Source organism: Mytilus edulis, chromosome 3 (assembly GCF_963676685.1).
Source record: "Mytilus edulis chromosome 3, xbMytEdul2.2, whole genome shotgun sequence".
Classification (NCBI taxonomy): domain Eukaryota; kingdom Metazoa; phylum Mollusca; class Bivalvia; order Mytilida; family Mytilidae; genus Mytilus; species Mytilus edulis.
The window spans coordinates 76,150,795-76,274,995 of NC_092346.1; the positions used below are offsets into that span (position 1 = coordinate 76,150,795).

At 32.3% G+C, this 124,201-nt stretch overlaps 3 protein-coding genes across 3 annotated transcripts; 2 read left to right on the forward strand and 1 right to left on the reverse strand.

Annotated features, from left to right (window-relative positions):
- Positions 1-11,320: 11,320 nt before the first annotated feature.
- LOC139517474 (uncharacterized) lies at positions 11,321-88,955 on the forward strand. The gene is made up of 8 exons (XM_071308574.1): positions 11,321-11,456; positions 24,315-24,391; positions 65,004-65,103; positions 70,317-70,375; positions 79,089-79,193; positions 79,534-79,633; positions 83,839-83,891; positions 87,441-88,955. Exons 1-8 carry the CDS (start codon positions 11,374-11,376, stop codon positions 87,881-87,883), a joined length of 1,020 nt encoding a protein of 339 aa, XP_071164675.1. The 5' UTR covers positions 11,321-11,373; the 3' UTR covers positions 87,884-88,955.
- Positions 88,956-93,851: 4,896 nt separating this feature from the next.
- LOC139517475 (uncharacterized) lies at positions 93,852-110,641 on the reverse strand. The gene is made up of 9 exons (XM_071308576.1): positions 110,611-110,641; positions 108,475-108,557; positions 107,783-107,954; positions 104,914-105,231; positions 103,707-103,766; positions 102,124-102,225; positions 98,109-98,183; positions 97,475-97,516; positions 93,852-96,077 (listed from the first exon to the last, which is right to left on the reverse strand). The coding sequence occupies exons 2-9, from the start codon at positions 108,535-108,537 to the stop codon at positions 94,105-94,107; spliced, it is 2,805 nt and encodes a 934-aa protein (XP_071164677.1). The 5' UTR covers positions 108,538-108,557; positions 110,611-110,641; the 3' UTR covers positions 93,852-94,104.
- Positions 110,642-110,677: 36 nt separating this feature from the next.
- Positions 110,678-112,720, forward strand: LOC139515428 (craniofacial development protein 2-like). The gene is made up of 2 exons (XM_071304998.1): positions 110,678-110,726; positions 111,933-112,720. The coding sequence occupies exons 1-2, from the start codon at positions 110,678-110,680 to the stop codon at positions 112,718-112,720; spliced, it is 837 nt and encodes a 278-aa protein (XP_071161099.1).
- The last annotated feature ends 11,481 nt before the right edge of the window (positions 112,721-124,201 follow it).

The following is a 124,201-nucleotide window of genomic DNA, read 5'->3' on the forward strand; positions in this document are numbered from 1 at the left end:
TTTGTAACAACTATAATAATAGTTTAATGTGTTCAGATAATTAAACCAATGTATTTTATTAGTTAATTTTACTGAATATTATCCCTGGGTATTCAGTGGTAATTCAACAGGGAAACTTGATGAAATGCTGTACACCAAGTTTGATTGTTAAACAGCAATATGTGCAATAAAGAATCAATTCGAGTGTAAAAAAAAAAGAAGTTGTAACTAATGTTGCTGTGTCAAATGTAAAAATTGGCTACTGAACAGTTGCATTTTATTATATTTGTTAGAATTAATTGGATATTTTATATTATATTTCAGAACAGTAGATTTATTTAAAACAATCCAAAAACTAGTTGAACAATTAAAAAGAAATTAAAATGACATTTATTCTAATCTTTAGTTTCCTTTTTCTTTAGTTCAGAATGTACCAACAATTAAAACTATTTGTTGATAAATTATAAAAATACTGTTCAAACAACAATTCCCCCTATGTGTACATATGCATGTTATTAAAAATGGGCAAACCAGAATGACACCGGGTTAAATATAGATTATGTTCTAATTCATAACTTCAAGCGAATATAAATTATTTACAAAATAAACTCAACACCCTTTTTATGGGATTTGCTCGCCTGACAGTGTGCAGCAAAGCTTTAATTTTATTAAAGACAAATGCAAAATACTAAATGTTTATTTGTTACTAGGCCGCTGCAGGTAACAAACACAAAAACCAATCTACAAAAATAAAATCAATTTTCATTATGCACGTAAATACATATTATAAATCAAATTAAATATTCTGTTCTTTCACACATTATTTTTCACATAAATCAAAAATAATACACGAAAAATACATTTAGTCGGGTGGGAGGGTGGGAAACTTTACTGCATCAAAAGCGAACCTCGAATGACAATATCTAAAAATCTACAACCGCCAAAAGTATAGCACAACATATTTAAATTGACCTTATTCAAATATAATGGTCAGTTCCAACCCGATCAATGAAACACAATTTACCTATTATATACTTTCAACACGTGTATAGTTATAATGTATGTTTACATACCGGTGTACATAACTTTGATAAATATATTTAACATTACTTGAAACATGTGAAACGTATTCACCCCTTCTCGTCTAAATGACAGTTTTTTATGTGTTTTATTTTTTTTTTATCTAATACACTTTACGGTGACGGAAATTCAACATACAGAGATTAAGTAGGTTTTTCTTTAAATATTTGTTATTTTTATGATATCGAAGTATATATTAAAAATACATATGTATATAACTATTTTTAATTGTGAGATGTAATATTTTCTATAAACGTTTTAGATTACGGAGAGATAAGTAAAATTGCCCGTCAAGATGCTGAATGAGGAGAACCTTGCCTCTCATTTGTTCAATTTCTCGTTAAACGGTTCACAGTGTACAGAAAGAAAGGTACAACAAGAAAGATATTGAAAAAGAGATTGATTGTAAGGCCTGTCACTTTGGGCACTTCGGTACTTATATTTCTGTGCATGGAACGAAAGAAATTGGTCATGTCAAAATGGAATGACTCGATTAGGTCAACGTTGTTTACTACACAATGACCTAGTTTTGTCTTAGTTTATGACCAGGTTTTGTTCCGTTTTGAAACCGCTTATCTATAAAAAGTCACGTTAACTCGGATCTGAATATAATTCATCAACACAAATTTAATATATGTATTAAGGATGTATTCTTCTGACGTTTCAGTCTCGTTGAAATCTCGTCCTGGAATTATTTCCAAAACATGTTATACAAGTTAAAAAAATCAATGATTTTTTTTAAATGTAATAACCAAACTTAACTCTTTGTAAAAATTGTGTATTTACCATGAATAGTTTTTTACCAATCAAGTCAGTTTTTTTTAGAAAATATTTTGAAAAAATGGATGAGAGGTACAAGAAATGATTTTTCCAGGAACACGCACATCCAATATCACTTTTTTCTTTTCAAATTTCTTAGATTTGTTTTCTTCAATCATTTTTAACAAAGAAGTTGAAATGATAATAGTGCGTTTTGTTCTTAAAATACACAAAAATCTCAAATTTACAAAATTCACAGCATGGTAAATTTCACACGAAAAAGCATCAAAATATGATAAAACTTTCTTATATTAACACCTACCGATATTGATTTTCATTTAAATTTATTCAGATTGGTCCACTTCATCTTTATTGAAAGTATAAACAAAGTTTAATTTTGGAATTGGATTGTTTTTTCACGACAAAAGCCCAAAAAAGGGTAAAAAATAATGAAAAATGAGAACATCCTCAAAATTGGGTACTTTCAAAGGGCCGTAGCAAAAAAAAAGAAGTGCACCACCATATGATTTTTTTCTCCGCCAATTATTTTTTTATAGTTATATAAACCCAAAAATCAAACAGTGACGACAATACACAACCAGGTACGTCTAGAAAAAGGCAAAGTTCGTAAAAGGACGATATTTTGGCAACAAATATAATTATTAGTTTAAATATGCTGAATGATAAAATGATCCAAATGGAATCGAGTATTGAAGCGAAAATATCTGCAAAAATCGAGTTTGCATTGGAAACTAAGGTCAAAGAAGAAGTTGGGGAAAATGAAACATGATTTTGACCGTATAAATGAAAATAATCGACAATGTACAGAAATCATTCGGCGATTTTGCCAAGAATAGAGACAATGGAACCACAAACTCTACAAGAGCAACAAACGATGTGATCATGAATTAAGAATATGACATCCGCGAGAAAGATGACAATCAAATATATGTACACAAAGTGCAAGCCCTATTTATAGATGGTATGACCATTCCCGACGTAAAGATAAAGTCCGTCTCTAGAAAGCAAGGAAGGGAAAATCACAAGGGCATAATCATTGTTGAATTTGATGATGCAGCTCAGAAGAAAACAATATTTAGCCAAAAAAACGTAAACTAAAGAACAATGCCGCTTATAAGAAAGTTTATATTGACAACGACTTACCTCTAGAAACAAGAATTGTCTGAAACAACACGAGAACAATTATCAAATGGGAAAGGAACAAGATATGGTACGTGTCGTTAACAGATTGGTACATAAACGTTACTAGGATAGATTGCGATTAGGTGTGTGGAACTTTTGAGGTGGTCAACGCACACAAACGACAACTCGACGTTCAGAAAGCTACTTCTCGGACACTCTAATTTTGATATTCTTGCGATTTGTGAATCGTTTCTACGAGAGGAAGAGAAACTTAGTGTCCCAGGATATAAATAGATAGGTCACAACCGTACGAATCTGACTGTCAGAGGATCTGTTGGAGTGGGTGCTTTTATTCGTTCAGAGTTGTTTAACTCACTTGATATTGAAATAATAGATAAAAGTGTTGAAGGAATATTGTGGATATATTTTGATTGTAAATATAGTGATCTTATCTTTTCTCTTGGAATATGCTATTCGCCACCAAGTGCATCGACACGGCTAAATGATCAAGAAAAAGTCTTTGAAAATCTTTTACTACAAGTTTACTGTAATCAACTGAAAAGAAATAAGATTATTTGTGGTGATTTTAATGCTAGATGTGGCTTTAACACGGATTTTTATTGAAGGAATTGACGATGTTATACCTAGATCGGTTATTGATATTATCGAAAACCGCAATGGAGATCTATTTACCGATTTAGTTTTATCAGATGTCAATTTTGCTATGCTGAATGGTCGTTAGGGTTAATGACTATAAATATATATCACCAGCACCGGAAAGTCTGTTGTGGATTATATGTGTTTGCCGTATGTGCAATTAAACCGTATTTTAGATTTTAAAGTACACTCTCGTTATGTCGAAGTCAGCCGGACCAGAAAAATATTTCGAGATACACGTAGTTCGACTCAAACAAACACCGGAAGTTCGACAATCTAAGGGACACAACTCTTGCTTAGCTTGGTAAAGCTAAAATAAATCCGGGTGAATATGGCAAGGGGATCGATATTCTAGTATCAGATCGATGTATTTGTATGTCACAGTCTTTTATTATTATAATGACATTTTTTTTAATTTTTCAATTAAAAAAAAATCCTATGACTTTTCCAAGAGCGTAATTTCCAATCGATGGTTTCGTTATTCAGGTCGGTTATAGCTGACAAAATTGTTTATTCTCGGAAACAAAGAGATTTAAGAAAATTTTGATTTCTATTCATTTTGTTTTATCTCACTCTTTCTTTTCAAAAGAAAATATAACAAGATTAAAGACGCCGTTTGAGTAGTTTTTAGGTGATCATCAACGGAAGCCACAATCCTCACTTTATACACACCCAAGCTCATTAGTGTAAATCATAAATTAATTGTTTTGTAAACATTTTAAATACTTGTTCATGAACATTAACAATGTATCACTAATTATTTATAAAAATTCTATAAAAGATAATCGGTAAACACTAATGGAAATAGCATGTCATAAATCAATATAGTGTTCAGTGACCGGAAATTTAATTACACGTGTATTGTCAGATTAACTCTTCAATCCATTTTTAAAAATCCCGGAGGTCATGTTTTGACATATATGTGTATTAGTTCGAGATAAAAAATGAATTTTGAATGCTTTTGTTAACCTTGGGACCGTAAATTTAGTTCCACTCAACCGAAATTTCGACTCATCTAATTTCGACTCATCAGGAGTCGAATTACATACTTTTGTATGGAATAAAGTTCGGGACCACGTGAAAACTTCGACTCATCCGAAATTTCGAGTCAACCGAGTTCGAGACAACGAGAGTTAACTGTATTACGAATGTCGGATGTAATTGATTCTTTGAATTATCACCCTCAAAGTATCCCCGATCAGTCAATCCTATTTTGTGATCTAAATGTGTTATGAAACAAAATAGTGAAGAAAAAGATTGTTAAGTCATTAAAAGAATCAAACGCAATATCAAAAACTTTCCAAATGATTTTCTTACAGACGAAAGTGTGCAACAAATGGTTGGAGACACAATTACGAAATTAGAAAATTTTATTCACGTCGATCAGGATATACAAATTAAAGTGCTTACAATGAATTTCAAGAGCTTGTCCAACGTGAAATGAGCACTTAATTACCAGTGGTGAAACAATTACAAAACAAAAGGTCGAAGTCCTTATATAAACCGTATTGGAACGAATCACTACAGAATCAGTGGATCTTTGCTTGCGAATGTGAAAAACAATGGCTGAAATTCTATGGATTTCCACAACGTAAAAAACACATGAAAGATAGATATTGCTACGATAGGAAAACTTTTGAAAAACTTAACCGGAAATTTAAAAGAAAATTAAGCATTCAGAAAGAAAGAGAGTTACAGGAGCAACTGAATTCGAGTTGCAAGCGTGATTTTTGGAGAAGCATAGGAAAACTTGGTGTTGCAAACGAAAGAACTGAAAATATACCATGGGAAATTGTGGACCCGGATGGTACGGTAACTACTGACAGGGATGCAGTTCTCAATACTTGGAAGTCCTATTTCGAAACATTATACGCAAGAAATGATAACATTGACGATCTCGATAATTTAGTCAATGAGAAAAACCTCAGTGACTTACCTGATCTCAACAATTATATAACCCGTGATGAAGTAGTCAAAGCCGTTGAACATACGAAACTACACAACGCAGCTGGATTTAATGAAATTCCATCAGAGGTGCTGAAGAATGAAAGTGCTATCGACTTACTGTATATTATATACAATGGTTGTTTTGAACTGGGTTAAGTGACTGAACAGTTGACATCTGGAGTTGTAACCCCCATATTAAAACCGGGAACAAACTATAAACGTCTCCCAACAAACTACATGGGAATCAAGTTTACATACGTACCGAGCAAAATCTACTGTAGTCTGTTGAATTCACGTTTATGTAAGCAGTTAGAGGACAACGATATTCTGTGTGAGGAACAACATGATTTGCGTCCAAAACGCAGTTGTAAAGACCGTATATATAGCCTTACTTAAGTTATATCAAACAGAAAAATATCAAAACAGTCTACATTCGTCAGTTTTAAAGATATAAGGAAGGCGTTTGATTCAGTATCTAGAAGCCTATTGTGGTATAAACTCCGACGTGCAGGTATTCAAGGAAAATTCCTATCCGCCATACAATCACTTTACGAGAATGTCAAATGTACTGTCCGCGTAATGATGTTACAGTGAATTTGTATAATCAGTGATTATGTAGAATCCCTGAAATTTTCAGGGATTATGCAGAATCACTAGCCAGTTTAGGGATTATATATAATCACTGAAATTTTCAGGGTTTATGTATAATCACTAGAAAAAACGTCAGGGATTATACATAATAACTGAAATAAAGAAATAGTTTTATTTATAAAGAAAATGAAAAAAAGTAAAAAAATGTATGCTATAAAATCATATTAAAACAGCATTAAACTGTATCAACATAAATTGTAAAATGTTAAGTACAGAATATCAAAATGATAATCCTTTTTTTAATGTTAGACACAACATATTAAAATGTTAAACACAATATATTAAAATAATATGCTTCACATCTGTTTTTACCACAATATCTACATTTAAGAAAACATTTTCGTTCACTTATGGAATCAGATTTTATGACCCGCCTAAGAGAAATAAAGTGTTCAGTAAAACATCTGTAGGGTACCACCAAACTAGAGGCTCCAAAGAGCCTGTGTCACTCACCTTGGTCTATGTGCATATTAAACAAAGGACACAGCTGGATTAATAACAAAATTGTGTTTAGGTGATGGTGATCTGTTTGTAGATCTTACTTTACTGAACATTCTTCTATCTATAATAAACTTGGCCCAGTAGTTACAATGGGAAATATTTTGTCAACAACTCACAAAATTTATGAAAATTGTTAAAAAATGACTATAAAGAGCAATAACTCCTTAAGGGGTCAACTGACCATGTTGGTCATGTTGACTTATTTTTAGGTCCTACTTTGCTGTACATAATTGCTGTTTACAGTTTATCTCTATCTATAGATACAATACATGTTAACTTATCGCTTTAAAGGGAATCTTGATATTATTAATTTTGAAGTCTTCAACTTTATCTAGAAACCGTGTGTTGGATATATCTTTAAGATCATCTTCCGTGTTTAAAAGCAAAATTATTTCATCTGGCAAGGAATATGAAAGTAAAAAATGATAGTTTGTCTATATTTATAAAAAAAAAAATCAAACAAACGATCCTTAAATTATTCATAATTCCTGAAATTATATTAGGGAATTTGTAGAATAAATATTAAAATGTTCAGTGATTATGTAAAATCACTGGTCATTTTCAGGGATTATATATAATTACTAATGATTTTAGTGATTCTACATATTCCCTGAAAAATCAGGGATTCTACATAATCACTGATTATACAAATTCACTGTAACAGATACACTCCATGGTTTGATGTGCAACAAGGGTGTTTGTTATCACCGGCACTGTTTGCGATCTATATCAAAGACTTGACCGAGCGCATTAACAATCTACAGTGTGGCATTCGAACAGGAGATGATCTCTTTAGTATCCTTCTTTACGCCGATGATATAGCGCTTATTGCACCCGATGAAGCTAGTCTTCAAAGAATGTTGGATGTTATATCAAATTGTTGTAGCCAGTGAAAGCTTGATATTCATTCGTCCAAGAGTAACGTAGAGCATTTCCGAAATCCATCTATCGATCGTAGTAATTTTAACTTTACGTGTTCCAGACAAAACATTACCTATGCTACATCATATAAATATTTAGGCATGTGGTTAGATGAACGTTTAACGTACGCGAACTTTTAAAATCAGCGAGCAGAGCACTCGGTGCGTTGTATGGTAAATTTATAAGCACAGGTGGAATAACACACTCTGTATACTCCAAGTTGTATTCTTCTATGGTTGAACCAGTGTTATTTTAGTGTTCGGGAATATAGGACACCAAAGTGTATTTAGTAATAAACTTTATTCAAAACAAAGCAGCTATATTTATTGTCTGTTGGAAGATACACCGCAAATACTGCGATTCGAGGAGATATGGGTTGGACCTCGTGTTTTTACAAAACAAAGAACTGCATGTATACGATTATTAAGTCGGATATTGCGATCTGACGATACGCGTTTAACTCGAAAGATTACCGAGTGGATTAAAAATCGACGTAAAGGATGGTACGTTAAAGTGAAAAGTTTTGTGGAAACCGTTGATGCCACTGATTTTGTAAATGATACATTAATTTCTACAAAAACTGCTATGAGAACAATGAAGGAACGCTTTGATGATGTTGATAAGGATGAATTCACACATGAGTTGTTTGACAATTCGAACAATGTAAATGGAAACAAATTAAGGACATACCGTTTATACAAAACAAACGTTAAAACTGGGCGCTACCTTAAGCTACAACTCCAAAAAAAAATGTTCGTCGAACTGTTGCCCTGTTCCGTAGCGTGTCCTTTTGTTGGCGATCGAGACAGGAAGATATGCCCGACCGCGAACATCAGTGGATGACTTTGCCGACAATGTAAAAGGAACATGTTGAAAACGAAAACAATTTTTGTTGTTTTGCCCATTATATGACGATTTAGATTTGAATTGTTTGCAAAAGCCAGAACTTTAATTGATTGTTTTGATACTCTTGATATGGACAGTAAATTTATCGAAATAATGTCTTGTCATATGCAATTTTAAAATCTATTCAGAATCGAATACTATTTAGCACACGAAAATTTATTAAGCAATACTATTTAATGTTTATCTATTTATAATCATGATTTTAACTTAAATAATGTAGTCATTTTGGAAAACTTTCTACTTTTTTAAAGCTTAACTGTGATAATTGATATTTCTATTTTTATGTCTTATTATTAAAGCAAATGAGATGTTAAGTAAATTTATAGATCTTATCCATTTTTTTTTTAGAATTTGAATTTTACACGTATAGACCAATATGACTTGTTTAGTTGTTTCTTTTAACATTTAGATTTTTGAAATGTTTGTACACAAGTGTATCAGAAGTCTACATACGGCTGGATATTTGGTCATTTTTATTTTGTGTTGTAATTGTGTATATACATATATGTCTGATCAAATACGTGACACTATAATAAAATAAATCATTACTATCTTTTATTATTATTATTACTTATCAGACAAGGGAAAAAAACTTAACTTGCGTTTTTGAACACATAAATAACTACATATTATATATACAAGAGTGCCCGCACTGAAATGTAGCCAGTGCATGAACGATCATTATTAAATTTATTTTGGAGGTCAGAAAAACGTTTTACTAAAAGTATCACATAATTTCAACATTGTTTAATGAAACATAAAAGAAATAAAAAACATTTATACCAAAAAAAATCAAATCGTTGTTTGAACTTATTTTACTACTGATAACTCAATTTTGCTTAAGTTTGTCAACTTGTGGATAACAGAGCGAACATCACTGTTAAAATATAGTGTACATGTGTAGTTTTCAAAAAAATAAAGGAAGTAACAAATTCGTATAAATGTTATTCTGCCGTGAAACAGCCAGAGTGAGTTTCTTCAGGACAAATTTGTCGAAAATTGGAAAGTTCTAATATGAATATGACCTACCGAATTAGACTATTTACCGGATTTGTTATAACATGAGCAACACGATGGGTGCCGTATGTGGAGCAGGATCTGCTTACCCTTCCGGAGCACCTGCGACCACCCGTTGATTTTGGTGGGGTTCGTGTTGCTTATTCTTTTGTTTTCTATATTGTGTCATGTGTACTATTGTTTGTCAGTTTGTCTTTTTCATTTTTAGCCATGGCGCTGTCAGTTTATTTTCGATTTATGAGTTTGACTGTTCCTCTGGTATCTTTCGTCCCTCTTTTAATTCATCTAAGAATATTAATTTTAAAATTTATAAGATTGAATATCTCCCACCTGATTTGATGAAAAATAAATTATGAATTTATTAAATATGGATGCGGAAGTCACATTTGCCTATTAAGGCTGACAGATTTTTACTACAGATAGATCTGAAAGAATTTGTGATTTATGTGCCAAGGAACAACTAGATGATGAGTTTCATTACATATTAGTTGTAATTTTTTTTTAATGCTGAAAAACATAAATTTATACCTGTTCATATCTATAATAACAGTAACATTATTAGTCTGTCTGAGATCATGAATAGTCATGATAATAAAAACAAATTTGCAAAATTGTTATGCATATTAAAATATATAATTATGTAATATGTTCAACTTCCAGCTGCATACATCGACTTAATATGTATAAATGTCAGTTCATGCATTACATTTGTTAAATCTATTGTACTAATATTCCTCATGTGAGGCCTTTAGTGAAATAAAAAAATTCAAGTTTCAAGTTTTCCAATTAAAAAATGGTAATGAAAATCATCCCTAATTTGTACTTAAAGAGGGACAAAAGATACCAGAGGGACCGTCAAACTTATAGATTGAAAATAAACTGACAACGCCATGGCTAAAAATAAAAGGACAAACAGACAAATGAAAGCACAGAAGACACAACATAGAAAACTAAAGACTAAGCAACAGGAATCCCACCAAAAACTGGGGGTGATATCAGGTGCTCAGGAAGCAGACCTACTGAACATGTGGCACCCGTCGTGTTGCTTATGTTATTACAAATTCGGTAAATAGTCTAATTCGGTAGGTCAAATTCGTAAAATGGGAAGGGTATTGTAGTTACGACATAAGGAACATATCCGATATCATCTGTGAAACGGTTATTCTATAACGGTCAACGAACTCGCTATGGCGTCCGTAAAATTTACGAAGGGATGATTTCAACTTCACCATTTAAAACCTTTGGTTTAAAAGCGTCATTGTGAGCAGCATTCCTCTATCAAGGAAATCATGCAAGGAAACACAAGCCCGGGCATATCGTATCAATTGGGAGATACATACTCCGTATGCAAGCGCTGTTGGTATATGGCTACACAGAAATGGAAAGTTCACAATTGGGAAGCTGAAATCATCTCTTTTGTCGTAGAGTTTTGTTTTAAACCGACTCTCATTGTCAATTTCTAGATGTAAGTCAAGGTATGAGGCAGACGTAACTGTATCTGAGTATCCTTTATCTATAGTTCGATGGTATAGATTCGTTCATCATAGACACCAAATTTTGTATTATTGAGTGAGAGAACATCATCTAAATTTTCGTTCCAGTTTTGTTATTAATTTCGCTATAAAAACAAAACAAGATATTTTCTCAAATTTGAACTCCGTCTGATTTAAATCATGTGAATGCTTTCCATAGTGTTTCCTGTTTACTATTTTGTATTTCCGTATTAAGACGTCATCATAATGTTATATGAGAGTACTTTAATGATACTTCCTCCAACAGTTTCATTCACAAAGTTAACCAATATGGTTAGATATGTCGATACTTAAATGTTGTGTTGTGGTCATTTTATTTTACCGGATTACTGGGAAACCTGAAGGAGTTTGTTATGAACAAAAGTAAGCATATTATTACATTACAGGTATTATGAATTATTGAGGATGGCATTTCTGAAAGTAATAATTCAACTTCTCATCCGGAAGGTTCATGTAATCATGGTTTTGATCGATAATTGAATTCAAAACAAAACCTATTGGTTTAGACGATATTGGTTCATCTATAAAGTCCGTGTTCATCTTGTAATAATTAAATTCTGTGTATGTACATTTTCTGTTTTCTCTGTATTGAACAACGCATAATAAAACAAAATAATAGGAGTACCTTATTGCTCTTCAACTTTGTATTTGTTTCGCTTTTTTACTATTTTGATCTGAGCGTCACTGATGAGTCTTCTGTAGACGAAACGCGCGTCTGGCGTTTAAATTTTAATCCTGGTACTTTTGATAACTATTATTTGCGGAAGACAGTAGTTTAATAATAATGACAGTTTGATAGAATAAAAAGGGTAGATGGAATTGATAGGAGATTTGATAAAAAAAATTGTATAATTCTTCATTCCTTTCAAAATTATGTTTGTTCTAATGAATAGTGAATTAAGTTGTTAATTTCGATAGTTTTTAGAGCATTGTCGGTTGTCATCTACTGTGATGTCATTAATATGTTGAAAATGATATACGTGTATCCTTAATGCTTACAAAAAAGAATTGAAAAGGGTAAATTTTAGCTTGTGCATGTTGAACGCCTACGATTGCTATTCTCAGTGTGAAAGTGTAATTAAAAAAAACCACCTTTTTGTTTCGATGGTATTTCTTGGTCTATGAGATTAGTTTCTCTCCAAGTACTATAATAATTAATGAACTTTTACAAAATCATGAAAAAGCTTCTGCTAAAGTTTCATAAATTTCTATGACGGTTCGACAAAGTATTTGATGTGTAACAAACTTTAAGCATAGACAATTATATTAATAAGCATAAACATTGGGAACATTTCTTTCTTACCAAAATTTTGTAAATGTTTTGTGGCGTTTGTTGTAGTTTTCTAAACGCTACAAAAGTAAAAACAAACACATCGTTTAATAAGTCTTTACTGACCCAGTTTGAACTTTCAATGAATCATGCACATGTTGTTTGTAAATATACTGTTTACAAAAGTAGAAAAAAATACATCGTTTTATCAGGTTGAAGTTAGAAACAAATGTAGCGTTTGTACTAACAAACGATGAACGGCAAAATGTAGACGCATCTTTAGCATGAGCAACGTTTGTCAAAGTTTATTTAAATTTTGCAAACGTATGTTAGAAACAAATGATCAAAACATATGCGCGCTTAGCCGTTTGCATTGTTTGTGTTAGAAAAAAAATGCACTCTAAGTTAATTTATCTATAGAATATGAAAACATGAAAATTAACATTTTAAAACTTTGCTCTAGATACTGCATTTTGGTCATTATCAAGCTTCTGTTCAAATTTCTCAAAATTCCATGAAGGTTTGACAAAGTTATTGATGACTAAAAATGTTTAACCTCAGACAGAATCTGAATGATAACTCTAGATAAAACTAGGTTCATTTATAAGTAAAATATGGAAAATGAAAATAAATGTTTTTTCAAAATTTTGTTTTATACTGTGTTTTGATCATATACAAGCTTCTGTCTAATTTTCATAATTTCTATGAAGGTTTGACAAAGTTGTTGATTCGGGCTCGACAAAAATGCAAAATATTCAAGGTTAATGAACCAGGACTGAAAGTGAAGGGCCAAATAGTTGCATAAAAAAGAATTGAGCCTTTATTTTCATTTTCAGAATTTAGCAATTTCCTAACACAATGAGTATCTGTTAATCTAGCAAGAGAATTTCACACTGATAATAGTTGATGACTATGAATAAGATTAATATTTCAAGTTTTAAAGTCCGTAACTCTAATACCATCAGTAAAAGGTCAACTATATTTTCTCCTATTTCGCGCAATGGATATTTTTTGTGCTTTGAACTTATTATCTTGATTAGTTTGTAAATGTTATGTTTTTTTGGTTGGTTTTAATGATAGTAATGTGTTCATGTCCGTCTGGCAGGTTTTGTGTGACCATCACTCCTTTTTGGTTATTGAACAATGTGAGTTTATGCCATACTTTAAGAAAAACCTTTATCTTATAGACCTTCACAATAAATTTTATAACGATTGTCCATGCACTTGCGACTATACAGTGCGTACACTCATGTTTGTATAGTATTTAGTATTTATTTATGTTCAAAAACTCAAGTTAATTTTCTTTTTACCATGTCTGTTTTGTTAATCCCGTTTGTGTAAGACTTATATCATGCATTATGGTATACGTTTTGCATTCGAAAAATGTGTACTACCTTTTTCAAAAAGTGCCCGTTTAAAATCAATTTTAGAACATGAGGTTTCATTTTTTTTTACATAAACAAATATATTAAATGTATTTTGATGGACAATATACAGGTCCGTGTTAACGTTGTTTTTTATTTTTTTTTTTTTTTTTTATTTTTTTTTATAAATTAGTGGTTTCAAAACGGAACAAAACCGGGTCATATACAAAAACAAAACAGGGCCATTGTGTAGTAAACAACATTGACAAAACCGGTCCTTCCATTTTATCATGACCAATTTATTTCGTACCATGCACAGAAATACAAGTACTGAGGTACCCATAGTGATTTTTCAATCTTTTTTTTTGTACCTTTCTTTCTGTACAATGTGCACAATTAACTAGAAATAAAACTAATTAGAGGCAAGGTTCACTATCTAAGTGATCGTCTTGACTTGCTTTTTACTTATTTCTCCGTTACTCTAAAACAACACTTGCAGAAAATATTACATCTCACTATAGAAAATAGTTATATATGTATTTATATCAATTAATCGATATCATAAACAAAACAAATAAATAAACAGAAACATATTTTTTCTCTGTCTGTTGAATATCAACCACGGTACCGGGTATCATATACTATCGAGTGCAACCATTTTTTACCGGGATACTTACGACACATCGATCTTTAATCATGGTAGGCTATTTTCCTCAGGCGAATGTTCACCTTGTTAGAAAATTTATTTCAAAGAGTTCAATAATAGTTATCCCATGAGGACGCAGTGTGTCAGTGTAAGATCATCCCCATGTCCACAGGCCAGATTTTCCTAATTCATCTACAAAGAAAAATCATTCATGTATAGCATTTTATAGTGCATCGAAAAGCATGTAATATGAAAATTAGAATGAAAAAAAACCTGACTTTTCATTAGACAAGAAGGGATGAGAAAGTTCCAAATAATATCAATATAATTTCATGGTACGTATATTTAACCCGGTGTCATCTTGGTTTGACCAATTGTAATCACAAGCATAGTTAAACATAGGGTTAATTGTTGTTTTAACAGTTAGACCTTATTTCTGAATTATAGTCATATTTTTACCTTTAACTTAAACTGTCAAATTTAATAAAAGATACTTCATTCTGCTATTAAATCAAGACAAATATGGGAAAACATTTTATATTTGATAAAGTTTTTACCAGGAAAATGTATTGAATATGACAAATATGAAAAAAATAGATCACCATTTTATTCTAACAAATCAAAATATAAATGCAACTGTTCAGTAGCCCAGCTTTACATTTGACACAACATCTTCCGAAACTTTTACCAGAAATAGTATTTATTGATTACGAGACAGCAACCAACAACGCAGCACATAAGTGTTCCGAGGGGTAACCGTGAAAGGCTGTTTTTCCACTTTACCCAGTGGATTTGGTGAAAGACACAGAAATGTGGACTACAGTCGTATTATAAAGAAACGGTAGACATCACGAGACTTACACGACGAGCCACAGTACTACAGTACTACCTCTTGATCCATCTGAAAACATAACCGCTGCAAGTTCATTTACTGATTACGTGACAGAGTTCTGGGTTGAACGCTTTCCTTAGTTTTGACAAATATAACAAAATAGTTGAATTTGCGTACAAAAATGTTTTATGTTTACAATTTATCAACAAATAGTTTTAGTTGTTGGTACATTCTGCACAAGGAAACTAAAGATAAGAATAAATGTCGTTTTAATTTCTTTTTACTTATTCAACTAGTTTTTTGAACATTTTAAATAAATCTACTGTTCTAAATATTTAAATATTGAATTAGTTCTAACAAATAGAATACAATTGTTCAGTAGCCAATCTATGCATTTGACACAAAATCAGTTACAACTTCAACCAGAAACAGTATTTATTGATTACGAGACAGTAACCAACAACGCAGTATGGACAGTGTTCCTAGGGGTATGTATTACCTCTTGTTCCATCCCATCTTGTTCAGGATGTTAGGCTTTAAATTTCAGAAGACACTGGTGACAACAAACCAGGTACAAATTCATTTACTGATTACGTGACTGATTTTGGGTTGAAGGCTACGGTATAACCGCTTTCTACGAAGCCACTGAACATGTAATTTTTCATTTATCCACGAAAATATATACATTTGAGCGGGATTTACTGTAACTCAAATTACAAGTAAATTCCATTTTATCCCTTATGTAAAAAAAATCACGTTTCTCTAACAAGAAATTCTTTTCCTGTATACAAAAATACAAAATGTTGGAGTAGTTATTAAAGGTACCAGGATTATAAATGATGGAGAAACGTGATCATATCCTTTATTTCATGTTTTATAATTAACACTGACTGTTTACCTGTCACTATTCCTTTTATACACCCTATACAAACAAATTAATCACTATCAAAACAATTCCTGATTGTCCAACATTTAAGCTTCTCAATTGTACCATAAAACTTGGGACAATAGAGAAGACACCATTCCGTTAAATATGCTCATGGTCAAGTAAGGGAATTAAATGAAAATATTATATAAAAGCTGGGCTATAATAAGTTGAAAGTTCCGATGGGAACTCTAAAATTTCCATGCGAAATGTACTTCTAATCAACTGTAGTGACAACAGTGACATGTTGGGGAAATTATTTTTTTTAATTATCTACGATTGGCCAAAATGATTTTGTTCTCTTGTAATTAACAATGTTAGATTTGCCAATTCTGGAATTTTCAGACTGTATTTTCATCACTGTATCCAAGATTTCTCTTTTCATTTTTGCAAGGCATATTAATCCTGACTACTACTCTGAGGATTACCTTCAAATAAAAATAAAATATTATCTTTAGATCTCCATATTTGTTAATGTCACTGGCAGCCTTGCTCTTAACATTTATGCATCGTTTTCTCTTATCCTGTTATATACTTCTAGCATCCGGCATACAAAGACAATTATCATATAACACGTAATGGAGTACAATATAACAAAAAGCAAAATTGTAGTCAAAATCGGTAATTTTGGTCTGTTTAATTCTAAATCAACTGAATTAACCACAAACAGAAAACGTTATAGTCCAGTCGATTTCTGCAGATTTTTGACAAAATTGCTCAGATTATGGTTAAAGCATGACATTTGGCATAGTAGTAGTATATGTCATTGACAACATTTTAAGCTATGAACCCACTCTGAAAGTCGAAATTGGCAGAAGAGGCTGCCATTTTAAAATGGCGGCCGTTTGATCTCTTTAAATTAATTTAAAAAAATCATGAAAATAAAATTAAAATAAAGATATTGACATGAAACCTGGTTGAGAGAATAACAGTGCTGATTCCAATTGTTTTGTTAAACAACATTTTTGAAAATATAACCCATACTAAATGGCGGCCACCTTGAAAAATCTTGAATTTTTTAAGCCAAAATAGGAAGTCGTTATTCGATAAAAATAAAAAAATAAATATATTGTCGAAGATATACAAATGTATTTGTTTGAGCTATATAAAAAGAACAAAAAGCGAGTCTATCCCCCTCCCCGAGTTATTCTTCTGTTTCGTAGCGGGTACAAATTACTTTATATTTTCCGACAATCTACATTTATTGTTTTTTATCCAAAAGTTCACACCCAACACTTGAAACTTTAGTTGTTGAAAATTGAATCATTGTCTCTAATGTTCAAAAGTAATCGACATAGTTAAAACGCGGACCTTGAAGAGGATCATAAAATGAACTATTTCGCTAAAATCAATATTCGTGCCACCGCTTGTTCAACTAGAATAACAGGAGAATTGTATTTTACCAGTACAAATAAAGCAGGAAAATATTTGTATTCCTGTCATATATAATAGTTGTCTGAATATAGGATAATTCGTTTTGTTGATATTGTTCATTTGAAACAACTTTCAAAAACCTTGATTGCAGCCATGATGGGTTTTATATCATACAAGTAATGTTATAAGGACACCAACTGCGCAAATGTTCTCAATTGACGTTAAAAATATCTCACAATAAATGTACATGTTTTATCAAACCACACTCTGTCGATCACATTCTATCACATTGTCCTCAACATTCACAAAGAGTAGTACAACTTAATACTGCCTTTACACATTCGCTTGGTAACCGTGTTCACTTGACTAATTAGTTAAGCCCGTGCTGCAAGAAGTTATTATATAGTACTGCCTTTACACATTTGCTTGGTAACCGTGTTCACTTGACTAATTAGTTAAGCCCGTGCTGCAAGAAGTTATTATAGTCATATGGTATATTCATCACAAATGACATGTATGCTTACAAAGAATGACTGATTAGCAGCTCAAATGTCTATGTCTGCTCTTTTTGTATTTGCTTGGCATTGTAAATCCTCACATGTACTCTCTTGGCGTTACGGAATTCTTTCCAGTCTATTTATTTATTAGTTTTTTATCAGCTCCAGTGATTGTAATAGCTACGTATTTTTCCTTTTCAACATACAGTGGTCCTAACTCATATTGTATATACGCATTTTGTGGTGGTAAAAAAGTAACTAAGCCATTCATGCTAAACTGCAATTAAAATAATTTACGTATTTCTTTAGATACATTTATTTTGTTAATATATGCATGCCTTATTTGAGCACTTGGTAAATATATCCTATATGAATAGCAACAGTCATAAATAAATGATTAGCAAAACAAGTTGTAAATGCATATAAAACTTATTATCATATACTTAGACTAAATAACATATGATTTTTACCGTATGATAATAGCATTAAATTAAAGTATTTTCCATATTTTCCGAATTGGTGCTTAGCGGGCTGATATGAAAAGTTTATCACATGCTTCGATTGTTATCACATGCCTTTCCGTAACGTTATCACATGGCATTCCGGTGATACTCGGCAAATTCCGGAAAATACACCTCAATGCTACGTTTTCAGTGAAAAACATTACAAAGTAGTGTACAAAATAACTATTTGAATTATTAGTGGAAAATATATTGTGTAAAATGATTAAATTAAATTAAAAAAAAAAAAAAAAAATATTAAATAAATGCAGTTTTTAAGTTTTTCTGAAACATAATTTAGAAAGTTACTTTAAAAAAGTTGACTTTTCCAAACAATGCTCATTATGTATGTTGTTGAATTATTTTTTGTCGATTCGTCAATATTTAAATGATTTTTTTTCCACAGTTGAGGCATATGATAGAAAGATTTCATATTGAATGTATCAAATTTTGGGTCCAACGTCCGTGAACTTTTTACTCTTTCAACTTCTTTTCGGGAACCACGTAGAAGGATCAATATATGAATCTGTTATTTTTCTCTACTGTTGAAGCATATGATAAAAAGATCATACTGTAACATGTCATTTTTCATATCGCATGTATTATCAGCCCTCGGTCAATATCAGCCCTCGAGCCATGCGGCTCTTGGGCTGATATTGAACCTAGGGCTGATAATACATGCGATATGAAAAATGCCATGTAATAATCTGATAGTATTAATTCAAATAACAATTTAGGATAGCGAATAATGATATATTGGAAATTTACGTTTCCAAAATGGCCACCATTCAAGATGGCCACTAAATACTTCAATAGTCTTCAGTTGATATTCTTTGTCATAAGAAATACGAAAGGTTATGAAAATTGGTAAAGTAATATGTTTTTCATATTTTTTCTAATTATTTTTATTAATTTTTTGGACATGATTTCAAAATGGCAGCTTAGAGCCACCATTTTGAATTTCTGAATTGGGTCCATAGCTATATGTTACTAACACTCTGCAAAGTTTAATGCTTTTACCACAATCTGAACAATTGTTTCACAAATCGACTGGACTATTAAAACTTTTTCAGTCTTTAGCCGTAGAACCGATTGATAGTGCTCAGTCCGATCAGTCATGCCAAGATAAACAAGGTAGACCGTTCTGGCGTACAATTAAGACTTTATAGATCGCGGTCATATCAAAGCAGACCAAAGGTAAAATGCAGAATAAAGTGCATTAAACCATATTATTGAAGTCTGTGTAAATGGAATTGTAGTTGCGAAAGGTGAACTAATGATACTTTAAACCATTTACACACTTCAACTATTTTCGATCTTTGTCATCATGCAGACAGTGGCAAAAAGAACGTTTAATATATTATTTATCAACTGAAGTATAGTTTTAAGGTTACACTATAAAAACTTACAAAAAAGATTTAAACGAATTGGCAATTTCTTATTTACGCATAATTTATAACTGATTAGTTAAGGATGTACTCGGGTCAGGTTTAGGAAATATTGTCAGATGTTCAGATTCCTTTGTTTTTATTCTTAACATAATATTTTGCCTCATATCACCAACTTAGTCTTCAATAGCTCATAAAAATGTCATTAACAACATTTCATTAGACTCTAGATTTATTTTTTATGATTTGAGACCAAAATAATGACAATGCTATATCATGTAAAAAGTCAGCCCTCTCCCAACATTTAGAAAAAAACAAATATCTAAAAAATGAGTTCCATAATATTTCAATATTTTAAGGTTATTTCATTCCTTAGCCAATGCTTTTCTGACTTAAAGTATCAATTTCAAATTTCATTTTTGTTTTATTTCACCTCACTTTATCTTTAAAGAAATGAAAATATTATAATTAAATCTGTTTTTAAAAGTGTAAACTACATAGATAATTCGACATTACAGTTGATATGTAATCGAGGCACATCGTTTCAGTAATTGTTTGAACATTGTTCTTAAGCATGTAATTTGTTTACATGTTAATTGCTTCTAGTAACCTATGAGGTAGTTTTGTAATATAAAAAAGTGTTTTGTCACCATGTTTGTGTATGAAGCCTTTCTACTTAATTTTGTAAATATCAAAATAAACCAATGAAATCTGTTTTTTTACCAGTCATCTACAATAAGAGCAAAATAAAACATAAAATTTGATTGTATGGTCTTGCACGACTATAAACAACAAAGGGGAACAACCAGACGTTTTCTTTTACATTGTCTTATACTAAGAGGAATAACTCAATTTCTCCAATCAATAGTTTTATTAAGTATAGTCTGTTTCATCAATTATCTAGCAAAGAACGAAATCATTTTCTCTGTATGCTTTTATCTACCATGTCAAATGTGTTTGATGAATTGGTATATTTTGAAATTTAAAATTTAAAAAAAATAGGATGTGGTGGTGGGGGGGGGGGGGGGGGGGAGGGGTGGGGGATGTTCACATTTTTGGGGGAAGAAGGAGTCATACTAAATTTTTTTTTTAAATGGGGGGGGGGGGTCTCATATCATTCATTCAATTTGACAAATATGTACTGAATAAGCATAATTTAAAACATTAAATAAAGAAACATGAAATTTACAGTTTTAAACAAAGGAAATAATAATGAACATTCTGATACTGATTATACCAATAAGGGAGAGAACTACAGATCCACTTTCATATTAAGTCAACGTGCATCACTATGCATCATCTATAAATTATGCAGCGAAGAGGAATGATTTTGTTCAATAAAATGGCTGTGCCTATTATAAAATATAGATAAAAACAACAGAATCAAAAGTGGAAATAAGCAAAGAATTACGGTCCATTATGATTCAAGACTATTGTCTGTGTCTATTGAAAAAATGTTGTGATTGCATTGCGCATTCCAACTTCCTGTTAAATATAGAGTTATTGTCCTTTAAACCGGGTGGCAGGTAGATAGGCTAGTGTATGAGCTGTTTTTTGTTCGAATGTAATATGTTGTACCTTATTGTGTGAACAGGGACTACATAAGATTATCCTGATGCCCAACCAATGAAATCTAGTACTGGGATATTTCGAAATTCAAATATATCCTAGATTAAGAAAAATTGGACCATGTAAGGTATACATTTAGGCAGTGTACGAATACGCCAATGCAACAAAAAAATGCACATTAAACGTTTCTCAAAAGTATTAATAAACATACATGTTTCTTATCGTCGAGTTGCAAGTTGCGAGTTACGAAAGTCGAGTTGCCAGTTACAACAGTCGAGTTGCGAGTTACAAAAGTCGAGTTGCGAGTTAAGAAAGTCGAGTTGCGAGTTACGAAAGTCTTGTTGCTAGTAATTAAAAGTCGAGTTGCGAGTTAAGAAAGTCGAGTTACGAGTTAAGAAAGTCGAGTTGCGAGTTACAAAAGTCGAGTTGCGAGTTACAAAAGTCGAGTTGCGAGTTAAGAAAGTCGAGTTGCGAGTTACGAAAGTCGAGTTGCGAGTTACAAAAGTCGAGTTGCTTTTTTCGAATTTTGCTAATATTTTGAGGGTACATATTTATAACAAACCAAAAATGAAATGGGTCAAATATGTAGGTAAAATTATCGTTTATTTAATTTTTCTCTCAGACATTCCAGTCTATTATTTTTATGCCCCACCTACGATATTAAAGGAGCATTATGTTTTCTGGTCTGTGCATCCGTTCGTCCGTCCGTCCGTCTGTTCGTTGTACCGTTCGTTCGTCCGTTCGTTCGTTCGTTTGTCCCGCTTCAGGTGAAAGTTTTTGGTCAAGGTAGTTTTTAAAAGCAATACATGGACATTCACCAATAAAGTAAGCATCTGATGTTGAATGGTCGTATTTCAAATATTTACAGAGTTAATTTTAAATTTCAAAAAGAGATTTAAATAACATTGTGTGCTTTTTTAAAACAATAAATTTAAGGTATATATAAGTATCAAATTTATCCTGAAGCAGAAGAAAAAACTCAAAGGGTTGAACAATTTATCTTTTTTGTTCTAACAAGCTATGTCTGCTATTTCATTCCTTGGGCTTTAAATCTTCAGAAAACATGACCAAGTATCGTCTAACCTATGACAAATTATCAATAGATAAATGAAGATACATACATAAAAATTCTTTTCGCGTTCAATCAAATTCCAATTCGATACGTGATCCTTGCACACATTAAATTCATCTGATAAGACAAATAGACACATACAGATAATTATAATTTCCAGGTTGTACAAATTCAAGATATATAAATGGCCTTCGATAAAGAATTTAATGGCTACAGACCACTAGTCCAAAATATATCTAACATTCAGACAAAACAAACTTGTTAACTTACAAATTTAGGCAATACACACCCATACCACTATGGATAGGTAAACTGATTTTTTTTTTTCGAAAACTGTAAACATTACGTTTTTGCATCTGGCCTAATCATTTTTACATAATAAAAATCTACTCAAATACTTCCAAAATTTAGAAAAAAAGAAGAAATAAAGTTTATTTTAAGTGATCCATATTCATTAAGGAGTCATTAATTGCGGTCTTAGACCAGATTTAAATTCGTCACCAACAGCGTAAGTCTTCACATACACAAATATTGCAACAGCAATGAAGTTGGTAGGAAGAACTAAATGTAGATTCCATTGTTCTTTTTATTTTATCCTTGCTATATCGGCTTTACGGAAATACAATTTAGTACCTTTAAAAATCTAATCAAATAAGATGAATAGAATTAATATTTTTATAAATAAGTAAAGAGCTAAGACTAATACATGAACGTCCGAAGACCCTTATTGGTCAAAAGCAGTCATGTCGATGTATGAGGTCAGTTGCAGGCCTGTTTTCAGGACCTGTCAATAATAGACCTTTTCTAAGCTCTTGTCTTTTTTTTTTTTTTTTTTTTTTTTTTTTAAATATAATAGACTTGAACCTACTGAATGAAGATGTAATACCAAATCAATGTATTCACACCTGGTTGCATACGAAAAGGGATAAAAAAAAAACCAACAACTATTCTCTTGAATTTGACAGTTGTAGGAAATTAATCCTACATTTCATTGCAGTAAAAAAATCTTTGTCATAGACATGTATACATCTTTTATGTTTCAAAGCACCATTATTTTTTTTTATTTGGTGTTTTTATAAAATGTTTTATAAAATTACACCTGAAAAGTTCTACAGCTGAAGCAAAATTTATGTGAAACATAATATTTTTACTACATTTAATGTTATATTCCATCGATATAGGAAGATGTGATAGGAGTGCCCATGAGACAACTCTCCATCCAAGTAACAGTTTATAGAATTAAACCATTATAGGTCAAAGTACGGCCTTCAACACGGAGCCTTGGCTCACAATGGACAGCAAGCTATAAAGGGCCCCAAAAATAATTAGTGTAAACCATTTAAACAGGAAAACTAACGGTCTAATCTAAAAAAAAAAAAAAAACAACAACAACCGAGAAACATTTATGAACCACATTAACAGACGACAACCACTTGACTTTGGATAGGTTCAAACAATTGCAGCGGGATTGAATGTTTTAATGGTACCAAACTTTTTCCTTTTCTGACACAATAGTAGAACTTCACAACATAGAAAGACTCACTTTAAAAATTAAAATGGAAGGCTCAACTCAATACAAAAAAACGAAGTGACACAAATTAACACACAATGAACGAATAAATTTGATCTGTGATGCAAAGTATATTTAATATAAATATGATAATTATACTAGTATTTCAAAATTAACAAATGTATATCTTATATTAGTTGAATTGTTTTGGAAATTCCTGTCTAGTGAAAAAAATCAGTTAATTTAATTTAAATCAGATCTATCTTTATTTAAGAATCGTCAATGGAAAAGAAGTTCGGGAAGACACTTGCTGTGATAGTTACTACAAAGGTTCTAAAGGCGTTTGTACAGGTATGACCACAACAAAGAAACAAAAGCAAACCAAACACCAAACCAAACAATATTGATTTTAGAAACATACTGGTATTTAATTTTTACATATAAGCATTTTAGTTAAAAGTTTATTTGATCCCCAGTGTCTTCAAATCGCTATGTATTGTTTTACGGAGGAGCATTTCCTCCTCAAAACAATACATAGAAACATGAGTACGCAAGTTGGGGTCATCAAATGAAACAATTAATGATAGTTGTTAAAGGAGTAGGTCCGGTAAGACCCCTTTTTGGCCCCAAAATATAACAGTTTTACAAAATTGTTAAAATGTAAACTTTTAGTTATTTATTGGACAGCTGAATGCTTCTGCTACATAAATATGGGCTGTTTTTGACAATACAATGCACATATATCGGGTTGTAGCACCATTAAGTCATGCTAAATTACTGAAATCTTCAAAAATTCTATCATTTTAGTTAAATTTTAGACAGTTTCCTTGTAAAACGAAAGTGGCCGCATTCGTGTTCATCCTTAATATTGAAATGTAAGTTGTATTTTATGATAATACATAACATATATAAAGGTTGTGGATGAACACGGATGCGGCCACTTTCATTTTTGACAAAAACCATCTGAAAAGTGACGTTTTTTGGCATATTTGAGAGGTTTATCATATTTGAGCTTGATTCGGATCGTTTTTAATGACTAAACCAGTTAAAATCTTTCACTTAAACTAATTAAATCAAGTGAAATAGACACTTAAGTCTTTAGAAAGTGGCCAAAATATTTCGTCAGATGAAACTGAAATTTGAGGCCAAAATGAGTCCTTACCGGACCTACTCCTTTAATGTTTCAAATTCAGGACAGAATAAAAACAGCAAATGGGCCTTAACAATGTTCTAAGTACAACTGTCAGGTTCAGTTTTAGGGTAGAACTGTCTGAAACTGTTCTAGGTAGAATTGTCCAAATCAGTTCAAGTCGTAGAACTATCAACAGAATTGACCAAATCAGTTATAACCGTAGAACTGTCAGCAGAACGGTCTAAAACTGTTCTAGCCGTAGAACTGACCAAATCAGTTCTAGGTTAGGACTGTCTTAAAGGTTTTAGGATGACAGATTTCCTGACAGATTTTGACAGATTTGATGAGAGTTAAGAAGTTATATCCACTGTATACGTAGCACTCAACAGTAAGATGTTGAGTTTTACCTTTTGACCCTGTTGAATTTTTAGAATATGAAAAGTTTTTGTGGAATACATTTCAATTCTATTGATAAGGATGTTTTATGGGATATGTCTTGTTCGAAATTTTGTATATTCACATTCTTACCAGACAAAGGTTTAGAAATTATTGTAAATCAAACGTTGATTGACAAGAACTTTCTGATTCAATTTTACGAAAAGATGAGGCGAAAAAACCACCAACGTTTTATTCTATCATTTAATAATTACATTAGATGTATGTTTCATTGTTATACTTTATTCTGATTGGCTATAACTGCACATCACGTGTTATTCCGTAAGCAGTTGCATTGCTCAATACAACTTTTTATTCATGATAACATGTGGTCCAACAATAAAGTGCACAGGTGAATTAAATAAAAAAATATATAAAATTCGTGTTTTCATGATCATAGCTAAAAAAATGTAATTATAAGTATTGAATGCTTCTTTTTGTAACTTTATAGGGTGGTAAAAGCGTTGACCGTGCGCACATTTTTAGAATGAAGCGCTTCCGCGCTTCATACACAAAATGTACTTCGGTCACAGCTTTTACATCCCAATAAATTTACAAAAAGAAGCATTCAATTCTTAAATAGATGAGATTTATCTGCATAAACGGTATCACTCAAAGGTATTGAAATCAATTATGAACCCAATAGTTTATGGACCATATGACATTTGAAGGATTCCTTATATCATATTGTATGCGAATAAATGCAGAATGTTGACATACAGACAGAAACAAGTATCATGTTTTCCAATTTTAACTATTTAAAATTAATTTCAACTTATGGAAAATGCTGATTGCAAACACGAAAACAGTTAGCTTAATTTGTTAGAAATCCAGGAAAAGATAATGGTTAAACACTTTGATGGTCAATACTTATTTTTATTTCCTAACTTTCAGAGCTTTGAAATAGCGTTATGTTTACAACTTTTCGCCTGTTAAGATAATTGAAAAAAAAAATTATATAAAAAGTCCAACACAGGAGGAAAAGTTTAAAATGTTAACCAAACAATTAGATAGACACGCTGATAGTTAACACTTTGACCAAGGATTTGTCAAATCACTTTTTGTTGCATTTCAGAGTTAACTGCTTACCTTTATAAATATTTACTACTGATCCCACTTATAAAGTATTATTTTAATCTTTATGTACAGCTACCAGAACACAGAAAATACAATGAAACGTAAATCATACTATTGTAGCACTCTAGAATTAGATGTTTGGTTTCGCATTTTGACCCGGGTGAATAAAATATTTTGTTATAAAATTCATTTTTAGACAGTAGTTAATTAATATAGCATCATGTGTTAAAGGGGTTCGTGTTGCTCTTTATTTTTCTATATTTTTTTTGAAAAGTGTTGTTTGTCTTTTGGTCGTTTTCGATTGTAATGCCATGGCATTGTCAGTTCGTATTTGACTTACTATGAGTTTGAATATCCGTTTGATATTTTTCGCCTCTCTTCTAAATGAACATCAAGATTGAGTTATTTTAATTGGATCATTAGATTCATAACTGTTTATGCCTTAAGATTGTTTGCTTGTCATGTTTTGGAATTTTTGTCAGATTTTCGAAATCCTCCGGTTTTTATTCATTTTTATTCATTTTTTTTAATCATCCTTAAAAAAAATTGCCTTTGGACCTCCATTTTTCTTTTTAAAAATCTTTTCCATGTATAATTATAGGCCATTTGTAAAAGTCTTATAAAATGTTATTTATTTTTTAATAGTTTTTGAGAACTTTAACTGGTCAATGATAAAGCTAGGAAAAATCAAGAGAAAACATTTTCACGCCAAAATTCCAATGGCTAATGTCTCGAAAACAAGCACATAGACCCCTATATTGTTTTGCTTTTTTGATTCCTCAATTAATCCCCTGTCAATATATACTAGTTTTTATGGAAAGTTATTTATTTTGAAACTGAGCAGCAAACTTCCTTAAGAGAAGGTATCACTAAGAGGTAATCCAATTCTACTTTGAAATAACATTTTGGGGACCGTGCGCAATTGTCAAGCCCCGTTTTGCAATATTAAATGGCAAAAATTGCAGAATACAAAAGAACTTATAATTCACCACCATTTAAACTATTGAAATTATATCTATGGAAAATGCTGTTTACATACATATAAGCACAAGGGAAAGAAGATGGTTAAACATTTTGTGGATTAATTGTTTTTCTTCTTAACTGTGGATTGCTACCTTACATTGATTTTGATTAGCGTTTCATGTTTTAACTAATCTGCTTTCTTTTCCTCAATTGTTTTAATTCTATATAGACTAGGCATTGTTATTGAATCATATGCATTTCTATTGAAGTTATCATTGCTTCACCTTGACCTGTATTTTTTTTCCTACGTGTATTATGTCCCTCAGAACATGAACTTATATTTTTCACTCATTACTTACAAAGGCAGGGATGACACCTCTAAAGTTGCATTTGCTGTATTCTTCTGTACTTAATGTCCAAGTCAAAACATGTACCCATTGTTTTAATTTTAAGTGAGGTAAATAATAAAAACAACGTTGCCTATTTTTAGAGTAACGGGTCGACTAACGTCACTGCGGAATCCGCATAAAAGAGGGGCGAAGATACCAGAAGGACATTCAAACTCATAGATCGGAAATAAACTGACAACGCCATGGCTAAAAAGAAAACGAAAAACAGATAAATAATAGTACACAAAACACAACACAGAAAACTAAAGACTAAGCAACACGAAAGTTAAGATAGAATAAAATTCATAACAGTGTAGCTACGACCATTCATTGACTGGGACAGCTTAGGTGAACGTTCGTCTGTAAAGCCCACTGCTCACGACGTACTTATTGTAGATTTCTAAACTGTGAGGTCACCAAAGGCTGTCAACGCCTAAATAAAATAATTCGAAATACTAATGAGGAATTACCTTTGTCATTTAATTTATATTGAATACTTTAACTTCTTTACTTGTGTTTTTGTTATGTTTTGACAATCAATTTTCCTAATATGATATCGCATGTTCTTTTAGAAAAAAAATACTTAAAAGTTTCTATGCAAGTATTGATTCATTGTCTTTTTTCGGACGTGAAAGCGATTATTTTGTTATTTTGTGTCATGGATTTGTATTGATGCCATCTCGTATGTTTTAAATATGAATAAAGGGGTAGTCAGTTTGTCTTATACGGCAATGAGACACACACAAAAAAAACGACAAAATTGGGTGCAACATACATTCTTTAACAAAAGAATGTATAACAAAAGAATGTATCACAAAACTATAAGTTTTGTAAGAAAAATACGAAATTCGTGAGAAGTTGTGTAGACAAAGGCTAAGGGAAACTGACAAATATCTGAATGAATGAATCGATTTATGCTATTAAACAAACAAATCTAAATTAATGATTTTTAATTATCCGGAACTCTTCAAATGGGGAATGCGTCAAAGCGACAACAACCCGACCATAGAGCAGACAACAGCCGAAGGCCACCAATTTGCATTTTTTGTATTATCATTTAATGATATCAGCTCTGAACATTATTATTCTTAAAAATGACACTGTTGTAAGTGATGGTATACAAAATATTTAAAACAAATTCCTGTAAAGTTTTGTGAAAAGAACGTTTCATTTTATGTATCGAAATGTGTAAATAGTGATTATTTCAATCCCCACTGGAAGGCCTCCGATAGACTGAGTGAGAATAAAACCATAACCGTTGACAAACAAGTTTTAACTAACAAACGTTTTACCGTCGACGACACTGTTATGAAATTCATTCTATAGTATACATTCATTTATAGTAACATTTTAAAGATAAGGCGTGAATTTCAGATTGTTTCCCTATTCCTCTCTATCATGGAAACATTTTTTAAATTCCCGATTAATTATCTCAGCAATATTTTGCTTTTAATGAAACATAATATACCAAACTGTATTTGAAAGTATATAGCAAATCAATTGCCCATGCTTGTGTTTCCCCCCATCTTACTGTCTGTTGAAGTGTATTGAATTAATTTGATATAGCGAAATTAGTACGGTTAATGTGAATACTACCACTGGGTTGAAAAATCTACAGGTGGGCTGTAAATTCCTGAGGGTAACACTGTATTGTAGCTAGTACTTCGGTACTTGCATGAACATACGGATTTATTTGTAATGTTATAAATGTTAATTTGCTGTTTTTAAATTTTGTTAATCATTTATAATTATTGAATGTACCTCCTTTAAGCATAGCTCTCATTCTTTTTGGGGTTTGGATTTTCCTTTGATTCTTTCAGGTTTTATCAGCTCCTCAACGTTTGCTTTTAGCGTTAGGTGTTCTTGTATTAGTGAAGATACATTATAGTGTCGAAATACCCAGCTAGAGTGAAATAAACTGGCACCGTTAATATTATTGCATCCGTATTTAAGTTTTGTAAACTAAATAGCAGAAAAAACAATGTTTTAAAAGGATATGAAATAAAAGATTGACAGAACATATATATATATATAGTATGAAATTCAAAACAGTGTAGCTGTGGCCATTGATTGACCCATCAAAATCATCCATTGACAGGGACAATTTACGTGAACGTTTGTCTGTAACAACCACTGTTCATGACGTACCTACGATAGACATTTAAACTGTGGGGTCAACAAAGGTTTCTTAACGCCTTTAATTATAAAATAATTCGAAAAATTAATCAGGAATAACCTTTGTGTTTTGATTTATATAATTGATATAAATCAAAATATCGTGTTATTTCTGATTAATTTTTCGAATTACTTTATTTAGGTGTTGAGAACCTTTGGTGACCCCATAGTTTAAGTGTCTTTAAAAAGTACATAGTGAGCATTGGTCGTTACATACAAACGTTCACCTAAATTGTCCCAGTCAATGAATGATTTTAATGTGTCAATCAATGGCCACAGCTACACTGTTTTGAATTTCATACTATAATGAGCTTAATGAAAATACTTGAAGCATATTTGAATTTAACTATACAGTTTATTTATTAACTCAATAATGGATGCTACGTTCCCTGTTTTATCCCTGTTACATCTACATCATGAATTACATTGTCGTTGAATATTAATAACAAATGTTATGCCATGATTTTATTTTATAAAATCAGAAGATTAAGTATTGATCTGTGTTTCATGATGTTTGACTAAGTACAGTTGTTATTTAAGTATCTAGAGAAGTGTAACAAGACAAGATAGTTGTTAACAGTTTATATAGTCGGTCTGGAACGGTGTGTTCATAACGGTACAATCATGAGTGTATATTTTTTCTTTCATTTTTTTTTTATATAAATAAGGCCGTTAGTTTTCTCGTTTGAATTGTTTTACATTGTCTTATCGGGGCCTTTTATAGCTGACTATGCGGTATGGGCTTTGCTCATTGTTGAAGGCCGTACGGTGACCTATAGTTGTTAATGTCTGTGTAATTTTGGTCTCTTGTGGACAGTTGTCTCATTGGCAATCATACCATATCTTCTTTTTTATATATACATTTTCAACTGAATATAACAGTTTTTCAAAATTTCTATTATTTTGACAATAATAGTTTTTATTCAAAAGATACACAGATAAATATATATCGAGCTTACTTTAATTGACATGTATTGCTCAAATGACATTGCATATATTCACTGCATGATAAAAGATCTAAAAGCACTATTGGCCTAAAGTTTTAAAAGATAGCAAAACATTCTAATTCATTTCTGAATAGTATAATGACAGTACTTCAGGTTACTGTGTATGTAGAATTGTGGGCAGTGCTAGAAAGTGGTGAAAATTCTAAAAAGGCTATCATTATCCCTTATGAACCAGGATATACTACCGTAACTATAAGTGTTAGTTATGACCTCAACTAACACTCTGCAAAGTTTGATGCTTTAACCACAATCTGAACAATTGTTTCACAAGTCGACTGGACTATTAAAATACTCTTGTACCGTACGTGTAGCCAATTGTTGTCAATTTGTATATACAGCAATGTTATATATCAAGACAAATTAAGATTTTAATCTGCTTCCTCTGAAACCATACAGATAGGCTCGATTACCGGATATTCATATGTTTGACTAATGTTTTTTTATGCTCCATTTATGGGCATTATGTTTTCTGGTCTGTGCGTCCGTTCGTTTGTTCGTCCGTTCGTCTTCTCGTTCGGCCGCCTGTCCCGCTTCAGGTTAAAGTTGTTTGTCGAGGTTTTTGATGACGTTGAAGTCCAATCAACTTGAAACTTAGTACACATGTTACATATGATATGATCTTTTTAATTACAATGCCAAATTACAGGTTTTACTCTATTTCGACGGTCCATTGAACATAGAAAATTATAGTGTAGATGAGGCATGTGTGTACTAGGGACACATTCTTGTTTCTTCAACTTTTCGTCGTATCGCTGTCAATTTGTATTAAAATTTTAACATCGTTATCAATAAATATTTCATTGTTTACGAGAAATATGCAATTTACTACCATTGACATGTATTATGCGGGAACTTGGTCCCGTTTTTGTGATTCGTGTTGTGGTCTTTCTTTCATGGTTTTATCGATTCTTTTTGCGGGGAACAGCTCACATTGATTTTACATTATTTAGGAACTAGCTTGGACTCGGCATGACAACGGGACCTTAAAAGACAATCCAGTCTGCTAACTACATTTTATTCTGGTTCACAGTCTAATCAATATTTACAACAGTTACAATTACAGATTACATTACTTTTACATCATAGTTATACATCAAATAATTCGCGATATAAATCGAACAATAATACAAAACCCGACAATAGTATACGCGCCATAAATGAACAGTCGTGTCATCTGTTATCTCCCTTTAATTCGTTTACTTTTAATATTTAATCAAGTATCAAAATAAGAATTGTATGTTCAAAAGTTATCTATACGAATAAGTTAAATATCTTTTTGTTTAAGTTAAGAACCTTTTGTTCAAATCATTTACCTTAATCTTATCTCAAACTTTGCCTATAATTTATTTAATCTAGATCACGATTTTACTTGCGAATGTGAATAAAATTACTTTACTAGAAAACATCTTTTAATTCATTAAACTTGTTTCCTCTAAATTTATAAACAAACTATTAAACAATGTTAACCTATTTACTAACCTTAAAAGACAATCCAGTCTGCTAACTACATTTTATTCTGGTTCATAGTCTAATGAACCAAATAGTTTTGCACGACTTTATATAGCAGACTGGACTTAATTTGACACGTAATATTTTGTTACTCAATACAATAGTTTTCTTTGATATATTTTACTAAACAATGGGCTATATCGGATAAAGCAGAATTACTTAATCTTAATTGTTCAAGTCTATTAATTTCAAAAGTATATACAATTATATTTATGCCTTCGAAGCTGCCACATTTATCAATTAGCTGGGGGACATTTTTGAGACAACTTTATCAAATATGCTCAAAAGATTAAACACTTTACATTTATATTTTTAGGAAATTGTTCTATAAACAAGTTAAACTTTCTTTAATTTGTTTTATCTACGTATATTCTTCCGTCATTTTATTTTACAATTAAAGGATAAAAATTCTATTTGACTTCTGTGTAATTCTTCCATTATTTACCAAAACAAAATTGTAATTTATTAATAAATGTTATCTTTAAATATCACGCATTTTTGCATCATTATACATGAACCCAAAATACGGCAAACAGTTAAAAAGATATTGATGAAACATGTTTATATCCGCTAACCGAGCCCCTATTACGACCATCCTTTATAAATTACGGTCATCCTTTACCAATTACGGTCATCTGTTTACCAATCACAGTCATCCCTGTATATGTTATGGTCATCTTGAAAATATTTTGATAATGATTTACGGTCATCTTAGCGATTTTTTTTAAATTGAATTTCCCGTTTCATGAACATTTCTCGGTAGTAGTTTGTGATTTTTGTGTGAATCTTTTATAAATTTACATCGTTTCAATGAATACTTTGTAAAAAAAATGATAAAGAAACACTTTAACCACGGTGGGTATGGTTGTCCTGCGAGAGAATGTTCTGTGCTGGTGATTCGGTCCTGACGGGTGCTGGTGATCAATGAAAAAATGTAAACAAAGACGAAAATGATGATTTTTGACGTTTTCACTCATAAAAAATTGAAAAAAACAGTTGAGATTTTTCAATTTTGTTTCTTATGGGTTCATATGTAAAGCATTAAAAAGTTGACCCTCTAAACTGTTTCAGTAAGCGTAACACAAAAATGCTCATTTTCAGAAAATCTCGAATTGAAAAAATAAAACAAAAATGCTCATAGAGTCCGCTTTCTATACCGCAATCCACACGACAAAACTATTTTGTGAAAAAACATTGCAATTTATTAAAATTTAGCATTTTTTCAATTTATTCATGTCCTGATACTGTGCTGGTGGGTCCTGTCATTGTGCTGGTGGGTCCTGATACGGTGCTGGTGATTTTGGATAAGAAGTTGCTCATATTTGAAACAAATGTTACAAAATCAATAAAATTGGGCAGATAATTATTGTCAATAGGATCTATGACTCCTATTTTAGCTCTTGTGCATCCATTTGGCTGTTTAATATGCGTTTTCAAATGATCGTTACTTATATTACACAATTACATAACAGGGCAACCTCTTTCGTCCAATATCAGATAACAATATATACTATCTGAAATAAAAATAGTTTTATTAAGATATTAAATGCCCCTTACATTGATGCTTCAACAATGATCAAAGCCCATGCTGCATAGACATGTTTGTTAGCGCTCCGCATACCCCTCCCCACTTACTCAACCCCCCCCCCCCCCCCCCACATTTCCTCCTTCATTGTTACACAACAATTTATCACAAAAATAATAATACAAAGACACACATTATTGAACAACAAATGCTCACAGGTACTGAAAGCTAGTTCAAAGCCGCATTTTCAACTAATAGATAAAACATGTTATCATATGCAAAAATCCCAATCGTGTCGATTAAAAAAGTCTCAAAACTTAAGTTCACATTTTAATGTTTGATTAAGCAGAACTTTAATTAAAAGTGTGCAGTGAATCTTGTGCTCACAAAAGTTATTGTCATAATTATGTTTACATAAGACTTATAAAGGAATTAAGAAGGTACCAAGAAATATTTTACAGTTCAATTTAATGATCATGAATGGAAGAAAATGGTACGGAAGTTTACATAGGACAAAAAGAAATTGATAGTATTTTTTGGCGAAAGACTTAAACGCTTCTTTGCATTATATACTAAAACTCTTCTTTAAAAGCATGCAAAAAATAACTTTGATTGACTTGCTTGCTATGTTTGCTCCAAGGATATTTTCAAACAATAGGAAGCCGGAGTTTCAATACATACTGGGATTTGATTGGACAAATACAAACTGACAGGAATTGAAGTTAATGTTTATTGTCCAAACAAATTCTAGTATATAGTAAACATACTAGTACTTACCTGTCGTTTACAACCATCCAAACAATCATAGCAAGCAATTTAAACAAGGTTTGCTTTGCATGTATTTATAAAAGAGCTGTAAATTCTAAAAAAAAAATCTTGTTGTCGTAGATGGTTAAATCCTCAACAAAATATCATTAACTTTGTTGGAATAAATAAAGGTTTTAGATCAAATTTTCGTGGACTTTTTAGCTTCCACCCTGACGAGGCATGTTAGCTGTTCGTATGCTGTTGCACCTGACGCACCGAAACTTTCACATTTCCATCTTCTTTTCTGAAATATTTTACCCAGCTCATACTTGACAGGATTGTTATTCTAGTAAAAGGTGTAACCAATGAATTGAACACTAGTTAAAAATTCCACAATACTATATAATTCATTTTATGTGTCAATTTGTTCGAAAAAAATCGAAAAGAAGAGAGTTTTTTAATGTCATGGTTATCTGTCGCTATCTAGATATATGCTTAGCATTTATTTCAGTTGACATGGACTCCTCACCCAGGTGACCCTGCTGCCTTTCATATCTTTATCCGTATACAATTATTTTAAAATAGATAACCAAAGGCTGCAACTCGTATTTTTGTATTTAAATGATTCGTTGTAACGAGAATATTTGTGGTGAATGGAAACTGTGAGGGTCAAAATCTTAAATTGCTTATAAATGTTGCTGGACCCAGTTTCGTTATCTGATCTGAATTTTCTAAAATGTGCAAGGTAGATAGACATTTTGATTTTTTTTACTCGGTAAGTTTGCCCCTATCGCTTGAACTTTTGCAATATTACAGCCAATTTCAATGAGTGTGTAGACAATGGGATTACTTTGGTTATCTTGCTTGCTGAACAGAAAAGTCATTGTAAGTTATGTAAACTACCCTACTTTAAGAGTAGACTAGTCCGACAAATGACACATCTTTCTGTCTGTAGGACCAGGCTACTTCGAAAGGAGGGTACTTTACCTTACCTAAAAATGACCTCACGGTTTAGCTAACAAGCTATTTTGGAATTTTGAAATGAAAAAGCTAAGAAATCTTAGTTTTGTTAGTGTGTACTAGGTTTTCGAAAAAAAATACCTGATAACCCTTCAGACAAAAAAAAAATGTTGAAAATATCTTACAGATACAGCAAGTGATTCTTAATAGCTATAAGATACATTTTTCTTTTAAAATACAACTTTTAAATCTTACGGGAAACTATTCCAAGCTTAAAACTTTCACTGTAACCTCGCTTTAACTTATCCCCCCCCCCGAAAAAAACCCCAAAACAAGCAAACCCGCATTACTATTGTCTTTCTTATAGTCAGCACTCAATTGTTCACAAACAAATGTGTTTAAAGCTGCTAAAGACATATGATTCAAACGCTCAGTAAGTCCTTTGTTCTATATTTTTGCTCTCCATTTTTATGCAAAACCTTTTACATTTTTATTTTATCGGTTATTGTTGAAGGTCGTACGATGACGTATGGTTGTTAACACATACTTTCTTTGGTTTCTTACGGAAATTTTTCCATTGACAACAAACATACCACATCATCTGCATTATATAAGTATTGTATAAATTACAACGTATTTTGGTAATCTTGCAAAATGATCGTAATCCCGAAAATCGTTAACATATTTTCTTATCTTAAAAGGGACAAGAAGGGTTTCATCAACAGGCCAATAAATAAAATTACAGTTAATTTAACAAAAAATAAAAAAAAAATAGGTGTATTTTTTTCTCTCATAATAACAGTAAACAGATTCCCAACTATGTCAATTTCAAGAAAGCAGACAACAGTTAATTAGTCAATAACAATGCAGCATCAATGATCTTGAATATATGCTTCTTTTAACTAAAATATAAAGGCACAGAACCAGGACATTGGAGCACAGTACCAGGACCGTTTTTCTTATCACCAGCACAGCGTCAGGACAATTCCGTTTAACGAACTTGTATGACTTTTGCAATATAATATTGTTGTAATATACTTTGCATAGTACTTATGACGCATCAGAGAAAAATTAAGCAACAAAACAGTCGTTTTATTGCCGTTCTGATACAATGTAAACAAACCCACCAGCACAGAATCAGGACCCACCAGCACCTGACAGGACCAAATCACCAGCACAGTACGTTCTCTCGCAGGACAACCATACCCACCGTGTTAACAATACAGATACTGACCTAATTTTTCATCCGACATTTCGGGATGACCGTGAATGCAGTTACGGTCATCAGCTTTACCCCAGTGAATCTATGATTGCGATGGATAAAACCGCATCTTTTGTACGTGTGCATGTAAATCAAATTTCGTTGTAGAGGGGTCTAAATACAGCACAAACAGCATTTTACAAAAGACCCAAAAAGTGAAAAAGTATATTTTAACTTCAAGCAGTTAACTAACAGGCCGAACATCTGATGTTCTTAAACCCTGCTGACTGCCATTGACGAGTGCCAAAAACATTGATCACAAGAATTAACCAAGTGGATCTTTATATTAATTTAATACCAAATAGAAAACAATAACCTTGCCGCAGAGATTGTAAACCACAAACATGAGGTGCTTAAATTTGTACACCATATCCGGATTTCACAATAAATGAACTATCAGTGATGTTAGGGATCGAAAAGTATTTGAAAGGTCACATAATTTACTAGTACTATACCTCAATTTAGGATAGACTCTTGAATTTTAAAGAGTCGAAATAGGATGAACGGATTATATAAACCGAAGGGAAAATATAATACAAGCCAAAACGAAATAAATATAAACAAGTCTTAATTGAAAACAACGTTCAAACCTATGATTGCGTTGGATAAAATCCAAAATTTGTATACGTGTGCATGTAAGACAAATTTCGTTGTAAAGGGGTATAAATAAAGCCCAAACAACATTTTCCAAAGTCAATATTTTAACAAAACGCATTTGACAAACAGGTCGAACAACTGATGTTGTTAAAAACTGTTGACTGCCATTGACGATTGCCAAATAAATTGATCACACGAAGTAACAAAGTGGATCTGTATATTAATTTTAAACCAAATAGAAAACAATAAGCTTGCGGCAAAGATAGTAAACCACAAACTTGAGTTGCTACAATTTGTACAACATATCCGGATTTCGACAATTAATAAATCTTCAGTGATGTTAGGGATCGAACAGTATTTGGAAGGTCATATAATTTACCTCGATTTAGAATAGACTCTTGAATTTTAAAGAGTCGAAATATGATGAACAGTTACGGATTGTATAAACCGGATGAAAAATATAATAAAAGCTCAAACGAAATTAAAGTAAACAAGTCTAAATTAAAACCAATGTTTAAAACTATGATTGCGTTGGATAAAACCGCATTTTTTTTTTATACTTGTGCATATAAATCAAATTTCGTTGTGGAGGGGTCTAGATACAGCACAAACAGCATTTTCCAAAAGACCCCAAAAGTGAAAAAGTATATTTTAACTTCACGCAGCTGACTTACAGGCCGAACATCTGATGTTCTTTAACCCTGCTGACTGCCATTGACGATTGCCAAAAAAAAAAAAATGATCATAAGATGTAACAAAGTGGATTTTTATATTAATTTAATACCAAATAGAAAACAGTAAGACGTTACGCACGATATTGCGTCCCAATTGGTAACGTCAAAATTTGACGTTTTACGACGGTAATCGAGTATACTTTGTTCGTTTTGTTTGTAATCATTTTTGATCGATATGGATACTTCAAAGTCTTGAATATGTATGAAATATGTCCGACTGGTAGTTACGCAAGCAAAACTAAACAATACAAAATAGGTATTTGGTCACAGGCGCTAATCTCAGAATTTGTTTTCCCTATATACCTTATTGTTATAATAAGGTTTATAGGAATTTTTTTCTGAGACAAGTGCCTGTGTATTTGGTTGAGAAAATAGTGCCTATAGTATATTATATAATGCGTTGGTCACCGTTTAAATTTAAAAAAAGAGGGACGGGAGGAAGCAATTCATGTTCAATTAAAGTTTTTGTGTTTTGTGCTTTTATCTTTTATCTTTTTTAAAATGTTGTTGGTTTTTTTTTGGGCGGTTTTTTTTTGGGGGGGGGAGGGGAGGGGTGTGTGTGATGATAAGTGAAAAGATCTTAATGAAAAAGACTTCTGCTGTTACAACGGAGTAATTAAATCAAGAAAGAGAATGATTGCGTGAAAAATAATTATATTTATCTGATATGTTTACAAGCTTTGTATAATATCGAGGTGTAACTCCTCAGGTACAACAATGTTACTGCCTCCTTCAATTTCAGCGCAAATGAATTAAATGTACAACCCCAGTCATCTGAAATATTTTACCTATTTATTGACAAATTACCATATGTTTTTTTTTCTTTTCATTTAAGAAAATTATTCATTTTCTATTTGATTATATTCTATGATTCTATCTATTTTCGAAATTTGTAATTTTGTTATTTTGTTCTGTCCTCTGATCTAAAAACATGAAATTGAACCGTACTTGTTATTTAAAAACAATGAAATATCGTTCATATATCATATGATAATACGAACTGCTTTCAATTTCGATCGCCAAGGAGGGTGATTGGCCTAATGAGTTCATATCAAGTGATAAAAAGCCTGCGGCGATTTTAAGATACAAATGTACGCTCGTGGCGATATTTGTTCGACTCCGATCCTAATCGACAGTTATTGCAAATATTTTAACTTAAGTTCGTCTGATGTCCGGCTTCTCCTACCTATGATGACAGGTCACTAAAATACAACAAATGTCGCTTATACATGTAGCGGTGTTCAACACCAAAACAAAGAACAAACTTTTAGAAATAATTTGAAAACACATATATGTATAGCGTCCCGAATCGAAAACGTTCAAAACGTAAGAAAGTTGTTCAGTGGACAAACTTGCAAGACATTTGATTTGTTAAAAAACGAAGTCATTTCGACTTCACAGCATATCAAAAAATATGTTATCGTATTGTGGGGTGAAAGCACAATTACGCAAAAGCACTATTTTGTATGCTACAAATTTAATAATTAATATAATGACGTTGAAACTGACAATGTTTTGGTAAAAAGCGTCGAAATTCGACATTGGACAATCTTGCAAGACATTTTTCCGAAGCTAATGCGTTTTTATTTGTGGTGCGAGTGCTGTAAAATTCCGGATTTGAAATGGTCTATCTAAGCACTTTAGTAGGAATAATTTATGAAAACCAAATTTTATATCTTCTGATATTTTAAAAAGTGGTAACTTTTGATAACTTACCATTTTCCGAAACCTGACCATGGCGAGGATTATTCATTTTTGAAAAAATCAGTTTTGACCGTTCCATCAACACAAAAAACAGCAATGACTTCATAAATTATATATAACGTTTATCATTCATGCGAATTTTCGCGGATTTTATACTCTTTTTTAGACCACAAAAATTCCCGCAAAAGTTATTTTGCGAATAATTTGTTACGTCTGACACGCATATTTATGACGTTTTGGCAATATTTGTATCATTATTGGAAACTATTATGAAAAGTTAAGAATATTTTTTTTTTTATTTTTGGAAACAGTAATACCTGCTTAATCTATGGATATAAATTTCATAAAGCTGAATTATTTAGATTTCATAGAAGAGCTATTTATCAAATTGCTCTGTCGTATTTCACGTCATTGACGCAATAACGTGCTTAACGTCTAAACATTCCGCAGAGATTGTAAACCACAAACATGAGGTGCTAAAATTTGTACACCATATCCGGATTCCGACAATTAATGAACCTTCAGTGATGTTAGGAATCGAAAAGTATTTGGAAGGCCATATAATTTCAAAGAGTCGAAATAGGATGAACGGATTATACAAACGTGAGGGAAAATATAATACAAGCCCAAACGAAATAAAAATAAACAAGTCTAAATTGAAAACAACGTTCAAACCTGTGATTGCGTTGGATAAAAACCAAAATTTTTATACGTGTGCATTGTTAACACATTTCATTGCAGAGGGGGGGGGGGGGGGGTCAAAATACAGCACAAAAAAAGAAACATTTTCCAAAAGACCAAAAATGTGAAAAAGTATGTTTTAACAAAACACATTTGACTAACAGGTCGGTCACCAGGGTTCATTAACCCTGCTGACTGCCATTGACAATTGCCAAAAAAAATTGATTACACGAGGTTACAAAGTAGATCTTCATATCAATTTAATACCAAATAAAAAACAATAAACTTGCGGCAAAGATGGTAAACCACAAACATGAGGTGCTAAAATTTGTACACCATATCCGGATTTCGACAACTATTGTCTCTTTAGTAATGTTAGGAATCGAAAAGTAATTGGAAGGCCATATAATCTACCTCAATTGAGATAGACTTTTGAATTTTAAAGAGTCGAAATAGGATGAACGGATTAATAAATAATAATAATAATTTATTTTATTAAAGTGTCACATACTTGTCTACAGATTTTTTTATACAGATTATATATTAAATATACATTGCACAATAATAAAATAAGACAAATACCCAGCCTAGAAAGGCTTATGAGACACTAATAAACCAGAGGGAAAATATAATACAAGCCCAAACGAAATACATAGAAACAAGAATAAATTGAAAACAACGTTCAAACCTTTGATTGCGTTGGACAAAAACCGAAATTTTTATACGTGTGGATGTGAAACAAATTTCGTTGCAGAGGGGTCTAAATACAGCACAAAAGACATAAATGTGAAAAAGTATACTTTAACAAAACGCATTTGACAAACAGGTCGAACTACTGATGTACTTAAATATATATATATAAATATAATTATTTTCTGTGCCTGTATCTTACATTAATTTGTAGGATCCTTTACTATAGATAATTTAGCTGATCTGTAAAAAAATAACATCTCCATGCCTTATATATCATGTACTGTAGTACGACGCTACATTAAAACTGACGTGGAAAAGTAACACCCGGCCACCGAAAGCTTCATTTTTATGAAGCCCAGGTGGTCGTGTGGTCTAGCGGGACGGCTACTGCGAAAGCAAATTTACAGATGTAACATTGTTGGGTTGATGTTTAGACGAGTTGTATATACATAATGTACACAGCCATGTATCACCATCACTGCTGGTGATCCGATTGATATATCTGTTGTAGAGTTGTCACTGGCTCAGACGTACTCATAAATATAATTATTTTCTGTGACTGTATCTTACATTAATTTGTAGGATCCTTTACTATAGGTAATTTAGCTGATCTGTAAAAAAAATAACATCTCCATGCCTTATATTTCATACTGTAGTACGACGCTAGATTAAAACTGACGTGGAAAGGTAACACCTGGCCACCAAAAGCTTCTTTTTTATGAAGCCCAAGTGGTCGTGTGGTCTAGCGGGACGGCTACAGTGCAGGCGATTTGGTGTCACGATATCTCAGTAGCATGGGTCCGAATCCCGGCGAGGGAAGAACAAAAAATTTGCGAAAGCAAATTTACAGATCTAACATTGTTGGGTTGATGTTTAGACGAGTTGTATATACATAATGTACACAGCCATGTATCACCATCACTGCTGGTGATCCGATGGATAAATCTGTTGTCGAGTTGTCACTGGCTCAGACGTACTTATAAATACAATTATTTTCTGTGACTGTATCTGTAAAAAAAATAACATCTCCATGCCTTATATATCATGTACTGTAGTACGACGCTAGATTAAAACTGACGTGGAAAGGTAACACCCGACCACCGAAAGCTTCATTTTTATGAAGCCCAGGTGGTCGTGTTAATATCAGCCCAACAATGTTAGATCTGTAAATTTGCTTTCGCAAATTATATGTTCTTCCCTCGCCGGGATTCGAACCCATGCTACTGAGATATCGTGACACCAAATCGCCATCACTGTAGCCGTACCGCTAGACCACTAGACTATATATATATATATGAAACTCGTCTATATACAACTCGTCTTAATCAACCCAACAACGTTATATCTGTAAATTTGCTTTCGCAAAGACAAGTTGCTTTCGCTAATTTTTTGTTCTTCCCTCGCCAGGATTCGAACCCATGCTACTGAGGTATCATGACACCAAATCGCCTGCACTGTAGCCGTCCCGCTAGACCGCACGTCTTCACGTTTTTTATGAAGCCAAGGTGGTCGTGTGGTCTAGCGGGACGGCTATGGTGCAGGCGATTGGTGATACATGGCTGTGTTCATTCTGTATAAACAACTCGTCTAAACATCAACCCAACAATGTTAGATGTGTAAATTTTCTTTCGCAAATTTTTTGGTCTTCCCTCACCGGGATTCAAACCCATGCTACTGAGATATCGTGACACCAAATCGCCTCCGGAAGAATATCTCAAGAACGTTTTGCAACACTCCCTGCAAGGACCGATAACTCTGTTATTGTTTTGCGGGAAAATATGAATGGCTTCTCATATCCAATCTTTTAGAAAAATCGATTTTTTTTACAGAAGAGTGTTCAACATGCACTTGCACTTCACTATAATTAGAATAGTAGAATATAATGATATACAAATAGATGAAAATTATATATACATGCAACCATAATATTAATATAATATATAACAACAAACCAGTGTATATATACTCTGGGACTATTATTATATTAGTATAATAGTCCCATGTATACTGATTTGTATCATTACAATATAATAGTATATTCGTTGCGATTGAATTTCCTGTCATGTATTCATCATCCATGCACGAATTTGTATCAGATTAAAATATATCTCTGTAAATTAACCTCAGTTTCAGGTATAGAGATGTGATCTGTTTCTGTGACTTGTGCATTTGACCATTCACAAGAACCTGCGGTCATCCGATGTTCAGTACTTCAGTACTTTGATTTTAGTAATGCATTTATGAGTGAATCGTTGTTTGAGTAAAGACCAGTGGCAAATATATCAGTGAACGTCCAGTCGATCGGGAAGACCTTTTCAAATGAATTATGTGTTCGACAATGAGTCTTGATAAGGGGTTTATAAAGCTACATGTAGTTTTTTTTATAACAAATAAATATATCAAGTTTAGACAAATATTTCTGGAAAGAGCTTTAGTAATAATTGTTATGAATATCAATTTTATTCAAAAATCGTTCCTTCCTTAAATATACTTGGTAAAATATAAGTTCTAAATGCCTAGTTTTGTGTACACTTAACCTACACAAGGCCTACATTGACTATCGACTGCATGTAGACAAAACACGATTTAAACTACATGTAAACATTAAGTTTTATCAATGTGAACGTAATTGTGTTTAGTTTACGTGTGAGTTACACTAACACAACACCGAGTTTAGGTGAGTTTAGGTCAATGTGAGCACGGCCTTAGGTTAGTTTGAATAACTATGGGTATATTGATTTTCTGCTGCTTAAAGTCATATGAAACGAGAAACCGGTGAAAAATAATGTTATGTCAATTCTTGAACCACGTGCTCAATATCCATGTTTTTTGTTGATTGTTGACAAACAGGTGACAATGGTTAAACTTCGGCTTCAAAACACGAACTTTAATTACCTGCCATATTTTCACAACAACACTGACCGATTGAAAAAAAAATTAACGATTATTCGAAATTTATGCGAAAAAATGATAAAATCGTGCAAAGACTCAGTTTATGATGTATGTATGCATTGCTTCAAGAATTGTCATAACATTATTTTTCACCGCTCACTCGTTTCATATGACTTTAAAATAAAGTAAACTTCTACTAAATATGACCAAATTAAAGAATTTTCTTCAGAAAAAAGTATATGTAAATAAGTTTTATAATGAAAACTATCAATTGAGTTATAAAAAAAACATATGCATTATTTTTTTTAATTTGAGGTTTCTAATGACTTTAAGTTAAAGATGTGACTTAAAGGAACTGAAATAACTTAAGGTGTAATGACATTTTCAAAAAATCGTTGCACTAATATTATCAAGACCTGTTGCTCAAATGTGATTAACTGATGGAGACAGTACTCTCAAATCGTACTTTCACGTTAATTTGACCTGTTGATACTATTGTAAGTTTATTTTGTTATTTAATGTTAACTTTCTTTATTTTTAATATAATTATACCAGCTTTGATAAGTGTTTGACTGAATTTTCACTTCTGTTTCTCGTACTATGAACAACAAAATTATTTATTTTGTAAAACATTTTCCGTTCTCTATTATATTGTATGCCTCACAACAATATTATTTACTTTCACCTGTGTGCTATATTCTATTTGGCGGCAAGGTTATTTGTTCAAGGTTATGGTTTACTTTATTTGACATCTCACAGCTTCTGTTGCCTTTATTTATTCACCCCTTATTTTATTGATTTTGTATTTACATTGTGTCATAGATGTCTTCCCGATTGTCCCACTTTTTAAAATCATAGGTAAAAACAAAAGTATTGAAAGGAGTAGGTCCGGTGTTATATAGTCATTCTTCCCCCATGCCAGTTTTTTCACCGGGGGAAAAACTGCCGGGGGAAAAACTGGCATGAGCCAATCTTTCCCCCGTGGAAATTTTGGATCATTGCCATTTTTCCCCTCCGAAAATTGGGCAATACGTATACATATAGTCACTTTTCCCCTAGGCCAATCTTTCCCTTCATAGTATAGATTTCACTATATTTATACAAGTATGAAAATTAAACCCAACAGAGTTAGAATTATATTTTTACGTTGACAAAATGTTTTGTCAATTTACATTAACACAAGTCTGTCTATTATACATGTTCATCATTCTGTCTATGTGTCAACTAGTTTGTTTTTATTTCCACCAGTATTTTATAATAGTCTGTCTACATTCTCAACAGTCTGGATATGTTTCCACAGGTCTGTCTTTGTCTACTAGTCCGTCTACTTTTTTATCGGTCTGTCTATGTGTCCACTAGTCTGTATATATTTTCAATAGGCTGACTTCATATTCACCAGTCCGTCTTTGTGTTTACTAGTCTGTCTACATGTCCACCAGTCTACCTCCGTGTGCAATAGTCTATCTACATGTTTACTAGTCAGTTTACGTATGCACCAATCTGACTACTATACCACTTTGTTTATGTACCCACCAGTCGGTATATACATGTCTACCAGTCGGTCTATACGTCTACCATATTATACTGTGTCAACGTGTCCATTGTCTGTCTACATGTTCATCAGTCCGTCTGTAATTGCATTTTGTTGTGTTATTTTGTCTGATATTCCAAATCTTCATTATGCTGACATTTACATGCATTCTTTTGACCTGAAAACTTACTTTAGGTGCATACTCCATACTCATATATCAGTAATGCTTTGAACTGCCAAAAAGTTTTCGTTGGGATATATCATAAGCCAAGAAACATTTTTAAAATGTATTGCCACAACAATTGACTTTGCAGGTTTGAGCTTTTCTGACAACAAGGCTTGTATGACAAGTAAATTTTCATATTAAAATAATCTTATCTATCTCGGGTTGAAAAACTGTCATTTCACCACCATACTAGATATATACATGGTTTTGTTAGTAGTCATTTCGTTATTAAACAACAACCAGTCGTGGAGAACATGATTGTTATTAGTTGTAGTTAGTTTTGAAATAGCTGTCAGTAACTGAGAGTATTCTTATCCCGGTGCTTAGTGATAATTGTGCACCATACCAACATATTTAGTGAAGTCAATTGCATCTGATATTTTACATGTTTTTCTTATGGTGTGCTGTTCAAGGCTGGATTATTTGGGGGTGTGAATGATTAAAGCTAATAATTTCTGTATGTGCCATTCCAAAGCCAGGAGCATGTAGTACAATTATGTTCTTGGTTAATACTGTTGGTGGCCCTCTGCTGTTGTTTTTTATTTGGTCGGTTGTTGTCTCTTTGACACATTCCCCATTTCCATTCTCAATTTTAATGGTTAATTATTAATTTAAATACCAAACAGACAACAATACAATATAAACATGTATATATAACACATGTATAAATTAATAATTCAATGACGGTTTCGTCCCGCTAGGATAATAAAAAAATATGTTAATATTTTCTTTTTAGAGTAAAAATTTGGAACTGACGTCTGCGACGTTATAATTTAAGGGGGAAACATTAGCTTCTCGTGCTATAAGGGTGAAAAATTGGTCTGATCCTGGTTTCCCCCCCCCCCCCCCCATAACGCTGAGGGAGAAAAGTTGGATCATGCCAATTTTTCCGGGGGGGGATTGGATTGATCCAGTTCTCCCCCCCCCCCCCCCCCGGAAAAATGGCATGGGGGAAGAATGGCTATAGGACACCGGTAAGGGCCGATTATGGCCTCAAATTTCAAGTTCATCTGACGAAAGATTTTGGACACTTTTTAATTGGTCTATTTCAGTTGATTCAATTAGTTTATGTGAAAGATTTTTACTGATTTAGTCATTAAAAACGCTCCGATTCAAGCATAAATATGAAAAATCTTTCAAATATGCAAAAAGATGTCACTTTTCTCATACCTGAAAATTTCAGATGGTTTTTGTCAAAAATGAAAGTGGCCGCATCCGTGTTCATCCTCAACCTTTATATATGTTTTGTATTATCATCAAATACAACTTACATTTCAATATTAAGAATGAACACAAATGCGGCCACTTTCGTTTAAGACGGAATCCGTCAAAAATTTAACTAAAACGCTAAAATTGTAACGATTTCAGTAATTCAGCATGACTTAATGATGCTAGTACCTGATATAATTATGTGCATTGTATTGTCAAAAATAGCCCATATTTATGTTGCAGAAGCATTCTTCTTTCCAATAAATAATTAACAGTTTACACATTAATAATTTTGTAAAACTGCTATTATAATTTGGGGGCCAAAAAGGGGTCTTCTGAACCTACTCCTTTGATGGGACAATTGGGATTATGTTTGTGGGACAATTAGGAAGTTTCAATGTGGGACAGTCGGGAAGTGTTTTGATAGTAATTTTAAATTTGTTTGTATAATTTGTTGCAGTTGATTTAATAAAAACATGTACAAATAATAATATTTACATTTTATTTTTCTCATAGAAGGTACAATTGAAGTATCATCAAACATGGAATATAATATAAAGTCATGACATTTTAGTCTTAGATGCATATTTTGTTTATTAGTTTTATTAGCTTTGAACTAGCTGTCAGTAACTGCGGGTACTCTCAGATCTGTACTTAGTGTTTGTTTTTGTGTGATGATTTATAAATAGCCGTCCACGTCAAATAAGTTTACGAGAAGACGTTGCTAAGTTGTAAAACTTGTGTCTGATCCTTTTGTCAGTTTGAACAATAAAATATGTTTAAACTATAAGTTTAACCCGCCACATTCTGTATGTGCCTGTCCCAAGTCAGTAGTCAGTGGTTGTCGTTTGTTGCTGTGTAACATATTTGTTTTTCTTTCATTATTTTATACATAAATTATGCCATCAGTTTTCTCGTTTGAATTTGTTTACATATGTCATTTTGGGGCCTTTTATTGCAATGCGTTATGGGCTTTCCATTGTTGCAGGCAGTATGGTGACGTATAATTGAAGTGTCATTTTGTCTCTTTGGGAGAGTTGTCTCATTGGTAATCATAATATATGATCTTCTTTTTTTTATGGAAGTTTGGTTCTTCTTTGTAGTTGATGAAGAGTCATTTTTTTTTCTTAATAGTGATTCTTCGAAAGGCTGATCTGGCTATGATATGGATTAGCATTACATATTTACATATTGAAGAGTTTTATTCGGAAAGAACTTGCATGTTCAATTGACAGAAAAAAATAGTTTTCCCATATTCCATGTTTGAGTTTTCACGTCACTGTCATAGAATCATTTAGCATCCCATGTTTTATGGTTGGTTTTAAAGGCCTGTTTTGGTTTCCTAAAAGCAAGTCACTGACCTTGCCTCGTTTAAACAATGGTAAATCAAGTGGCAAATAAGACATGCATATTCAGGACGACTCATGAGCTGCTCAGTTTTCTTATTTTGGAATTTTGAAATGTTGGTTCTTTTTTCTGGAACATTGATTAAACTCTACAAGTTGGCATTCTTATGACACAACTATTAACCCTTGTCTTTATATATAACTAAGACTGTTGAATAAAAGTATGACGTAGTATAGGTGTGTTACACATATCTCAAGTCCAGACTTTTGTATGTGAAACATATTTCATTTATTTTTCCGCAAAAAAAGATTTTCTATTTAAAATAACCTCTTTGAAATGGTTTAGTTTTGAAAAAAATGCATATCAAGTTTATGATGTATATGGTTCTCTGCTTGCTGATATAAATGACTGGGTATGTGATAATCGCAAAAGTATAAATACTGAGGAAAAGGCGAAATTTTCAGTTTGAAAAAGTCAAAAATTCGAGATTTTAAAAAGGTGAAATTTTGAGTTTACAAAAAGTCGAAATTTTTAGTTTAAATTAGAAATTTCGACTTTTTCATAAAGTCAAAATTTCGAGATTTACAAAGTCAAAATTTTGACTTTTTGAAGAGTAGAAATTTCAAGATTTTGAAAAGTCGAAATTTTAAGTTAATTTGAAAGTCAAAATTGCGAGATTTGAAAAGTTATATTTTATAATCATTGTCCTTTTTGTTTCAATAGCCATTATGTATTCCGCTTCTTCTTTTTTTATAATCATTGTCATTTTGCATAGTTTCCTCGTTAACTATTCTGACATTAGACTCGAACTTCTTTTAATCTGGGTTCTACTGTGGATATTGCTGTGTGTTTGTTTCTTCTACATTGACTAGACGTATTATAGGGAGAGGGTTGATACAAATGTATATTATAAATAAAATTGAGAATAGAAATTGGAAATATGTTAAAGAGACAACAACCCGATCTTAAAGCAGATAACACATGTTTAACCCCGCCACAGTTGTGCGCCTGTTCTAGGTCAGGAGTCTATGGTTTTTGTTATTCTTGTATGTTTTTAATCGTAAGTTCATTTTTATGTTTTGGAGTTTGAACTTGTACACATTTTTTAGGGGCCATCTGAAGCCCGCCTCCGGGTGAGGGATTTTCTCGCTTTGTTGAAGACCCATTGGTGACCTTCGACTGCTTTCAGTTCTTTTGTCATGTTACTCTCTCTTTTACACATTCCACAATTCCATTCTTAATTTTTAAGAATGTTAGGTTCAAATGAAAACTGAATCCTTTTATTTCCGTGAAAAATTAGAGAGAACATTTATTGCTTCAGTAGTACCATGTAGTTTCATGGACATGTAGATATGGATAGTCTGTTTTTACATCTTAAAAATTCACACAAAAGGTATACGCATATCAATAAACTGACCTCAGTGCAAAGAACCTTTAAAGTACGCTTTGACAGAGAGCTTAATCTAGTGAAAGGCTTTGTTATGCTGGTCACATGTAACTTGAAATATCACTGTCTGTAACCAAACTGCACTGAGATCCCGAAACAAATATGCAAATTACTTCTATTAAAAGTAGAATTCAATGAAGGTATAGAAGCTGTTAACTGAAATAAATATGTCTATAGACGGACGGACGAGGGTAACACTTAATGCTCCTTCCGCCACGGCGCTAACACAATAGTTCGGTCTCACTAATTAGCGACAACAAGAATTTTAGCGACAACAAGCGTCAACAAGCGACAAGAAGCGACAACAAGAATTATTTTAGCGACAACAAGCGACAAGAAACTATTTAGCGACAAGAAAACATATTTTTTTTAATTAAAATTAATTATTGCAATAAATATTAAAAGAATATGCAAAAGAAAATAATTTTAGCGACAAGAAAGTTGAAATTGATAGAAAAAAATGAAACATTATTTACATAATATTTTATCCATCTATTATGTATAACAGCCATGATTACGTTTAATTATTGTGTTATGAGATTACTTTTCCTTGTGTTTTAGAACATATTATTTATCTTGTAATTTGTTTTTTAACACTCTTTTCGTGCAATATATATTAAGCTCGCAAAATGAATTATTTGTGCATCATTGGCCTGAAAATATTGACACAAATTGTGAAATACAAAGAACTGAAATCAAACAAGAGGAAAAGAAAATTGAAATGTGAATGTTTTCATCTTTTTATTTGCTTATTGCCTCATTAAACGATATTTATCATGTTTATGCATATTGATTGAAGATGAAAGGAAATTAATGACAATCTTGAGTTTTCAACAGGTGTTCACTATTTACAATGATTGTATATTCTGGCGCAAATGAATCAAAATATTATATTCCATTATGCCCGCTCCATATATATCTCCATTCGTTTATTCATACTTTGACTTTGATGAAAACAGATACATACATTATCTTATACATATTCTTCATATTTAAAAATAAAAAAAAGAAGCTCAATCTATTTCTTCTTCACAAATGTTTAATTTCTTCATCTACCAATATACTAATATAAACTTCACAATCTCTTTCTTCCTCACAAATGTTTCCTTTCTTCGTCTATCTATATAATAAAACATGTTAATTAGACATATCTGCTCGTATATTTAAAAAAAAAAACAACATTAAATACTAATTTCTTTATATCTAATAAAAAAAAAAATGTTTTCTTGTCGCTTAATAGTCTTCTTGTCGCTTGTTGTCGCTTCTTGTCGCTTGTTGACGCTTGTTGTCGCTAATTAGTGAGACCCCAATAGTTCTTACTACATGTATTTTGCTGACGATACTCATCCCACTAGCACTGTCATTTATTTAAACACATACACAATTTTATTATAAAAATATTTAATCTAAATTTTGATTTCTTTATTTTGGGCAAATAATTATATGCATGCCCTTCATGAGTGTCAAATTTGACAAATTCATTTTACAGATACTTTTTTGTAATATTTCATAGCTTATTTTACAATTAATTAAAGCTTTCAAACTTAGTTTAATTCGCATTCGGAACGTTTCACGTCCCAACGTCAATTCTAATTCGAATTACAATGCGCGTCAAATTCGCTTTACTGTCCAAACGACGTTAACTTTCAATTCGTATTCACAAAATCGTATTTCTAATGCGAATTAGATAATTCGAATTAGCCAATTCGAATTAAAAAAGAAGAGTGTGTGAACGCGATTTGCGAATTCGATTCGCATTCGATTCGAATTCAATTCGAATTAAATGTCCGTGTGAACGAGCATAAATATGATCATCACTTTCTCTTTATATGCCTTTCACATTCTGTTTTGAACATAACAATTTCGTTTACATATACTTCACATGACATTAACCCATATGTGACTTGGATGGAGAGTTGTCTCATTGGCACTCATACCATATCCACTATCATTGTTTATTTGTGGTTAGTAAAAAAAAGACATTTTCTGGTATACGACATGAAATATAATCACCACGTTTTCCAGAACAACTGTTGCTTCAGGTTGAATTAAGATTAATATTTTCAGTGATATTTGTAAAAGAATTATTGAAAGTATCAGCAATGCTCTTTCGGTCTGTAAACAGTTCATGGTTATAGTCATTTAAAATTGCATGGTCATGATAATATTCACTGCCATTTACATTGCAAGTGTTTCCATAATTAACTACTGTTTCCTTCATGTTCTATTATAATTTTTGCTTTGAATGTTGTATGAGGTACTTTACCTTGTTCCTCCAGAATTGAGAATTATACGTATGTTTTTTCTTATGAATAGAATCACGTTGTTTCATGCCCTCCTTAATTTCATCCTTTATCCATACGTTTTGCTAAACATGTTTATCTCGCCTTTTAATAAGTGGAGCACGATTATTGAACTCTTCAGTAAAAAAAATTATGAAATTTAGTTGCGCTTCATCAGTATCATCACTTTCTCGTATTTTGTCAGAGGAACACTGAGATAGATTGCGAATACAATAAGTCTCGTTGAAATATTTTATAGATCTATAATAAGTTATATAATCGTGAATTAGCCTTTCCTTTTTTAACCCTCTTTTATGAGAAATACATACTGGATATATAGCTATCACTGATTGAATATTTAGGAACTGCAATATAATCAATTATAGTTTTGGCAAATTACAAAAAACATGGTCAATGTGGATGAATGTTTGGTTACTCTTGTAAGTTCTGAAACCATCTTACTCATGTTGAAAATAGTTTTGAGGTGTGACCACTTAGCTTTTAGTCCCGGTCACAACAGATCGTACGTTTTTTTTGTCGTGGAAGATCTATAAAATAGTTGTCGTGGCACTGTCGAGCAAAATGACAAAAATATATTTCGAGTGGTCACATAAGCTACGACATGCCAACGATGGTTCCACGACTGGTACAAGACAGAAAAAAAGAATTGTAATTATACTTTCGTATGCTTATCGCAAGTTGGTCGTGCGACAGTTGTGCGACAATCGTACGGCAATTGTGAGTTGTTTGGGGCTATTTTACAGGTTTTGGTGTATTTGGATGCGCGTGTGACTGTCGTGTAACTGTCGTGCCACTATCGTACGACTATCGTGTCACTGTGATGCGAAGGGCGACTCTCAGCAAAAGCTCTTAAAACATACCAGGCTCTATCCACACTAATCCAACGAAATCACCGGCAGATTCCCGCCCCAACTCTTGCATCAGTGTACTATACTGCCCACACATCAGGCGCCGTTTGATCCATTACCTAACCCACCAACGTGGGGCAATCCTATATTGTTCACGGGTTCGAATCAATGCTAACAGGACCATATTTTGCTCTTGTTGGAGTCCGGCAAGGTGCCTATTTAGCAGGTCAAAGCATAATCGTGTTGGTGGAATAGCCATCCTCTTTAAACGGCATTTTCCAAACATTCATTCCCGCCGAATTGTATTCTTTTAAATAACACATAAATATGTGCACGACAAACGTACAACTGTCTTACGACACACAATCAATGTTGTGCGAGCATCGTACAAATTTGGTATTCGTTAGAAAATCGTGTGACTGTGTCACGAGTATCTTGCAACAGTCGTGAGATTGTCGTACGACAGTCGTGCGACGATTGTTTTATTAAAATGGTTTATGTGGGTACCCACGACAATGTGTTTATCGCACAACAGTCGGACGACTGTGGTAAGACACTCTCACGACAGCCACAAGACAGTGACACGACAAAAAAATCGTAGAGCAAAAAAGGTGCATGTCCAATTTTCGTCCCACGCCACATGACAGCGCCACGATGCTTAAGATGTCGTGCAACTGTCGTGGCGCTGCATAGATGTGTCGTGGGTTCATTGTGACCAGGGCTAGGATGTGTTTTTCTTTACATTAAATCAATATTAAAATCTGCCTTATAACAGTTTCCTTCAGTGTTAACTTTTAACAACATGGTTTCAAACTTAGTTACTCAGTGAACATGACTGTTAGGTGGTCTATCTATATATAAACAAGTCTAAATTGAAAACAATGTTCAAACCTAGGATTGCCTTGGATAAAACCCGCAATTTTTATACGTGTGCATGTAACAAATTTCGCTGTAGAAGGGTCTAAATACAGCACAAACAACATTTTCCAAAAGACCAAAAGAGTGGGAAAACATAATTTATAAAAACGCATTTGACTAACAGGTCGAACATCTGATGTTCTTAAACCCTGCTGACTGCCATTGACGATTGCCAAATAAATTGATCACAAGGTGTAACAAAATGGGTCTATATTAATTTGATACGAAGTTGAAGATCATTGAGGACCAAAATTCCTAAAAGTTATGCCAAATTCAACTAAGGTAATCTATTCCTGCGGTAAAATTATTCCTTTTCAAAATTATCACAGATTTATGTGTCAGGGGTTTGGCTTAAAGAATCGATAATCGTTTAGCTAAGAATAATTCGCGTCCACTTTCAAGGGTGTGACGTCATTAATAGTGTCCACCTTGGAGGGTAGCCTGGTCCAACATTTAGGTACATGTATGGTATTAAGGGTATAAGCCCAACTATAGCGTCGGCGTCCGCGCGTAGGCCCAAATATAGCGTCGGTGTACGCGCGTATGTCCAAATATAGCGTTCGCGTCCGACGTCCACCTTTATGGGGCTCATAGTGTCCCACATACTACTATTATGGAAAACAAAATGGATTTTTCTTTCCCATTGTTTAGGTAGCAATACACAGTTAGAAGTGTTAGTTTCGCATTTTGGCCACGATGTTTTTTTTTAATACAACAGAAAGACAAGTTATAAGTACTAGAAAACGAAGAAAATGAAAATTGATGCTGTGAGAGTGGTTTTAATTCAAAGCAATGATTCCAGAGAAGAGATTGATCCTGGTTTGCTGAGTAGAAGTGTAAATTGCTGTTCTAAATTCATATCCAGTCCACTAATGATTCTAATGCAATTATTTTGTATCAATGGTTCTGATTGGATGACAGTAAGCGTAAAATTCTCTATCTTCTTGTCTGTAACTAAGGAAGCCGACATTTTGAATTGCTGAATGTATTGACATGTAATTTCTACAATAATAAGCCAAAATACTCACGTGTTGCACATAAAAATCTTCTTTTTATCAAATTTTATTACATTTTGAAGCGGCACAGAAGCCCGAAAACGCCTGGTGTTTATGTTCGACGCCGGAAGCATACCTATGACGTCACCTAGTGTAGGGACCAAAGAAGATAACTTCTTTTCGCGGAAATTTCTATAATGAAGATTTTACACTGAAATAATGATTAAAATTTGATTATAAACTTGTTTTGCATTAGAATAGAGATAACTGTATTGTATTTGAAGCTTTGCGGACGTCCATCGGTAGTTTTACTGTCGCAAATACCCGTTTACCTGTCTCCGCTACGCGTCGCCAGGTAAACTAAATTTGCGACAGTAAAACTACCGATGGACGTCCGCAAAGCTTCAAATACAATACAGTTATATCTCTTATCTCTAAAACTATATCAGCATTTGTTGACTGTTCAATGGTGTAAGTTTGTCTCGATCTTTTGAAAAGTAATTTGCGGAATAAGTAGCAGAAAGCCCCCCGTATATTTGTTTTTAAAATAAAACAGAAAGACGAAGTTATAAGTACTAGAAAATGAAGAAAATGAAAATTGATGCTGTGAGAGTGGTTTTAATTGAAAGGTATGATTCCAGAGAAGAGATTGAACCCTGGTTTGCTCAGTAGAAGTGTAAATTTCTGTTCTAAATTCATATCCAGTCCACTAATGACTCTAAACCTATATCAGCATTTGTTGACTGTTTTTCAATGGTGTAAATTTGTCTCGATCTTTTGAAAGGTATTTTTCAGAAAAAGTAGCAGAAACAACTATGAGGACTATGTTTCAGTGTTGAAACTCAGAATTCATTGAAACGATATAAAATGGATAATTTTAAGCCTGTGTGGAGGTGTCCTACAGCAATTTTTTCATGAAAAAAAATAGAAAACAAGCACCAAATGTGTCCATTGATGCTAAACTTGTGCAATTTTGACTAAATTGTTTTGAGTGTTCTTTTACAGATTTAAAATCTGCTAAGAAATAGGATTCTAAATATGAATACTTGTTTGGATATTATTGTAGCATTGGCTATATCCGTTTCAAAATGCATGCGCATGTTCCTGAACTTGAGACCAAATTTCAGCTTCGTTTGCTAACTTTGTATTGCTACCTTATGCGCAGTAAACTACACAGTACCGGTTTAACTGCCACAATCAGGCGAACAGTGTTCGAATGCACAACAATAAGATATATGCTGATTATATCACATGTAAGCGATTACTAGTAAAGTAATTACTAGATTTAATTTAAAAGAACATAAATCTGTTGTTATGGAAGCGTATTAGCGCCACACAACTTTTTTTTAAATATTTCTTCCTATATTGTTATAACGCAAACATTTGCAAAATAACCGCGCTGAAGTACGTCCATTATTATTCATTTTTCATTATTTCGAATGAGGTATAAGGTATATCTGTAATTAGGTGCTGAAGGTTCACGGCAGTCCATTCCATTATTCAAAATATCCATTTCCTTATTAAAAATTGGCTATTTCTCAATTTTCACGCGAATTTTGCATTTAGGTCCTCTGTAACCCCTCTAATGGTCATTGCTGCACAGTAGACATATTATATCTATTATCAAAGGATTAAGAATAGCAAAAGTCCAGTGAAAATAAAAAAAAGACAACGTAGAGTATTTTTACTTTTTATATATGTCGTGTACATTTTATTATTTTGTACAGTTTATTACTTGTACAAAAACTTTGTATGAGTAATTACTTGTATGATGCCATCATACAAGTAATTACCTGTACAAATATAATTGTACCAGTAATTACTTGTACCATTTTTGATGAGAAAAAGATAATAACTTGTACAACACAATATCTTTGAGTTGTATTTGCTTCTACTTTGATATATTAGGTTAAATCTATAATTCCAATATATGATATTACATTTGCAACTTTTTTTCATGATTTATTTTCGAAATTAATTGTGGAAGGGTTTTATTCTATTTTTGCTTTTAAAGACTTTGTCACTTTGCACTAGTAGTCAGTATTCAAGTGGCAACAAGCTGTTAAGCTAAATTTGCTCAATATCTCAATAGGTTAAGTTGTTACTCTGCGTTTGTCGTGTGTCTGAATAATAATACTAATATAAAAAAGAAGATGTGATCCAATTGCCAATGAGACAACTCTCCTCAAGAACCCAAATGACCGTGATAGAAAGAACTATTGGTCACAACACGGTCTTTAACAATGAACAAAGCCCATTCCGCAAAGTCAGCTTAAAAAGGTCCTGAAATGGCAAATGTAAAACAATTCAAACGAGAAAACTAACTGCCTTATTCGTGTACAAAATGAATGAAAAAAATATGTAACACATCAACAAGCGACAACCATTGAATGACAAGCTTGGTACAGGCACATACATAATTTGGCCCGGGTTAAACATGTTAGCAGGATCCCAACCCTCCCCTAACCTTGAACAGTGGTGTAACATTACAACATAGGGAACGAACTATGAAAATCAGTTAAAAGAGGCTTAACTCATCCGATGGATACAAACAGAAATACTACACAGAGTGGACATGGATACCTGTATATCACATACAACAACAAAAATAAATACCCACTGAGTACTGAATACACGTTTGAAAAAAAGAAAAGAAAAACAAACTTCTTAATATAGATTTCGAAAATGCATACTCTCTATGATAAGAAAAACAATTAAGAGTTCTACGGAACCCAGTGCCTCGCCCACTTTTTATGTCCATCGCAGGCTCAACAAAAACTAGTAAAAAAATCAATAAAAATATTCCTCTCGATACTATCTTTTGATTGCAAGAAGCTTCAGTCCAAATGTGGTAAAAATCTAGGATAGTTTAAGAAAGTTATTAGAATTTAAAAAAATTTAACCAGAGAATGAATGTAAGTCCATTTATAAGTAAAATACGGAAAAATGTAACAAATTCACTTATGGATACTATCGTAATATCATAAACAAGCTTCTGTACATGTTTGGTAGAAATCCACGACAGTTTAAGAAAGTAATTAATTTTTTTAAAACTTTAACCATAGAGCAATGTAATGTGTCCCGGCAGAAAAACTAAGTCCATTTACAAGTAAAATACTGACAAACAGGAATTTAATTATTACAAGATTTACTTCTGGATACTATCTCATGATCATAAACAAACAAATAAATAAATACGAGAAAACAGTAAAAGAAAAATAATACCAACAATGAAACATTTTGTTTAAAGCAAAAGTAGAAGCACATACAACTCAAATATATTGTGTTGTACAAGTTATTATCTTTTTCTCAACAAAAATTGTACAAGTAATTACTGGTACAATTATATTTGTACAGGTAATAACTTGTATGATGGCATCATACAAGTAATTACTCATATTGTACAAGTAATAACCTGTACAAAATAATAAAATGTACACGACATATACATGTATATATGTTTTGGTATTCAGGTCGTCCATACATTGAACCAAGGAATTTCTGTTAAAAATAGTTAGGAAAACCCACTAGTTTATCTTCTGAAACTATAGATAAATAAATCAAATTAAAAATTTTAAGAGTGTTATTATTAATTTTTTTCTGACATTAATTTAAATATTTGTTAGATAACACCAAAATGACAAATTTAGAAATACGAGATATAGCTATAGTGTCACAGGCAATTTTTATTTTTATTTCACTATAATTCACAGCTTCAACTTACAATTGAATAATGAAACATAAACTATTTCATTATTCATTATTCATCACTTAACATTGAATAGTGAATAGTGAACTATTTCATTATTCATTATTGAATTTTGAATAATGAAAAATGAATAATGGACGTACTTCAGTGCGGTTGCGAAATAACGCAAACATTTGCGAAGTAACGCAAACTTTTGTTTTATCTTATTTCTTATTTAAGATTGAATGGAAACAGCAGTTAATTACGGAAGCGTATTACCGCCACAATTTTTTTTATTTTTCTTCCTATCTGTGCGGTAAAACGCAAACCTTTGCGTTGTAACGCAAGGGTCTGCGATATATATAACGCAAACCTTTGCAATATAATGCAAACCTTTGCAATATAATGCAAACCTTTGCGTTATAACGCAAATATCTTGATTTCAATTATTCATTGGAGACGTCGCGTACGGTGTTGGTGTCAGTTTTGGTAACGTTAGTTTGACGTTATTTTTCGTGCATTGTACGACGTATAAATAACGTCTTACTTTTTTCATTTCGTGCAGCTCAATCATACAGCATAATTTATATGAGCGGTTTGCCTGACTTGCTACGTATAGAACCGAAATGCAAAAGCGGCACATATCTTTTTAAGGACAGTTAAAGTAAAACAGAAAAATAATATTCATTTAAATTAGTATTCCCTTGGAGCAAAGATATTTTCTCTTTCCGAAGTTTTGATTGAACCAGGATATTTAAAAAAAAAAGTTAAAACCACTGTCTTTTCTGCTGCGTTTTCTTTTAGTTTAAACATATTTATTTATAATGGATTGGGAAACAAGTTATTACAACTTATATTAATCCGTTTCCACTTTGAGGGTGCGAGTGCTTCCTTGTAGCCTTTGTCTGCTCTTTTCGAAATCTAAAAGGGTGACATTTACGTACAAGAGATATTGCTCTCTCTTAACACGGGTCAGTCATTTATCGCCCCTTTCCGACGGACTATCATTGTTTCACAAGACCATCATACTCGCAAATGATGTCAAGGGCTTATTTTTTTTATCCGCTTTTGATAATTTCCGAATAAAAAATTTATTAGTTGAATCGTTTGTTTCATCGCCTGTATTAAATGTTAAAAAGAATCAAGAGTTGAAAGCAAATTCAAAATTAACCACAATAAAAATAATTTAATCAAATTTGCCAATTTCATAAACAAAAGGAAATTTAATCTAAACTATAAACAAGAAAACAGATGGGCGCAGATAATTTTAGCGAAAAACTACTAGAGGACATTTTAGCGCAGAAATTATAGCCCATTTTAGCGCAGGATTAATCCGTTCAGCTGTATTTTCGATAGCCCATTTTAGCGAAAACTTTCCTAGTTGAATAATACTAAAACCACGAGCATTAATTTATGCTGGCTTAATATTAAAGTTGTATGTATATATATATATATATGTTCACTTTGGTTCCTCATGGAAATAAAAGTAATTCTGTAGTTGTCACTCAGCTATTTACGTTTTTCTTTATACTATCATCAAATTGCAAACAACAACATATATAAAAATACAATGTATAGACGAATGTGCACCACAATCTAGACAAGATGAAGAGAAAAATCAGTTCCTATTGTAACTTTATGAACATTATTGTACAAGGGGTTTACCAAGAGCCCATTACGTACGTTCTCTGGAATATAAATTCCAGACTAAAACGGACTTTTAAATTTGATTTTAAAATTTTAGTGTTATATTTTAATGGACATGATATTTTTTAAATTGTGCTGTCTTGCTTCTATTTAAAAAAATATTGATCATTAATCATTAATCATAAAATGGATTAAAGCATTGCTCTAAAATGGGCATTGATAATTTCCATTTTCGCTCAAATGGGTTAAAAATCTTGGGCTAAAATGGGCTTTACTTTGGCGCTAAAACGTTAGATTTTTTTCTCTAAAATTTCCTACCAATGCGCTAAAACTTCCTCCGCCGAAACAGATACAGATATTAATTTTAATTAGATTCGATAAAAATTTGTTAAGATATTGTATAAAAAAAAATATAAAAAAGTTAGGGTTTTGCATGATAAGATATTTGCTACAGAAGTCTTTGAGGGCCATGCAAATTTACTTTTTTCAGTTTCATATAACAAATAAATTGTTATATAACAGATTATCAATTTGATATAGCAAATTATGATAATTTGGAATAAAAAATTATAAATTTGATATATTAGATCCCTTTTGCATTGATTGTGCATGGATTTTATTTTCTAGATCTCGCGCATGGGTCTTTGTTTTTAATAAAGTGTGCAAACAAAGTAAATACTGAAACAAATATAAGGAATCTGATGTACAGTAGTTGTCGTTTGTTTATGTAATATATACGTGTTTCTCGTTTCTCGTTTTGTTTATATAGATAAGACCGTTGGTTTTCCCGTTTGAATGGTTTTACACTAGTAATTTTGGGGCCCTTTATAGCTTGTTGTTCGGTGTGAGCTAAGGCTCCGTGTTGAAGGCCGTACTTTAACCTATAATGGTTTACTTTTTAAATTGTTATTTGTATGGAGAGTTGTCTCATTGGCACTCACACCACATCTTCCCATATCTATATAAAGAAAGATGCAGGGATGAACTTAATGATGTTTCCTTAATCCTTTTATGTGCCCATCGAAATTGATAAAGAAGCATGGTAGGATTTTGAGGAAGGGGAAGCATTTTTTATCTTTGCATTTTCCTATGTCCCTAGAAACACACTATTCATTCTTTCTGATTTGAAAATGTGCAATATAAATTGATCCTTTTTCTATTATAATCGTTCGTTCTAAGACATCAGGTCACATGTACTGAATAGAGAACGTTCAAACTAATCCCCCAAAGTGAAACTGCCTCAAATAATAGATAAAAGGGGAGGGAGAGGGTTTCAGAAACATTAAACCTGTTAAAAAAGTTTTGAATAAGCATTCAATGACATATTTGTCGCTGGATGTCAGATAAACAATGAATAAATACACAAAAAATGCGCCAATTTGGGTTACGCAATGTTTCAATCAATCTCATTATTATAATTAAATCACACTATTGGTAGAGAAATTCATAATTAGTTATATTAAATTGACAATTTGTTATTTCTAATTGATAATTTGTTATATCAAATTAATAATCTGTTATATTAAATTGATAATTTGTTATACCAAATTGATAATCTGTTATATCAAATTGATAATTTGTTATATCAATATCAAATTGATAATTTGTTATATCAAATTCAAATTGATAATTTGTTATAACAAATTCATAATTTGTTATAACAAATTCATAATTTGTTATACCAAATTCATAATCTGTTATTTCAAATTCATAATCTGTTATATCAAATTGGAAAAAGTTAGTTAGCATGGCACGTAAAGGCTTCCGTAATTTGCGACGTTAGGCACTACATGTCAAGTTTTACAAAACGTAACGTCAAAACAAGTAAAAAAGCATGGTGTGACATTATGACTAGACAAAAGTAGTCGCTGACTGTGTCGTTAATACTTCCGACATGTGATCGAAAATGGGGTAAAAAAAATCCCTGAACAGTAGATTTTAATTTTATATAGTATTTTTTGTGCTATTATAAGATCAAAATTTCCCCCTCCAAAACTGTATAATATTGACTTATCATACTTGTAACAAAAATGTAAAAAACGGTGTTTTGTGATATTTGACTAGACAAAAACGAAAAGATCGCGTTTATTTTTTTTCTCAATATTTTCTCTTAAAACTTCGACATAATTTTTTTTCATACACTTAAATAAAAAGTTTTCACGTTTGAATAAAATTTCATATCGTAGAAAAGACTGCAACTGCCTATTACATTTCATAAGACACTTAACAAATACGCCAAAACGTCAGAAAACGGTGAGTGTGACATTTCAACGGATTTAATAAAATGAACAATTTAGGACAAAATTTAAACAATGCTTTCTAATTGAAGACATAGAAAGTTGTATATTTATTGTATAATTTGGATAAAGGAAGTGTGGACATGTAAAATGTGGTTTGGATCTGCAGCATTCGTTCGAATTTTAAAGAGCTCCAAAAAATATGCGAGATTTGGGTTTTGTGACAGAAATACAAATTTCAAAAAATCATTAATTCTGCCACGATCTTTTGAAATGTTGTAACAAAACTTTTTAATTTTTCCCCTTATTATATACGGAATAAAAAGATATATCATTTTCGGAATAATCTATTTGAATTACCTTTTAAACCACTCTTAACTTCACCCCTATCCATATTTTTTTTCTATTTTCGGCTTGACCACAAAACAAAGTGAACTTTTCGTCCTGGTCAGACGCGTCCAGTTAACGATGACGTCATAAATAAAACATATACCATGAACACCAAAGACTACTCTTGCTAGGAGTACAACTTTTTTTTAATAAGTTTAAAAAATGACAAGAATAACTTCAGAGCAACGCTGATCATATGTCGCTGTGTTACTTGTCTACACGCTCAAAATCAGTGTTATAAGGGACCATTCGAGTAACAAAATGAATAAAAGTATTGATTTAAAGGTATATTCCATTTCTACTTTTAATTACGCACATTTTGATATATACATTTATATAGTTATCAATTCCGAAATTTCTAACAAATGCAATAAAGGCGAACTGGAAAGCAAAACCCGTATTATCACCAACACCGTTTTTGTATAAATGTCCGTCTGTCATTCATTTCGGTTGTGATTTACTAGTAGATAAAAATAGAAACATACATACAAGGCCAAATCATTATGATAAATATGGATAGGAATAATTGAATACTTGACGAGCAATTATATGGGGACGAAGTCCCCAATTACGGTAGAAAAATCAATAAAAAAAAAATAAAAAAAATCTGGAAAATTTCCCGAATTTTTCATTCTACTAATGAACTCAAAATCGTTAACTTTTTTTTTCAGATCTAGTTCCTGTTCCGGTTTTCCCCGCATTTGCGCAGAAATCTGTCTTGTTTGCATGAGACTTTGAAAAGAAAATTATATGTATCAGTCTAGTAAAATATAAGATTGGAACTCAATACAATTTCATTTTTAATATGGGGACGGAGTCCCCAATAACAGTAGAAAATTCAATAAAAAAAAAATACGGGAAATTTTCCCGAAATTTTCATTGTACTAATGAACTTAAAATCGTTCAATATGTTTTATGTCATGTTTTGAATTCCCGCATCTGCGCAGAAATCTACAATGTACTTCCTTTTTCCGGTCTCGTTTGCATGAAACTTGGAGTAAAACATATATTTATCAGTCTAGTATATTATACTAACCAAGGAAAGAACGCGATATCAATTTCATTTTTAATAATTCCTTGATATGAAAAAAACGTTACCTGATGATAGCGTTTCTTTGTTTACATTGCATATGACGTCATAACTTAAATAACGTCACAACTAAAATCCCTAACAACAGAACCAAAATCGGAAACGTTACGGTATTTCCGTTTCTTTTTTATAACAAATATTTAAGTTACAAAAAAATAATTCATACAGACTTCGTCCCCATATACAGGTAATGCCTGCCTCATATTACATAAATTAAGACTGATTTGTGCCTCAGAAAAGTATATAATTTAACAAGAAAATAGATATAGTACGGTATATTAGAGGTATATTTAAATTGAAATGAATGACATATATACAAAATTTAATGAATTATAATTGAAATCAAAATATTTGAGTTATAACGCAAATTTTGCGTTATTTTGCAAAGGTTTGCGTTATATTGCATTATTTCGCAAATGTTTGCGTTATAACGCATATGTAACGCAAACATAGGCAGAAATATGGAAAAAAGTTGTGTGGCGCTTATACGCTTCCGTATGTTGTACTATAACTTCATTCATGTTTTCTAAATTCCGAAATTGCTGGTGCATTTATGTCAACAATACGTTTCAATTAAGTTTTTTGTTGCTTTATTTTTTTTTGCAGAATGCCCAGCTGGTTCATACGCAAAAAACTGCATACTAAATTGCACTGGTGTTTTTTATGGACGACAGTGTTTAAGTGTATGTAATTGCTCGTTGAAAAGGTGAATTAATAACACTATTACCATTTAACATGCTTCAACTATTTGCAATCTTGAACATCATGCAGACAGCTGAAAGAATAATTACGTATGCATCAATTTTAGAATACAATCTTTATCAGTACTCAGGTAATACAAACAACACTTACAAAGTTGAGTTAAATAAATTTGCAATTGTAATTTATTAGTTAAACCTAATGTACGACTGACCAGTTTAGGAAATCAGTTTCGTTTGATTTTCATTTCTTTAATGCTTACTTTGTCCAAAGGGACAATTTAGCTTTCTTATCACATGACTTCGTCGTTCGTAAACTTTTTTTGGGGTGTTTTGGTTTAAATATGTTTCCGATTGATTGATTGTTGTTTGCTTTACGCCGCATAAGCACAAACAGGCTATATCGCGGCGAGAGCTAATTCGAATATTTTTACATTTTAAATATGTTTCCGATGTTCCTTTCTACCAACAAGCTAAGATGACCAACATGGCTTAAAATAAAACATATGGGTAAAATGCAAGTTTTGTACATTACTGATTTTGAAAACCGCTATACATAGATGAACTCGGACAGGGGCGAAATAGTTCAGAATGTTGACGTGCTCTACCTTATGTCTATTAAAATCAAAACTATTAGACGACTTCTTTTACGAGTTATAGACCTTAAATGCCAAATTTTACAGCTTTTTTATTTTTGCATGTTGAAAACTGTAACAGATAGAGAGAAACCTTCTAAAGAAATGATCAGAAACACAAGATTAACAAACAAGTCAAACGGTCAAAGTTGTTAATATAAGACTGAATCAAATCATTAGTGTCATTGTCATTAATGACGATGTTTGCCCATGTGTTTGCACTTTTGCCAAATATCTAAAAAAAAATAATATGCAATTGCTGAATAGAATCATAAAAATGCATACATTATCAGCAAGACAAGATCTATTAAAAAAAGTCTTATATTCGAATTATTCTGTTGTTTTTAGAGTTGTACTATTGGACAATTCTTACATGATTTGCATATCTTCAAATATTTGAATGTGAATGCTCTGTTAGAATGTTATCTCTTTTTTCTCAGAGAAAACATGTCATATGTCTTCAGATATTGTTGATAAAAATTATGTTAAACAGGTTGGGTGTTGAGTCAGTTTATCGTAACTTGAGTTCCTCAACAATGAGAACACACATCAATGTGAGGAAACCGTTTGTCGCAATGACACATATCCTGAAAATATTCTTATGTAGTTACTTATGTCTAAAATCTTTTCTGAAGAACAAACTGCAAATAAACTTGGCAATTTTCAAATTCATTAAAATAACTAGAGGCTCTAAAGAGCCTGTGTCGCTCACCTTGGTCTATGTGCATATCATAAACGAAGGATACAGATGGATTCATGACGAAATTGTGCTTTGGTGATAGTGATGTGTTTGTAGATCTTACTTTGCTGAACATTATTGCTACTTACAATTTTCTCTGTCTATACTAGTATTCAAGAAAATAACCAAAAACGGAAATATTTCTTTAAAAATTACAAATTGGGGGCAGCAACCCAACAACCAGTTGTCCAATTCATCTGAAAATTTTACGGCAGATAGATATTGTCTTGATAAACAATTTAATCCTGACAGATTTGCTCTAAATGCTTTGGTTTCAGAGTTAAAAGCCAAAATCTACATTTTTCCCCGGCCTATGTTCTATTTTTAGCCATGGCGACTATCTTGGTTGGTTGGCTGGGTCAACGCACACATTTTTTAAACTAGATACCCTAATAATGATTGTGGCTAAGTTTGGTTAAATTTTGCCCAGTAGTTTCAGAGGAGAAGATTTTTGTAAAAGATTACAAAAATTTACGAAAAATTGGTAAACAATGGCTATAAAGGGAAATTACTCCTTAAGGGGTCAACTGACCATTTTGGTCATGTTGACATATTTGTAGATCTTACTTTGTTGAACATAATTGCAGTTTACAGTTTATGTCTATCTATAATAATATTCAAGATAATAACCAAAAACGGCAAAATTTCCTTAAAATTACCAATTCAGGGGGCAGCTACCCAACAACGAGTTGTCCGATTCATCTGTAAATTTCAGAGTAGATAGATCTTGACCTTATGAACAATTTTACACCATGTCAGATTTGCTCTAAATGCTTTTGTTTTAGAGATATAAGCCAAAATCTACATTTTACCGCAATGTTCTATTGTTAGCCATGGTGGCCAACTTGGTTGGTTGGCTTGGTCAACGAACACATTTTTTAAACAAGATACCCCAATGATGATTGTGGCCAAGTTTGGTTAAATTTGGCACAGTAGTTTCAGAGGAGAAGATTTTGTAAAAGTTAACGACGACGGACGCCGGACGCCGGACGCCGGACACCAAGTGATGAGAAAAGCTCACTTGGCCCTTTGGGCCAGGTGAGCTAAAAATACAAAATTGATGAGAATCTATAAAAATAGAACATAGGGGTAAACAAAAACGTACCTTTGGGCCAGGTGAGCTAAAAATACAAAATTGATGAGAATACATTACGATATTGTTCAGAACACATTAGAAATCAATAATTTATAAGGATCAAAAACGTATCTCCCAAAACGGAACGCAAAATCAATCAGTATGTCATCGTGACACTTTTTCTTATTGAATTTACTGGTTAAGTTAAAGATTTGAGAATTTTGATCTAGCCGTTTTACAGCTGCCATTATGTGCAAGAGAACAGGATAGGTACATTATTATCTGTTGCATTAATATGCTTTTGATACCATGACTTGATACAACTACATGTTTTAGTAAGTTAGTAACTATGGTGTTTTGCTACAGATCTTAATTTACCTTTTTATCTTAACCTACCTTCCTTTTAGAATATATTTAAAATGACCGACCTTTTTGATTATATTTGAAATGATATGAATGGTATTCGTTAATGAGAGAATTTTCCATATTAAAAAATCCAAAAAACAAACTAAATGTAAATTGCCGGCAAATTTAAAATTCATTTGTATATGATTCAGAAACCGGACAAAAAGCAGAAAAAATGCATTTCATATTTCCGACAATGTACTGTTTATTCACCCTGAACTTTAAGGTTGTTTGTCCAAATAGCTGTCTCTGATTTTACAAAAGAATCAACACAGTTAAAGCGCGGAACGCGAAGAAGGCACCATAATAAACGTTGACACAACACGATAAAATGTTAAGTACTTACAGGAAATTTTGATTTTAAAAGTACATATAAATAAAAAATATATTGATGTACCAATAGTTATCTGGTTGCAAGATAATACAATAGATATTTATATGGATCATTAGAAGCTCTTTCATCAATACTCAAAACCTTTTTCATTTTTATTTAGAAAATAATTAATAATGCTGTATTTTAATTGCATTCTTCCACAAATATTTAATATGATACATTATATATAATACATCATATACATGTATTATATGTTGCGTACATTATCAAACTGTATATATGTTACAGTGAATTTGTATAATCAGGGATTATGTAGAATCCCTGATTTTTCAGGGAATATGTAGAATCACTAAAATCATTAGTAATTATATATAATCCCTGAAAATGACCAGTGATTTTACATAATCACTGAACATTTTAATAATCATTCTACAAATTCCCTAATATGATTTCAGGGATTATGAATAATTTAATGATCCTTTGTTTGATAAAAAAAAAATAATATAGACAAATTATATTTTTTTCTTTCATTAATTCCTTGCCAGATGAAATAATTTTGCTTTTAAACACAGAGGATGATCTAAAAGATATAACCAACACAGGGTTTCGAGATAAAGTTGAAGACTTCAAAATTAATATCAACATTCCCTTTATAGCAATAGCTTTACATGTATTGTTTGTTTATTAAAAGCCAGCGTCAAATGAATATTCAGGTAAAAAAGAAGATGTGGTATTATTGCCAATGAGACAACTGTCAACAAGAGACCAAAATGACACAGAAATTAACATCTATAGGTCACCGTACGGCCTTCAACAATGAGCAAAGCCCATACCGCATAGTCAGCTATAAAAGGCCCCGAAATGACAATGTAAAACAATTCAAACGAGATAACTAACGGCCTTATTTATGCTCTATTTTTTAATCCACAAAGCATGTTATTTGTGATACATGTAAAGCAAATGGTGAAGAAGATTATTGAACATCTGTTTTGTGTGGTTTTTGTTTGTTAAAATGAACAAGACATTCAAACTGTGAGAACTTAGGCATCTAAATGTAGGAAAAACAGGCAGAACTTAGGATTGACATATAGAAACAAATTTTAGAGAAGCTTGCGTTTGGTGTAATATTCTCATAGCAATTCCAAATGGTAAAAACAAAAGGGAAACCCGAAAAACATAATGACAATTGTTTAAAAAAAAGTCTGAAAAAGGATTTCGCCTGACTACAAAACATTGTATCTTTCTTGCTCGAACCGGTTTAAGGTTGCAAATTCCCATCTTTTGTTGGGGGGTACCTTCAGATGTTTTACTGAACACTTTATTTCACTAAGCGTGTCGTTAAAATCTGATTCGATATGTGCAGGAAAAGGTTTTCTAAAATGTGAATATTGTGGTAAAAACAGATGTGAAGCATATTATTTTGATATATTGTGTTTCACATTTTCATGTAGTGTGCTTAACATTTTAAAAAATTTGGGTTATCATTTTGATATATTGTGCTTAACATTTTACAATTTATGTTACTTTATAATGATGTTTTTATGTGATTTTATAGAATAAATAATTTCATTTTCTTTATAAATAAACCTATTTCTTCATTTCAGTTATATTGTAGAATCCCTGACGTTTTTTCTAGTGATTATACATAATCCCTGAAAATTTTAGTGATTATATATAATCCCTAAACTAGCCAGTGATTCTACATAATCCCTGAAAATTTCAGATTTTCAGGGATTCTACATAATCACTGATTATACAAATTCACTGTAACATATACATATTGTTTTCTATAGTCTCATTAATCTTTTAAGATTGGCACATACAATGTAAATGTTATGTTTCTTGTTATCTGTTTTATGTACCTGTATGAATACTTTTATAAATAAAATATTGACTATGAATCTACACAACTTAAAGTTTCTAAACAACGGTCAAGCTTTAAATCGAGCTGGCTATGTATATGAAAGTTCAAATATGTTACATATAATTAGTTCATAATTTTGATTGACATTATATGGTTAATTTATTTGTAGGTGCCATTATATTTATGGATGTCCAGAAAATTTAACAACTTCGATAAAAACTACAAAAGGTATTGTGCACTGTCGACAGCGATTCATTTAAAATCAAATTTTATCAATTGTGTAAAAGGGGGAAAATCGCAATCGTAAGTTAAGTAACTATTATAGTGCATATGACACCATGTCGGTAAAAATGAAATGCTGTACTGATGAATTCCAGTAATTGACAAAACAAGTTGCTTTCTTTAAAAAAAGAAATGCAATCATAAACCCAAATGCTTGTTTGGCATTATATATATATTAGATAATTGTTTAATAAAGATGTATTGTCTTATATTACTTTTGTTGTGCATAAGAATTAGAAACTGACATTGCCTGTTTAGTGGTTTAAATAATGTAATACCGGCTTCACACATCAACGTATAGATCCGACGTACGTCGGCCGAGGTAAAAAAAATCATGCACGCATTCCCAACTGCAGGTCTGTCTATATGTGAATGTTTGTCAATAAGTCTGTCACATTCGCCCGTCTGTTTACATGTTTACCAGTCCGTCTATGTCCACTGGTTCGTCTACATGTTCACTAGCTTTGAAATAGCTTTCGGTAAGTGCGATTATTTCAGTGATTTGTGTCTATTGTTTTTATGTAAGTGATTATTGTGCACCGTACCCATAATTTTAGGGACGCGAATTACAACTGATATTTTACAGTTTTTTCTTGCGATGTGTTGTCCTTAAGGTTTGGTTCATTTGGGAGGGTTGGGTTTATTGCCACCACATTGTTTATGTGCCAATGTCCATTCTAAAGCCAGAAACATGTAGTACACTGGTTGTTGTTCATAATTCATGTCGGTCAAGTTGTTTTCGTAAATTATTTTGTTATCAATAAGGCTGTTTAGTTTTGTTTGATTTTTGTTTTTAAATCTTAATGGTCGGGGCATTTAATAGCCGACTAAATAGTGTTTTTTTTTTTCATTTTTGGAGGCCGCTCGGTGGCCTTTAAAGACTTACTACCACGTCATTGTAACTCTGGTTGGTATCTGTATCATTAGTGCTGGACCATGGTCGATCCTATATGCACCTTTGAGGCAGGCGGGATATTTTTGTAGATCTTGTACAGCTCAAACTAATGTGAGTAGTTCCTGTACTTCTATGTCTAGTCCCATGTTGCATGGTTGGAGAGGGTGTAATATCTTCTGTAGGTTTGATGAAGTTTCACCCGTATCGGACTTCTTTTCCTAAATGAAAGCTTTAAGGCGACGAGTATTTTTGTATGCAATGTGCCCTTAACGTGTCTAAAACTTATCTGTAGCGTTTTCAACGCTCGTGTAGCGTGTATATTATGTGCGTGCAGTTTACAGGTATATACGTTTGACAAACGCTTGAGCTGAATGATTTTTTTTATGTTCCATTAAAATTTTCCTGAAGTAAAAGCGTTCACCAAGCGTATACCTTTGCATTTCGACGAACTTCAAACTTATGGAACGCGTGTTTAAACGCTTGCGTAGAGTTCCTCTGGTGAGCAACTAAGTTACGCATACGATGATACGGACTTTGTTAATTTTCTTTTTTGACTGATTGTTTTACATTGTCATTTCGGGGCCTTTTATAGCCGACTATGCGGTACGTGCTGTGCCTGTTGTTGAAGGCCGTACGGTGGCCCATAGTTTGTATTTCTGTGTTATTTTGGTTTCTTGTAGATAGTTGTCTCATTGACACCAAACCCGATATCTTCTTTTTTTATATTCGATATCTTATCGCCGACCTGGTTAAGTCTGCCAAAAATGCATGCATGATTCATTTTTAGGTTATCATGCAGTCGTAATTAAAGTGGCATGTTTAATTCGTTGTTTCATTGCTTGAAGTATCATTTCTTACATCTGCATGGTCAAATGTGTATTTTTTTAAAATAAATTTTAGATCACGGTTATTTTTTCCCCCTTCATATTGAATATCTATACTTATCAGTCGTATTTTAATGACGAAAAGGATTCAGAGGTTATTAAAAAAAAGTAAATAATGTTGCAATATTTAAACAAAGAAAATAACTTTAAATTTGCAATATTAATGAAAATAAATACGGACATAACTTTCATAATTAATTTTAACGTTATTTTCAATAAACGATTTTTTTTTAAATCCTCGTTTTTACACCTATTTGAGGCACGTATTTATGATTATATTTCCATGTCCTTGGTCTATCCTAGACGTAAAATTTCAAAAAGTGCTAATACTTTTTTTAAAGATATTATTTTTAATTGTTCTCGTTCAAAATATTTTATTTTTTCATATTCAATATCTATTTAATTTTATTTTTAATAACCTTTTTTTTTTTTTTTTTATTAAAGTTGCAATATTTAACCAAAAAAAATAACTGTAATTTAATCATATGCAAAAAAGACATCACTTTAATTTCAGTATAAAAAAATAAATAGCTTGCTTTTTACAACATGTACATCTTCACTAAACGTAAAATCTAAAATAAAATGCTACTAAAACTCTTTCTAAAGATTTTATTTTTAATTATTCTCGTTCAGAATATAAAGCGCATTGTTTACATGAAATCTTATCTCATATCTAAACACAGCTGGTTACATCGTTTGACTAATTAAAATACTACGCATGTAGGTTAATATTAGCAGCTTGTAATCGTGTGCAAGAAAATATTATATCATAATAAATTTCAGATCATACGTAAAATATCTCTATAGCAACTTAAGATGCTAATGCATATTCAACAGATTAGTAAGCTATTGCGCATGCCTTTGAAAGGTGGTCATAGCTATTGCGCATGTGTTTGAAAGGTGGTCATAGAAAGACAAGAAGTGTTCCGACTAACATCCGGTGTTCCGAAAGACTACATCACTCGTCCAATATATACTGCGTAAACCCTCAGGGGTTTACGCAAAAAAATATTGTTGAAGATAAAGACAAATAAATAACAAAGTAGCAAAACAAAAAACACATACTTAACTTTGACCTTTAATGGTTTATTTAACAAATTGAGACTTGGACGGACACAGTCCTATTAGGCGAGTGACATTCAGACCTAAAAAATATTTTTAATGCACCTATCTAACACACAGCTATATTATATATCATTCGAAAGGAAAAAATGTGAAGATTCCATTTTTCCCGGTCGTAAAAGTGAAATATGGTGCAATTTTTTTTAAATTGGGGTCAAAGGTCATTCATAAAAAAATGAAAGAATAACACTTTTGTAGTATTATTGTCTTATTTGAAGCAGCTAGTAATAAAGCTAATTCAAATTTAACTTTACACGATACCATGATAACGTCTCTTTGATGCTTAGTTGCCTATCGTTCATGGTTTGGCGATAATTGACGTCATTTAGACGTTTTCACTCTGCTATAGGTAAAACAGTACTTTCTACAAAAACGACTTATAATAACAAATATTTGACCTTAAATGTGTTAATATTTACTATATTTGATGGTGTGCCATGCGAAATAAAAAAAAATATGATGAAATATTTGTAAGTTGGACGAGTAAAAGGGAGAGAAAACAACGCAATAAAGAGAGTAAAAAGTAGACGTCTTTGTCACATCAAAAGTGACAATAGTCTCCTGTTTGTTAACAGCCTACAAACCATGTCAAGATCGGAAATTACTATCTTACATGTTTAATACAACCACAAGCAAAGTTGAGGAGGATATATGAACCACATTTTAAGTCTGTCCGTCCGTCAGTCTCCACTTGTTTACGGCCCGTGTCGAATTAAATCAGGTAACTTATACATGTATACAGTTCATCAAAAAACCAATGATTTCAAATATAAAATGCATTGCCGTGAACTATAGAACTGATGTTAACACACTTAGTTCAGAGATGTATTATGGGATGGCACGTGGTTCTTCATAAATTAAAGCATTTCATTTTGACATTGGCATTTGCATTTGAGCCGTTAAGTTTTCAAACATTGTTTGATTCGTCCTTGTCTGGTGTGTGTCCGGTCCATATCTTTTGAACCGTTGAACCTGGGTTTTCCAAACTAAGTATGAATACACATCATATAATAGGGGATGGTCATCAACTAAAATCAGGTCACTATGATATGGATCCAATCATAATGGAATCCTGTCCGCGACATATATAGCTGCAAAACTAAGGTTTACCAAACTTCAGATACAGAAGTCGGTTTCACAAAAAAAACTTCGGACAAGATTAATCGTAAGTAAACTAACTATTCATGACTTATAAGTCGAAAGATTTGTTATGAAACTGACCCCAGATGCAAAATTAGAATGTAGTAATTTATTAACTAAAGTTAGGTCCCACGATGACCTTTATTTTGACATTTGGGATTGTATACTTTAGAAACACTTTAATTTCTTAACGTGTTTTTTTTATTAGGACTGCATTTATTTTCACTCACGTTTGTGCAGTCAAAAGGTTTGCAGTTAAAAATGCAAGCATCAATGTCTTACTAGTATTCAAAACTTAGATATATATATATAGATATTTATCAACTAATATGAATTTGCGGGATAAAGTTCGGCTTAACCTATATATAGTTTTTTTTTGTCATTCTGGAGGAGTTTCTGTGAATAATCTATTTCTTTAAAAGAAACGAAATAAATCTAATTTATAACAAATAATGCAATTTTCTGTTTGTGATTTTTAACAATATAAGACAGTCGAAATTTATATTTTAAAACTGAGCATGTGAAGCTTTTGCTTAACTAGAATGATTCCTGATACTTCGCTGTTACTGACATAATTCTGTGTAACAGATGCTTACAATGATTTTAGTACATGTGCACTTGTTGGTAGGCGTGACACGATGGCGATCTTTTTGGTTGAAAGTCTGATATTATGTAGCTTGCTCAAATCGTCTTGCTTAGACTTAAACATACTTATTTTTGGTTTCGAACACTTTAGAGTTTTCTTGCAGCACCGATCTACATGTCAATATGAATTTTGTTTAATTTGCGATAAACCCGCCATCTATTGATAATTTCGATATCGATAAAAAGAGAGTTTTCTTTGGAACAAAGATAGATAATGAGCTATAGAACTTTTAAGAGCATGAACTGCTGGTAAAGTTACATATATTTTATAAAAGAAACTATACATGCACAATAAACATGGTGCATCGCCAACCATAATTCCCACTGGTTATAGAACTCGTAAACAGCACACAGTTGTTCCATGTCTAGAATACAACGAAGTGTCAGGTCATAGTTGATCCTCTGACCATACTCCTCTTAAATTGTTAATCCGTACATAGAATAAGAAGCCTGATGATATTATATTATAAGCCCGGTACCTTTGATAAGTATGATTAAAAGGACACAATGATCTCTGTATACAAGAGACTAAATTCTTTGAGGTAAACAACTAAAGCTTATCGCATGGTCTAAAACAAGAAGCAATAGCCAACACTGTATAATAAGCTACAAAGGTTCTTGAACAATTTTAATTAGATACCCAAAAGCTTGATTCATGCTCAAAACTACAAACAAAAGCAAAAATCATAAAAAGCAACTAACGACAACCATAATGAATAACAAATCAATTTGAAAGATATTAGGCATATGATCGATTGTTTACGTTAGACACGCGTTTCGCCGACATAAGACTCCTTGGTGACGCTCGAACCATTATTTAAAAACACGTAATACTATTTAAAATACGGCTTAGGTAATATATACCCCCTGAGGTAGAACATTTATTGTATTTCAAATATCTATACGAAGAATTCAAAATTGTCAACTGAATGAATAGATATCCCCATATATTAAAGTATTTATAGTATGTCTCTTGGCGTGGCCCTACGCTATGCTTCCTCTAAAATATTAATCAAATTTGCACCATCAATAAGTCTACCGTATGCGATGGTTAAAACGGTAGGAAATTTAAAAGGTGGACATATCTCAAGTTCAAGTTCATGGGGAAAATATCAGATTTGACACATTTTTGTGTACTTTTAGTTGCAAAACTAAAATGTGCATTGATCCAATTGAGAAAGAAGTATTTTTCAATAGTTATTCATAATCTCTGCTTTTTGTAAGTGCAAATTGACTAAGAACAATAAGATATTGGTTTTCTACCAAGAAAAAACGTTGACATCTCAGCTTCAATGGCCCTTTTTATTTTTTTTATATACTGTGCATAATATTGTACCAAAAAAAATGCCTTTATGGTTATTCATACTCTTTTTCGAAGCGTTTAGGTTCGTTAACTTGAGGTAAATTAACAGAGAAAGCGATTTCAGAAATTTGATTGAAAAGGGGGAGTGTGTAAAAATGTATAAAATCCAGAATAAAACAGTGATAACAATATGTATTAAACAAGTAATGAACTTTTGAATAATAAGAACATCATATATTTGGGTTTCAAGCCGAAAATATCTAAGAAATGAAAAAAAATATGAAAATTGGCACCATTTTTATTAAAAAATCCAAAATTGTTACAAAAAGCTTCTTTTTTTCGTAAAAATTTACTTCTTTTATTTTTGAAAAGTATTTTTTTATACATTGCCATGTTAAACGTACATAATTTTTGCACTGTGACAACAGAAAATAAATCTACATGTTATTTTTTCACACTTCAATACTGCTGGTCATTTTTCAATTTGGAATTATTTCTCGATTTTAATTCAATTTTTACAAAAATTGCACCGTACGAATTTTTTACGATCATGTCTTTGTGACGTCAAATACGTTGACCCGGCCTTAATAACTTTGACTCGGACATATCAGCGACGTCATAATGTTTGAACCGACGTTATTAACTTTGACCCGAACTTATCAAGTCATCTTTTGTGTGCTGGTGAAACGAAGAAAACACTTCTGAAACACCGCAAATATAGCCCGATAAATCGATTATCAGATTATCTGCATATTGATATTGTAAAATATCAGCTGCTTGACATTATATGAAGGCTTTTTGATCTCGTTCGCTACGCTCATTCGACAAAAAGCTTCATATTATGTCTCGCAGCTGATATTTTACGATATCAACATGCAGATAACCTGATAATCGGTACATAACATATAAAAAAATCAGCTGTGTGTTAGGTGGGTGCATTAAAGTCACTAACTAAGCGTCTTTTCTGAAAATGTCACTCGCCTATATGGCTTTATGATGTATGTATATATATACATATGAATTTAAAGTAAAGGTCACAATCTCAAACGTCAAATTAACCTTTGACCTTGACCTTAAATTGAAGGTCATAAACCAAGGACTTTAAATCAAAAGACCATAGGTCTTTTTAAAACATGTATGGTTAATGAGTTATTTCACTATATGCATAGTTCTAAATATGAGACGGGCGAAAACTCCCATTTAATGTCTACACACCCTTTTGGCTAAAATTCACGAGTTACGACATGTTGATAATGACAATTTGATACACAAATATTGTCGGTATCTTGTATGATTTATTGAAAAAAGTGAGAATAAGCCAGAATCAAAATTTAGAATTTGTCCTTTGATCTTGACCTAATGTTCTTTCTTTTTTTTGGACCAAGGACCTCAAACTTAATCACTTAAAGAACATGGTCTCTATCACTTATGGTTTACCAGTTTTACATGTATATATCACTATATCAAATGCATATGGAGAAATAACTCTCACATGGAATCTCTACACCACTTCGGTCAGAATTGTTTGAAACATCACGAGGATATAACGAGCATTTTTGCAACAAAAAAAAATCGGAATCTTTAATGGTTGCGAAGGAGTAGTACTCACAAGAAAACAGTGTTCGGGGAGATAACTCTTATAAAATTAATATTTTGTTTAGAGGTGTCAGTTTTAAAAACGTATATCATATACCAAAAAATCTAAGCGACATCTTTGTAATACAGCAAAAGAAAAAAAAATAGGCGGAGGAAAAAAATTAGACGGAAGATAAAAACCAAGCGAATTAGCGAGCTACTGCTCACTGATGATACCCCCACCGCAAGTTGATAATTTTAATAGTGTAAAAACAGTGTTCGGTAAACAGGAAGTTGTCGAGTGATGAATCTGAAAACGCATCACACGGTATAGCTGACTTGTATAAACCCTGAAATCAAATTTTAGAAATCTTTGTAATGTAGTTCCTGAGAAAAATGTGACGAAAATTTTCTGCTTGGCTATCATGTGTAAAATCATACACATGTTCGGCGGTAAACAGGAAGTTGTATAGTGATGAATCTGAAAACGCATCACACGGTATAGCTGACTTATATAAACCCTGAAACCAAATTTCAGAAATTCTTGTATTGTAGTTCCTGAGAAAAATGCGACGAAAAATATTCATGCAACGGACGGACGGACTGACGGATGGATGGATGGACTGATAGTGGTAAAATAGCATTCCCCCCTCTTTTTTTAAGCGGGGGTATAATAATCAGAACAAAAGCAAAAGTGGAAAGACATAATTATAAGGATTTAAAACATTTTTTTTTCTAGATGTTATTAATGTGTAATCTGGGGCGATTAAAACGCAAACTTCGTACTTTTATGTAAAGTTTGTAAGTCAGCGAAAAATTTACACATCAATAACCTCTGGAAAAAATGTGTATAATTTTATAATTAAGAACTGAAAGGTAGGTCATGATTATTTTTTCTGCCTTAGAAGCAAAATAATGTCTTGGAATAGTCGTACATTTTGCCTCACAATGGTAACATACACACGCTTTTCTCAAAACAACTGTTATAGATATTATAACCTCATGATTTAGCCTTTCTTCTCATTATTTTTTTTAAACTTAAAAAAAAGTATCTAACTGCTAATTTTTTTTAATTCTTTAGCATTATTATTACAGACACATTTCTTTCAACGTCGGCACACACAGAATCTATTGATATTTCTACAGATCATGGATCTACTTATGATAAAACAGATACAGTACTTCAACCAAAACCAGAAGGTATATATATATATATAACTCGTCTAAACATCAACCAACAATGTAAAAAGTATATGTAACATGTAAAAAGTTCGTCTTCTTTTTTGTTGTTTAATTGGAGGATATATTTAACATTATATTTAACATTAATACAAGTTTGTAACGAAAAAAAAATAATGACGCAAACTTCATAACAAATGCATGTTCAAACTGTAAAATAACATATCATAAATTCATTAAAGGACAAAAGGTATACAATCGTGTCATAGTAAGGGTCTCTTCAAATAAGGTAATACAAATGTATAATAACATGAGGATGAAAAAAACATCTTTAAACTCACACTAGTATTACTTCTTCTAGGGAACCAACATAACGACAATCATGGACAAGTGACTATATGGGTGTATGTAGCTGTTGTTGGTGTATTGCTGTTGATTGTTGGTGCTGCATTGTTAATAAAGTAAGTTATATTTTTTACCTCTTATCCCTGGAACGTACACGTCCTATTGGGTTTGAAAGCAGGCACTTTGGTATAGCTGTTTATGTAACATTATTTCTGCAGCTACACCGCAAGAATATTTTAAAAACACCCTTCAAAACAAATATACTCTCTCGTTTCTGTTTTATGCACAAATTAACGTTTGACACATTATCTGAAATACAAGTCCCTTTTGATGACATCTAATGCACTGCGTCCATTGTCTTTAAATACAATATATTTAGTATATATATCATACAAGCGCACTATTTTTTAATTATCTTTGACGAACTTTACAAATTATTCATAGTTACACCTTACTCATTAACAAGTCAATGCACTACAATTAAGCTTGTACGTGAATGCACTTAGCCACCGACAGATGAATAGCATTTAACCACCTTAAACTTAGATATCTTTATTCTCATCACCAAATACATAGGTACAGAGAAGACATGCATGTATAATACAATATATTAACTACATAAACATAAATATACAATATATACAACAACAACAACAAAGACAAAAAGAACTTATTCAGGAGGACACACTCGCTTGTTTATAATTCGTATAAACTTACATAAATTAATGAGATCTGTCCTATTTGTAGACGACATAATTTCAGTAAATACTATAATATTTGGCCTTATACTAAAATTTCGATTTATAAATTTATTTCTCTCTTCTGTAAAATGTGAACAATTAATAATGTAATGAAATTCATCTCCAATATCTAGCTTACATAAATTACACTTTCTTTTTTCCCTTTCTATATTGTACCATCTTCCAAGTTCGACTGGAAGTTTATGGTTACATATTCTAAATTTACATAATCTCAAAAAATCTTTTTCGTCTAAAATATTAAAATATTCTTCAAAACACAATGAATTCTTAAAAATACGATAATTCAAGGCTTTGGAACAGTTTTGAATAGTCTCGTTCCATGTTTGTTTGAATTGATCACACAATCTTACTTTGATATTATATTTCAACCATACATCATTTAAAAAGAGCTGTGTGTTCCAGATATAAGAAAATCCACATTCATCGAATATATTTTTAACACATATTAACCATTTAAAATCTATGTGTTTAGTACAATACAAGTGGTACAGTAGTTTATATATAATATAAGAATACTTTGACTGCTTTCCCATAATCAATTTAGACCAGTAGGATATCATCCTTAATTTTACATCAATAGAGAGTGGAAAACGTCCTAGCTCACCGTATATCATACAGTTTGGAGTGGAAGATTTCAGATTTAGGAGCAACTTACAAAATTTTAGATGAACCTTTTCGACAATATCACAGTTGCTGAATCCCCATATTTCTGATCCATATAAAAGAACAGGTTTTACTACTCTATCAAAAAGATCTAACTGACAAGAAACTGATAGGCTATGAAATTTCCCCCTTTTTAGTATCTCATACATCGCTTTTGTCCCTTTTTCAACTTGTGATTTAATCGCCTTTTTATAATTTCCCGTTTTTGTCAATAAGATACCCAAATAACTAAACTCTTGAACAATTTCTATTTCTTGTTCATCTAAAACAAAGTGTAAATTGTCCGGTACTCTTCCATATGAAAAACATAATATTTTGGTTTTGGATACATTTACTTTTAATTTCCAGTAGTTACAGTATTCATTAAAAAAATCTAACTGTATTTGAAGATCTTGTGGTGTTTCAGACATCAAAACAGTATCATCAGCATATAGTAATAAAATGATATTGAGAAATACATCAAGTTCATGTTCTAATTCTTCTGTAACTGTGAAAAGGCCCTTACAGTTTTTTGTTTTTAAAAAAATTTCCAAGTCATTTAAAAAAACTGCAAACAAAAAAGGGGACATATTTTCCCCTTGCCTTACCCCATTATTACACGGAAAATAATCAGACTTGCTGTTATTAAAAATAATATTTGATTTAATATTTTTGTACATACTTTGAATCACATTTAACATTTTCCCATTTACATTGTTTAACAATAGTTTATGCCAAAGTCCATCCCTCCAAATTTTGTCAAAAGCCTTTTCAAAGTCTATAAATGCACAATAAAGTTTTTTCTTTCTTTTCTTCAGAAGTTCAAACAAAGAATGTAATATAAATAAATTATCCATAGTGTTATTATAACCTTGCCTAAAGCCACATTGTGTTTCATGTAAAATTAGGAAATCGTCAGAATATTTGTTCAAACGCGCGGTTAGAACTGCCGTAAACAGTTTACCCAAACAACTGACAATGGTAATTGGCCGAAAATTTTTAGGATTATTTCGGTCTCCTTTACTTTGAATATTGGTATGATATTACCAACTAACCAACTCTCTGGTACAAATCCGGTATCAAATATCAAATTAAATAATGTTTCATAAATATCGATAAGCTGGTTTGAAGTTGCTTTTATGTATTCATTTATAACAGCATCTTCACCACCAGACTTATCGTTTTTCAAATTTTTAATACATTTCAAAATTTCTCCTTTTTCTATATACAAATTCAAATCATAATTAAAAACCAATTGTTCAGAGAACAATTGTAGGTCTTTCCACTAGAAAAGATCTTTTTTGATATTGAAATATTAAAAATCAGTTTAAAATGTTAGTTCCTATGGCTGTATGATGTATTTATATGAATTTAAAGCAAAGGTCAAAATCTAGAACGTCATATTAACCTATGACCTTGACCTCAATTTCAAGTTCACAAACCAAGGACCTTAAATCAAAAGACCCAAGGTCTTTAATATGTTTGGTTTATTAGTAATATCACTTTACGCGTAATTCTAAATGTAAGATGGGCAAAAACTCCTATTTATTGTCTGCACACCCTTTCAATCAAAATATACAAGTAAGGACATGTCGCAACTAACAATTTATGAAAAATTATTTGTCGATATGTCGTAAGGTATTTGAAAATAAAAGAAAATAAGCCAAAATCAAAATTTAGAATATGACCTTGACCTTTGACCTTGACCTCATTTTTATTATTTTCGACCAAGGACCCCAAATCTAAAGACCCTATGTCTTTATCACTTATGGTTTACCATTTAGAAATGCATATCACTTAATTTAAGGGAAAAGGGGGAATAACTCTCATATGGAGTCTCCGTAAAGCTTCGGTCCAAATGAATATCCTAATCCTGAAGATGTAACGAGCAATTTGGTAAAATAAATTTGTCGTAATCTTTAACGGTTGCGAAGGAGTAGTGGCCACAAGAAAAACAGTGTTTGGGGAGATAACTCTTACAACGTAAAGTATTTTGTTACACAGTTGTAAATTTTTAAAGCGTATAAACTATACGATACCATATTCCAAATATCTAAGCGACATCTTTTGAAACATCAATAATACGCAAGAAAAAAAATTAGGCGGAAGAAAAAAAAAAAAAAAAAAATAATAATAATAATCAGAACAAATTCAATAGGTCTTTCCACGGAAAGGTGGAAAGACCTAATTAAGTTGATTTACCTGGTCTTCATCGAGAGGTGGTAAATCAGCTCCATTATCATCCGTCGGAGAAGCATTTAGATCCTTAAAGAAATCAAATAATTTCTCTATTGGGATATCCGGTTGTTTTTTACGCTTTCCCTGGTTAAGTACTTTCCAATAGTCTCTAGAATTTTTGGTTCTCAATTCTTTTAATTTTTTTGAAAGATTTTGCCGGTATAATCTATGATTTTTGTCGAGAGTTTTCTTGTATATGTTTTCACATCCAGCCAAATTGGATCTATTTACTGTAGTTCGATTTTTTTTAAATTTTCGTCTAAATTTACGATAATTTTGTCTCGCAAATTTACATTCTCGGTTAAACCAGGGTTTATTCATAAACGATTTCTGACGTGTTTTCCCGTTTTTACTATGAGAAATGCCAAATGTAGCTTTTGCACTTTCTATAAATCATTAGTTCAGTCTAGGTGACCTAGTGGTCTAATCCGATGGACGCAGGCGGTGTTTTCTTTGTTTCCCAAGTGCTTCGAAGAGTTCGAATCCCGGCGAGGGGAGAACAAAAATGTGCTTCCACAAATATGCCGATATACCATTGGTGTGCTGATATTTAGTTAGAGTACTTATGTTTATACAAATATATATCTAGATTATCATAAAGTCTGTACAATAACAAGATAACGAAATGAACTAACTATTGCCATTTATAATATCCAAATACTTAATTCCGTTTATTTCAGAGTTGGACCCGCAAAAACGATTTGCAAATTCCTATCAAACATCAAGCAAACTGGTATGTTATTCTTTCTATATACTTACGAAGAAAGACAAATATGAGAATAATTGAGGCTTGTATCATTGAGACCATATTCCAAATTAAAGACACAAAGAAAGACACCAATTCTGAGATATCAACAAAACTTTTTTTTTATCGAAACTAATGTCTGATAATACAAAAGGAGAGTTGTTTTTTTTACTGCTGATGAGACAATAATTCATAAAAAGGATCCCCAAAAAAATACAAAGATAAAAACAACTACACGTAACAGTATAGAAAGCTATTATAACAGGAATGACAAGATTTGCAACAATTCAATAACCTGATTTATTCTACATGTACAACAAGAAATGAAAAAGTATGACAGAAAGTAACCGAAGACAACCACTGTGACTGGTTAACACAATCCTGGATTGGGACAGGCACAATGTGCCAGGCGGATTTAAATATGTTTAAGGTGCTTAATCCTCATCTAACCGGAGACAGCTATGTAAAAACACAACATAAGAACAAAATGAAAATATCTGCTGGAAAGAGCTAAAATCGGGAAAATAACAAACAGATATAGCAAAAAAAAATCTACCGATCTAAAATATAATTGATACATAGTAACTAGTTCAAAATGCCATTTCAACTATCAAAATATACAATATTATCTTAGACTAAGATGCTATTAAAGCATTCACATTCAATGGCCTAAGAGTAAAAACGTCATTACCAGAAAGCAAGACCTTGTCAAATGCCTAAATATGACTATCGACAGGATGTTCGACCATTATTGTTAAAATACCTAGATAACAATAAATGTTAAGTTTAATTGTTAATAATGATAGTCGGTCAAATGACAATTACCAGGGTTTTTGTAACATTTATAAGTGCCATTGCTAAAGTCATTTAGGGCCTGAACAGAAACAGGGATAAGTATCGATATCAAACTTGTCTGACTTTTAAAAAATTTTCGCGACTAACACATATAAAAATCCTAAAGACAAAATGGATATGAATATTTTGCCTCACAAAATGCAGGAAATAATTGTGCACAAAAAAAGTGAGAGAAAAAACAAATTTCTGCGCGTTTTGCAACAGGTGAAAAATAATATGCACTTCATCGATAATCACTTTCCCTCTTTATATCAAATGGTGGCCTCCTATATAAATAAGTTACATTTGAATATCATTGGGTTAACGGTGTAACAGTTTGCAAGTTATTGCACGAAAACGACAAACAATATAAAAAGAGGAGATGCGATCTGATTGCCACGGAGACAACTTTTCTCTAGATTTTAAAGGCCCCGACATGCCAAAATGAGAGAAATAATTCAAACGAAAAACCAAAGACCTTGTGTATGAAAAGATTAATAAATCGAAAAACGTCCTGGTTAATGAAATGATAAACGAAAAACAAATAGAACTGTCATCAACCAACAATAATTATGGAATTGCAGTATCCTGACTTCGGACAGGCACATATATAATGAGGGGTAAAATATGTTTGTGTGCGCGCATGCCCATACCAGCTGGGACGGTGATGTACCAACACAATGTAAGAACAATCGGTAAAATAGAATTGGAAATAACTTGAATCATCGTATTGACAAGGAAAACCAGGTTACTTAAATAAGCTTTTGGATTAGTACTAATAACATATAAATGGTATGAAACCATTAATGCATAGTCCCCTTGTTTTCTTTGTTAAATTCTGCAATTTCGAGTATTAATGGCTACTCTGTATTACGTTCAAACAAAGTGGCAGTTATTTTATGTCAAATAAAGGTACCTTTTCCTGACTTGTGCTGAAAAAATTGCATAATTGCATAATAGAGCGTACTGGTTCCCAGAAGTTTGATAGTACAAAAGCAGGTGATTCTGATCTGAGCAACAGGACAAATATGTCCTCCTATTAAATTTATATATACTTCTTTATTAATAAAAAGAAACTTTCAACAGCTGTTCTTCAGTGGTTCCAAGTCCTAAAGCTTTAATTTGATTCCAAAACTACCCAAATATTTCACCTGTTGATACAGCTTTGTGTAGGAACTATTTTGTTTAAAATATGTACTACTTTCTTTTCGACCGGGCCTGAATTAGTGGTTCTATACCTATTTAAAACTTACTATAATATGCTAAATTAGTTAGTAATCTCTAAGAACGCGTTTATTTAATTTACCAATACTGTATTCCATTTGTAATAAGATTTCCAAAAATAATAACTAAACTTCAAAACCAAATGTTGGTGTAACAAAAAAGGATTAGTCGTTACTGTTGTCAATCGCAAATTACGTACAAATGTAATACCTCATTTGAGCACAAAATGTCATGGCGGGTCACATATAGTCTCTATTTTTGTAAATTTCCGTTCATATTTTCTATGTTCAACTGAATAACATTATTTAGAAAGGTACAGTTATAATCTTTTATCTCCATCAGGAAAAGTTGACCTTTAACAGATTTGGCTATTTTGGGTCCTTTTTCGTCATGTAACTTTTCCACTGTTTCGGTTGGTATACGGTATTGGCTTGCACATATTCGACTTTGAGAGTTCCTGATCAAGATCAATCCAGAAAAGCGATTTGGACGCATGACATGTATAAAGTGTTATTATTCATTTGTTATTGCTGCTTATTTACATTTATGAAAGTAAGTTTCAGAAGATTAAATTTTCGCAGTAAGATTATTTGAAAAAAAACGCATCAAGGTAATAGTAAGTGGTGTTATGTTTTCTTTAAAATCTAAATTAATATATGTTAAATGTTTCCTACTCCTGAATGATACTTATTTGTCTGTTGGTCACATTCAATCTTTCCTTCGATTTATCATTATATTTCATTTCGCCACCTTTGCACCTTCTGGTATGCTATACAAGCTATTTTCGTGGTGTCGTTGTCCCGTTTTGTTTTATCAATGCTCCTTATAGTATTTTATATACTGTTTTTCTATCCCGCCAATCAATAAACAAGGCTGTCATGGCTAAATATATGAAATATAGCTAAAATGCTAGAAATTATCTAATGTCATGAAAGAAAACCTGACTTAGCAAAAAATGCAGTCAAAATTGTTTTAGCTTAATCTTGAGATTTTGTCTCTTTTCTGATTAGAGGCTTACCCGGTGTTCCACCAATGATATAAACGTTACCAACTTTACTGTACTAGATGAGATGCGCATCTCCACAATATGTCAACAGTGATGGTCGAGGCCATGAGACAGTAGACCCATTGTAGGATTAAACATAACCCGTACCCGTTTCAACTGGATCTATTCTAGAAATGTAATTCTTGCAAACTAATGTTGTTATAAAGTGAATGTACCTCTTGAGTATTAAAGTTTTCTGCCATTTTCTCTCTAACTTTTTTTTATAACTTTCCTGTTAACACATAACTTAAAGAAACGTATTTGATCCAACATCATTTTTCTGATCTTATCATTTAAAATTTTCGTTGTGAACTTTTCTTTATAATATATTCACTCTCCTATTCTTTTAATCATTTATAAAAAAAACTTCATGGTTAAACTTTAAATAGAATGGAAGTATACAGATATTACAGAAAACACTATTTTATTTACAGATCACGAAGCTAACCTGAGAATAATCAGAATTCAACCCATATTAGAGGAAATAAACGATGCATCATCAGAAGAAGATGTTTATTGTGAAATAAGAGAATCACGTATGATAGATTGTATGAACCAAGCCAGGCCACTCACAGGAAGATTCAACTCAAACGTCAAACATTTTCCTAAAAAAGGTTCAACAATAAGAGAAAATATTTACAATCATTTAAACTATAACCAGTCACTCCCAAACCTTTGTATTGGTAACGAGTATGAACATGCACATACAAATAATACAATAGGTTCGTTAACCAATTCTGAAAATTGTTTGAATGAATTACGAGAAAATAGAAAGCTACAAAGTGTACTAGAATTAGGATCGAGTGATTCGTACGAGGAAGTTAGCTGTTCCACGAATTATGGTATAATCTGGGGAACTAATGATCATCACGAATAAACAGGATATAGAATCATATAGGAAATACTTCAAAAACAATAAACATGTTTAATTTTGTCATCCTGTATAATTTTGTCATCCTGTACACATGTGCCAATGACTATCTTCCTTTGGATTTTTACTCATTGTTTTAAATATATAATATAAATAAAACACCTGCAAGACCAATAATAATACTTTGCTGAATTAACTATAACGATCTGTATGGGGTTTACATAATAGAAAATAAGATGTTAAATCTACAGAAGAATGGACAAAAACAATAAAGAATAGAGATAATAGACCAAAAGTATATAGACAGGAGAATAATATATTAAGAATAGAGAAAAATTGTAAAAAATTTACAGAAAAGAGAAAAAAAAGAATACAGAAACGAAAGACCCTCCCTCTCTTATGGCTTTTAATACTTCAGCGTCTGGATAGGGTGGGAGTCTCTTTTAATTCTTTAAATTTTTATACAATTTTTCTCTATTTATCACTCTTTTTTACCCTTATCCAAAATCTGTACATTTCAGCACCCATTTATTGTCCATTTTTTGGCTGTATTCTCACTTCCTAATTTTTTGTTATCTTTTATATTGTTTTCCCTTTATGTTGTAATTTTTGTCCATAATTTGCCAAAACATCTTTTGTAAACCTAATTCATTCCATCATACAAAATAAATGTTAAGTTTAATATAGTATATTTCATAGTTGACGCAGTGTATATACATGTCATTTGCTTGTACATTTTTTTTAAAACACACGTTTTAGGTCAAGTTTGAAAGTTACTTATACAATTAATGCATATACAATCTTTGTTAAACTGAGTGTAAAACTATCTTTTGTATATATAGTAATTTTTGTATAGACAATAGACAATAGACAATAGAAATAGACAATAAACATTGTAACGCATGTATAACAATTGCTAATTTTAGTACATTGTATAGAAATATATATATAAATATCTGTACATGCAAATACAAAAATACTACAACTAAATTACTTTCTAAACAGAATATTAATTCTCATATTATTGATTGTTTTGTAAAACATTATTTTTAATATTAAAAACAATTCAGAATTGGAATTTGAACACATAACAATAATTTATAGTTTTGATCCAAAATGTGTTGATATTTTAAAAATTGATGATAATGGTTTAATATAATAAGATAAAAAGGACTACTGTACCGTTTCGTCGCATTTTAGAACGCCATATGCGAGGTTTTAGGACACTAGGTGGCGATTTTGAAGCAAAAAAAAAAAAAACCACCCCAAAACGATCGAGGTAAATTGAGGTGTCCAATTTTCCTACTGTAATCTTTAAAAATTCTACTTATTCAAAATTGTCTCCTCATTACGCAACCTCATTTTTTAATTGTTGAAATTGAAGACACTGCGCTAACCAATATAGCTTATGAATATAGTTCAGATACATAATGCCGGCGTCACAAATTGGCGTATAGACCGGCGTCCACCAGACGTACAGAGCAAATTGACAAACTCGGCATACGGTAGTTGCACGCCAGAGGAACGCTAAACTATCTTTAAACGCGTTGAATAAGTTAAAAGTACGTCAAATGCAAGGGTATACGCTTTGTGAACGCATCAACTCTAGGAAATTTAAATGCAGTATAAAAATGTTCATCCAGCTCAAGCGTTTGTCTAGCGTATATCTTTACGCTACACGCATGTAATATACACGCTACAAGCGCGTTTTAAACGCTACAGATAATTTTGAGACACGTTTAGAGCACGTTATATACGCTTCAAGATCGTTGGACTTTAATACCGGCGTCACACACCAGCGTATAGCTCCGACGTACGCCGGGCATGGTAAAAAATCATGTACGCTGCCAACACGCTAGTAATTTCGGATGCATTCAACCTGTCAATCATTTCTGTATCGTGTGCAAACGAGCTTTAAGCGTTTATCGGGCGTTTATGTAACGTATGTTGGCGTATGCCTGGAGATTGTCTTACGTAGATGGCATCCACGCTACGAAGGAAAAAATTTCCTAAACGTATTTGAGACGCGTCGTATCTGGGGGACGATAATCTTTCGGCGTGTTTGGGAGGTTTTATTATAGGGTGTTTGTAACAAACACAGCCCCATAGTTTAATACCAGCGTCACACATCAGCTTATAGCTCTGACGTACGCTAGGCGTGTTAAAAAACCATGTACACTGCCAATACGGTAGTAATTTTGAATGCATCCAAGCTGTCAATCATATCTGTAACGTGTGCACAACGAGCTTTAAGCGTGTATTGAGCGTACGAGAAGCGTACCTACGCGTTTGTAGGGCATTCAAAAAACGTTTGGTTGCGTATGCCTTGCGTTTGTCTAACATAGATGGAATGCACGCTACGTAGGAAAAAGGTTTCTTGAACGTATTTGAGACGCATCCCGGTCGTATCTTGGACGTTCTATTATGAGGTGTTTGTTACAAACACACCCGCATACGTTTTAGTTAAAGTCGAACAATCTCGTAGCGTATACAACGTACCCTAAACGTGTCTCAAACTTATCTGTAGCGCGTTTAACGCGCTTGAGCTGGATGAAAATTTGTATGCTGTATAAAAATTTCCTGGAGTTGTAGCGTTCACCAAGCGTATATCTTTGTATTTCGACGTACTTCAAAATTATGCAACGCGCGTTTAACGATTGCTTAGCGTTTCACTGGCGTGCAACTAACGTATACCGACTTTGTCAATTTTCTCTGTACGCCGGTCTATACGCCAATGTGTCACACCGGCATAACTAAAACGTATGCGGGTATGTTTGTAACAAACACCCCATAATGAAACGTCCCAGACACGCCGAAAACACGGATTATCGTCCGAGATACGACCGGGACGCGTGTACTATACAAGAGACTCTTTTCCTTCGTAGCGTGCATTCCATCTACGTTAGACAACGCAAGGCATACGCCAACATACGTTACTTGAACGCCCGAAGCTTCTCGTCCGCCCAATAAGCTATTTAAGCTCGTTGTGCACACGATACAGATATGATTGACAGGTTAAATGCATCTAAAATTACTAGCGTATTGGCAGAGTACATAACTTTTTACCACACCCGGCGTACGTCGGGGCTAAACGCTGATGTGTGACGCCGGTATTAGATTTATCAGTGACGCTCAGATTAAAAAAAAGATAAAACCAAACAAGTACAAAGTTGAAGAGCATTCAGAACCCAAAATTCTAAAAAGTGCCAAATACTTCTAAGGAAATCTATTCCTGGGATTAAAAAATTCTTAGTATTTCGAAAAATTCAAAGTTTTGTAAACAGGAAATGTTTAAAAATGATCTTATAATTCATATTCATAGCAACACCGAAGTGCTGACTACTGGGCTGGTGATACCCTCGGGAACGAAATGTCCACCAACAGCGGTATCGACCCAGTGGTGTGAATAGTTATCAAAGGTACCAGGATTATAATTTAATACGACAGACGCGCGTTTTGTCTATATAAGACAGATAAATAAATTTATAAAGCTTCATTACGATTTTAAAAGACAAAGGATTCTAGCTATTAAGTCAGCTTAATACTATAGTCTGATCAGTTGTCAGTGAGAATTTTGAAAGTTCAGAACACTAAGAATATTTTTTTCATAGTTATAAACAAAAATAAAGATCCCTAGAGAAAGGCTGTTTTCAAGTTGATCTATTTTAGTAAAACTTGATATCTAAACACATCGTCTCTGTTATTATGACGCTTTAGAACTGTAGGTGTATTTTCTTTGACCCATGTAATTCATTTTTTAGTACTGTGATTTTTTAATGTAATTATATCAACCTGTAGCCGAAACATATTAAAGACTGTAAAAGAATATGAAGCGATTTGCTTCATACGTATTCAAGACAAAAAAGTCAAATCTAAAACGTTTGAACATAAAAAAAAATGTACTCAACTTTGATAATATTGCTGCCCTTTTTTAGGATTTTTTTACACAAATTACTGTCGCCGGGGTGGACTTTATTTAAAAAAAAAGATGGCTAGACATTGATAAATGACTAGATCTCTTTTCGACAAGAACTCGTTTTACATTAAAATATGAAAAATACTTATCATTTATAAATTTGAGATAACATAATTTAGGTTTAAATTTTTAAGTAGTAGACAAAAACTATTACTTCTGATTCACAACACTGTCAGATCAACTATAAGATTGTGACGTATAGTTTTTAAGACAAATATTTGCTTTTATTTTTATGTTTTCCGCTCTTATGTTTTAACTGTACCTCTGACGTGACTTGGTATTTTGACATCCCGCAATCGTGTATTATTTACATTTTAACTTTGGCCAGCCTGAGGTGCAATTCCCCCGAGTACAAAGGGTATTTACGGTGTTGTTTCTATTTTGTTTGTTTCAATAACACAACTGAATCATAAACAAATGCCATACAAATGGGAAGTTTTTGTCAGAGGCCTACTTATAATCTGACGATACATAGAATTTATCGATATTCTAAATGAACAAAAATGTTTCATCGCAATTTTTTCAAGTGTTACTGAAAAAGAAGACTTCATACTAGTACTTGGTCAGCAACTTCACACTTTACAGTAACGTGTGAGCTTTTTGGGGTTTGTATAACATCTACTTCCAGTTTTGTCTATTATTTCCATTTTTCAATTTGTGAAATAATTCCAATAAGGTCAATATTTTTCGTTGAAATAACCAATGTCCGCTGGGATTAGATCCATGTGCTTTTGTTATTTCAATCCACGATTACAGCGATAATTTACAGGAAAGAACAATCAGTCATTTTGAGAATATCTTGGAAAAAAGATTTGATCTACTGTAGCTCTGACAGTCTTATATAATTGTCTGTATTATAAGCGAATGCATATATAAAGTGGGACACACAGTAGTCATTCGTTTCTGGTAATGATTTGCACGTGAGAAGAAAAATCGTTTCTTGTAATGAATTGCAGTTGAGAAGAAATAGTTAAACAATACTTATAAAAAAGGATGTATGTCGTTATAAGTTGCAATTACATTTCTTACAGGAGACATCCTCCTAAATTTGTTTTAAGGATTTGTTTTGATTGTTCTTATTACTTTGCAGATAAGTAAAATGTTACAACTATTCCGTTGAAAGTCACATGATTTCATTGCTTCTGAAAAGGCAAAATTTTAAGGATAGATTCAGGTTGTGAATTTAAAAGATGCTTCTCTAAACATGGGTGTCTAGATGACTTTACCTGCTCTTGTATTTCAATGCGGTTAAAGATATACTTTTTTTAATTACCCGTTTTATAAAACGAACGGTTCGAGAGTACTTGATAACTGCATCATACGAATTAAAGGAGGTGAGTGGTAAACATCAATTAGACAGCAACTCAACATTTAGAGGCAGCTTTGTCAGGTTTCTATACCATTTCACTATAGACGGTTGGGACCTATACTGATATCCGTCTCTAAGAATACCATATGACAAAACTTCGGTTGACAGTTGGGACTGTTCGACTCTCTTAACTTTACTACAATGCTATTTTAGCAAACAGACATTTTCGTATTTAATGAAAATTTGTAATTGATTCTTTGAAAAATCTAATTACAAATTTACTAAAAGAAAATGTACAGATGCTAGATATACATACTGGAACTGATATGATGTGATCATATCTGTGAATGCTATTCTTGGTATTATTGACGGGTAACTATAGTCAACAACACTTGTAACCGCCGCAACATTATGTATGTGCTTATCCCAAGCTAGTAATTTAGATGTTTTCGTTCCCTGCTGGTTGTTACATTTGTGTTTTGTTTAGTGTTTCGTCTTCCATCAGGCCGTTGGTTTTCACGTTAGAATTGCTTTACTTTTTATGGGTTTTCCTTTTTGCTGAAACCCCATCATTTTGGTAAATCAGACATAAAAAAGATCATAATCTTCACTTTTTTTCCAAACCTGATAGAAATTTATAGATCGTGTCAATAAAGTTTCAACCCCATAAATTATCTTGACCAACTGCATCTACCTATTTTTTATTTATTTATATAAGACTGTTCGATACATAAACAAATGACAAAAAAGTTGTAACTGACATGCATGTTTGACATGTGAGAGTGTTGCTGCTATATAAAAAAAAAAATAGACTTAGTGCAAATATAAGAAATCATCATGTTAATAGTAAACAAAATACTAACATTTACACAAATAAAAAATATCATATCTTTTGTCAGACATGGTTTTTCTTGTGGTCTTATATTAATCAGTTTTGAGAATTTATGAATCCAGTTCAGATTTCATGGTTACTTTTATCTCCTTCAATAGTTGTTGTATTTCTGTATAATCTGATCTTGATCCATAATCAACTTTATTGCATATATCAATATTATATCTCATGCTTTGTGAATAAAGACGGGATTCGCCTTGCTTTCCTAATTCTATAAGTTTGTCAATTCTATTAAAAAAACTTTTGTTCTCAGCTTTCTGAAAAAAGAGGTTTTCTTTTACAGTTAGAAGTTTTAGCTCCATGAATGTCTGTATAGTCTTTCGTCTTCCAAAATAAACGGCAAAATGTAACGCTGACGTCTTGTCTTCATTTTCTGTAAACAATAATTCTCTGTTAGACCTCCAAAACTTCATATCACATGCGAACCTTTCTGATAAAAAAGATGTCAAATTACGTGAGTTTTCATTCCACCAAAGAACACAGTATGTTAACACATTGTTTCCAAACTCATCAACAACAGAGAATAACATATCTCGTAAGTATTCTGGTTTATCTCTTAGAACACACGATTCAGTGAAATCTTGTAATAATTTCACTTCTTCATATTTTTGAAATGTTAACAATGACCATGCAGCAACGAATGATGTTGGCTTTGTCGCCAAAATGTACGAAGGCGTCCTTTTAATATTGATAGAGTGAAACAGCTTTAGTATGAGGTCAACTCTTTCACTTGTAAGAAAATCGTTACATTCTTGTTTCAGATTGTCAAGACAAATATCTAACAAAGGGTTGTATGGATATTTCAATAAGTAATGACATATCATATTGGATTCATTTTTACCTAACAATACTGCTTTTGAAAGTCTTAATCCTAGCGTTCTTTTGAAAGTTTTCACCATACCATGATTGCACTCAAGTGCGACCTCATTTTGGAGCAGTTTAAAAGTTGGAGGTTTTATAATGTCAAGCAAATGTTCAAGTTTACAATTCTCAAGAACATCTTCAACACTGATCTTTGTATATGAAAATAGCACAGCTTGGTATACGCTTGGTCGAATTGTATACAATCCATCTCCATATTGACAAAAATATCGTTTTGAAATCTTGTCTTGAAAATTAAATTGCTTAAAAAGTTCGCTAAAATTAAACTTAACAAACCGTTTTCTTAAATTCCGGTATAGTTCCATATTTACTGCATTTACATTTATAACACCCTCTTTGCTGAGTAGAATGTAAACAAGAACACAAAACTGGTCCCGATAATATTCGTCTTTGCTCCCAGAACAACCTATACGAAGTTGTTCAATTTCATCTAGTAACGACTTGTGTGGCTGTCGGAAATACTTAGACCCAAGTTTGAAATTGTCAGTATTTCCAAAAAAATTAGCACACATAAACGGAAAACCAAAAAATGTGTCGGTGTTGATGATCTTTTCTACCTCTTTTTCTGACACCTGTATCTCCCTTTCCAAAATAATTGAATTTCCGTCTGTAGTTTGTCTGGAAACATAATTTTTCAGGTGTCGATCAATCAACGCACGCTTTTCGTCCTTTGACATTGGGAACTCATAATCAAGATCGACCATTTGCATTTTTACATCATCATTTCGTCTGCGAAAAGTATCAGCAAGTGTCATATCGTTTTCATCAACAGTTAAAATAGACTTCACTCTGGATAATTTTAGAAATTTTTCTGTAACTATCAGAGCTTGATTTATATCTTCAGCGGTAGCACATGCATCAAATATTTCGTCAAAAATTATTATTGTATTATCATTTGTATTCTGAAGGCTTTCAAACATATGCGAAGCAGTATCTTTGCTATCGTTTCTAGTCATTATGACCAATTTGTGGTCTTCATTCCTGCAGGCTACATAACGAGCAATTTCAGATTTGCCTGTACCTCGTCGTCCTTTAATTATGAGCATTTTTGATTGTTTTAAGTATTCAATACACTGGTGTATACCCTTTGTCACAACAATTTCACAATTATGTATATCCGTCTTGTCGTTAATGGTATCATCTATAAAAGAGAAATAATCCTGGTTTCTATGATGAGTTCGATTTATAACCACTGGGTCGGTGCTACTGCTTGTGGAGTTTTTATTCCCCGAGGGTATCCCCAGCCCAGTGGTCAGCACTTCTGTGTTGAAATGAACTATCATCATGATCATTGATATGGTCATAATTATAAATTTTAATGTTTACAAAACTTTGAACTTACTTCGATTTTCTTCTACAGGAATAGAGCGTCATTGATAAGTATTTTGTAGACGAAACGAGCGTCTGGTCCATATTCAAAATTTCAATCCTGGTATCTATGATGAGTTTATTAAATACTATTCTATATAAATTACAATAAAAACATACATGTATTGCAATTGCTTGAATATTCTTTTATCATTTCGTTTTTAGTGTAATTCTTTGTCACTTAGGGAGCTGAATTGAAAATGTTTTTTTTTTCATTTCTCGCAGTTTGTGAAGACCGAACGATGACATGAATGGGATCCCCACTGCTCGAAAAAAAACTGAAGCAAAGAGGAGATTTTGCCAGGATGCCAGGCAATACTGCGACCTATGGTTATTTACATCTATGTCATTTGAACTCTGTTGGATTGTTGTATCAATGGCACTCATACCATATTTTTTTATAGTTCGTAAATTTGTTTTTCTATAAATATGGATTCAAATATCAATGTAATCATTTCAATCAATTAACTATCTACTTAGACTATTTACCGGGTTTGTTATAACCTGAGCAACACGGCGGGTGCCACATGTGGAACAGGATCTGATTACCCTTCCAGAACACATGAGATCACTCCCAGTTTTTGGTGGGATTCGTGCTGCTTAGTCTTTTGTTTTCTATGTTCTGTCTTGTATACTATCATTGTTTGTCTGTCTGTCTGATTTTTATCAATTGTGTTGTCATTTTTTTTTTCGATCTGGTATCTTTCGCATCACTTTTTAAGAAACTAAAATACCACATTAATTTAGGAGTAAATTAGTATAATCTTTCATTTACAATTGAGGCACACAACTAGTATAGATGTATATTGTATATAAAATGATTCTATCTTAAAACACGTGTAATATTTCTTTGACATGACCATGTTTAGATTTAAAAAATATAGTAATTTAACAGAGAAATTCACTCATTTTTATTATCATCATTTCGTGTGGAAAACATTAGAAATCTCTTATATGATTGATTATTTAAGAATACATTTACTTCGTGTATATGTCACCAACAACACTACTTAAGTCTGTATAAACCAATACAATAAAAGATAGAGAATGACAATGTCAATTTAGATGGTGTTGAAGCATACATTGGACATACAATGTACTACAGTTAGAAGAAGCATAAAACATAAACATCTAATATTTATATATACATAACTATTTGATAAATTATACCTTGTTTATCTTGATAAAGGTGATATAAAATAACTATAAGCGCTGTAAAATAAAGGAAATCAATATAAAATTAAAATATTTTTAAGGTATCACAAACAACTAAAAGCTTCAGCTGTTACATCATATAATTCTCGATATCCAGAATAAAATTGAGAATGGAAATGGGGAATGTGTCAAAGAAATACATTTCAGTTATTTGGTTGGGTTTATGGTTCATAGTAGTTAGTTTTCTGTGTTGTTTTTGTGTGTACTATTGTTTGTCTGTCTGTTTTTCTGTTTACCTTTGTCTATGTTAGCTAAGGCGTTGTTAGTTTATTTATTTTCGACGTATAACTTTGTATATACCTCTGGTATCTTTCGCCCTTCTTTTACTTATAAATAATGACCTTTGGTGTGTTTTTTTTTATCGATTTCTTTTCACATTTTTTTCATGTTAGGATTTTAATTCCATTACTGAGTATATGACCATTAAGTCTTTTTCGCGAAAAAAATACCCTTGTCAAAGAATTCAGTTTATTTTAAAACACATATTAATTTATAGTTCGAAGCAAAGAAAAAAAAGTAATCTTTTTCATGTTAATTCATTATTTAAAAGATCAAAAACATGCACAATGAGATATTGTCTTCAACGTACCCGTCATCGCCATAATAAGTGCCAATACAAGCAGGATCTTAATGAACAATTTCAGTAAACGTAATGTCTTTAAATCTGAAAAAAAGCCAACAAAAACAAACTATAGAGAAATAGTTCCTAAAATATGATACATGCAACATTTCTGTAATTATGGCATGATATGACCCTTTTAAGACTCCTTTTTAAACCTAGTTTTACTGTGTGTATACCTGTGTTTGTTTTGTTTATTAATTCTACATTGGCTTAAAGTAAAAGAGGAGGGTTGAGATACCGTATCACAAAACATGTTTAACCCCATCGCATTATTACACCTGTTCCTAGTCATGAGCTCTGGCATTTGTTAGTCTTGTATGTTTTTTTTTATTTAGTTCATTTATGTTTTGGGGTTTAGAAAGAAGATCATTATAACTGAACTAGTACACAATTTTAAAATATAAGAGCCAGCTAAGGTCCACCTTATGGTGCGGGATTTTCGTTAATAGTTATCTCACGAGGACGCGGTGTGTCAGTGTAAGATCCCCCCAATGGCCGGAGGCCAGAGAGTGATCTAACACTGACACACCAAGTCCGAACGGGATAACTATTTTACATCCCAGCTGTTTTAGATTTGACGAAAAACCATTTACAATACATAAATCTGGTTTAGAACGCCACACAACCATTATAATATACTTTATATATTACTATATGATGTATACCCTTTATAAACCCCCGAACACGATGAGTGGATGTCAAACAATGTCAACTCGCCCCACTGACCAATCGGCCCACACTATATCGCCACTTTATAAAATCGCCCAACTATTGTTTACCGACTCGCTCCACTTTTGAAAAAGTGTAAAATCAAATTGAACAATCAACCTGAAAACTCACTAATTAACGAAAAGGGTCTGCCAACTCGCCCCACTTATAAAAATATCTTGCTTCCTTTAAGTATATTAAATTACTGATAATTGGTATCCAGTCATCCTGGTCTAGTGGTATGTGTCGTGGCTTGGTATGTTAAAGGTCTTGAGTTCGAATCCCAGCATGTACACTGGATTTTTTCTACGTGAATTTTGATAGTCTTTACCGTATGATCAATTAAAAGTTTTATAGTGGATTTGATATACCCGCCAAAATGCTACAGAACAAAGGAAAGCATGCACAACAAAGAAACTCAAACTGGGGTGATCTGGTAAGGGTGATCCGGCTCAGATCACCCCTGTTAGAACAAATGAGCTGGGATGTAACAATGTATATCTTCTCATACTTGAACAGTCAGGGTGTGTGGCCATCTGCTGTTATTTGCTGTTTGTTCTATGGTAAGGTTGTTGAGTCAGTCCGTCCCATGAAACTTTCGTCACATTTTTCTCAGGAACTACACATCCATCCTTTTTGTAATTTGGTATCAACATTTATATATGTCAGCCATACCGTGTGATGCGTTTTCAGATTCATCACTTGACAACTTCCTGTTTACCGAACACTTGTATGATTTTACACATGATAGCCAAGTTGAAAATTTTCGTCACATTTTTCTCAGAAACTACAATACAAGGATTTCTGAAATTTGGTTTCAGGGTTTATCTAAGTCAGCTATACCGTGTGATGCGTTTTCAGATTGATCACTTGACAACTTCCTGTTTACCGAACACTTGTATGATTTTACACATGATAGCCAAGTTGAAAATTTTCGTCACATTTTTCTCAGGAACTACACATCCACCCTTTCTGTAATTTGGTATCAACATTTATATATGTCAGCCATACCGTGTGATGCGTTTTCAGATTCATCACTAGACATCTTCCTGTTTACCGAACACTTGTATGATTTTACACATGACAGCCAAGTTGAAAATTTTCGTCACATTTTTCTCAGGAACTACAATACAAGGATTTCTGAAATTTGGTTTCAGGATTTATATAAGTCAGCTATACCGTTTGATGCGTTTTCAGATTCATCACTCGACAACTTCCTGTTTACCGAACACTTGTATGATTTTACACATGATAGCCAAGTTGAAAATTTTCGTCATATTTTTCTCAGGAACTACACATCCACCCTTTCTGTAATTTGGTATCAACATTTATATATGTCAGCCATACCGTGTGATGCGTTTTCAGATTCATCACTAGACATCTTCCTGTTTACCGAACACTTGTATGATTTTACACATGACAGCCAAGTTGAAAATTTTCGTCACATTTTTTCTCAGGAACTACAATACAAGGATTTCTGAAATTTGGTTTCAGGATTTATATAAGTCAGCTATACCGTGTGATGCGTTTTCAGATTCATCACTCGACAACTTCCTGTTTACCGAACACTTGCATATTTTTACACTATTAATATTATCCACTTGCGGCGGGGTATCATCAGTGAGCAGTAGTTCGCAGTTTCACTTGTTTTATTATTTTTATCAATCCGTTAAAACGGAGTTACGCTATACAAATTATTACATTGAATTTGCTTTGTTAATATAATTCTTAAAAGGAGTGATGAATATTTACAAAGCATTCAGGAAATAATGTACGAATAGGAAGAATTGCATTAAATTTTGAAGAATTCCAACTCATGGTGAGCTTGTTTACTTTTAATTATTATCTCTAGAACAAATACGTCATACTAACACGAACGGTGTCAATCTTTCTGCGAAAGATCAGACCCTAAATGTTCAAGTATGAGCAGAAATGCATCAAGCAATGGGGAACTTTTAACAGCCTTCACAAAGCGAGAGAGACGGGACATTTCTATGTAATTCAAAAAGGAAAACTACGTGTGCTATACCATGATACAACACGTCTTTAAGATTTTGTCAAGACTTACAAAAGGTTTTATTTTAAAAGCTGTTTCCCACCTCAACCTATATAGAGAAATAAGAATTCCCGTATATTGGGACGGTCACTTTTTGTCTCCCAAATTTTCTTATAATTTCTTATAATTTTTCTGTAACCAATTAAAATTCTTTATAACAAGAATTTCTATCATTTTGAGCATTTTCTACAAATATATGAGCCCTCAAAATAGAACCCAGTTCGCTGGAGGTGTTGAAACACTTTCTTTGAGCAGTAATTTATTTTAATCTGAAAGACGAGATAAAAAACACTTGACTTTTATATCAGATTTCACGAAAACATTTAAATTAAGTCGGTAATGTTTTTACAAAAATATATAGTTTGAAAAGTGTAAGTATTTCACATTGATTGATTCTAACCTCTCTTACACTATGTGGTGATAACTGTTCATAAAATACCAATGCTCACCATTTTAAAAACAGTTTCTTATAGACTGCTCTACTCTAGAGTATTGTTATAAAATTCGCCCAGTTCTAACCCAAAACAGTTCTGAACAAACGTATTCTAATCAGATTATGACAGTTCAAATCTAAACATATTCTGATTGTGGTATCGCTTAAATATATCTTTTTTAGTTGGTAAGATAGATAGCGATTTCATGAATACATACATATAAACTACTTCATATATATATATGCTCAGTAAAAATTTTCGGTTATCGTTGTACACTGTATATATGTATAATAAATGCATTTTTATCATGTGTCTCATCATACTTTCATGTACCAAACTTCCCTAAACAAGATTACTTCGCCTTCTAATTAAAACAAAACTTACTTTCCTTGTTAGAGAGGAGTAACTCTTATGTGAAAAATTGTATTCAAATGGAACTGATTTAAAAGCTTTGCTACAGGCAACTAGTTCCTTTTCAAAACGTTAACATTTCTGGGTATATAATCTGTCGTTTTTTGTATTTCTGAAAGAATTCACAGTTTATACAGACAACGGATCAAATTGAATATTCAACATATGCATGTATATGTATTCACATACGGCCCTTGTAAAAACCCTTGCATAAATGTAGCATTTTCATTAGTCTGAAAAGATAACTTTATAGATATAATATAAAGCATTGTTCATCGCTTCATCCACTGTTATATGAAAATCTTTGTAATTTAGACAAGATTAACCGAATCCGCTAGTATGTATTACATTTGGGATATTGTACTCTAAATACCTTGTGTAAGTTTCATGTTGTAAACTCGGTTATCAAACACATCATAGTGTTTCACAGAATGTTCCTTCGTTGTGTCTTTTCCTTTATTGTTCATGTCTTTTTCTGTAATCAAATATCATCAAATAAGATTATAATAAAATATTAAAATTAAAATGATATCTTAATTAGCTAATATTATTAGTTTAAAATTATATGTATTATTAATGTCTAATTATATAAGTCCGTTTACGAATACACTATACATCTTTGATATAATCTTGCTAAAATATAGACACGTGTAAATCCTACAAAAAAGTTTTTGAATTGGTATCTAATATTTAATCTATGTAAGGTTGAATGTGAACTCCGCTTTGTGCTAGACCGACACGCTAAGCCTGATTCTTTTACATGCTGGTTGGTAGGGTAAAAATTCGTAGAAAGACATATAACCCTTCCTGGTACATAGTATGTGTCCAAGCCGGGCACTCTTTGTTCTTACTATTTAATGCCACTTACTGAAACACGGCTTCCTCCGCCTCATTTTTAGACTTATACCTCGAATTTGTCATACACGTTCATCTCGGTACCAGAATCTATGACAAACGAGACGATTTCAGTTTTGAAATTATCAACTTCCTCCACCTTATCGCAATATACCAAATTCACCTGCATATGGGATATATATTTCCCAACTTATTCGGTATTCAAGAGCATGTAGCTCCTATTCAGACTTTGTAAAACGTCACCAGTGTGTGAGTGGAAAGTTGATGAACCAGGGGTATGTCTAAGAAAGTTTGTCCTTTTTCTAAAAAAAAGTTCATCAGGAAGGTACCAAGATCATGTTAATAAATACTCTGTATCAACTTATAACTTATAACACACAATATACACGATGGCCTTGAAGTATAGATTCCGAGTACTGATGTTGTTTGTGATCTTAATAACGTGTTGTTCTTTTGTTTGTCTTAATGAATATTACTTTTTACTGTTTGGTCTGTTTTTATGATATCTATTTGGCGTGGCTCTGTACTTTTATATCCCTTGATTGTGTTATTGTTCTAGTATGATAATTTTTATTTACTTGTCTTCCATTTGTGTTAAGGTGCTTGGTCTATATGCCTTCTTATGTTTCTTTTTAAATAAATGACGTGGCTCTGTATTGTACATCCCTTCATTGTATTATTTTACTACGATAACTTTTGTATTGTCTTTCATTTTTGCTTATGTGCTGTGTCTATATGCTTTTTTGTTTTTATTTGATACATATGACGTGGCTCTGTACTTTTACATCCCACCATTGTGTTACTGTGCTATTGTAAATTTTGTATTCTTGTTTTTCAGTTTTATCTAATGTGCTTTTTCTATATGCCTTTTTGTGCTTCTTTGTTACATATTTGTTTGTTTTTATAGTGATTTAAAGATTATAACTGCTGTACCCCTTTTTGTGACATTTTTACCTATTATGTCTGTTTGACCAAGTCGAGACCACACTTGTTCTCTACAGCTAGACCATCGAGATGGCTATCATGTATTAGAATCAACGAGCTAATCATTTTCAGGAATATTTCAAGCAGCATCTGTTCTATGATAACTTATGTACTTACCTAATATAACACTTGGTATAACAGGACACGTTATGATACCTTGAAGCTTGCATTTGTAATCTGTAAGACAATGGAACATACAAAAATAATATAAGATACTGCATAACAGGAACTATAAAAATTTATTTTTGACCTACATTTTATAATAGACAAGGACAAAATAAGGAATAAGAACCAGTAAAATCAGGGGTTAGAATTTCCACTGATATCACGAACAAAATGAGTTTTTCTTATTTATTATAAAGTTAGTTCGTGAATAAGAATCGTGATATCATTAAGGATATGTAATAACAGAAGTCCATTGCTAAAGTTGAATTGTATAACATGTCCGTGTATGATATCAATGTCTCCAAAAGTAGTTGATTCGTCTCCCAATTGAGATAGTAATGAAGCAATTACTTATATTTTACTAGTAAATGACCAATAAAAAACTTTAATATTTGGTCTAACGAATTGATGAGTTGTAACGAAAATAATCTAGTACCGGTCCGTATTTTTCATATTTTTGGGCAATATCTTTATAAAAGAGCGAGGGGCTAAAGATATATACCAGAGGGACAGTCAAACTCACAAATCGAAAATAAACTGACAACGCCATGGCTAAAAATGTAAAAGACATTGAAACAGACAAATAATAGTATACATGACACGACATAGAAAAATAAAGGCTAAGCAACACCACCAAAAACTGGAGGTGATCTCAGGTGTTCCGGAAGGGTAAGCAGATCCTGCTCTACATGTGGCACCCGTATAAATGGACATGCAGGATAAAAGGCAGTGAACGAATCAATGTTCATCTATGAATGGAATATCGTGTACATAAAACACTTTAACGTTTCGGTTAATATGCGTGAATATTTGTTTTGCATGTTGAATTTGTTGGCACATACTGCATGGTGTCTCGGTCATGTTATGTCACTCTGATTGTTCGTTTATTGTCTCTTCGGTGGTTATCAACTAAATATTTTAAGTACATGTATTGAAAAAATAGACAAAATTATAATTTTTCAAATAAATGAGTCCCTGTGAGTTTAGTTTTGAGACAATTTTCCACAAGATTTGCGTAAATCGAGTCTTCCAAACTTTCGTTACTTTGACCGAAGTCTATATTCTTCCTAAGACGCATGTAAATTTGGAACATGTTCATTGGCTTTTATAGATACTTCTTTGAGATAAACCAGAGGTCATGAAAAAAACCTGAACTAACCTGGTGTCAGTTGGGTTGAGTTGTTGTTACATGGTTTTCGGTAACAAGAACAATCCTCTTCAGTTGGTATGCAATAACATCTATTTCGTGGTTTATAGACAAAATCATACCCCCGACTGTAATCACATCGACATGTTCTGTCTTTATCTGGCTTTTCACTGATGTCATGTATGAGTTGACCTTCACCATTACATCGTGTCTTTAAGTACAAGCATTTGTCATTTTTATTGTCTTCGTTTGATGCGTATGGCATCGGTTGGTACTGGCCATCAGGGCAATGTTTAGAATTGAGACCACCTTCATATAAAACATAACTGCCTAAAATACAAAGGATAACATAAATATCGGAATCGATACCTACAATGTATAAAGCAAACTCGAGTTAAACCTTTAGCGTTGCATGAAAACATTTATCATGAATCCAATTTCAAGAGATATGCAAGTTCAAAATATTTTACTTACATTGATTTAGGTAGAGAATCGAGTGTCAATATTCCTAACAGGGAAAGGGGACGACATATTTATGAAAATAAGATTATGTGTTATATGATTGCCAATAAAGCATCCCTCCACGTGCGCACCAGAGACCAAATGACTTAGAAATTAATAAATAGCATAGGTCACTGTACTGTCTTCAACAATGAACAAAACCCACACCATTTTATTATTTTTAAGACCAGGCAGAACTTTAAAAATATGTTATGAGATAGACATATTAAACGAATTGAAAGGGTCAAAACTAAACCAACCAGAAAAACTGACTAGAACTCATTCATTTCCTGGTATCATCTCGTACTCTAAGACATATCGATATTGCATGCTTATTGTGAATAAACCAGTCAAACTGTGGAATACAAAACACGAGGTTGATAAAATATAGTCGGTGCTGAATATGCATATACAGTCCGCATACACAGGAACAAAATATAAGCATGAATCAGTAGGTGGGTTCTGCAGTGGAAGTCATCCGCAATAAAGAGCAGGTATTTCAACTGCCACCAGAAAGTGAGCATGGGAACAGACAGAAATTGTGTTTTGAACATACCGAATTAGAACACCAAAATAAGTTTTTAAACGTCCATAAATGTGCGGTGAGTTTGACACTAGAAGTAGATCTATCTACACGAGGGGTCGTTGTTAATGTCGTCATTATGTATGTGTATACTAGTATATGAATCATGCACAGTCAAACGAACGTCCCTCTATCGACTCCGTTTAACATCTAGATTTGAGAAGTCCAAAGGTTACAATATGTAAAACAAAACAGGCAATCCTGGAGGTCTGTAATAACGATTCTTTTAATATTTCATTAAAAACATGTCAATGTTTAGGCGGAGCCAACCCTTAGGATACAAAACGCCTAATATGAACTGTTATGTTAAGTTCATGTTTTTCTATAGGAAAATCAAAACAATAATTCAACAATCGGTAACAATTGTCTATACAACATTTCAAGCTTTAAACGACTACAAAAAGTGCATATTGAATAAGTTTCAATCATGAGGAAATGAAAACTGAAGAATTCGGCAGCATTTACAGAAAGGGCAAATGCTTGAAAATTGATGATTGGAACATAAAGTTTCAGAAGATATTACAGAAACAGATCTTAAATGTGTTTATTTGTTCAAATGGCCCTTAGTTTTAATCGTATGGAATCGAAAGCTGAATAATTATCCAAGATATCGAGGAATATGTAAGAAACACCAATTGACGTCAAGATAGCTAGCATTTATTTCTACTTTTGTCAATACATTAGAAACCTTTCAGAAAATCGCAAACGAATAAACATATCCCAACGAAATGGATCACTGGTCATACCCATATACCAGTGACTACTAGGAATTGGCATATCACATTCAAATTCCCGTAGAATCAATGATCCATATCACGAGTATATTTTCAACCAAGATTCTTCGAATGTGGCAAGCAAAATTCTGCAGATCATTCAAATGCATTAGTTCCCCATCAAATGACTAATGCCATTAATTTAGACGGAATTATTTATCTGAATTTAACAACGATTTGAAAAGTGTTGGTAGCCGAGCATGTATAATTTTATCTCGAAATGCTTTTGAAAGTGACTTTGAAGAGATGTTTCGACATGCTTGCATATCGCATGTAATGTCTTCTTTAAAGAAGGTTGTTCTAGAACATTCCAAGCCAAAGGAGTAGGTTCAGTAAGACCCCTTTTTGGCCCCAAAATATAGCAGTTTTACAAAATTGTGAAAATGTAATCTTTTAGCTATTTACTGGAAAGTAGAATGCTTCTGCTTCATAAATATGATCTGTTTTTGACAATACAATGCACATGTATCGGGTACTAGCATTATTAAGTCATGCTAAATTACAGAAATCTTCACAATTTTAGCATTTTAGTTAAATTTTAGACGGTTTCCGTCTTAAATGAAAGTGGCCGCATTCGTGTTCATTCATAATATTGAAATGTAAGTTGTATTTGATGATAATACATAACTTATATAAAGGTTGAGGATGAACACGGATGCGGCCACTTTCGTTTTTGACAAAAACCATCCGAAAAGTGACCTTTTTTGGCATATTTGATAGATTTTTCATATTTAAGCTTGAATCGGAGCGTTTTAATGACTAAATCATTTAAAATATTTCACATAAACTTATTGAATCAATTGAAATAGACACTTAAGTGTTTAAAAAGTGTCCAAAATCGTTCGTCAGATGAACCTGAAATTTGAGGCCAAAATCGGCCCTTACCGGACCTACTCCTTTGGATTTTGTTATGTATCGCCAAACAACCAACAGATCGAATCAAAAATGTCTTGGTACTTAGGAAGTAAAGAAAACTGTAAAGATGTGAAGCATTAATTAGTAGTACAGAAATATACATTTGTACCTGCTGGATAACGTTCAGAAACAAAACAGCTATCATCGAAATCCCCTGTTACTCCATTGTATAGACAGTGATACATTGATTCATCAGCACATTTTCTGATCGCCACTAATCGCCACAACACAGGCGCTGGGCATACTGTGAGGGATTTACTGAATGTTGCAGTCAGTACAATCTAGATAGAGAAAAAATACACCTATACAAATGTAAACATTCTCTTATTTGATTCAAGTAGTTGTGAGAAGTATACAATCTAAATATCATACATAAAAAATATTGAGAGTATAGAGTATATTCAAATAATGATGCATGTCTACAATTTCTTAATCGAAAACACTTATCTTTCATATTACATAACCATGCCTCGATTGCAAGGTTTCACATTAAAACGAAAAAGACATGGTCCAGACAGTTGGACTTTGGTCCAGATAGTGTGACTTGGCACATGCACAGAATGTAGTAAAGTCGAAACAGTTCCACATGAACACACATCTCTTCTCTCCCTCATGTATCTAGACTGGATGTCGTGAATTTTCAACACACGATTAAATACTGTACAGCAGCAGTGATAATGCAGGCTTTATCTATATTTCGAGTGATTCTCATTATTGATGAAGATCGCTTCTCATATTATAATTGTAAATTTAAAAAGTATAAAGAAATGAAGAGGGGCAATATTTTAAGTGAAATCTTACATTGCCAGTAATTATAAGAATACATATCGGTCTGTACAACGCGTGAACTCTTTTTTCCACCATGTTGTTTAAATATTCCTTTTCTGCAATAAAAAACTGATAATATTAGATATATTTTGTAATGAAAGAGCATAGTCTCAATGTCCCCCGCGATGGACGTATTTTTCCCTCCAACGGCTTTTCTTATATAAATATCTGAAGTGAAGCCCTTACAATCCAACTTTCTATATACTTTTCTCTTTTTCTTACACGATTTATCCTGTTCCAGACATGCCGATTATTTTCATTTAATCAACGCGTGGTTCGCTTGATCTCAGTTCTTCATTGGTCAAAATTCGATTATGACTTCGAATTGTCTTGCTTTCCTCTGAAATGTCTTTTGTGCATGAAAAAGGTGACCATGCCTGAAGACGTCACATATAAAGGACACACACAGATGTGTAATCAGTCAAAAAGAAGGAATAAGTTTACTTGCATATTGTTTAAAATTCATTAGAGAAACAGATTCCAGTACCAAATCTCGTGTAATAGATATTAATCCACTCTCGACAGTCCAATTTTAAAAATTTAAAACGCTTGACGAACCCCGTGTTTTAAATTAAAAAATTTAACTGTGAGTGTCTCGTAAATATCGTATCCCACTCGATGCAGTGGTAGAATCAATATTTATGTTATTAATATTTACAAGGGCATTTTTGAAAACAGTTGATCGATACTGTTTTTCGAACTCGTCAGAGACATTGCTAATTTAAATCTTTGGTCAATTAAGGTTTGATGAAAATAGTGAAAATTTATTACTGATTCTGTAAAAGGATTTATTAGCCAATGCACTTTACTGTCGATCATAATGAACACAGTATATGTAGGACCACACAAATTGAGAACATTGAATAAACTTTGAACAAGAGGGCTGTCATGAAGTTTCTGCTAAAATTTTCCAAAACGAAAAAAAATAAAATTTGCTGAACACTACAGAGTCGACACAATTATATAATTTTATAATGATACATACGATATTTTGCAAGTCGCAAATATGATATTAATGAATTTAATTAAATCAATCGAAGTACAAAAACATGATATAAAGCCATATATTAGTATTGAATTAGAAGAATTAAATTTTAAGATAATTACAATTTGTTTAAGACTTAAAATATTTCTTCAATCATTTACAATAAGAAGGTATTTGATCCCAAAAGTTATTGTATGGTAAATGTAAATAGCGTGAATGTATAGATATCATACATTTCTTGTTTTGAACTTGTAATCAGGCTAGATTACTTCTGATCTATATATTTGTATAATACAAATTATGAATGTTCATACATGTACAATCATCACATTGATTATATGACTCACTGATAACCATACATGTAAATAATCGAAATTAATGAGACAGATAAGAGCCGAATGACATAAATCATGTGCAGTAAATTATAACCCTACTTAAATAATAAAATAATCACACCTCTTTGATTCCTATTCTTTCAATCAATTCGTATAATTTTTCTGTATCTTTTTCAAGAAAAGTACTAACATTCGAAAAAAAAATATGGATGTATGTGAAGTGAAGTGATACAGCAAGAGACGGCAATAAAAGCGCTGTTCCTTTGCCTTTCTTTTTTATGTTTTGCATGTACTGATTTTTTGTGTTATGGATTATATATACTCCTTATCCTCTGTTTTTTATTATAGAATTATAGAACGGACATTTTTAATATGGACAGATATTGTGTCTTGCAAAATGCCTGTCATGGACCATGCAAATAGTTGATGCACACATTCATAAACATGTCGAAAGCATGGCACTTTCTTCATTTAGAGCATAGGGTGTGAAAGTCCCATTCTGTACTAGCGGTACTTCAAAACTTATAGAGGAGCATAAACGTTTAATTTATGAAATCGAAATACCTTTTTTACTATAAAATAGAGAAGAGGTAGAGGTCAGTTTATATTATGATTCGGTTAGAACAGGAGAACTATTAACTAGTTTATTGTCATCAACAACATCACCAGAAGGTCATTTCTATTATCAGAATGATGCTTTTGGACATTTAGAATGGAACCGAATATATGTTTTCGACAAAGTTAACAGAACGCAAACATATGTCGACAAATGTGAATAGTTCTACTTACAATATGACTACATGCACGTCGCCATTTTAACAGTCGATATTATATACACAAACAAAATAATACTACAATGTATGTGACAGATGGCATGATAGATAAATATAAATCGCTGGATACAGGTAAACAAATATATATTTTTTTATTGTCAATTATGACGCCCAATAATTTGAGCAGTTCAATTAAGTTGAATTTCATACAAGTGATTACATATTGATCACATGGATTATTTAACAATTAAATAAAGTCGTCTTTTTAAACAAAATAATTTCTGCAGAAATAATATAAAAAGTTTTACAATATAATATAGATGAACAAACTGCCGGTGACTAAACTGTATCTAGAATTGATTTTCTCTCTTTGAATAAAGTACACAATAATAAACTTACTTTTTTTATTACAACATTATCTTCAGATGACATTAACCATATTAATTTTGATTTATTTGGGAGGCTTTTAAAGTTTTTGTTAACCTTATTTAAGTAATTTATATATTCAGATCCTTTATTTACTAAAACAGGACACTGAAGAAGAAAATGAATTTCATCTTCAACTACAGTGTTACATAATTTACATATTCTATCCTCCACTCGAAGCCCCACATATCTGCCTCTTTCAATTTCTAAGTTATGTGCACTGACTCTGGACTTTGTAAGCAGTCGCCTTTCATCCTCATTCAAAATTAATAAGTATTTTTCCATATAAATATTTTCTTTAAATAATCTGTAAGTTCTTTGTTTATTTCCATGCTGTTTATTTTGTCTATCATTGTAAAGTTCAGATTTCCAAATACAAGAATATTTCTGTTTTAATTTCCGGTAAATTAGTGATTTAAATCCATCTTTGAATTTTTAATGAGTTTAAGATCTATATCAAGATATTTCATAAGAATAGCAATACAACTATACCAACTATTTTTGTTTAAACTATTTAGTGATCTAGAGACAATCAGGGCTTCAGCGAGAAAGATATCATCAGGCTTTAATATATATTCATAATATCTAAACATATTTATAATTACTTCAAGAAATAAGGGATATCTTCCCATTTCACCCAATACAGCTATATTTGTAGATTTTTTCCCTAAACCCATAGAAAATTTACAGAATTTGACATGAGTGCTTTCTTGTTTCATGTCCTTGCATAGTTTAAATAGATTATGTTCATTTTTATTTACTTTATTTATTACTGAAGATCCCCATATTTCACTCCCAAATTACAACACATGTTTCACAGTATGATCAAATATATGTGAAAGTGTGTTAATTTTAGGTTTAGCCTCTGTAAAGCTTCCACTTGCACTTACATAAATTCGTAAATATTTATAGCCCCTAGCCCTTTCAATCAAAATGACCCACATGAAAAGGGAGTTGGATTTCTAATATCAAAAAGATCTAAATCAGCTTTGCTGGAATGGAATCCCATCTCACCAAGAATTATCACAGCACGCTTTAACTCACGTTTTCAAAAAACCACCCTGATACAAGTATACGCCCCAACCAATGGCGCAGATGACTGTGAAAAGGAAGACTTCTACCACTCATTACAAACAACTATAGAAAAAGTGCCAAAAAGAGACCTATTGGTACTCATGGGTGACCTAAATGCTAAGGTAGGATCAGAAAGAAAGGGAAGGGAGAGAGAAATTGGTCCTCATGGGATAGGAAATATAAATGAAAATGGCGAACTGTTTGCAGACTTCTGTGCCACCAACAACCTTGTCATAGGAGGAACACTCTTCAAACACAAGAATTGCCATAAGGTAACCTGGGTGTCACCAGCAGGAAATGCAGAAAACCAAATAGACCACATATCTATTTCTCAAAAATGGAGGTCTTCACTGCAAGATGTAAGAGTAAAAAGAGGAGCAGATGCAGCATCAGACCATCACCTAGTTATAGGGTCAATAAAGATGAAACTTTTAGCCCCAAAAAAATCAGTTGTCAAAAGAAGAAAGTTCAACGTTGGGAAGCTGAAACTACCAAACATAAGAGAAGAATTTCAAATATCTCTTCAAAATAGATTCTCAGCTATTAGCGACCTGGATATAGAGGAGAATGATATTAACAACACATGGGAACAGACAAAAAATGTAATACTAGAAACATGGGAGTAAACATTAGGATACATGCAGTATAAACGCAAAAACTGGATGTCAGATAATACATGGGTTAAGGTTGAAGAACGTAGAAAAGCAAAAGAAAAAGTCTTGAATGCCATCACAAGACAACAAAAAAGACAAACACAAGACCTTTATAGAGAGATAGACAAAGAAGTGAAGAAGAACTGTAAACAAGATAAAAGAGACTATGTTGAACAACTAGCACAAGAAGCAGAAATTGCATGTAGCAAAGGAGACATAACATCTCTCTACAACACCACAAAACAACTAAGTGGAAGAAGATCAAACTCAAGTGCTACAGTCAAAGATAAAAATGGCAATGTGTTAACAAAGATTGAAGATCAATTAAAACGATGGAAAGATCATTTTGAAGAAGTGCTGAACAGACCCTCTCCAACAGACCCACCTATCATTGAAGGGAGACAGGTCCTTAATATCAAGACAGGAGATATAACTAGAACAGAGGTCAACGCTGCAATAAAACAACTAAAGAATGGAAAAGCAGGAGGGATCGACAACATACCCCCTGAAGCTATAAAGGCAATGGATAACATCTGTATTGATAAACTTCACCAACTACTTAACAAAATATGGAATGACGAACATATACCTGATGACTGGCGTAAAGGAATCCTCATTAAAGTACCAAAGAAAGGCGACAAATCAATCTGTAGCAATTGGAGAGGAATTATTTTGCTTTCCATTCCTAGTAAAGTCCTATGTCACATCATCCTACAGAGGTTAAAGAAAGAAGTTGATAAGTTACTAACAGACGAACAGGCCGGTTTCAGACAGGAGAGATCATGTATTGACCAAATTGCCACATTAAGAATCATAATCGAACAAACCATTGAATGGCAGACATCCCTTTACTTAACATTTGTAGATTTCGAGAGGGCCTTTGATAGTATAGACCATCAAGTACTATGTAACATTCTTAGACATTATGGAATACCCGAGAAAATCATATCCGTCATCCAACAGCTCTATGACGGTTTTACATGTCAAGTGAGCCATGCAGAGACTCTGACAGATCCATTTCCTGTATCAACCGGTGTCAGACAAGGATGTTTACTTTCCCCTCTCCTTTTTCTGATAGTGATAGATTGGGTGAGTCGGAAATCATACAATACTCCTTTGGGTATTAAATGGACATTACAGTCATGCCTTGAAGACCTGGACTTTGCAGACGATATCTGTCAGCTTTCCCATCGCCATGAAGATTCACAAAAGCAAGCAGCCAACCTTGAAACAACTGCAAAACAAGTAGGACTATACATAAATGCAAAAAAGACAAAATCCATGAGGGTAAACACAAACCAACTTAACAAAACCAAAGTGAGAGATGCTGAAATTGAAGATGTCCGTGAATTCACATATCTTGGAAATGTAATCAGTACATCAGGTGGGACAGATGAAGATATCCAATCCAGAAAAAGAAAAGCCCAACAAGCCTTTGCTATCCTAAAACCAGTCTGGAGGAGCAAAGCTCTCAGATCGAACACCAAAATCAGGATCTTCAACTCAAACGTAAAATCTATACTTCTCTATGGTTCAGAAACTTGGAGACTGACAGCTGCATCAACAAAAACATTACAAGTTTTCATGAACAGGTGCCTTAGAAACATCATTGGAATAAAGTGGCCAAACATAATCAGCAACAAAGAGTTATGGAAAAGAACAAGACAAGAACCAATAGAAAGAACGATAACAACAAGAAGATGGAAATGGATTGGACACACTTTACGTAAAAGCAACACAAATGTAACAAGACAGGCACTAGATTGGAATCCCCAAGGGCATCGTAAAAGGGGGCGACCAAAATCCACCTGGCGCAGAGATTTAACATCTGATCTTCAGAAAATTGGAAAAACATGGGGTGAAGCAAAGAAACTAGCCAAGGACAGGAAAAGATGGAAAGCTACTGTAGTCGCCCTATGTCCCCCTTGGGACGAAGTGGATTAAGTCAAGTAAGTCAAGTCCTTTTAATAGGTATATTATTAACATTAAATATTTTTTCATCTAGTTTTCCTGTTTTATTAAATACTACTGATTTAGTTTTCTTTATATTTATTTGGAGCATTCATCGCATTCATCACAGTAATTATATAGTTTATCAATACACCTCTGTAGACCATCAGCTGTTTCTGTCATGAAAAACTAAGTCATCTGCATACAATAATCAATTAATCTGTAAGGAATTTAAAATAACAGGTTTACAGGTCTCATCAAAAGAGTCAAGAATATCATTTATAAAAAATTTAAATAAAGTGGGACTTAAATTATCCCCTTGTTTGACTCCTATGTTAAATGTAAAGTTTTCAGTCATATAATGTTTGTCTACCTTTACACAAAGTTCAATATTATTATACATATCTTTTAAAGTGTTATAAAATAAATCACTGACTCCAATATTTCTCAGGTTATAAAAAAGTCCATCATGACTAAACGTAATCAAAGGCTCTTCGTAGGTCAACAAAGCATGTAAAGACTTTTTTATTGCCTTGTTGAGTATACTTTTATATAAGAGTTTTCAAAACTAAATGATGATCACTGGTGCGCTTGCCTTTACAGAAACCAATTTGTTCCGGTTTAATAATATTTCTACTTGCCAAAAATTTCTCTAAACGAATATTTAAAATTTTCACAAATAACTTGTCAAAACAACGTCCAATGGTAATTCCTCTATAATTTGAAGGATCATCTTTCGAACCACACTTATAAATAAAGGAACTATATATCCTTTTGCCCAAATTTTGGGAAAATTTCCTGAGTTTAACATACAATTAAACAATTTTTTAAAACAAGAAACTAAATATATTTGACTGGACTTTAACATTTCATTTAAAATTGAGTCAAAACCACTGTTTGTTTTTTTTATTTTTTAGTGTACTAATCGCCTTTTCTATTTCTGCTTTTGAAATCATATTATCAAGTTCAGTAAATATTTTTTCTCTTTACATATCTTTTAGTTTATCTTTTAAATAATCACAGGATGCATTAGTGTCTTTTTCATTTAAATTTTTAAAATAAGAAAACCAAGCACCTGTTGACACATCAGATGTGGAATTCTCCCTATTTGTATCTGATAACTCATGAAGCAGTGTGGATTATCGTCTTTTAAATTATCTAATTTATCTATTAAATCTTGTCGAAATTCCCTTATATTTTTCTTTCTTGTTTTTCTGTAATATTTTAAAAGACTGAAATAAGATGACCTTATTACTGGATCAAAAGGATATTTTTGTAATAATTTTTCTTTATCATTTAGGTTATTTTTTAATTTTGATAATGAAGCATCTAACCAGTTAGTTTTTTTCTTTACATTTTGTTTTAACTTGCTTGTTGATTTTTTAGTAGGCTTTTGTTTTAGTGATAACTTTGCAGCTTCATAGAAGATAGTGTTAACATCTTTAATCATATTATTAATATCGAAATGGTTTTCAGTTTTATTAAAATTCAAAAATTGTTGTTGCATACTGCCTGAAGATAATGCTTCTTGAAATAATACAGTAGAGTTCTCATTCCATTTATAACTTTTAATTAAGAGACATCTGAGTGTGACATGTATCTCCTTTTATTTTATAAAATTGAGAATGGAAATGGGGAATGTGTCAATGAGACAACAACCCGACCACAGAGCAGACAACAGCAGAAGGTCACCAACAGGTCTTCAATGCAGTGTCTCAGAGATATTCCCGCACCCGGCGGCGTCCTTCAGCTGGCCCCTAAACAAATATATATACTAGTTCAGTGATAATGAACGCCATACAAATTGTACACAAGAAACTTAAATTAAAAATAATACAAGAATGACTTGGGACAGGCGCAAACATGCGGCGGGGTTAAACATGTTTATGAGATCTCAACCCTCCCCCTATACCTCCAGCCAATGCAGAAAAGTAAACGCATAACAAAACGCACTTTAAAATTCAACCCAAGAGAAGTCCGAGTCTGATGTCAGAAGATGTAACCAAAGAAAATAAACAAAATGACAATAATACATAATTAACATCAGACTACTAGCAGTTAACTGACATGCCAGCTCCAGACCTCAATTAAACTGATTGAAAGATAATGTCTTCATTATATGGATATCAGGCACAATCCTTCCCGTGAGGGGTTTATTATCATACCATCATAACATACATGAGAAGAACATAACCCGTGTCATGCAAACAACTGGTTTTTAAATAAATGTGTTTAGTTCCGATGCAAAGACCCTATAAGTGAATCAATATTAACGCCAAAATATGCAATCTTTAATGACCTGACAACAGTATCGTAACTATATCCCGTCTTAATAAGTATATTTAAAGGTTTTGTTAGCTTCTGAGGTGAATACTGACATTTGTGTGATTTATACAGAATATTTCCATAAAATATTGGATGTGAAATACCTGAACGTATAAGAAGTCTGCATGTTGAGCTATATTTACGAATGATGTCCTTATACCGATGATAAAATTTAGTAAATGTGTTAGCTAGTTTGTGATATCGAAAACCCAGGTGTAATAATTTTTCAGTAATACATAAATTTCTCTCGTTACACTGTATGTTCAATAACACAGAAATCTGACAATGATCAGAGAGATCGCCCAATTATTTATGGACTTTAAAAAACATACCTTTGATAATAAATTTTCTGATACAATAAAATAATCTACAACGCTACATCCATTTGGAGTATTATAGCATGTTAATTGGCCAATATAAGATCCAGTAGTTCTTCCATTTAAAATTCTAAAACCTGTTTCAATACAGATATCAATTAAATATTTACCCCTAGACGAGATAGTTTCGTCCATACTATAACGTACAGGTACATTTACATCTGGATCAAAGTTATTAAAAATCTGGTTAACACCATTTCTATTATCCCCCTAAAAAAATCTGGTTGTTTAGTACTTGTTCTAGAACTTAAATCTCCTGCTAAAATTATACTTCCACTTTTTGAATATTTCTCAATATCTGTTTCCAAAAGGTAAAACATTTCCTCATCTAGAGATTGTGTGTAAGAAGAATTAGAGGGTGGATTATAAATGAAACAAAGATATATATCCTCAGTTGTGCTGAAAAATGTGCTACAAAGTTTTAACCGTATGTAACTAATCATAATTTTTGTGTTCTAAAAATTTTACCCCAGCTTTCAAGTTTGATTTTACAAAAACTGAAATTCCTTCCGATATTTTATTTGACTTTTTAGATTTTGCTCTTGATAAATGAACTGAATTAAACCCATTAATAACTAACGATTCCTCCTGGGAACAATGTGTCTCCAATAAACAAATAATATCCTTTGTTTCTATTTCTCTTAAAAATCTATAGTCCTGATATGTATTGTACCTTTACTTTTAAAACCATTTATATTCCAGCAACTGATATGTAATTTCGATTTCTTTGTGAATAAACATATTTTTTTTATACTTGACACAACGTTTTTATACTATGTACAAAGAAAATTATATACCAATGGCTAAAAAGAACAGCTACAATTATGTTACATGTGATAAGAAAGATAGCTCTTGTAAAAGAGGGACGAAAGATACCAAAGGGACAGTCAATTGTAATCTTATATATTGACTTGTCTGACTGTACTGATAATCATCAAAGAAAAAATTCAAAACTTCTTACACTTTACATCTAAGCTTTTCACTTAGTTACATACTTTCATAGACTACCTATCTAATAGTTAGGCTTAAATTTATATCAACTGTTGAAGATATTGTCTATACATGTATCACTATACTTTAACTGACTTCTTATGAGTTATTATTTACATTTATCATTATATTACCAAACATGCCTAATTTTTAACATTTTTGGCAACACTTATGTTTTAAGTTAAGTGAATCTCCTTTCTAACTATAACAGTCAATTAGTACAGTCATGGCATTGAATACATAAAAATATGTAAAACAAATAATTAAGAATAAAATTTAAATTCAACATGTGATTCTTTAAACACAGTTTGTTTATTCATAATTAGTGTGTAGAGTTATGACAATATACCTTGAATATTAAACATAGAAAAGGCACTTTTTGTTGTATTCATGATTGTTCTACCCAGACCCATTATACATGTAGCTTGAATATTGATTACCAGTATGTCTTGCATTAGTAAATTCTCTATTGTATCTGTCATGTGTGAATTCCCTGTTATATCTATCATGTGTGTCATACATATATCTACCATTTGACCTTGACCCTACATACTTATTTTGAGAACTATCATAATGGTTTTGTACATTCAAATTTCTGTAAGAATGCTTACTCTTTTCAATCTTATTATTCATAGCTTTTCTGAGCCAGAATTTCATGTTTGTTACCTGTTTGGACAAGTGAAGTCCATCAGAAATTAAAAATTCTTCTGATTGCTTGATCTCTGCTAGAAAAAACAGAAATTTCACAAATAATTACTTCAGAACTCTTTAAAAATTTATATTAAGTTAAAATATTACTCTGAAGTATCGTTTGATTCAGGTCTGAATCCTTCACTGACAAAAAAGGAAGAGAGATAATTAATTTAGCAAAAGAACAATGATCTTGAAGCTTTTGACAAAATAATTTAAGCTTTTGAATGAAAACATCTGGAGTTTCAGCTCATATCATTTGTATACACATGAAAAAATATGCAATCATAATCTGTGTCCAATTCATGTAATTTTTCTTCCATTTCTGACATAGAGTAACTTGTATATTTATGAACTGTACATCCTTGTAGAAAATTGTCTTATCTAATTATATATCGCACATGAAAATTGCCTAAAATGAGTGCTTTAAATTTCTTTGTTTCGGGTACATGAGAACTTTCATGTTGAAATTGAGAGTTTTCTGTTTGTCCTTTTTCATCTACATCTGCAATTGGTGAGTATCTATTTGAAACTGTGGTATTTGGAATGCTTTCTTCAGAATGAGTAGATTTCCTTTTCGTTGGATTGTTTGCACTATTTGCACTTGGATATTGTTTACCCGAATTGAGGATTTTAGCTATGTTCTCAAGTGTTTTAGCTATGTTCTCAAGTGTTTTAGCTATGTTCTCAAGTGTTTTAGCTATGTTCTCAAGTGTTTTTGTTATTTCTCTGTTTGTGCGTGTGTTGTCAGATAATTTTGTGCCTGCAACTTCTAATGCCTTTGAAGCAGTAATAGAGTTCTCATTAATTTTCTGCAAAGTTTCTGCAATGGGATCTATTTTATTCTGCAGAGTTTTTGATATATTTTCATTTACATTCTTGTTGAGTTTTCTGTAAAGTCTCTTATCTGGTTTATTGTTTTTGTTGACACCTTGTCATACTCCTCTTTCATTATGCTCTTAGTTTAAGATTTTATTTCACTTGAGGCGGTGGAAATTGTGCCTGTTACTTCTTCAAATTTCTTTGATATTTCACTCATATGTTCCTTGTGATTTCTCTCATTTTGTAAATCCAATTTAAGTTGGATAATTATATCATCTTGATTCTTTTCATGTGTTTTTGTAATAGCGTCGACCACACTGTTTTCAATTCTGTCTAGTATTTCAAATGTTCTATCATTTTCTGTATTCTCTGAATGCCTGTTTTTTTTCTTTATCATCTCCCTGGCCCTGTATTTGTACGAATGGGCATTTACACTTTTCTAAAAAAAGATGGTGGGACAGTTGTACATGTTTCACAATTTATTATACCGCCTCGAGGTACTCATTAATAGATATATTTGATAAACTGGTAGACGAGTACACTTATAATAGTGAGCCCACAGCTAGCATTGTATCATAAAAGCATTTTGAATGTCATTGCACAACTGTGTGCATGCTATTTTGTTGATTTCGAGGGATTCACTTTGTGATTCAAATTCTTTAGGGACAGTATCCTCTGATTGTAATATATCTTGTGTGTGAATTATGCTATCAGTGAGATTATCTTTCTCTACCTGGTCTTGGGGTGTAGTTTTTTTTTACAGAAATTATGAACACGAATGTAAAAACCCACCATGCTCTGTTGACACAATTGATGTCTCAATTACCAATGACAATGAGGACAATGATAAAAATAGTAATGATACATGCAGTAGTAAAAAAGGACATTAACAAAAATGTATGCTTCTTCCGGAGGTAGATTGTGAGCTTAAATGAACAGTGACACCATTTTTTTCATTTTTCTTTTAAGTATATGATAAAGTTCATTTATAAAAAAATATAGCGAAATCCTATATTAAAAAAAAATTGATTTGTACCCAGGAGCCCCCTTAAAGTCAAATTCCAAGGCTGGCGTAGACGACCATGCAGTAATATTTTACAGTAGCAACTTGGATATCCATAGTATGAATAAAATCCGGTAAATTACGACAAAATTATCATTCGAACTATTAAAATAACAATCCTTCCAGAACATTTACCCATGACAATTCAAGCCATATCTAAGCTATGATACATTTTAACAACACATCACACACTCAAAATGATTAAACATATTCACTGGTGTTAAACTGATCACCGTAACTGCACCGTAACTGATCCCAACAAGGCGGAGCCCAGAACAGGTAAAATCGTCTTTTTGTAATATCTCCGTGTACACGCGTTGTTTAAAAGAATTAATCAGCCGCTAGGTTGATATGTACAGTATTGTTGTACATGTATGTGTGTGTTCTTAATATCATATGTGACCTTGTTTTCGAAATAATAGCCATTGAAAATTTACGGAAGATCACCGTAACTCCAAAAGAAGAGAGTCGTAACTAATTGTGGCCAAATAACTTGAAAGATAGCCGTAACTGTATAAAATATGTCTATGATTATAGTAACTGATTTTGTCAAAAACCTCTGCTAACGGAATATTTGATTTAAAAAAGCTGTGTAAAAGTAACAACCATTTAGTCTTGAAAACGTAAAAAGTAAAAGTATCTGATACATCATCTGGATTGTATCATTTTTATATAATTACATTAGATGTATGTTTCATTACAATACGTTATTCTGATTGGCTAACGGCACATCATGTGTTATTCCTTAAGCAGTTGTATCACTCAATAAAACTTCTCATTCATGATGACACGAGGTCCCACAATAAAGTGCACAGGTAAATGAAATAAAAAACTTGATAAAAGGCGTGTTTTCATGATCCTATAGGTAAAAATGTAATTATAAGTATTGAATGCTTTTTTTTTTGTAACTTTAAAACTTTAAAAAATTGTTATACACGAAACAGCGCAGTAAAATACTGACTTTCATAATTACATGCAGTAATAAAAGTAAATCACCTTGAACTTCTTTGTTAACTCTCACGTGTGTTCTTTTGGCAAGAAAATTTAGTACATGGTGACAGAAAAAATATTTATTGGGAACGAATGCAATTCAATTATTGTTGTCCCCCTGGAAAAAGGTATTTCTTTGTCAAATGGCAAGTTGACCCCGCACTCCGTTGTAAATTGTCAAAGAGATACGGAGGACAAAATTCAAAAACAAAAAAAGGTAACGTGTTAAATTTAGCCCTTACTTGCTCATTATAAGATGAATGAAAATTTCTTACCACTACGCTTCGAATGTATATACATTTATATCGATTGGCATTAGTTTTCTTAGTAGCTATAGGCTATTAAGATCTACATCTCCAGTGGCGGATTCAGAGGGGGCGTAGAGGGCGTACGCCCCCCTTTTTGCTCGGCCTTTTTTTTTCTCGTAAACTTCGTGAACTTTGTCATTTCCCGTGTATTTAATTTTCATGCGACAACTGTTTCTTTACTTATAAAGATAATTTTCGCTGGTATTTACTGATTTTGTCAAAGTCGTGTGATTTGCTATGATGGAGTTGACCAGTGCGTCAAAAAACGTCACTTAGTCATTTTGAAATTCAAATTACAGTATAACATTGCTTAGGTTGAGGCCTGATGACAACCATGATACCTTCAAAGCGAATAAGGATTGAGAAAGAACGTAGTGACTTCTATTTCTCAATTTCAACCAAACAGAAACCCTCTCATGAACAAAAAATCCACAGCAATATTATTTACCTACGTAAACATGTTTAACCCCAAACGCCCCAGCCTATTTTGAAATAACTTGATAGCTGAATAATGATCCCCCGTCAGTATAAGCTCTAGATAGATTTAAAGTCTAAGGTACGAACCATTTGAATTGAGGAGGCAGTCTAAGGTATTTCAGAGAAAAAAATACGACTCTGATTGTTGCATTAAATAAAAATTCTGTCCGTATCTGAATTGAAAACAATAATCTTGTCCGCTTTTTTGCTATTAGAAACGAAGATTTCCAACAGAATTATTTTGCATTTAATGAACATGATGAATAAAAAACGGGCGTATTTTTTTTAGGCCGGGGTTTGCATGTCTGACGCGGCGGAATGTCTGTTTCGCCGAACTGATATATTGAATACTTTTTTCAAGACCAGACTGCAACCTGACTGCTGAGTGTGGCCTGTATGTCTCCATTTGTCGACCGTCATTCATAAATTCGTTGTCATATCGGACTCATTCGTAGCCTTTGGTTGATTTGGAACCCCTCACCTCCCTTAATTTTGTCGGGTGAAACTTATCAACCAAACATTTGAATGAACATTGCTTTTTTGACTTTTTAACTCGTGTCGGTCGTATTGTACATTTCATCGAATATTATAGCCCGACGTATTTCTTGTTTACAACAAGAAATCTATTAGGTTATGCTAACTTAACATATATGTAAAACAAACGAGAATTTTCCATGTCTATTTTTTACTGACAAGTCCGACATCAAATATATCAGTACATATAGCTTTGGATCCATACTATCATTTTATGATAGAATATCAATAGGGAGAAAACAGGATAAAAATGTCCAACACTTACACTTTACAGCAACTATAGAATATACATGCCCCACGCCAGGAACCGTTTAAAATGTGCATTTTACACTTATTTTATGTTTTTACGGCCAAAAAAGGTCCAAAAATAATTTCGCATCGCTCCGCTCGGAGATCTTTAAAAACTTCGCCCCCCTTTCCAAATTCCTGGATCCGCCCCTGTATTCAATCCATTTGTTCAAATCGAATTTTCCGAAACTTCTAGATTTTTTTTCTAAATGATGCCACAAGACACTTTAGTTAGTATAGTTGCTCCAGATCTACTCAGACTCAGTTCATTGGTGTTTTTCAAGCATTTCATGTATGAAAAGTTATTTTCTACCTTTGCATCCACGTTATTAAAAAAAGATGCTCTTTAGTTTAATGCTTGGTTGTGTTAAACATGTACAGTTTACTGGATTTTTTGGCATTATTCTCACAACCAAATGTAAAGTAACATAAATGCTTGATCACTGGTTAATTTACTGATATGTTGAAACGCACAGATGACTTTCAATACATGTGTAAGAGTTGTCTCCCATATACCAGGTTTACTCCCTTAATTAATATGACGTCAATTTTCACTGAACTAGGACACAATTTTATTAAGAGACTTGCTGAGGACCACCTCCGGGTGCGGGTTTTCTCGCTGCGTTGAAGACCCATTGAT

Excerpts from the sequence above, each read along its gene's own strand:
- LOC139517475 (XM_071308576.1), bottom strand. The coding sequence starts at position 108,537 with ATGGTGGAAAAAAGAGTTCACGCGTTGTACAGACCGATATGTATTCTT. Across the intron at positions 102,226-103,706 it reads TATACCAAGTGTTATATTAG|AAAAAGACATGAACAATAAA; the intron begins GTAAGTACATAA and ends ATTTGATTACAG. Across the intron at positions 97,517-98,108 it reads ACTTATTATGGCGATGACGG|CGCTTATAGTTATTTTATAT; the intron begins GTACGTTGAAGA and ends TTTATTTTACAG.
- LOC139515428 (XM_071304998.1), top strand. The coding sequence starts at position 110,678 with ATGTATGTGACAGATGGCATGATAGATAAATATAAATCGCTGGATACA. Across the intron at positions 110,727-111,932 it reads ATATAAATCGCTGGATACAG|CCCCTAGCCCTTTCAATCAA; the intron begins GTAAACAAATAT and ends AAATATTTATAG.
- LOC139517474 (XM_071308574.1), top strand. The coding sequence starts at position 11,374 with ATGTCGATACTTAAATGTTGTGTTGTGGTCATTTTATTTTACCGGATT. Across the intron at positions 24,392-65,003 it reads TTCTAAAGGCGTTTGTACAG|AATGCCCAGCTGGTTCATAC; the intron begins GTATGACCACAA and ends TTTTTTTTGCAG. Across the intron at positions 65,104-70,316 it reads TGTAATTGCTCGTTGAAAAG|GTGCCATTATATTTATGGAT; the intron begins GTGAATTAATAA and ends ATTTATTTGTAG.